Source organism: Trachemys scripta, chromosome 18 (genome assembly GCF_013100865.1).
Source record: "Trachemys scripta elegans isolate TJP31775 chromosome 18, CAS_Tse_1.0, whole genome shotgun sequence".
In the NCBI taxonomy this organism is placed as follows: Eukaryota; Metazoa; Chordata; order Testudines; family Emydidae; genus Trachemys; species Trachemys scripta.
The window spans coordinates 1193899-1328157 of NC_048315.1; the positions used below are offsets into that span (position 1 = coordinate 1193899).

Genomic DNA, 134259 nt, shown 5'->3' on the forward strand with positions numbered 1-134259 from the left:
TGGAAATAGCAGTCCTTTCCCTGCATTCACAATGGGTATGTGGAAGTACAGGAGTTCATGGTCATGCGTCTATATTTTGGCAGAAATCCTCTGAAGGAAAGCATGCAGATTATTACCTAGAAGTGAAATCTCTGGTCCTGTTTACTCTGTAAGACACACCTGTATCTCATAAATATGAGCTTGCTAATGGGGGCCGGAGCAGGGACCAACATCTTTAGTTTCCTCCGCACCAGGTGCTTTCAAGTATGTAATATCTTTCCAGCCACTATTTTGGATTGGTGCCACTTTTGGCCCACTGTACCTGCTGAACAGCCCCTGCAGGGAATGACTCCAGAACATGCCTATGCTCCCTGCTCCAGCAAGATCGGTTCTTGGAACCCTGACGGGTGCATACATAAGTCAGTCAAATCCTGACACCTCTCAGCCCAGCTGCAGTTCCTTCAAGACACAAGACGACATGGCACTAAATCTTATGCTCAGAATTTTGCCCATTTTTCTTCCTTTTCCCATCCCTCCAAGATGTAGCATTTAATTTCCTGGTGCTGTCAGTGTGTTTGCAATTTCTACAGAACATAAAAATGTGGCATCAAGAAAGTGCACTGCCATCTCACAGTGCAGCCACATCATGAAGCATACAGAGAAGAGTAGAGGGTATCCTATGTAAAATAGGCTTGGTGTCTTTGTGTCCCAAATACTTAGCCTCATGGGATACTAACCAGGCCTATAAAATCCAGAAAGGTGATGAGCCTGACTGTCCATAACATTCCTTAAAGGGTGGTTTCTCCTGCATGTGATTCTGGACAAATATGTTACAGGCAAAGAGGAATCCACATAAAAAGGTCAAATTTCCCACAGAAACAAAACTATATTTCCCATGTGTTTCTTCTTAAATGGATGGCAAGTTGCTTTAAAGAACATTCTGATGATAGAAAAATGCTGTAAGTGTCTCTTGTGACAAAGACAATTTTAATAAGTGCAAAAGCAGGCCCAGGTGATATGAGTTGCAGGAGACAGGGCACACTGGTGTTTACAGACAGGGCTGTGCTGATTTCCTGACTCTATTTCTTTTGAAGTCACAACTTCTCTTTGGTAACAGTGCCAGATAACGTGATGCAACATTTACTGGAGAAGAGCATGTAGTGAGAAGCAGTCTGAGCAGGTATGTTTTACCACATAGGCTATTATACAACCAGCTATCCTGGGACAGGCTTTTTAAAATAGTTTTATTGAAGGGAAAGACTAGAACATACAAAGAAATATAGTTGTGTCTTCATCATGCTTCAGTGCAAGCAGGAAGTTAAGTCTTGTGATACATTTTATTTTAATCTTTTGTTCATGACTAAATGGCATTTTGTGACTGTTTAGAGAACAAGCACTAGAAGAATAAAACTGGAGGTGACAGATTGTAGTGATGGGATGGAACTGACTTGTATTGCACAGAATGGATGGAATGGGGTTGCTTTAGTTTAGACTATATGAAGTGGGTGTAATTATATTATCATTATTTGGTGAGATCCGACATTGTGCTCAGCACTGTACAAGATATAGATGAAAGCCAAGTCTCTGCTTTCTGAAGTTTACATCTTCATTGGGAGATGACTGTACGAGACAGCATGAGAGTGAACTGATTACACACAAATCGTAGGAAAATACTTCTATTTATTGGATTTTATTTAGATTTTAATTTGTCATGTAAGAAATATTTGCATGTGCAGCAGTTGTAAAAGAACTAAGTATGGCACCACCTGCCAGGCTAATAACAATAATTACAAATGTAATAAATTGTTCATTGGAAAGGTAACAAATTGTCAGATCCTTTGAAAATCACATTGGCCCAAGGCAATTCACCACAGACACATTCACCAGTGATGAGAAAATAATGGCAATGAAAGGACAAGAGCAGTTTTCAGGACCTGAAACGCTCATGACAGATCAGAAAACATTAAAACTCAGGACATTCCATGTGACGTGTCCCCACCTGTACAACGATCTGGAGAGAAGCCTGCTTGAGAGAGAATCTCTCATCTGATACATTCTAATTTTCCTTCTCCTTAGGTCTGCATGTTTGCACCATTTTACATTCTCCACACAGCGTAAGCTGCAGATTCCTTGATGCCTGAGTGGCAGTTAGATAGCTGGAGCTGGACCACAGAACTCTGAGAACATTTAGAGGTGGGGAGACCCAGCAGATTTAGGCTGACGTTTTCAATGTGCAGATTTTATCATCTGGATTTCAGCCACATGTTTCACACCAAAGTTGGCAGAAAGGGTGAATCAGCCTTATTCCCATGAAACCCTAGCAGGTTGCACTCTGAATGGACGGCAGGGTTTGGAGGAATATGTAAGCACAGAAACACCCGCTTAAGAAGCTGAAACAAACTTTATTGGAATAAAAGTGTAACATTCACTTGCAATAACTTCTTCTGGTGCCTCCTTAACTCCCTTCTACTTCCTCTACAACACTCGTCCCAACCCTGATCTGCACTGAACCCCCTTTGGGCTGGGTTCTTCTGACCACCCTGCATCTCACTCACTCAATTTTAGTTCCCAAGTCAGCTCTTCTGCCCCACCGAGGTTTCGCACCAGAGGCACGCGGCTGGTCTGTTAGACAGGAGCTCAAGGAACAGCTCCCCCAGTTGCCCAGTCTGGAACTTTACCATCCATCTTAACTCTGAACAAAACACACAATTTCACATTGTTTTAAACATGCTCCTAGGAAAGGCCTCTCACTGTACACAAACAAACGTCAGTACTGAAAATATGGCCTCATTCTTTCATGGCCCTGCAGGGACTTAGCCCCGCCCTTCGCTGCATCCCTAACACTTCATTTCCAGTGTCTGAAATTGAAAAGCAAATCCAGGAATTTGTGAGTGCAAAATACTTGCCTCAGTCCCATCCCTTTTCCTCCCTCCTCAGGAAGAGCTGCAGACACTCAAACCCATGGGCATAGGAAGAGGTCTGCTGCTGAATCCTGAGCTGGTTCTCTCTCCCAGGCAGCAGCAGAGAGAAGAAAATCAAGTCAGAAGTGCTACATAAGCAGTTCTTCCTGAGGCCACTGGTGAGCTCACAGTCCCAGTAAGTCATCTAGGAGGGGCCCATGCGAGGCAGACACCTGCTTTTGTTCTTTGCTTTGTATTGGCAAGGGAGTGATATTGCTGCGGTTCAGCACTCCACATATTGATGTGATTCATTCCTTGTTTCACTGAACCATTTTCTAGTTTCTAGAATCCCGTAATACCTGCTGGGATTTTCCCAGCTACTGTCTGCCCAAGTTTAAGGTGTTATGTTCTCCACTGCAGAAGGGGAAGACAAAAGGTGGGAATTCAAGCAAGAGGTGAAAATTCTGAGATGAGATGATGGAGACCCCCTGACAGATTTCTGATTTCTGGCTATGACAAAATCCAGCCTCAGACATCAGAATAAGCCAAATTCTCCCCTCAGATATGCACATTCAATTCCTATGTACTTCAACATGAGCTTGTGCACACGTAACTGAGGGGAAAATCTGGCCTGATGTCTCCAAAGTTTCATGCACATGATCTTAGATGGGTCAGCTCAAGATACTGACTGATCGTCAATTACTTACACTCCACAGTCTCCCCGCCAAGTCTGCAATAGCCACAGATTTCCCCAAATCCAAGCCAGTTGTAAAAATGATGTGGTTGGTGTGCACCCCAACGATCCGTCCCAGGTCCTGTTTGCCATTGAAAGGCCATCCAGTAAGTGGCTAAGTAAATCCCAGCAGAGCATTCCTTATGAACGAGCCAGGTCATTGAGTTCAGCTCCTGTTTCCTATTTCAAAGGCAGCGCACTAGCTGGCTAGCTCCTAAGATATAAATCTCTCTCAATCACCTGAAAAATTTGCCACTTTTATCTGTTGACACTACACATACAACCGTGATTTTGTAACCAGATCATGACATTTTCATGTTTCAAGAAACATATTTGAGTTGTGTTTACGCAAGAGCTTTTTCCCCCCAACACAACCAGGGTTTAATTATGTTTGTGTATCCATGCCTACCACACCAGCCTGTGTCTTTGTCAGTGCATCCTGGGAAAATCTGGGCAGCTATGCCATAATGCGTCAGGAGGTATAGAGTGCCAAGAGGACATGCACACACTGGCACCAGCAGCACATGGAGCAGTGCACTCTGCAACATCCTACTACACAGAGAGACGGAAAGAAGGTGGACCAGCCATACTATTTATCGGGAATGGTTCGGGATTTCAATTTACCCTGAAAAAACAACAACAGTAAAAAAATCTGTGCTGAGCCAGTTACAGAAAGACAATCATGTGGTAGCCTAAAAGCCTCTGGCAAGGGAGAAACCTGTTAGCTGCATAGTTAGCTAAATATTAACCATATTGCATGTGGGGAAAAACATGTTTAGAGCCACTAACCGGTTACAAACTTGGTTAAAAAATGTAGTGTAGACAAGGAATGCCATAAGTAATGTTACTTCTAACAGCAGTATTCTTTTATACTCCCCTATACTTAGTTATTACAGGAAATACTTTAATATTGCAAATACAGAGGTAAAGTTACTTAGTTATCCTGTGGCCAGGGCCGGATTAATGCAGGGGCTTTAGGGGCTGCAGCCCAAGGCCTCAGGCTAAGGGGGGCCCCGTAGGCCTGTGGGCCAGATGTGGCCTGCTGCTTCTTTTCATCTGGCCCATGGTCCATGCCATGGGCCGGACACTGGTCCCCGAGCCTCGGTGCCCCCTGCCCCACCAACTCCCGGGGCCTGGAGCTGCGAGCGCCGGCTTGCCAATGTACCTCTGTGGCCCCTGTGTGAGTGGCATTCAGGGAATCTCTGTGCGCTGCCCCCACTGGCTCCGCAGCTCCCATTGGCCGGGTACCATGGCCAATGGGAGCTGCGGGGGTGGCGCCTGCAGCAACAGGCAGCATGCACCATGCAGAGCAGCCTGGCCCCTCTGCCTAGGGGCTGGACATGCCAGACACCTCTGGGAGCAGAGCAGCACACAGCCAAGGCAGGCAGGGATCCTGCCTTAGCCCTGCTGCACTGCCGACCAGGAGCTGCCTGAGGTAAGCACCTCCCGGCTGGAGCCTACACCCCGTACACACTCTTGTACCCCAACCCTGTACCCCAGCACCCCCACCTGCACCTCAACCCCCTGTCCCAGCCCGGAGCCCCCTTCTGCACCCAAACGCCCACCCTGAGCTCGAACCCCAAACCTCCTGCTGCACTCCAACCTCCTGCCCCACCCGAGAGCCCAACCCCCAGCTGGAGCTGCATCCTCTCCTGCACCCCAACCCCCTGGACCAGCCCTGAGCCCCCTCCCCACTCCAAACCCCCAGGGGCTCCACAAAATCTAATAGTCCTGGGCTCACAAGAGAATTTATCCGGCCCTGCCAGTGGCAGTATGGCCTAGTGGCTAGAGCACTGGACTGGGACTCAAGAGACCTAAGTTCTGTTCTCAGCTTTGTCACTGAGCTGCTGGGGGACCTTGCGCAGGTCATGTCCCCACTCTGTGCCTCAGTTTCCCTATCTGTACAATGGTAATAATGGTCCTGACCTCCTTTGCAAAGTGCTTGGAGAGCTACTGATGAAAGAGCTCTCTGCGAGTTAGATATGGTTAGCAGTAGTATTATTGAAAGGCAATTGGCAGGTTTGTACACTTTCCAAAAAGGATCTAGGAGGCCCTGTGAGCTAAGTACTGCATTCCTATGCTTGGATCCCACATCGGAGACTTGAAGCAGGCTTTCTGCATCTTTGAAAAGGATTTGAATGCAAGTGTGAAATGTGTTTACATATCTTACAGCCTGATAAGTAACACTTTACATTACCTGCAATGTTATTTGAGCTGCACACAGAGCAGTGTCACATGTCACTCACAGGCAAATCCTGAGGCCAGCTCAGTCACAACACAGGAAAGGATGCTTCAGCAAAGAGAAGAGAATATGAAAATTGTCCAAGAGCTAAAAGGTGCACAGACTACTTACTGTAATCCTGGCTCATTCAACACACTGAGAAAGCACTTCAAAATTTAAGACAATGGACAATAAAGAGGGAAGATATCAAGATTTAGAAGAATCAATCTGAATCAGAGCATGAGTGATCATTTCATTGTTTATGTCCTAGTCTCACATGATCAAATCTGCAAAACACACTCAAAATCATTAATGTGACTCAACAAGATCTGGAGGAGTCACCTGGTGTAAAGGTCTCTAGTTACAAATGTTCTTAAAATGCCTACAATCCCTTAGGTCCTTTAAAAGAAAATGATCGTAACTAACGGCTCACAAAGAATCAGAACACAACAATATGCTCATCAGAACACAACAATATGCTCATCAGAACGTCTCTGGGTCTCAGCTCTAGAAGGAGCTGTGTAAAAAGAGGCCACAGGGCTGGGAAAAGGGAGAGAGAGGGTAAGTTCCCAGTTCTTTCCCCTCCAATACCAATACCTAAGTTCCCAACTTCGTTGCCAGGTCACATGAGTCAGACCAAACTCTTCGCCTTTCATTAACCTGTTATGTCTCTTGATTTTGGCCCTAATCTCCCATATTCATGATTTTTTCAAAGAATCTTTTTATTTACCCACCTGCTGTGCTCTGGATGCCGATGTGTGGCAGACTCTTGCCTTTTCTTGGCTATATCATCCCAGCTCCTTCATCCCCTGCTCTGAGTCTGCCATGCTATGCATGTAGCAAGACAGCGAAGAATGGAGGAGCCACAAGACAGAGCAAACAAAAGACAGCCCAGCCTGCCTAGCTACCACTTATCCAGCAGCTTCAGGTTAGGAAAGTTCTTCTCTGTTGTTGACACTGTAATGGAGAAGGGAGGGGAAATTATGAGAAGCTCCCTTCAAATTGCAATCAGGTGGGGAAGGGAGAAGTTGCCAAGATATTTCCAGCTCTGCACTAATCACAGTGGTGTGAGAAGACAGAGAGCTGATGACACCTCACAAGACTTCACAACATGATTTTAAAGTCTCCTTCTGAACACATCTTTGACCTTAACAGTTACCAACTTCAAGATTAGAAAATATTCCTCCTTGAGTAAAGCTAGAAGGGCCAACAGCCTCTGGAGCAATCCTGGTCCCGGCCATGGCATGTGCTACTGAACCACTGCAATGGCTCTAGCAGACCCAAGGTCACAGTGTGAGGAAAAACTAACCTATGCCAACCATGACAAATTCTCTCAGCCACACATCCCAGGCTACACACAAGCAGTAGGCAGACTGCATGTCAGAAAAAAATATTCTTAAATGACATGGTGACATTAACATGTGTCTGGTTCACCTGGCAGGGTTTCATCTAGAGCAGAAGGGCACAGGTTCAAGTCCAATATCAGGCCTTGGGCTCATCCCTAACACTAAAACAACAGAGACAAGATAAGTGAGATAATATCTTTTATTGGACTAACTCCTGTTAGTCAGAGAGACACGCTTGTGAGCTTATAGAGAATTCTTCTTCAGCTGTGTAAGCTCGGAGCTTGTCTCTCTCACCAACAGAAGTTGGTCCAATAAAAAATATTACCTCCCCCACCTTGCCTCTCTAATATCCTGGGACCGACACAGCTACAACAACATTGCGTACTAAAACAACAGAGCAGTATTTGCTGGGAGGGGCTGTTGAACTGCTGGAGGGGCTGTTCTTTAGCAGAGATATTAAATCAGCAGTCAGGAAGTGATAGTTCATATTGAACAGTTTTGAGTAGTTTCGTACATTGTTTAATCTTAAATTGACATGGCTGGATATTGCAATCAACAGATAGAAAGTTCTACAGAGCTCAACAGCAGAACCCTGTTATTTGAGTGCCAGATTTGAAAGCTACATTCCAAATCAGCCCCCTTCAAGATTCCCACAGAATATTGCGACTCTCGCATTTTCCTGAGGTTGTGAAAAACCAGAGGGCAAAAGAGAGAAACCTTTTGTCAGAGAGAAGGGCTTAGAATTGTAGCAAGGTTACAACTTGGAGGTTTCAAACTGCCAAATAAATGTACTTGAAATTGTTTCTGAGGGACCAAAACGGGCTGCAATGTATGTAGGTTAATCCAAGGTGTGTATTCCCTAGGGATATCTCAGAAGATAAAGAGCAAGCCCTGACTACTATTTAAAGGCAGTACAGCAGACGGTTAAGTTACACCCAGGTGTGTCTTCCCTGAGGTGATCCCAGGGGAGGGATCCCAGGCCGCTTTTCCTATTGAAAGGTTGCAGACTAGCTGGTTGGGTTATGTCTATAGTAATTTTGTAACCATATTGTCTAAACGTTATGATACAAAAATGATTAAAACAAAATCTACAAAGCTGCTCATAATGAGTAGCATAAACACTGTGGCCACCACAGCAAACCAAAGTATAACACACCACATCAAACACTATTCCCAGTCACATCATAACCTGCAGATGATTGAACCTGGCCTCTGGTGGGCCACAAAGGGGACAAGTTCCAAAGGGGGGATCCTCCGCTGAGAGAATTCCAGGGACTAACAATAATGGCCAATCTTAAATGCCATGGCAGGATTCCAGTCAGGTGACAAGTGGTCTTGGGGCCTAAGACCATTCAGGGCTTTAAAGTTTGTCATAAACACCTTGAATTGCACCCAGAGAGCTAGTGCAAAGCTCTGAGCCCAGGTTTCAATTCTCATTGCAGCATGCCCCACTCAGAAGAGCATGAGATGAAGACTCTGGGACAGGGGACAAATTGGAACAAATAAAAGATCTTGATACTCCTCCAAATTCCGCCCACTTGAGATGCCCAGATGGGAAGCCACTGAGTAGATAGTGCATGCAGTCTAGGCTTATTGGGATTGGCTCCTTCCTGAAAAGAAGTGTTGTTACTGTCCTAAGTGCTACCCACCTCATAGAACCACACTGAGACACCGCTTTCAATAGATTGTGCAGATTTTCTTCACTTCCCTCTTTTCTTTTCCAAAACACCCTGACCAACAGGGACATGTTAACAGTGTTGACATTTTAATAATCCTCACCAGGCCCCTGAGTTAACGCCTCACTAAAACAAAAATGGGAAGTTCATATTTCTCAAAGCTATTTTTTCAGAGTCAGCGAAAACGTCACTATATTAGTTCTATTTGGTTCACAATATAAAAGGTTTTCTTTGCAAACATGAAGGCTAAAATTTTCTTTTTTCAAAATGGAAACTTAGATTCTGGAGCACAAGTTGGCAGCTTGGAAGAAGTGCCAGGGCACTGAATAACTGCTTACCACCCCAATGTAGACCCTGTCCTGGAGGAGTCTAAAGGGATAGCTCAAAATACAATTCATGACAGTAGTCTAGTCTGGATGTAACAAAAGCTGCAGATGATTGTTATTAGGTCAGCATTAGAAAGGAAAGGTCACCACAGTTTGGCCATAGATTAAAAAAAAAAGTACTGAGGTTACCTGGGAATCCAGGAACAGTAATGGATCCAGTAAGAGCATCTTGGTGAAAGTGGGCATATGCCTTCAAACAATATTGCAGACACTGTCTCAGCCCATTCCTCTAATTCCTCCCCCTCCCCCTGAGCAATCACTATTTCTCCCTTATCTAGGTTAACTCACAACCAGTTCACTTTCCTCCAAATCCCCATCTTAATCAGAAACTGGGAAATAATGAGACTGTAGGGCCTGGGTTCAATGAAACAGCTGTGTTGTGCAGCCCAAAACAGATCACAGTCCCTCCGAACAGATTTACATACATAACCTTGAGGGATGCTAAATGTGAGAGCCATTGGATAAGGCAAGCAATTACCAGTACTATCTTCTGAGATCTTTCAGACAGGAAGGAGCAAATCCACTGAGATCCACACTCACAACCTCCACAAGATCCTGTAGATCAGTGGGTCTCAATCTTTCCAGACGACTGTACCCCTTTCAGGAGTCTCAAGCCTGAGCCGCGCCGTCCTGGGCTGAGGCCTGAGCCCAACATCCAGGGCTGAAGTATGAAACTTAGCCTCATGGGGTCCCCTGTGGCATGGGGCCCCAGGCTATTGCCCTGCTTGCCACCCCTTAACACCAGCCCTGCACTTGCAACCCCCCCAAACCCATCCCGTGACCCCCAGGTTGAGAAACACTGGTCTAGATGAATTGATGTACCCCCTGGAAGACCTCTGGTGTAGATGAACTGACAAAACCCTGAGGTGAATAGTGTCAAAAGTTGCTGCTAGATCTAATAAAACCAGCATGGATAACGTTCCCTTGTCTACTGTGAGGAAATTATTAACTATAGATAGAAATGCAGCTCCTATTCCATGCCCCCTACTTTTTATGAGAATTAGCTAACTTAACAGATATTTTCTTTCTATGATTCACCTGACAGAGTCAAATTAGGGTGCAGTGTTTGTACCATCACTTTGCCTTCCATAGCAAAGAGTTTCTGCTTTATGAAAATATCCGAATCTTGTTCAGTATCTCACCATAACAGTGGGACATAAATATGGGTTGTTTCTGCTGTTTTGTGGGATGATGATAATTATATTTAGCATTTATATAGGGCTTTTCATCTTCAAAGTGTGTTACAAACATTAATCAATCCTCACATCACCCTGTGGGGTAGGTAAGTATCATTACAGTAGTGTGATCAGGTTTTTATAGGGGACTCTAGCGTGTGTATGAGCTAGGTAAGGGAAGTGTATACAAACATGTACTTCTATACCTGCACATATGTATATCCACACCCTCCTATACACATCGGTACAAACAAATGCACACCCACAAACCCCTTTACACATGCACATGCACACCCACACAAATCCACATACTTGCAGCTCACTCCTATTTTTATGCCTGTGGTGCTGAAGGTTTTTAGTAAGGAAAATTCCCTTGAGTACACTTGCCTTGTGCTGAGTTTCTTAGATTGAAATGGTCCAGTGTGTTGACATTATTCCACAGTGGAGCCACTGTACTTTCCCATGATGAAACATCAGACCAAACAAAAGTATGGGAGACCCTGTTTCTGACAACTGAATGCCTTTGCCAGTAGTAAGGTGACATCCAACTGAGGAAAACATGTTTTTAATCAACCTACTTAGGGTTAGAGGTTTGCAAAGCAAAGTAAGAGGTGGGCATTTCAAACCAAAAGAAAAGCAAAGAGGCAGAAGGGGGAAATTGCTATCTCCAGACCGGCAGAGTTTAATACCTGTCCAACTTCTCTCAAGAATTACCAAGAGTCTGTGCAAAACGAGGGGAAAAACCTGCAGCTTAGTCATTTTTGTATTCTTATTAAATGCAGGATTGCCTCAGGCTAAGAGGAGCTGATATCATAATTATTGGCTTGCCTAGCCAGCTGCCTTCCCTCACCTGATGTAAGATCAGATCTTTCCAGCCTTTGGGAGTCTCGGCACTGCTGAGCCTCCACTCTCTCCTACAAGGCTGTTTGCATGACCTAATCCCATCCTGGAGCAGCAGCACGCTGTTTTGCTTCAGTAGAAAGGTAAGAGGAAACCTCTGTCAACTTCATACAGCTTTTTAGAATTCACCCGTGAAAGCCAAAGGGAAGGGGGCGCAGAACTCTCTTATCTTGGCTCTTCTATTTAATCTGAAGTCTCTGAACTCCAGGCTGAGTCGGGTGGATGGTCAGCATTTATATCCCTTTCCCCTCCGGATCAGTCTAGGCTCTTGTCAGCTGTGAAGGGGGAGCATTAAGAGGGGGAAAGAGTCGAGTAGACACCAGGTAAGCTCAGAGTTCTGTTTTTCTTTTACTGGGAACAAGGAGTGTTGGTGACTAATGTTTAAGGGAAATAGTGACATACAAATGAGCCCTTAGCTGTCCTTAGCGTCTGTACCAACTCCTGGCCTGCCAATTGCTTCATTGTTACAGGGAAAATCCAGGGGGATTTACCATTACTTGAAAAGTAATAATAAATATTAATATTCACAGGACAGAATATGGGAAGCATTTGCAAGCAAATAAAATGGGTAACTCTCATGCCTTGTAGTATTAGAATGGGATTTATTTAAATTACATTTCCAATGGTAAGTCAAAAACCAGGAAAGCAAAAAGTTTTGAGGCTAATATTGTGACCCCTGTTTTGGTTTAAGTACCACTGGTTTTGCCTTTTGTATTTTGCAATTTTTGGGTGGTAGCTGTGAACTTCTTTTCATATTTGCTGCTGCACTGAAAGGCATTTCAGGATGGACACCTTAGATTAATTGAGAAAAATTACTTATATGATGGCTGCAGGTTGAAAGTTGGTTCTGTTTCTCTAACGCACATATTAAATCTGTAGCTGTCTAATCTATCCCTGAATTTCAGACTACCACAAAGAGAACCATGTGTGTTACAAAGGAGAGTAGTTATCAAACTTATCTGTAACAACCAGCCATCTCTGACCCTCCTAAGGGACAGATGTGACATCAGATTAAATCTTGTTTGAAACAGAATTTACTGTACAAACACTTTGACTTGATTTATCCGAATCACACATTTTCTAATTTGAATATTGGTATAAACTGGGATGAACTGGGTCAAACTCCATTTTATTTTTAATTTACTAAGAGTGTGAAAGAGAAAAAAATATTGAACTATCTGGAGTAGAAATGCTCAGGCAGCTCTTAGGGTGCAGGTTGGTGCACCTTGCTCTCAAGCATCTGGTGAACTGTACAAACAGGTGCATCCAGGTGCCATGTGAGTCAATAGCTACCTCACTTTCATTTACTTTACATCCAGATGACATGAGGTGGACATGGGCAGGATTAATTAACATGCTTCATGTGGTGCATTAATGTGAAGATAGAGGTATTCGTACCTTCTAATGTCAGTGTCTATACTGATCCATAGCTGAGAATGTATAGCGTGAGATGGTGCTAGTTTGTATAATGAGCACAAATCATTGTACATACACCTAGAATAACACCAGGTTGCTAGATAGATAACCAGATCCACATACTTTTTACTTAGCTAGCAGCCAGTTGAATGCACAGAAGAGTATATGCAGGTGCCCAGATACCATGGTGATGGGCACGGTATAAGAACCTGAACAGAACAGAATAAAACACTGAATCGTTATTGTAAAACACAGGGCCGAAGGAAGAAATAAGTGGACAAGAGACAACTAGATAAGGCAATGTGTCTCAGTTCCATTCATTACAATTCTAGGTTTTCTCCAAGACAATATGGTTGCTGTTCAGATACACCCCAATATTTAGGAGGAGACAAACTGAGAGGAGGCCCCAGGAAGGGACATGTTATACTATTTTGAAACAGCTACAGTGTGAAAACAGAAACAGGAAAATATAATAGTTTAAAGCTCCTAGAAATCAAAGATTAACAAGAAACCTTGGGCTGTGAACCTGGAAGAGCAATTGGAGAAGGGGTCCACAATAGGACAACTTTCAAGAACAACTTCTATAACCCAGTTCTCTCAGGTTGTTACAAGGCAGAGAGACAGGGAGACAAGCAATGCTGTGGGGCTCGAAGTCACACAAGGCCCCCAGAAAATTATGAAACAGAACCCCTCTCATGGTATACAAGGTAATGAAGGCTACACCCACCTTAGAACCCATTCACTGGGAGAGCCTCTGAGAGTTGGAACATCTGTAACCATAGGTGACTACAGCCAGACTTTTAATATTAAGGGCTCCAGGTTCTGAACAGCACACATGATTCTCATGTGGTATCTGTCTGAGCTCAGTAGGTAATGGGAGGTAGGAAAGGTCCTGTTCGGGAGACGAGCACAGATGAAATAGTGCTTGACATCTAGCATTTGAGTGAGAGCCACAAAAATAGCAAAAGGAGGCAACTCCTCAGCAGGTAGGAATTGACTCTTTTGTGGCCATGTTCTGAGCTGCTAACCAGAGACCCTGAGCCTCATGGTTTGGGTTAAACACCCCTCCCTGATCTCTTGAACCTTGCAAAGAATTACTTTGAAATACAGAGAGATTAATTATGGAGATAATGCAGATTAATTTAGTGGTATGAATAAAGCCCTCCTGTGACACACCTACCTTTAGGCATACCCAGGGCCACATCTTCCAAGGTGTTTCCATTATATAGTTAATGTGTATAAAGCAAACTGTTAGTTCTCACAAGCTAAGCAGGCTTGAAAAGCATCAGAGTACTTAGAGGGGAGACCACCACTAAACAACTCGAAGCAAGTGGCTGCTGGAGGAAGTGATGCTGATGATTCAGTAGGTGGTACTCTTTCCTCTGAATCAGGCTTGAACCAATCCCCCAGCATGGTGCTCAGGGGCACTGTGCTGCTTACATAGCAGATCAGATGTAAAATGAAGGTGTTGATCAGCTGTCATTATTAAATATCCCAGACACTTTTCATAAGAATAGAAGAATTAACCATGGCGTCCTGGTCAATTTTAAAGTCAGGTCATCTAGCTTGTCTGCTTTCCCAAGCATGATGTGCTGCTCTTCAACTCCCCTCCTCACTAGTCTCCCCTTACCCACACCAACAAAGCTCCTTGTCTTTGGCTAAAGGGCCTTGTACAACTTAGCCCACCTATCTCTTTGCTCTCACCTGTTTGCTCCCCTCTTGCACTGCCCAAGCTGCATGACTAAACATCCCAGTCACCTCTTTCACACTGTCAGTAGCTTCCTCCATGTTTCCCTCTAAGCCTAGAGCCCCTGATGTGACTCAGTCTACCAGGCCCTCTAGCTATCTGAAAACACAGTCTTCCCCAAGAAGCTTGTATACACTGGTTCTCCCCTGAATTAGCATTTACAGAAATACAAATATTACTAAGAAATATAAAACCATTCTCTATCCTGTTTCCATTTAGAATGTAAGCCTTTGAGAGCAAGGACCATGTCTACTTACCTGCCCAGAAAGCACCTAGCACACTTTTTGCTGTAAATAAAGAATTGGAATAAAATAATATGAATGTAAATATGTTCCAGTTACCTACATTTCCTAAGCAGAACTGAATACTGCATTCCTCACTTCCTGTCTTAAAATGTTGTTGAATATTGCTGAGTGCTGTTAATGTGGTTGGGAAAGTGATCCCTGTATAGCCCTTGATGAGGTTTAATTAATGTATGTAAAACATTTTAAGTTGCTTGAATGAGACAAGGCTCTTGCAGTGCAAAGTGTTATTATCCTTCTGGCAGTGAAGTGCCCAAAAATGAACACAGCTTGCTAGGGTGAGGTCTCATCAGAGCCTTGTAATGAAGTTTAACGTGCTCTCATTTTGATCCAGTTTCCCTCTGTACTGCTGCTGTACCAGCTTGTCACAGTCTCTCAAAGGAGCCCAGCTAGTGTCAGCTTACTACTTCCACACTTACCCCTTGCTTTCCTCCTGGAACGGGGTAAATATCCCTGCCCTGCAAACTCTAGCTGCTGGTTCAGCAGGTCTGCCAGGGCAGGTCCCTGCAACATTCCCCTCTCTGGGCAAATGGTAGGATGCCAGAAATATTAGACAGGAACCTGTTCTTCCAGGAATGTAAGTAATCCATTGAAAGAAATCATTTACTATTGTCCCAGCTGGGCTAATTAAACTGCTAGGCACTGACCTCCATCCATGAACAAGACTTCCAGAAAGGAACAGTGCAGACACCAGAGGAGAGAGGGAGCCTCAATCAAAATCTTTCTGTCCCATGTTGGGCTGACAACCCCGTACCATTCTCTGAGGTCAAATCACTACAAGAAGTTTTCCCTTATGGACAACAAGGTCCCCCAGACTCAGGACTCTCTACAACAAGTGCATACAACTAGGAGAAATAATTTATTTAGAGTTAGGGAGAGTTAAGCCCTGTTAACACTATCATAAAATTAAATCATTCTCAAAATAAGATTTACCTTGACAACTCTTGTTTTTCCACAAGATTAGAAAAACATACCTGAGGAAGTGTGCAAATCTCTCTGCTGTTCCCTGTGATTTAACTTCACTGGGTTTAAAATGCATAACCATGTTATTGCAAGTTAAGCTAATTTTATTACTGTAATAGTGTTCATGCTTTCCCATTGGGAAACAGGGCACATGTGCTCTTTAATGCATAAAATCATGGGACAGGGTCATGTCGTATCCCAGAATTCCTCACACTCTGACTTGGCATTTCCCAATTAGCTGTCTACTATAATTTAAGGCAATTAATCAATGGAATATAGACCCTAGTTCTTCCTTTAGGAATATAGGAGCAGTGGGCTAGGGTTCTTTGGAATGCTGAGCAGCTGGAGAACCCCTGAACTGGCAGAGGGGGGAGTCACTCTGAAGTCAATTACCCAGATACTTGAATTTTGTTTTGGTGATGTCCAAGAAATATTGTCTTCTGATCTCTTTCTGAGAGCCTTTCAAATTATTGCAACAGCAGCTTAAATACTAAGGCCAACATTGTCAAAAATACCCTGTCATGTTGGAAGCCAAATTTGGAACAGGTTGGGCCTAATCTTCAGGGGTGTTGAGCACTAACATCTCTTATTTAAGTTAACTGGAGTCAAAGGAGCTCAGCACTTCTGAAAATCAGGTCCAAAAGTGTCTTAAAGTTGGGCACAGAAAAATTAAAGCACCCAAAATCAGCAGCTACTTTTGAAAATTTGGGTTAAAAGAGATGTAACCCTTTTATTTATTATTAGTAGTTCAGTAGTATCATAGCACCTAGGAGCTCAAGCTATGGACCAAACCCCCATTGTGCTAGGCATTGTACAACCACAATCTCCGCCTCAAAGAGTTTACAATCTAAATATAAGATCAGAGACAACAGATGGGTACAGGTAGAAGGAGGAACACAAGGAAGCAATGAGGCAGTATCAGTCAGCATGACAGGTAAAGGTCTCCACACATCTTGCTTTTCCCATAGAATTCTTTTTTGTTTTTCTTTAGTGGGGGGACAGAGGCAAAGTCTGAGTTGGACAAATTCGGAGATACCTATCACATGGAACACAGCATCCTTCATTAGGAATTTGTAGAAATTATGGGATTCCAGGACAAGTGCTTGGGATCTTTCTGTGATTTTAACCTAGTAATAGCACGGCTAAGGTCATGTCTATGCTCTGGGCGCTAAAGTAGCATATATTGTAGCAGAGTCACTGCCTACATTGATGGAAGGGGTTTTTCCTTTGATGTAGGTAATCTACTTCCCCAAGTGGTGGTAGCAAGGTCAACAGACTATTCTTCAGTTGTCCTAGCTGCATCTACACCAGAGGTTTGCTCAGTTTAACTACAGCACTCAGGGTTACGTTGGCCTTTTCTACACAGGAAGTGAAGTTAATGCACATAAATTAAAGCACGTGAAATCCCTGGCATTAAGCTACAGCATACTAAGACCACTTTACTTCTGAATGAGACTGTCTACACCACATTTAACGTGCTTTAGCTTATGTGCATTGACTTCACACTTTTAGTTAATTTGTTTAACTTTTCTGAGTGGCCCCGTGTAGACAAGCCCAGCACATGTCTACATGACCCCATACAGAAGATAGGATATGCCAAACAAGAATACAGCCCTTATTTTTTTTGCTATCTACAGGCATGAGTCACACAATGCAGAGCAAAGCAAGAGATATGATACCAGAGGGACAAACAAAGAGTAGCAGAGTGTATAGGGGAAGGATTGTCCAGTGGCTAGGCCACTAAGCTGGGACTTGGGAGGCTTGGATTCAATTCCCTGCTCCACCAGCGACATCCTTTATGATCTTGGGCAAGTCCCTTAGCCTCTCTGTAAAATGGGGATAATAGTACCCCCTACCTCACAGGGAAGTTGTGTGGATAGATACATTGAAGATTTTAAGGTGCTCAGATATGACGGTGAAGTACATTGGATAGATTCTATACCATGCCAAATTTCTGCTTGGTTCTGCAGTGAGTGGGGCAGCATCGGGAAGCTGGTTACGGGTTCCTGAAGCTCTGCCCGTCTGCAGCACAGAAAATGCACCTTGCTTTAACCTCCACTAGCTACCAACAATTTTCAAGAGACAATATGCAACTTTCTCCTTGGCCCCAATGCCTGCTCAGCCAGGGACTCCCCTATGCAAGGGAAATCCTCAGCAAGGAAACTCATGCCAGATTCCATCCCCTATGTGCTATGAGAGTGGACTGAGACTCTGTAGCTGGAAGGCTTCACAGAAAAAGTGGGTTTTAAGAAGGTATTAGAAGTTCCAAGCACAGAAGTGGAGTGAAGTTCAGAGTGTGGGAAGTCAACAAAAGGAGCATTTAGGAGAGATGATTAAAAGTGTGAAGAGTGAAATAGGGTGTAGGCTGAAATAAGCACTGGAGTGGAGTGAGCTGCTTGAATTTAACATTGTAGTATTGGCAGTTGCAGTGTTCAGAAATCATGAGAGTTTGAAAAAATGAATAAATGTGGGGTTCTTTTAATTTTCCTTCTGTTGTTTTTTTTTAATCACCTTGGGTTCAGGTTTCAAGCTTTCCTCCACAAGCATGGAGGCTAGAAGCATGCTTTATTTTTAAAATGAAAGCTGAGTTTCTCTCTTATTTACATGATTCCAGGAGCTGGGGCTTTTTTTTTAAAATGTGACATTGTGCGAGACTTAGGGTAAAATGGTGAGAGCTGCTCACACAGCGCTTAGGAAGAAAACAGGAAAGGCTTCAAGAAGGACTAGTAATTAGAGAGAAACAATGTGGGATATTCCAAGGCAGAGAGAGACAAGTTTCCATTTTCTTCAGGCTAATTAAGCAAATGAGAGTGGATGTGTTAATTGGAATAGGAAGTACATGTGACATATTTAGGGTTCAAGCAGGCACCAATGTTTTCATAATACAAGTGGGCTTAGATTTCTCTTGCAGGAGTTAATTCAGTTCTTTATATTTTTAAGCTTTATTCTCCCTCTAGTTTTCCATTTCCTTCCCCCTTCTTTCCCCCCATTTTTGCCAGCTCTGCCACACCACAAGTCAGAAAGAATGTACTGAGCAGTATGAGAGAGTCAGCCAGCTAGTCACTTAGCCAATCCCATCACATAGCCTGAAAGAATAGCTTGGATTTTTGGCCTGACAATAAAATGCATGTCCCTCATACCATAACCAGTGGGCACCATCCATTAACGTTCTGAGTTCTGCTGAGAGAAACATTAAAACAAAGGGTATTTATCCCTGAATTAAAACAGGAAAGTCTAAAATAAAACCAGTTACTAAGCCCACTTGCTCATGGCAGGGCATTGTTCTGCAAATGAAAACTGAACACCTGAGTAATCCCTCTGCTCAGGATCCTACTTTGATTGACATCTTAATAAATAAGTACTTAGGCCAGGCTTCAGCTTTCATTTCCTTATTTCTGATGTAAAATCTTTTCTTTTTTTAAATGGTGCATCACACTGTGCTCCAAAGGGAAGATAAACTACTTTCGGTTTACCTCAGCAATACTCACCTCCCGCCAGTTCTGCAGACAAATCGTTCATTTCCCAGGAGATCTGCACAGTATCCAAACCCTAAACAATACCTGACCTCTTGAGTTCAACAAACAGAAAATGATCAAATCAACAAGAACTGTATAATGCATGTCTGTACGGGAATTACCAGAAAATCTCTTTGGTGTCTTTTGGGGCAGTAGTTGACACTGGTATAGGATGCACACAGGATCATAGCGCCAAAGCTGTGGCTTAGAGTTCATGTTTCCATTAGAAAACCAGCTACTCCCCATGCAATTCCCCTGTTGGAATTCTGCAGGGCTTCCAGCACATAGCATCTTTTTAAAATAAAAAAAAATGTTAAAATGAGTGTAATTGGAATATTAATTCTAGAAATGGGCATGGGTAACAGCTGATGCTTTTGAGACCATCTTGAATTAACATCTCAAATAAACAAATGAATGAATCAACCACACTTTAATATTAACCCAGCCAACCAAAACAATTTACATCTGTTTAGCTCCTGTGCTGTGGAGCCTTTTAATATTTTGAAAATGTGAAGAAACGGTAATTTACAAAGTAACTGCTGAAGATACATATGTTGCTCACTTCTTTGGTGTCCATAATACCATTACTTCATATCCTTTCAAATGGCACTGGTTACTTTGGACTCAATAGATGAGCTATGTATATAGTTATGAGAATGGGTTCAAATCATCTCACCTTTCTCACCAGTGAGCCCCTGCTACAGAACACCTTTTGGTTTACAGTTACTCCCGGCTCTACAAAAAAACCCCACAGTTCTTTTTGCTCCATTTCCTTATTCCTATACATTTTTTGCATTTATTTATTAAGGCTGGGCTATTTGAGGAGCTCCTTCACTCAGGCTCTTTGTCACTATTGGGCACACACATTCCCCCTCCAGCTCCTTGACTCAAACGGATTCCTACACAGACTGACAGTTTCTCTAATGGAAGGAAGTGGTTACCCTCCTCATCAGCAGATCTTTATTTTTAGAGGAATTAGCGTCCCTCCTTCCCAGACTCTGAACCAAATTTGCAGGTGAGTTTAAGCAAATCCAAGAAACTCTAGACGGGGTCTAAATTGGTATAATTTATGCTACAGCTACATTAGGAGGATTTGCCGGTATAACTATGCCAGCAAAATGTTATAGTGTAGACAAGTCCTTATATTTCTTTTCCTTCAATTCCCCACTGATGTTTAGACTCCCTTGGGGCCTGTCTAAACACAAACTGTCACTGAAATATATCAATTGGTTTTAATTCACATCTTTTGTAATTATGGTCCAAGCCTGAATAGACTCTCATATCAGATTAAGAGTGTTCTACCTTAATTTATCATTTTGCCAATTTAGGCTAAATTGAAATAGAATTTTTAATCCAAAATAAGATTGTCTATACACAAATTTTCATCAAAATAACAAAAGGTGTAAACTAAAATCAAGAACGTCCTGATACTAAGGAGCCAAAATCAGAGGTGATCCGTGAGTGAGGTTCCCACACACAATCTATATCTATGAGAGTTTGGTGTAATTTACACACTAAGGTGCTGAAAGATGAAAGCAGCTGTAAATTAAAGTAACCTGTACCCTGTTTTAAATACACCTTTTGTCTCCTCTGTGTGCAAATTACAGCAATCTAAACTCCCTGGCCTGGTGTAGAGCAGAGTTTTTGGTCCTGCTGTAACTCAAGTTAATTGATTTCCACTTTACTCAAGTAGATTAACAGAATAGAAAATGCTAATCTAGACACTCAACAAATATTTGTTCCAGGAACAAATGTTTACTGGGCATTTAAATTAGCATTTACAGTTGTCTTGATTATCTTTCTATTTCCATTCTCAATTTGTTGTCTCTTCCTCCTCTGTGTCCTAGTTGCATTTGGGCCCAAAGGAAACAAATCTCAGGGTCCAGCCAAACCCAGATGAAGAGGCTACTTCTGGGATTTAATATTATTCTAACTGTGAGCTGTGATTAGGAGAGCACAGAATGGGATGTAGCGAAGAGAATTTCTGAAGACTTCCTCTAAAATATCAGACTTTATTGTTCTGATGATTTCAGAGTATTTTAACACTTTGGAATTAAAATTAAAACAAGCGAAGACTTTTCAGTCATTAAAAAAAAAGTTTAAATTTGAATGTACTGCAGTCCTTACCTTATCCCCGAGTAAATCCCTTGTTAGGTTTTAGAATCTTACTCCCTTCACAATAAGGATTGTTGTGAATCAGATTAATTTCTTTCCCAGGAAAGGCTAAATATAGACATAGATCATGAATCATGGAGACAGACAAACCTGCTCTGACCAATACACCAACCACTTTGGAAAGGTAGAGGAGTTAGAGCAGAGGTAGGCAACCTATGGCACGTGTGCCGAAGGTGGCACACGAGCTGATTTTCAATGACACTCACATTTCCTGGGTCCTGGCCACTGGTCCAGGGGGCTTTGCATTTTAATGTAATTTTAAATGAAGCTTCTTAAATATTTTAAAAACCTTATTTACTTTACGTACAACAATAGTTTAGTTATATATTCTAGACTTATAGAAACAGACCTTCTAAAAACATTAAAATGTATTACTGGCACGCGAAACCTTAAATTAGAATGAATAAATGAAGACTCGGCACGTCACTTCTGAAAGGTTGCTGACCCCTGAGTTAGAGTCTAGCCTTAGAAGCAGTAAATCTTTATTGAATTATTTACTGGTACCATACTACACTTTTCTCTTTAAGGGCAGATTATTCTTGAGAGTCAGGTATGTCTATGGCATAGCGAAGAAAAGTGCAAGTTTGTAGAGGAGTGGCTTACACCACATTTTCACGAATTAGGATGGAGATGCAAGACTGTCACACTTATTTCTACCAAACTATGATAATGTATAATTATAATAATCATCAAAACATGGTGCTTAGATGCCTAAGCAGAGCAAAGCAGCCAGAAGCGCGGTCAATGATCTAGCTCCTAATGTGAAGTATTACTAGAAACAGCAATGGTGTTTGCCATTGTTCAATAATTTCCATATCAAATGTTTTCCCACCTTAAAAGATTTTTTTTTCTAGCTGCCCGCCCTGCAAACTCAGACTGGAATCAGAAAGTCAAAGAGGATGCACATCATCTCCAGTAACGTTCTGCAGCCAAATCATGGCCTTAGTTACACGTGTGCAACCCTATTGTCTTCTGATTAGAAACTAGATTCATCGATTCTAAAGCCAGAAGGGAGCACTGTGATCTTCTAGTCTGACCTCCTGTATAGCACAGGCCAGAGAACTTCCCCAAAATAATTCCTAGAGCAGAGCTCTTAGAAAAACCTCCAATCTCGATTTAAAACTTGTCAGTGATGGAGAATCCACCACAATCCTTGGTAAATTGTTCTGATGGTTAACTACACCTTGGTAACTCCATGGGCTTTATTGTGTACACTGGGGTAAGTGATTGGCCCTGGAACTGGACCTTTGTAAACAATTCTGTTGATGATGCACAGGAGCTGGGTTGGCTCCACAGAACTAACAGAAGTAAAAATAGTACAAAATGGCTTTTATCACTAAAATCAGCTTATAGTTCTCTGAATATACCTAGGGAGATTTGCTGAGCAGGAAGGTACCATTTCTACATAGTCACTTTTCAGAGTAGAACCATGCTTTGGAAAGGGAGCTTTCATAAAGTAAAATTGGAAGGAAAGAGAATTGTAACAAAAACTTTCCCTGAAATTTTCTGTTCTCCCTTTGCTAATCCTGCACAGTACTGAGCGCTCCATCCCCGATCCAGCAGAGCACATATGCACACCTGCAACTTTAAGCACGAGCCAAGTCTTACTGAAGACAAAGCGTAAGTGCTTTGCTAGATTGGGTACAGAGTAATCAGCATCTTGTTGGACAGGACTAAGCCCAGGGAGAGCAATTCAAGTTTTGCGATATGCCACTTACTTTAAGGGACTTGTTTAATTGGGTCATTTTCTTGTCTCTGGTTGTCGGCTCTGCTGTTTTAGAGTAGCATTATCTTGGTATATTACTCCGGGCACCTGGCTCCCTAATTCTCCCCAACAGAAGCAAAGACTGTTCACTCAGAGGCATTTGCAATTTTCTCAAGTTTGGGGGAATTGTTCCTTTCTGGATTAGATACCTACATCTTTTGTGCTATGATGTGTTTGTGCATATGACAGGCTCATCACCAGAAGGAATTTTTTAGTGGTGAGAGAGCTCTCTCTTTCCTAAAATCACTGGGACCTGTCCATAAATGAGAAGAGTTGGGGAATGACATTCATAGTGGGATATAATCTGAGACTCCTCCTGAAACATGACCTGACTGCAAACTCTCTGGATCCCATGGGGTTATATTTGTATTTCTTTTGAAGAAAATGTTGTATCATGAAGAGGTATTTTTAGTTACCCTTAGTGTGGGACTGAGAGAGGGGAATCTATTGATAACAGACTACAAATACAATAGTAAAATTCACCCATGAGGAATCAACTGATAGATTGCCTGGATACCCAGCAAACAGAAAGGGGACCCAGGGGGACAGTGATGGGGCTCTGGAATTTACAGCTCTATGACTTGACTGTACGGGTCACTCTGGCAAGCAGACCCATCCCTTTGGGCATACAGTCAACCATTCAAGGTGGGAGTATTTATTTTATTATTTTAGAAGTTCTTAAGAAGGCTGAAATATCTCCAAGCCTGGAACAGACAGAGATGGCACTTGCACTTCTGTAAGCGTGAAAGCCTTCATTTATTCCTTGGGTGTGAGTGTGATTGAGAAGGGGTGGGAAGTATTTTTACTGAGGTCTGAGTACATTTTACCTGTCTGCCGTGTAATGGCTACTCTTTATATTTGCCCCTTTGCTTGCTTTCTATAACGCTACTTAGCACAGGGGCTCATAGACAGAAGGTACAAAATGAAGGGCAGCTAATGTCTCACGAACGGTGATTGTATGGTATTGTTGATATAGTGGTCAAAAGTGTGCTGGCTGCCTCCCCAAAGAGCTTATAGTCTAAACAGACAGCACACAGACAAGGGAGGCGGGAGTAGGGTCTGTGCTGTCAGAGCCAGGGCCGGCTCCAGGCACCAGCATAGGAAGCTGGTGCTTGGGGCGGCCAATACAAAGGGGCGGCATTCTGTCCGGTGTCGGTGGGAATTCGGCAGTGGGTCCCTCATTCCCTCTCTTCCTCTTTGAGCTGCCGCTAAACAGGAATAGAGGGAGGACCCGCCGCCGAATTGATTGAGCTGCCACCGAATTGCTGCCGCCAAAGCAGCGTGATTGAGCTGCCGCTGAAGTGCTGCCACTCGTCTTTTTTTTTTTTTTGCCGCTTGGGGTGGCAGAAAAGCTGGAGCCAGCCCTGGTCAGAGCCTTGTTTTTAACCCTTGTCTGTTTACCACTTATTATTTAGGGTTTAGGGTTTTTTCAAACCCATGTTTATTTGATCTCACTCCTTCTCTTTCTCTCATCAGCACAATGTGGACATCTGATAAGAGTTGAAAGAACTCCTAGCATTTATATTATAATATCTTTCTCCTTCTGAAAATGAAACTTTAGCTTTGGGAATAGGAAGGGCCTTGTTAATAGTTGGGGTTATTCTTCCACATAAATTGGTGCCTCCCCATGGCACCTGTTCCTCCACATTTGGTGCTTTGTGTGAGATTTTTCCATGCATCTCTAGGGATAAGCGACAGAAGCTTATATCCCTCCAAATCCTACAGTGTGCTTCTGGGAGACAGCTGGATTAGTTAGTAGTTGCTAAATGGATGCTGAAAGGCATTTGATCTTGGGAAGTCAAAGTAAATATTTAAGGGTCACCTTTTTTCAAGGGCTTTATCAACAGAAACTAGAAATTTGAGCCAGAATTTCTTCAGTTCTAACCACATGCAATTCCTTGTCTACACTGAGGATTTCAGCCTCCAGTGGCCAGCCACCAGTGCAAAACTCTTGCAAAAACAGGTAAAACCACCAGTGTAAATTGCAGCTTATAGGAGCTTTGCCTGTCCACACTTGGAACTAGTAATGGTGAAGCTACACCAACGGCTGCAATAGGAGCAAATCCCAAATGTAGACAAGGCCGTGAAGACAGCATCTTAAAGAGGACAAGAACTAATGCTCAAAAAAAAAAAAAAAATCTCAGAGGTTTAGCAGCCACTGGAACTTGAGAACTTGTCCGGGGGAAATTCAGTGTCTATATCTCTGCTGGCTTCTCCCCTTCTTAGTGAACACATCACTGCTCAGTGAATCAGTTGCCCATGTTTTTTTACATATTCAACTTACAACCATACCAATAAAATTCCCAAATCCATTCCCTAGATCAAATAAAGGTAATTACAGAGCTCACTGTGGGCGATTCCCAGTGGGAGGGTGGGAGTGGCCACGGGTGGGGCTGGAAGGTGAATACTGTAAATGCACAACAGAGAAAATGGGAATGTACCACACCCATCGTAAAACATGCTGTCACAGTCAGCAACAGAAATCATTAGGGTGGATCTTTATACACACCTTTCTCATAAAGAAAGAAAGATGGCACAAGATCCCAAGATGAACTCACAAGCCACAGGGAGCTGAGTGTGACTCACTCACTGTGGGAGAGGAGAAAACTGGAGAGGATTATGAGACTGTTGAAGGAGCAATGTCTTCATGTTTTCTGTGAGATCCCGTCCCCTATGGGATGGACTGGGTACATCATATTGCATAGTCTCATAGAGAATTCATTGGCTATGTCTCACATTCGCAGCACCTCAATAGAAGACACCTCCGGTGTGTGACCATACATTCTAACTCCCAGCCCATTCCACGTTACCCTGTGCATCCATCTCAGCCTTGTCACAGGACCCAGGCTTCTCCCCACTGCTTTTCTCCTTCCATCTTAACTGCTTTCAGACCCACCATATGCAATGGCTTCTTCAGCACTGCTTCTGTCCATTGATTCTTGTCAGCCAAAAGACAGTGCTGATGTCTCTTCAGTGTTTCTCTTGCCCATACAATGCCACTCCCAGCCACACTGCAGGGAGAAGTGTTGCTCCTGTCCAACTCCTGGAGAATTCAGTCAGATTCATGCTAGTGAAGATGCAACATTGTTCTCTAAATCTGTTCTGCACTGTTTAAACCTGCCGGCTAAGATGGTTATCCTGGGAATGGCTACACTTCAGCTGGAAGTTTGCCTATCAGCTCAGGCAGACTGACAGGTGGTAGCTGTACTTGAGCTAATGTACTAATAATAGCAATGGGCACATTGCAGCAGGAGTGGTGCAAGGGCTAGACACCCAAGTATGGATCCAGGGGGGTCAAATGGGCTTGTACTTGGGCAGTTAAACCATGCTACCCCCCATGTCCACACTGTTATTTTTAATGCACTAGCTCGAGCAGACGTAGCGTGCAGTCTGTCTACCCGGACTGGGAGACATGCTCCCAGCTATAGGGTAAACATACCCACTAAGGGAAACATTCAAAGTTTCTCTGTCTATTTAGAGTTGGGTCTGATAGCATGGTCAAATCTATAGTATAAAGTAATGAAATCTCACATGGCTCACATTGAAACCAGCACAAATGTGTTCATCTCCAGAATAGGGAAGTGCTGAGCAATGGATCGGGATTTAAAAAATAAATTTATTTAAGAACATAAGAACGGCCATACTGGGTCAGACCAATGGTCCATCTAGCCCAGTATCCTGTCTTCCAACAGTGGCCAATGCCAGGTGCTTCAGAGGGAATGAACAGAACAGGTAATCATCAAGTGATCCATCCCCTGTTGCCCATTCCTAGCTTCTGGCAAACAAAGGCTAGGGACACTTCAGAGCATGGTTTTGCATCTCTGCCCATCTTGGCTAATAGCCATTGACAGACTTATCCTGCATGAACGTATCTTTTTTTTTTTAATCCTGTTACAATCTTGGCCTTCACAACATCCTCTGGCAAAGAGTTCCACAGGCTGACTGTGCATTATGTGAAGAAATACCGCCTTTTGCTTGTTTTAAATCTGCTGCCTATTAATTCATTTGGCGACCCCTAGTTATTGAGTTATGAGAAGAAGTAAATAACACTTTCTCATTTACTTTCTCCACACCAGACATGATTTTATAGACCCTATCATATCCTCTCCCCCTTAGTCGTCTCTTTTCCAAGCTGAAAAGTCTTAGTCTTACTAATATCTCCTCGTGTGGAAGCTGTTACATACCCCTAATCATGTTTGTTGGCCTTTTCTGTACCTTTTCCAATTCCAAAATAACTTTTTTTGAGATGGGGTGAACAGATCCCCTGCACCCCCCACTTCCTTCGATTCACCATGACTCTCAGCCAGATAGTAAAACAGAAGGTTTATTAGACGACAGGAACACACTCCAAAACAGAGCTTGTAGGCACAGACAACAGGACCCCCTCAGTCAGGTCCATCTTGGGGGGCAGGGAGTTTAGACCCCAGCCCTGGGGCTCCCTCCATTTCCCCAGCCAACTCCAAACTGAAACCCCCTCCAGCCCATCCTCTGGCCTTTGTCTCTTTCCCGGGCCAGGAGGTCACCTGATCTCTTTGTTCTCCAACACCTTCAGTTGGCACCTTTGCAGAGGAGGGGCCCAGGCCACCAGTTGCCAGGAGACAGATTGTCAGCCATTCTCTGTGCAGACAGCATCACACTGGCCCCCTAGGGCTCTGCAACAGTCACCCCCCTTATCCCACTACCTAGATACTTAAGAACTGCATAGGGGAAACTGAGGCACCCACACAGTATTCAGAGAAAACATTAAGAACGTTCCCACTTCGTCACAGGAGGAAAGAGAGAGAGGACCAAAAAGAGAGAGAAATGGGTTGGGGAGGACTTGGGGATTGAAGCTCTGTTCAGTGATGCATCACCTGATGGGTGCTTTGCAAAATGTATGTGGCCCAGATATGGATGACCCTGATGAGAAGAGAGACTAGCAGAGAATCACATGGGGTGCAAGTGGTTTTGGACTAGAAAGAGTGAAAGAGGAAAACCCACAAAAGGTGCAAGGAGCCTAATATGGTGAATGGAATATAAATGGAAATGGAAGCAGGAAGCCGTCTATGAAGGACTTGGTCCAATTTCTGCACAGCTTGCAAAATCTGAAGTCTCCTGTCACTGAAGAATTTAAAAAAAAAATAAGGAAATTAATTCCCAGGAAAAAAATTCATTACCTGAAAATATCACTTACTTAAGCCAAAAAAAAACCAAAAAAAAAAACAAAAAAAAACACCTGAACCAAATGTTGTATTTTTTCTCAAAACACAAATGCTAGAAAGCCGGAAAATTCCAAGTTAAGTTTCTGCTTTGCAAAAAACACACACACTCACACACACACAGCTAAAAACATTCCAAAATATGCAGCTGTAGCCAGGGTTCACCAAACAACCTTAACCTGGCCACTGTAACACCACCCTAAGAACAACTGAAAACTGTGATCCCTTATCCATCCATTATACAGGTTTATTTCAAAAGGGACCACAAAAATGGTCCTCTTAATTAACCTGTGTGATGGATGGATAAAAAGTGTATCAGCATTTTTGATTAGTCTCTGGGTGCTGTTACAGGACCAGAATTAAGGGTGCTTGTGTAACTGTGTATTTTCCACTTTTAATTATTTTTATATTTGCTTTTTTTTGTACAGTGTAACCTTGACTTGAAATTTCTAAGCTAACATATGTTTATACAAGATATTCTTACTTTTTTGTTTTGTCTGAAATGATAAATTCTTTCAACTTTCCCCTCTGGTTAATGAAATATTGTGTTTTGGAACAGAGTAGTTATCGCTTCCCGGCTCTTTGAGCTCTGGTCAAGTGAAAAATTGTATTAGTTTTAGAATTACTCACTTAGGCTTTGGTAGTATTTGGGAACAGTAAAGTTCTGGCACAACTGGTGAACATCGCCAAACCTCAAACATCCAGCAAACTTCATAAGGTTAGACTTCAGTTCAGTACGTTTCATGAAAATGAGAGAGATGCTAAACTGTATGAATCTGTGAACTTGGTTCAATGAGGTGGGTGTGGGAAGCAAAACCAGATTAAGACAATCTATGCCCTTAGGCCCACCAACATGGGGCTCCCCTGGGCCCTGACCCTACCCCTTCACTCCCAGAGAGACAGTGGTGTGCACTCCCATGACTTCAGGAGTGGCGGCAGGCCCCCCTCTACCTTGGAAGCAGCATGGCAGCAGAGGAGTACCCTTTCCCTCCTAGAGACAGCTGTGGTGGCAGAGGGATTCCCAGTACTTCTCCCAGCAACTGGGGTGTATCAGCTTGTGTGTGGGGCTGGGCCTGCTGCATTCTTCTCTTCCCACTACAAACAAAGTCTGTTGGGGATGGGGTTGGCGAGCCCCTCTCCCCAAGCAGTGAGTCTTGGAAATAACATCCTGCTGAGATGGATGGGGGAAATGCACACCTGTCAGAGCTGTGGCTTCAGGCTGCCTGCAGACTCTGGCAGAAATCCCTCCTTCTCTGACACTCAGGTCAGGTTTTCAAATTCTCTTTGTAACCAGGACAGCTAAAAATATACTTTTTAAAAATGAAAGCTGAGTTTCTGATGTGGTCACATAACTCCCATTGATGGGGCCCTAGCCTTGGGTCTATAGTGCCTATGTTTTAATCTATCCCTTGTGAGGAGCAATTGTGTTCAACTGTGTTCAACATATTAAACAATTAACTACCTTTCTGTGGAGTACAGAGTGAGTGAGCAGACTGCTGCCCCCATTAGTGTAATGGAATGCCCTGCAGCTACCTCTTCAAACACCTTTTAAAAACAGATTTAGAAGAAAAGCACAAGATTCTGGATGCAGTTTGTTGCAGAGGTAGTTGTGATGCATTTTGGGAAAGTTGCACCTGCAGTACATGAAAAACCTGCGGTGAAAACTCCGCTCTCTCCAACTAGGAAAGTGTCCTCTCAGCAGGGATCTGATGTTTTAATAACTCCCAGCCTCTGTTACAGTACAGAGGGAGCATGGACGGGGTGAGAAAGAGACTGCTTGCTTTTGTTTCCACTGGTTATTAGGACACAGTAATTACTCAGTGCCCAGACCTGCATATGGAAAGCACTTACTGACAAACAGCCAATAATTTCTTTTTTTTTTCCTAATTATCAATGTATGTTTCTACAACAGTAAACTTTAAAAATAATAATAAAAAACAAATTCCAGAAGGGAGTTCTAATGGTAGATGCAACTCACTTCTGCACCAAGAAGTGAGTTTTATGGAAGCCATCTATCTATTTGGTATGGCTTTTAGGAAGAACTGGGAGTATAGGGTTTTGGGTGGAGTGGGTAGTTTCTGTTGCTAAGCTTACTAGCTGGTATCTTGGTAGCACAAAATAATAAGAACTGATATATTTATCGATTATAAATTGACTTACTGTCAGGGTGCCTAGAGCTTTTGTATAGGCTGGTATTTGGACCTTAAATCAGAATAATAATATAATCAAACATATCACACATGTATATGTACATACATACACATGGAATCCATGATGCTGTAGCATAGTACAGTATGAGTTTTGGATGGCTGCACTACTCACAATAGTTGAAGCCATGAATAAGTTATACTGATCAACTCAAATGAGAGAATTATTGATAGGTGCAATAAGTAATGAAATAGTATTTTCTAATGCTTTGCCTAGTCTACTTTTAAAAGGCCCAAGCAACAGGACCCCCACCAGTTCCCTTAAGGATTATCCCACACAGGTCAATAATTTTCGTTATTCCTATTTATATTCCCAGATGCCATTCTAAATAATTCTCCTCTCTCACTGGAGTTTACTCCCTTCATATTCTCACAGGGCATTTATCATGTCCCTTCTTAGGATTTGTCTACACAAATGAGAATGTGCACTGCAAGCAGTGATTTCTAAAGCGCACTAAGGGTCTTGCACATTAACTGGTCCGTGTAGCCCCTGGTGATTCATCCTAAATGTTCCCTAGTGCGATTTAATTTATGTTAAAGTGCACTAGGAACATTTAGGGCACATTATGGTCTACATGAACCAATTAATGCACAACACATTAGTGCGCTTTAGAAATCATAACCCATTAGTGTGCATTAACCCCTTCGAATCTTTACTCATATAGCAGTTCCTCCAGCCTTCTAGTCATTTTAATTGCTCTTCACTGAACTTTCTCAAATTTTCTAATGTCTTTCTGGCATTGAGGTGTCCAAAGTTCAGTGCAATGTTCGTAAGAACATAAGAACAGCCATACTGAGTCAGACCAATGGTCCATCTAACCCAGAGGTCCCCAAACTGTAGGGTGCACCCCTTAGGGGGCGCAGAACATTCAGAGGAGCGCGGCAGCCTTGACCTGCACCCACTGCCCCCTTACCTCATCCACATCTCCCACCCTAGAGCCACGGTCCCGCTCCCGGATCAGGGGACGTGACCCTGAAAAGTTTGGGTACCACTGATGTAACCCAGTATCCTGTCTTCTGACAGTGGCCAATGCTGGATACTTCAGAGGGAATTAGGGTGACCAGATGTCCCGATTCTATAGGGACAGTCCCGATTTTTGGGTCTTTTTCTTATGTAGGCTCCTATTACCCCCCACCCTCCGTCCTGATTTTTCACATTTGCTGTCTGGTCACCCTAGAGGGAATGAACAGAACAGGCAATCATCTAGTGATCCATCCCGTCGTCCACTACCAGCTTCTTGCAAACAGAGGCTGTGGATACTCAGAGCACGAGGTTGCATTCCTGACCATCTTAGCTAATAGCCATTGATGGACCTGTACTCCAGGAATTTATCTAGCTCTTTTTTGAACTTGTTATAGTTTTTGCCTTCACAACATCCCCTGGCAACGAGTTCCACAGGTTGACTGTGCGTTCCAGGTGTGGTCTCACCAAAATTACATAGATAGGGTCTCCCTGCTCTGACTCAATGCCCAAAACTACACTGCCCTATGGCATTGGAAATTCGTGGCTAAGCTGCTGTAATTACCCTTAGGTTTCTGTCCGCATTACTACTGTCCAGGTTTCTTCCTCCTGTTTGAGATTATTTTTCTAAAATTAATCTTGTTTTGTTATTGCCCCACCATAATCATGTGTCTAAGTTCCTTCCTAATGTTTACCTCTAGTGTTATCTGTGCATATCATTAATAATTTGTTTACCCCTCTCCCAAATCACTAATGAAGCTATTAAATGAGACTGGTTTGAACCCCAAACCCTGAAGCACCCCACTAAACTACACCCTTCTTTGATAAATTACCATTTGTCATGACGCTTTGTTTATGTTCACTCTGTTAGTTATCAATTCACATGCCAGGCTCAAATCTAAGCCTATATGTAGTGATCCTCTAGCTGGATCTGCTCAAGCAGACTTCTGGAGCTATGTGGAACCCCAATGACTTCAACTACCTGCATATAAACGGGTCAAATGGCACAAGGATTACATCAGCAATTTCTTGATACCTTAAGTAATTGCTTTTTTGGAACAACTAATGCATGAGGAGATGCTATTCTCAACTTAGTCTTAAATAATATACACAAGTGATTTCAACAAGTACCTATAGTTTCTAGCTACTAACTAACAGTGGCCCCAGTAAAATTAAGTTCAGCACTCTCAGGGATGAATCATACCAAAAACTAGCAGTGACACTAAACTTTAAAAACAGGAGGTTGTTGTTTTTTTTTAAATGAAGACTTGTCAAAATGGTCTAAAGTGAGGAAAATAAAATCCTTAGAGACAGCGTGAAAGCTACTTAAGTGTACTATAACTGAGTCCCAGAAGCAATAGATACCTCTAAACAGAAAAGGAAGCAGGAAGGCAATGAGAAACTGGCATGGTTAAATGGCAAGTTAGGTTTGTGCAAACATATACACATAATTCTACATATTGACATCTGAAAATATGCCTCTTCCAACGTTTTATTAAAAATAGAGAGAACTTTAGTAAGATGGATGTCATACAGGGTGATCAGATAGCAAGTTTGAAAAATCTGGACAATTTTTTTCCCCAGGGAGGATGTGGGGGAAGAGGTGACGGGGGGATATAGTTGGCAATATAAGATAAAGGGGGAAGAGGCGACAGGGGGATATAGTTGGCAATATAAGATAAAGCCCCTAATATCAAGACGTCTGGTCTCCCTAAAGTCATGGGGCAACAGGTTCCACAACTCAGGGCCCACCACAGCAAAGTACAATCATCAGCCAACCTGAGACACTATCCTTTACAATTCAGTAATGTCCGAGTATAGATTTGTCAGGACAGGAGGACTCGAGAAGGAGGTCTTTCATATAGCCTGGCCCTGCTCTCTTCAAAGTTTTAAAAAGCTCTGATTCTTGTTGATACTGTCTCTATTTCTGAAGGTCTCCTATATAGTGATGCACTACTAGGAAGAGACATAGACATGGGAGGCTTTGGTACCAAAATTAGGGTTGCCTCTGAAATGCTAGGAATTTGAGATTGATGAGTGGAAAATATGTCACTCTAAATATCCAGTTGGAAAAGTGGAAATCTAAAATTCCATGGCCCTTCTGAACACTTGCCTATAAAAGGCTGCTGGAAAATATCCCAGATAGTTGTCTCTTTACTGAGAGGTATCGGTGTGAGTTGGAGAGGAAAAAGATGATTTAGTGCTTTGGGAAGGGGGGAGAAGAAAGAAGCACATCACAAAAGCTGGTGTCAAGCTAGGATCAGTACGCTCCTTAAGGCAAGCTGCATGAAGAATGAATTACGAATTGGTGAACATCCAAACACACCTTCCTCTCATGAAAGCTGATCTCAGCCCCAAGGGATACAGAAGGCATTTACAGTAGCACCCAGCATTCAGCACATCTCTGAGTGCTCAGACGGCCCGGTGCCGAGCTCTGGTGAAGTGTGTCGCCGGCAGAGTGTCCTCCAATATCCAGGAAAGACACAAAACCAAGGATTGTTTCAACTATGGCCTGGTGCCAGTGGCTTCAGTCATGCAAAGCTAATAGATCAGCTGCTGCTGCCCAGCTTACCCAAACACTCAGCTGAGGTTACAGTTTCTCGCTTTATTTTATTTATATTTTTAAAGATAATTATCTTATCATGGGAGCCTGGGACTGTCATGCAACATTTACAAAAGCAGAAATAACATGGGATTTGCAGAAATGATTTCAGCTACTCCTAAGGGAATAAGATACGTTTTTTAAAATCAAAGGGTCATTGTTTTCCGTGACAAGTTAGCTCTACCTCTAGGGAGTTCATATTCTTCTGAGTCCCCTCCCTTCCAAGAGCAGCTGGGTCATGTTTATTATACTATACAGTCAAGCCTGATTATTGTCAGCTTGCACTGAATACAATTTTTTCTCTCTTAAATGGGATTTTCCAATAAATGGAAAGCCAAACCAACTAGGTAGAAGATTTTTTTCCTCAATCCTTTATGGATAAGGAATAATGTCTGTCCCCTCATTACCCATTTTCAAAAATCATAGAAATAACCTTAGAACAAAGAAAAACTACATCAAAGGCATTAATGGTGCACTGATTTTATAGTTTGCATTTAGTGTACCCTCGAATCTGTTCATACGTAGAACCAGTAGTTAATGAAAAACTCATTTGTTCTGAGTGCTTCAGCCAACATATAGGATTGTTTGAGACAGGAGCAGTGTTTTACAATTGACAATATATAGAAAAATGTTTGACAGTTGTTATTTAACCGGCATATAAGTATGATGTTCATACAAAATAGTTTAATTTAGTGCTGAGAATATACTTTCAAATTAATAAGATATTCCATTAACTACATTTTCTTAAGTGGGCTTGATCATGTTCTGAAAATCTGATTTTAATACAAGTCCTTAAAGGCAATTAACCTGACTAATCTCTAGCACACAAAAACAAGTGAGGGAATGGGGAAAGCACGTGATCTGCACACACACATATTTTCTTGACATGCAGCAGGGAGGGAAGATGCTTTGTGTATATTTTTGGTGGGCGTTCCAAATGCAAAGGCAGATAAGGAGACAAAGGCTATGTGCTAGGGGTGTGATTCCCAGCTCGCGTACACTTACTCATGCAAGCTCTCATTGAGCGCTAGAAGTATTAGTATACTCAGGGTAGCATGGGCATTGGCAAGAGGCAGCATAGACTAGCTATGCCAAGTACGTGCCCGTAGAATTCGGGCAGGTTTGTACTTGGCACAGCTAGCTTGCACTGCCACCCTCCACTGCCTGTGCTACCCTGCCTACACTATCCTAGTGGGCTAACTGGGGGGAGGGATAGCTCAGTGGTTTGAGCATTGGCCTGCTAAACCCAGGGTTGTGAGTTAAATCCTTGAGGGGGCCACATAGGGATCTGGGGCAAAATCAGTACAGGTCCTCCTAGTGAAGGCAGGGGGCTGGACTCGATGACCTTTCAGGGTCCCTTCCAGTTCTATGAGATAGATATATCTCCATATATGAACTCGGTGACAGCTAGCACGAATATGTCTTTGTGAGCTGGGAATCACACCCCTAGCGCAACTGGTTTGACAGTGTATTGTTACTAGGGTTGCTTCTAGTTCAATACTCAATAAGACACTTCCACTGCTCAGGGGAGACTGATTCTAGTCTTAAGATGACAGGCAGGCTGTTCCTTTCATGCCAATCTCCAGGAGATAGCAAAACAAAATCCACAGGCTAAGGCTGGTAAAATTTGGCTGCAGTTAAGGACATTATATGGAAAGATCAAACAGTTCGTTTTCCTTATTCACAGTGTACTAACTCCCCATATAATCCAAATGTATTCATTACCATTTTCAGAATGGCAACCCAATGGCTTTCAAATAACTAGACCCTGAATGTCCTGGTTCAGGCAGGACCTTTCCTGACCCATGGCAGGAACTCGATTGTAACGCCTCTGAACACAGGACCTATGGCAGACAGAAAAAGAAGCTGAGGTTTGGATGTTATTTACTAGTGACCCTCAGACAAAGTTCTTCTCTGACTTGCTCACTTCAGTTACATCTCATCAAATTGACTTCTTGGAATCAAGTTACTTCTCATCCTGTATCAGTCTTACTGAGAGAGTCTGTCAAATGCTTCTTAAACACAGTATCACCAGGCCTTTAGTGTAGCTGGACCAATGCTTCTAATCAGATTCAGAATTTTTGGTCCACAAAATGAAGTAATTGGTCAAAATTCAAGTTTACAGCCCAGGTCAGCCACCAAGTGAGAAATGAATATTGAGAACAGGGCTACCAGTGCTGAACATCTAGAAATATATCTGATATGTCCAAGTTGTCAGCATTTCCCACCTGCTCCTTTCATCACAGATGTCAATAATTAGAAGCTCCCTCCCTGTCAGCCTCCCGATAAGTTGCTCAGAGAGGATCCTGGGCCCAAGACATTTCTGAACTTTAGCTAACATCACTTGTTCCTGATCTAGTAGAGATCTCACACCAGATTTCCATTCCCCAGGGTGTTTTATTCCCTTGGTCAGTGCACATTGCAGCCGACCTACTCATCATGACATAGATTTTGTTCCTTGAACTATAAAGGCAAAAGAAAAGGTTCACATATTAAAATTATATATTGTTTTTAACCAAACCTAATAAACCCTGCAGTTATTTACCTAACGGCCATTTAAACATGTAGCAAAACTCCACTGATTAACTCTTTATGTAAAGACAGGATTTTAAATTTGTACATCTGGAATCCAACTTTCGTAGTTCCAACACAGCTCAGACATGACAGGCTCTCTCTATAGGACAGCACGTTCAGCACAAGGTCATCTGTGATATATAGGCTAAGCCATCACTATTACTGCCTAAGAGACTCTTAGGGAGGTCACAAAGAGCAAGACCCAGGAGAGCCCATAGCACATAACAAGACATTAGAAGATGAAACTTGCTTCTCTTCACACAAAGCAATAGTATCAGAAATGTCCCAGTTCAAAGGTTAGGGGCAGAGAGGAAGATGTGAGTGCTGACACTACATAGCATTAAGTGATGCTGGATCCTTACACATCTCAGCTACATGTAATGATGTAAGGCAGAAGTCAAAAGGTCATGTGCCTTTAACCAACGAAAAAGTGGAAGTGGAAGTATATGACCCCTCCCAATCTAAGCAGTGAAGAGATAAACCTTCCCTTTAAATTGCCCTGCCCAGAATAGTATGGGTTCATCTGCATAAGAGCCTCTCAACAAAGCAGCGTTATTATCCTCAGATAACACCCCCCAAGCAGTGTAGTTTCATCAGTACAAGCATAATCCTCCATGGAAGAGCAGTGCACTCCACAGTAAGCCAGCGTGGCTATCACACCTCTCATCAGAGCACTGTAGATACACCTGTATAACACTTCTCCCTATGCAGAAAGTAATGGGAAAATGCCTGTGTGCTGGTAATTCTGTAGAGTTTTGGGTGGACAGGGTGACTAGACTGGATATCTGCAGTCGGAATCTTCCCCAGAGAATCAGATGATTTATTTCACAATTCCAATTTTAGAAATACTCACAATCTGAGGGAGAGGAACATTGGTCAGGCAGGTATGCAAATGGTGAAGCCCAAGAGCTTTGTTTGTGACAAGAAAGGCTGTCTGTTTACAGTAGACAGCTTTTTAAAAGCAGATATACACTGATATTCATTGCAGTTTGGTTCCATTACAACAGGATTTCTACCTGGCTGGGACTTGGTAATGGTTTCATTGCTTGAAGATCAACCTAATATTAAGTTCTCTTCTTCGGACACTCTGGAGAGTGACCAACAAGACAACCTCATGCAGACACAAGGGGACCCAAGCTCCCCAGCTCAGCAAACTGTGAGTAAGACATGCAATCTTTTTTCTCCTTTCCAACAAGGACAAGCCCAGCTACAGTGCTTAGCAGTTGGTATACTGGGACTCAGATTTGTCCATCCAAAGAAATAACACAAGAATAAATTCAGAAATCTTTATGGTAACAGAAGGTACCAAGAATGCTGGATTGGTGTACAAGAGCCAACATTTACATTGTATTTCTGAAGTGTCAAAAGCTTACCCATGGTGCTGAATTGTGAGCCCTCTGGTAACTCTTCTACTGGATTCTCAGTACTCAGGTACAAAAACAGGCAATTTACCTCTCATAGGAATCATAGTTCTTTTACAACTAGGGGTGGTTTTGAAATTATTTTTATACTGTTTCTTTACTGAACCATAGAAATTGGAGAGTCAAAGGATAAACCCATCTTGTCCATCCCCTGCCAATGGAGGATATCACCAAGGGCTTGCTTCAGACTTGGTTGTGACTTTAAGTCATGAAATGAAAGAAATTCTCTGACTGTTACTGCTCACATATTCAACCTGTCAGCTTGCTAAAAAAAGACTGCTGTAATGGTATAGCTCATGATTTTGGCATGTCTGTGTCCACCACCTGGTTTGGTACGTTGCATTCAACTACAGTGAAAGCAAATATCACGATTCCAGCATGAAAATTCTAGGTGGTGGATTAACAGTATAGTTGTCCAAACAGCTTGGCACCTCTATGATTTTATAATACTTCTTGGTGAAACAAAAATGGCCTACCTGCAGACATGTTTCGCTTGATTGAAGAATGAAAAGGGAAGGACAGTTATAAAAGAATATTACAATTGGTTTTCATTCATACATCAAGCCAAAAATGGCCCGGAGTTGGATTTGCTTTTTGGATGAGTCCCTGAATGAACAGAATTTCTCTGTGAAAACCAGATTAGGACTGACTGCTGATGTTTAGTTGCAAGAAATGCTCAAATTGGCATCACACATCACGATACATCAGCTTCCCCTTAACATCTCACTACAGTAGCTTACTGAACTAAATGAATACCTTTGATTGTCACAGCAGCAATGGGTGTAGTGCGCCTAATCCATTTAAATTGGACGTGTATTTAGAAAAATTAAAAACTAGGACTCTTGACAAACAAGTTCTTATGTAGATTAGTGATCACTGAAACATTACCATTTTTTTATGACATGCTGCAAGTTCTTCAAGGTCCCTCTCTCTGCAGGGAACACTGTATTTTCATGCAGATTTCCCTGAAGGATCTTTCTGAATCTTCAAGTCCTTCCCTGAATATGCTTCTGTAGCCCAGTGTTCACTGTATATTGAAAGTATCAGCTCTTGGAGTTCAATAGTCTTTAAATGTATGTAAATTTTGCCTTGCAGGATAATCCCAGTTTCAGTTGCCAGTCATATGATCCAGACAGCAGGACAGAAAGAAAGAGTTCAGAATCTTCTCACAGCCCAAGCCCCTCTTCTCCAACCCAGGATCAAATCCATGGGAGATTTCCTGCCAACCAAGGAATTCACTCTGGCAAGTGCAAATTTAAAGTCTCTCCCAATGCTGAGAAATTCAGAAGGTATAGCTATGAGGAAAGCACTGCAGGAAACTATGGCAGGTTCCTCAAGAGCAACAGGAACCCCTTCCATCCTTATAAGAGGGAGTTCAGTGAAGATGTCTTCCAAGAAACTCATCCAGCCCTCACACTGGATAATAATTCCTTCAAAAATGCAAGAAGCATTGAGGGTTTTGAAGATCTACCAGGATCTACAGGCACCGGCGAGTCAGAGTCCTTTCCCACACATATTCAGAACATTTCCACAGAACCAACATGGTGCAACAATCTCCAATACAACCTCACAGGCCAAGATCAGAGTTCCCAAGTCATGGTGAGTTACCATACTACAGAGAGCTATCATCAGGGTCCTCAACTACTTTTGGAAATAATTCCTGTTATCCATGGCATAATGGTACCAAGAATTAGTCTTTCAAGGTTGCTGGCGAGAGTTCATAACTCTCATAACTGTTATGAACTCTCGCCAGAGTTCATATCTACTACTTTTGTTGCAGTTCCCCATGCAACTCCCTTTCCTCAATTAAAGTTAATTCTCAGAAGTCCATAGAAATGATTTCCCTATAAACCCAATATGTGGACCTGAAATATTCAACTTTCCTGACAACTAAGATTCAGGTAGACCTCACTGAGTGGTGGCTCCCATTTAGTTGGCATGCTAAGATGGCAAATTGTACTGCTATATGGCATTCAGAAGGCATGTTCACAAATCGCAATGTTTCATTCCAATACTATAGGCAGCAATAAACGAGCTTCAGGACAATCTAAGGTCATATTACTATAAGGAGGTTTGGGCTCTTTATATTTCATGCATGTTTTACCTGCTTTGAGATTGATAAAAGAGTAAATATAAGGAAAGGTATAAAGTCTGTAAACTACTTTAAATTGCAACTCTTTGAAATCCATTATTTCAATTAAGAGCAGGTTTCCTATCTACATTTCTTCCATTGTCCATCAGAAAAAGAAAGTTTTAAGGCAGAACCCTAGTGACAATGAAAAGACGGTTACCTACCTTTTGTAACTGTTCTTTGCGATGTGTTACTTATGTCCATTCCAATACGTGTGTGCGCGCCACATGCATGATCGTCGGAAGGTTTTACCCATCCGGTGGGCTGTGGAGCTCTCTGGAGTGGTGCCTTTGTGGCAGCGTATATAGGTCCCTGCCCACCCGCTGCCTGCTCAGTTCCTTCTTACTGCCACTGACAGTCATTGGAGCAACTGGTCTCTTGCTTTGCCAGTGTTTCTTAGCGTTTTTCCATGTATATAGTTATTTTTCACTAGATCGTTAGTCAGTTTTATTAGTTAGTACGTTTAAGTTGGGGGGTTTCCCCCCGATATTTTCCCCATCACCAGGGCATGCCGTGGCCCCAAGGGTTCAAGCTCTGCGATAGGTGCAGTAAGCCTGTGCCCAGAGGGGATCCGCACGCTGCTTGTCTAAAGTGCCTGGGAAAGGGTTCTTTGCAAGACAAGTGCAACATCTGCAGAGGCTTCAAGCCCAGAACTAAGAGGGAGAGAGACAATCAAGCTCCTCTTGATGGAGTCTGCTCTCCTGCCTCAACCAGTTTAAGAGCTGGCCTCGGTGCACAGCGCCCTGGCCTCGGTGCGGGACATCTCAGCACCGAGGAAGGACTTGCATAAGGAGCATCGGCACCACTCCCCTACGTGGAAGGCCGACTCATCAATGCGGCACCGTTCACAATCCCCAGCCAGGGTCAAATCTCCTCCAAGCAGCCCCCCAGCTTGAAGCCAAACTTTTGATGATGCACCCGGGACAGAGCACCAACCCAAATCCTGGATCCTTGCCCTCCCTTTGTGAATCATCTGTCCCACTTCTACTGTGCCTGGGCCCAGATTACTTCAGATCGCTGGGTCCTGAGCATGGTAGGAGGTGGGATATTCTATCCAATTTTGTGCCCGCCTACCTTCTCCGTCCCGCTGTAGGGACCCCTCTCACGAGCAACTCCTGCTACAGGAGGTGCAATCGCTCCTCGCTCTGGGGGCAATAGAGGAGGTTCCTCAGGAGTTCAGGGGCAGGGGGTTTTGCTCCCAATATTTTCTCATCCCCAAGGCCAAGGGTGGGCTCAGATTCATATTGTTTCTGACTTACCTGAATATGCTGGTGAAAATAAGATGTGCATGTGACCTTTTAATAATGAATTTTGATTGTTTGTAATTTGCAGTTCTCTCTTGTAAACTTGAAAATTACATTTCCATACTTGTTCTCAGTCTGGCTATTCCTCTTATGCTGCTGAAGCAAAAATGTAGCTTCCTTTTATCACTTATACACTACAGTAGAACATCAGAGTTACGAACAACAGAGTTACAAACTAACTGGTCCACCACATACCTCATTTGGAACTGGAAGTATACAATCAGGCGGCAGCAGAGACCTAAAAAAAAAAAAAAAAAAAGAGTAAATACAATACAGTACTGTTAAACATAAACTACTAAAAATAAATGGAAAGTTTAAAAAAATTGACAAGTTATGGAAACTGTTTCTGTGCTTGTTTCATTTAAATTAAGATGGTTAAAAGCAGCATTTCTCTTCTGCATAGTAAAGTTTCAAAGCTGTATTAAGTCAATGTTCAGTTGTAAACTTTTGAAAGAACCACCATAACATTTAGTTCAGAGTTACAAACAATCTCCATTCCCAAGGTGCTCGTAACTCTGAAGTTCTACTGTATATGCATTCCTTTGAATAGTCCTAAGTGGTTAAAAGACACTGCAAAGGCAGTAGGAGAACACACACTTTTTTGATATATAACACAAAAATATCAGTGATTATTTTTAAAGGGATGTAGCAGATTTAAAAGAAGATATTTAGAACACTGAGGTTGCCCTGCCAGTTTGCATTGGTTGGTAGGGAGCTCAAATCTTAATCAAGTTGCCAGGATCATTTAAAGAATGCCAGCTCTGTGGTTATTAGAAATTATCCCACTTACTCACATATTATGTGTTTAAGCTATTGATCAAATCTGTCCATCAGTCTTTATAACATAGCAGTATAATTGAAAGGAAAATTGAGGTTGAGCTTCTCTCTTTTTCTGAGGTAATCTCCCTAAATGTATTGCTGCTCTCTGTTCAGTCTTCACTAGTATTGGATTTTGCTTGTTATCTGTTGTTACTCCTGGAAGGATAGCCAAGGATTTTGAATATTCTAACCACGTCAGCACCCTTAGGCAAGTCTGTAGGACTCTGGCAGCACACTAAGTGAGTGGAACCCTAGACCGAGAGGTGGGCACCAGGGGAGAGGCCTATGCTGCTAAAGCCTGACCAGCCTATCTGCCTTTCTTGGCAGTTTTAGAGATGGCTCCTATTCTACAACTGGATTTTCTATAGCAATCAAGCCAGCTGATGCAGTCAGTCTAGTTTGACTTTCCTCTGCAACCTGTTTCTCCATATATTTTGATTCCCAACTCTCCCTCCAGCTTTGTGCATTTCTTCTATTGACAGCCTAAAGGAGTGAGAGAAAGGCAGAAAGCGCTAAGGAGTGCAGGTTATTCTGGTCGGTGAAGAAAAAGGACAAACAGAAATGATCATTTTCTGGATTTTTCATATTTGTGTTAGAGGATTTTAACAACAGCCCCTTTCTTTCTAAATAGCAACTGTACAAAAATCAATAAGAGGATGTGCCTTCTAACAGCTCCAGCAGATGAAATACATTCCTGTTAATACTTCTCATTTGAGGAGAAATAAGTCCAAGAAGGGCAGAGAAAACATCCAAAGGCAAACTGGAGACAGTAACTGAAAGGCTCAATGTATTTACACATCTGTCATTTTCTGTAATAACTCCTTATCTGAATATATTTCAGCGGGATTCAGAGGTCAAGCTTAAGACGCCTCCACTGGAAGGGCAGCCCAGTTTGTACTGTTACCAGCCTCCAGTGCAGCAAATGTACTGTCCCTCACACCCATTTCACCAGGTACGTGCAATGTGTAGACAACTGAATTAATTGCATGTCCTACAATATACTGGTCTGGTGACTCTGACTATAAAACACAAGAACTGGGTGAACAGTATCAACTAATTCTGCACTTGCTGGGAAGTTCCTACATGAACAGTCTCATGTTGCTTATGAAAAAAACTGTCAAGGAGAAATAGAGATAAATTAATTTTAAACATTTAAAACACAGAAAAAATAACGTATAAAAATGTTTCGGTATTGCTTATTTATTCTCTTATAATGACTCCTAGAGAAAACTGGTTCTGTTAACAAGTTAAAAGATTTTACATTTATAACTACCAGGTCCATCTAAACCCTGGAAACCCACTGTACTCTGACAGTTGCAACAAAAATAAAATATATTTAATGTACCCTCAAACAAAAATACACATAGAAAAATATTTTTAAAATCTGGGTAGTGCACACAGCTTTAAACAGCCAAGTGCTGCTATAGCTACAAATCACCTTATCTGTACTTGATTGCCATAAACCATTTATTTTGCAGCTTTCTCACTATGATAGTGTACACCTCCTAAGATCTGCAGAAGGGGAGCCTACCTCCTGCAGATTTTAGGAGGTGCATAGATGTAGGACACCCCTTGAGTAAGTGCACAAACTCCTGGAAAACCTTAGATGATTCTGAACTTCTAGCCACTGAGACACTTTGCGCTCTGAACACCCACAGCAGGTCTTGGGAGGCTCATGGCCCCCTGACATAGGCATTAGGAAGCTCATGGTCCACTGACCCCTATAAGCCCTGCCTTAGCATGTTCTTGGGGAGTGTCCCACACCCCCATAAAACATAAGAGGGGCTATGGGCATCCCAACCCCAGCTACATCCTCACAAGCCTTGGGAAGTTCATCAGTGCATCAACACTCCTTGGCAGGCTCTGTGGGAAGGAACAAACCTATTAAGGTGTGTAGGAGGTGGGTCAGGGATGGCGCTGTGAGATTCCTAAGGCTCAGGTGGGGAGAGGGTTTAGTGAGCCTCCTGAGGTACACAGGCGTGCAGATAGCAAATCTATGAAACCATGTGTTCCTATTACTATTACCCTTGTCTTCCCTCTGCCTCCACTCCCTCCATTATGTTCTGTACCTACCTATTACCCTTTGTAGTTAATTAGATTATAAGCTCTTCAGGACAGAGACTGTCGTTTACTACGTGTTTGTACAACACCCTGCACAATGGGGCCCTAGTTCTGGCTGGGGTCTCTGGGCACTACTGAAATTCTATTAACAAACAATGTAGAGGCTTGTCCTCTCCTACAGACCTCTGGGGGTCCACAGGACTGGGGCAATGCCCACCATATCTTTTCCTCACCCCTCCCCAAGACTCCTGTTCTCTGCAGCCCCCAACTCCCACACCATGCAGACATCCTACAGTGTGCAGGAGCTGAATACCCTTCCGACAGACCTTAGGAAGTGTGCAGGAGCTAAATATATCCAGGGTGGATTTGGAAGAACAGAAGCCTTGGGACAGATGTCAGAGAAAATAGGTTTTCCTTCTACCCTGGCTATGTATAAGAAACCTGGCTAGGGCACAATGTCACTCCCTGGCATGCTGCTGTGTCTCATTGGAGCCACCAACTAGCCAAAATTAGCTTCTTAGTTCTCAACAAACTAGGTTGATATTACAATTTTAAATCTTAATAACTTTTTAAATAATTTTCTCTTTGGTTCTCAGAACCCGTTTCAACCTGAAGAGTTCAGCGAATCATAATTTCTCTATGTGACTTCTTTTTTTAAGCTATAAAGTGGCAAAAAAGCATTAAATTATTTTTTTAATTCTCATGAACAGCTCTTTTTTGGTTCATAATTCATGAGACCGTTGCCAGATTAACCTCAAATTTAGTAGAAAAATTGCACCATCCAGTAATAGTCCGAATCTACCAGTGTTGAAGTGAACATTCCTTTTTTGTGGAACTGAGAGGAGTGAGTCCAAAACCAGACTAACAATGAAAGCAACTATGAAGCAGCTATACAGACAGTAAAATCAGATTTCAGCCTGTCATGACACCATTCTGCCTCCACATCATATAAATATACAGCCATACACTGCATGTAACTTTAGCAGAAATACCATTTTGGCTGCTAATTAATCTGCACATTCTTTTCATGTTCTTTATTCCCTATGAAGGCAGATGTGTGACTTGATGCCAATATTGTTACTACATGTTGGCATTAACTAGATTAAAAAAAACCTACAGTGTAACCTCTGAAACACCGAAGGGAGTAGCTGAGCAAGACAAGAAGGGAGTAGCTGGGCAAGACACAACAAGCACTACATGAAAGGAAGTCTCCATCCACCTGTAGGCTGGCACGGTGACAAACCTCTCACATGTAGCTAGTTGCTATTATAATTTTCAGCATTTGCTCTTTTTATATTAATATGATAAAGGTAATGGCAATATATGCTAGCGCCCAAAGATGAAAATGACAGGCATGAGCAGCCAAGGCTGCAAGAGGTAGAATTACTGTCCAGCACCAGACACCAAGGTGTAAGTGCTGCATATGATACAAAGTTTGGGAGAAATAGTATTGTAATGGAATGCTGTCAGTCTTCAGCAGAGCAGAACCACCACCAAAGCTTTGCCCTGCAAACCTCAACTGAAGCAGAGCAATTTGGCTTAATAAAAATGAAACACAAGCAAATGGGGCTTTTAGCCAGACAGAAGGCTGTCCAAGTCCTGCCTCACATCTCAATATAGAGGTGAGAGGTCAGCACCCTCATTAATTCTGCCAATAATTTAAAATGGTCTCCCCTTCCCCTTTAATGGGCACAAGATAGAAAATGAGTCATAAGGAAACACTTTCTTATGGACCTGAAAGTAATAGCAGACATGCAGCACTTACTGACGTCACCCACCCACCATAAAACATGGACACCTTTCATGCCAGTTATGCCACGTCATAAGCAGTACAAGCCCATCATACCAGACCCTTCCCCAGCCTCCAGTCCCTCAAGAAGGAGCAATGAAACCAATAAAACAGAAATAATCTTTAAAACACCCAGTTCTTGCCTCTGGTAATGACATCACAGTCATTTCCATCTCCGTCTCCTTTCCTTCCAAAGAGCCACTGAAACCAATAAAATCAAAATGACTGTATAAACGCCCAGTTCTCTACCCTGGTAACAACTTTGAACCCAGGAGGACAAGTCAGACAGCCTTTGGAGATGTAACTTATGGTAGTTCCGAGGGCTGCATCTTTGCCCAGTATGTATGTTACTGGAGCAGGATATAGAAAAGTGGAGAAGTTCTCCATGTCCTGTTTCTTTCACTTTTGTTTGTCACAGTTGCAAACAAGTTAATATTTTCAGTAGGTTTCTCTATATGGTTCTGGTGTGATTGCACCTGGAATACTGCATTCAGTTCTGAGCAGCTCAGAACGAAAAAGATACTGGCAAACAGGAGGAAATTCAGAGAAAAGCAACTAAAGTTACTAGGAAACTGGAGGAATTGAACCATTAAAAGTATAGCTTGAGGGGACATGATACCTATTGGCAAATATTTGAAGTGTGTAAACAAGGAGCAAGAGAAATTATTGGTCCAACGAGATATTAATTAGTAATAATAGGGTAAAATTAAGAAAAGAGAAATATAAGCTACATATTAAGAAAAATTTCCTCACAGTGAAAGCTGTCAAAACTATAGAATAATCTACCAAGGGAAGCAGTTAAAACCTCATGGCATGGGACTTTTGAAAGGAGGCGGGATAAAGCATTAAAAGGTGTGCAATTGAGAATACTCCTGCATTTACTGCACAGTTTGTTTTCTCCATCTCCAATTTGCGTAATTTTGTTACAGCAAAAGATATAATCAAAATGGGACGGCCATTGATTCAATTATTTACAATGCTTGGATTGGCACAGAGTTCAAATCTCAAAAATAAGCTGTTTCTTGTTCTTAGGCTGTTAGAGACTTGATAGAATGAATTGCCTCATTTTTTTCTCAGGCCAGTGGAAGAAGATGCTTTGCTTATTTTAGGATTTATTTGTTTTCATGTGTACTCTGACACCACTCATCCTTTAGAAGTTGCATCATCATGTCTAAATTTAGTCAGCAAGCAAGGAAGGCTTTGTTGTGCTTACTCTGATGGCGCAGAATGAATTTGCCCCATTGGGCTTCTGTCTTAGTTTATCTCATCTCCACTTTTAAAAAACATTCCTTCTTGTCCCCAGAGTTTTTTTTAGTAGCTTTAATCTTTTGTCTTATTTTAGAGTTTTAGTCTTTCATGGTGTATTTTATTGTTTGAAGTATTTCATGCTGTTTTGTTTCTTTTTAATCTAGTAATTAATGTAATATTTTATTTCTCTGTGTAGTGCCATATTGGGTTGGTGGAAGGTATCCTCAGAAATATGTTTATTGCTACTATTAATAAAGACAGTTTCTGGGAGTTTCTTGCTTCTTTTGCTTTTAAATCAATTAACTTGTCTTTTATCATGTTGTCAGTATTCGTCAGGAGGCAGTTATCCTGTAACCTATATTACCTCATCACACTATCCTTACCAGAGAATCGCTCCTCAAGGGAGTCAAGAATCCCAGCAGCCTCTGTTTCCTAAACCCATCTACTCCTACAGGTAACTACCTGTTTTTTTCCTAAGTCTAAAAGTTAGGGGAACCATGCTATTTAGACACAGCCTGCCCCCAATACAGAATTTGCAACACAGTTCTTGCTCCCATTTGTTTGAAACTTATGAATCATGAAATGTCCTAGATTCTGGAGCAAAGATAGAGTCATATGGAAAGGAGCTCACAAACATTTCACATACTTTTGAGCACGTAAATAAAAAACTGCAGTATGTGTGTGTGCGTGCGCACATATACACTCTTTAGTTTTAATATATAAAATATATAATATTATGTGTTTGTTTTCTCACGAATATGGGGCTCCTGGCAACTGATGGTTTTTCCAGGATATGAAATAATGCTAATTCTTTTCTGCTGAATGTGGGCAATTAATGGGAAAGACAGGGAATATCTCACACACACACACACACACACTCTCTCTCTCTCTCTCGACACCACACACACATGCTCGCTCTCTCACTCTCTCTCTTTGGAAACACAAGGGACAGCTGGTAAGCAATGTTTTCTATGAAGTTAGAGTGTTTTCCTTGTAAAGTGTGGGCTTTTTTTCCACTCTTGTACCATCTGCTTTTTCAGTGAAACTAAACCCTACAGCACTAGTGCTGCCTCCACAGTCTTCTCAGTCCCCATTGTCCTGGAGTATCTGAAATAAATCTAGTTGTCCTGCACGCAGGAGGTCCTTTGGTGACCATATAACCTGTATTAGGGCTTTACACCGCCACCCATCTCCAGTGTCTGTGTGCCATCGCAATAGCAAAGACCTTAGCGGCAACTCTTCTCCAGAGGACAGTTTGCCAAAGTAAACTACTACAAGTTAACCTCAAGTTTAAGACCTTTATCATTGTCAGTCTGACATTCCCCATGGGGTCTTTGGCAGCCTACACATTTGAGCTCAGTGTTAACAAATTCACGCAGTTGCAAGACCCACCAACCTAAGTTTGAAAACCTTGGACCTGATCCTACACTTCATTACACTGGTTTTACACTGATGTAACTCAACTGAAGTCAGACCCTTTAGGTGTAGAGCAACAGTTACTGCTGCAATCCTTACACAACATAATGGATAGCCAGGAAATTACTTGTAACAGCTTCATGAAGCCTTTAGGAATCACCAGGATTCATCTTATTACAGTGAAGATCAAACAAACGAATTGCACATGCTGTAAAGTTGTCTTTTTTTCTATTACCAAGAAACCAAATAATACAGGCTGAAATGTGAAGCTATCATGCCTTTTTATAATAAATTGATTTGTGTTTTCTTTAAATATAACTAGTCACATAAACATGATTTTTCTATATATTTATTTACATTTTTGAAAGAGCATTCTAGAATCCGACATGCACTTTCCTGAAGAGAGATTTTCATGCCTGACTGTTAATCTTGCCGTCACTGTTTCTTCTTTGTTCCCAAAGCATCCTGATCTTCATGGCGCTCAAAAACAGTAAAACAGGGAGTCTCCCGGTCAGTGAGATTTACAATTTCATGACGGAACACTTTCCTTACTTTAAGGTGAGCTCTTCATTTTAAAAATTGCTTTCAATACCTTTCTGCTTCCCCCTTTCCTTGAGATCTGCCTGTCAGCACAGGGTAAGAAACCAGGTCTATTCTACTGAAATGGATAGTTGGCTTCTTAGAATACAAGAGCAATATCTAACCAATGACATAGTATACATCTTCATAGCCCTTTGGTTTTCAAACTGGGGGGTGGAGGGAGGTGGAAACACGCTGAGGTTATCAGGGGGCCACAAGCAGCAGAGCAGGGACACTTCCAAGTCAGCTGCATCTTGCAGGCCACCACAGGCTCATCTAATGACACCATTAGAAGGCTGTAGCCACCACTTCACTGTGGTCAGGGAGGGGGCTCTGCTCAAGTTCCGGTCAGGTAGGCAGCCTTGAGGCGCCTGCACTGCAGGTGAGCCAGATTTGGTGTGTGTCTGGTGGGTCTTGTTGTAGGCTACAGCTTCATGCGTTGGAAAGCAGCAGGGCAAAGGAGGCAGAGCCTCCCTGGCAGCTGCAAAATAGTCTCACTGGAGCAGCAGATAAGAAGGGGAGGCAGCTGGGCACCTGGGAACGGCTCCTGACGGGGTGTGGATGGGGGAAAAGGAGAGGAGTGAACAAGGGATGCCCCTGCCTCTCTATTTCCTGCAGGCACTCAGCACCCACCCACCCCCTGCCTCCCCTAGGCACCCAGCGCCTGCCACCCCCTGCATCTTCCCATGCAACTCAACCCCTGCCTCCCTCTCTCCCCAGCATCGCCAGTTTAGTTGGCTGGGCTATTGCTCTCCTGTCTTCCATGGCAGATGGAAGGGGTCGCATAGGACATGAATCTCCGAAGGGGGATAAAGCAAAAAAAAAAAAAAAAAAGTTTGGAACCTCTGCCTAGTCCATGAGTCTAGTGTGTACTCAACACACTACCCTAGGCTATGCAGAAGGGATGAGTATTGTATAGGCGCAGCGGTTCTCAAACTGTGGATCATGACTCCAAAGTGGGTCGCGACCTCGTTTTAATGGGGTTGCCAGGGCTGGCGTTAGACCTGCTGTCACAGCACTAGTCCAGAGCAGCAGCAACAAAAGACCATCAATCCCCATCAGCATCATTATAATAGAGTTTAATGCAATGTGCACTCTTATTTTATACTGTTATGTCACAAGGGACTCAGCTATTTGACCAAAAACAAACAGGAAATTAAACAACATGACAGTGACCTGGAAAAGTGTTTTTTTGTTTGTTTGTTTGTTTTTTTAAGGCAGATCACAAGGAATCTAGAAGTTAGACAAAATATGCTGCTCCAAATCAAGGAGTAATTCAGAGTCTTGAATTTGTTCTCTAAAAAAATGACAGTCGCCTTCCCCTTATTTTTAACACCAGGTACATGAATTAATAGCATGCTAAACTATGATGCCTCGTAGCACAATGCACAAATTATATGATCTAAAGCCAAGTATTGCATCTTTATTTGAGGACTATATTATTTTCTAGAAGAATAAATTCAATACATTTCAAATCAAAAAGTCAGTTTATTAAAAACATATCAAAATATAAATTTTATAAACATAACCATAAACACTCCTGTATTTATTCGCTAGTTACTGAAGTTACACTGCCTTATGGTTCACACCAGATTAATAAAAGAAGCTGTTCCAGATCCAATGCTGCTATTGCTAATATAAATACATAGAATTCTTAGGAGTGGGAGAACCTTGCTCCACTAAGTCCCTCTTCCTGTTCCTGCCCTTTGAATGTGTTCCTGATATAGTGTAAAATAGCAGTGAAACATCCATCCTTTCCTTAAACACATTTTTCTGCATATATTCCACTACAGCCTTTGAGCATCAATTCCCCACTCCAGTAACAGTCAGAGAGAAGGTGCCATTTCTGATACCTTTCCCTCCCATTCATGACTCCACAAGATGTCAGCTCCTTGGAGTGTGAACAGTTCTTTTCTCACATTCTTGTGTCCCCCCCCACTTAAGTCACTTAAAAACCACAATGAGAATGAGGTTCTCCTCCTCAGCTCAATCCAAGTGTGCTATAAATAGAATGACAGAGGGTACTGCTGGGACAATCACACATTTTGCAAGAAGAATCTTTTTGCACGTTAGTTTTATAGTCAATTAAATTCCATAATTTCATCCCAAACATCCTTAAAATAAACATAGAAAATGACAGAACTGTATCTTTTACTTTTGGGCAATCAGTTCTAGCTCTATCTAATCTATAAAATTACCAGAGTCATCCACCATACAATAGGTTACTGCCCTATGAACTACTTGTTCTCTTTGGAAGTCTTCATCAAGATCCTTGTGAAGTAGTTCCCTTTATGTTATCCTCAGCAGACAGGCAAAAATAGTTTTGTTTTTTTCTATCAAAAATCACTCAGTAGTTACCAGAACATGGAGCCAAGGGGTGGGGAAGCAATTACAGCTGGGGTGAAACCATATAGTACAAATGCACATGGGATCTTGCTGGGAGACATTAGATGACACAAGCCCAGTCAAATTAACTTCTACTCACTGCCACAGCAAATGCAATTTCTATGATGCAAGTGTCTCATTTCTAGTTGAAACAGAACAATCCAACTCCTACGTCCTAAAAAAAAAAATCCATTCAGCTAAAGTGGAATTGCTCTTTGAAGTACCTCTCCCTTCTCTTGAGGGCCAGATTTAAAGAGAAAGAGTTTTGCAAGATCATAAAACTCTTTAAACTTCAAGAGGCGGTCACGATCAATGGGTCTGTGCAGAGTAACACTAATTTATGTATAGATAAATTGGAGATAAAAATACTGCCAGTGGTCTGGAAGTTAGAAAAGTTTGTGGTCTGATGGGACCATAACACAAGGTATTTTCCCTCTCTTAAATTCTACACTCCCTCCCACCATACTGCTTGGTGTGAGACAGGAGCCAGTTAGTTACCAGGTTTCAACTGTAGAACAGCAGCTTTGGTGATCAAAGCTCATTAATACTGGACAAGAAAAAAAACAGTTACCAAGAGAAGATGCATCATTAACACATTGTTAGACCATTCTGACAACTGAACTGGGTAAAGCGTTAGATTTTCCCTGACAAGCATCTTTGAGATCTTGATGTCAGAACCAATTCATCGCCTGGCATCACTCTTCAGAACCAGTCCTCTTACTAATAGTTTTAGGAACATCTAAAACAAAAAAGTATTTCAAAGCATGTGCCCCACCCTTTCTGAAAACCTCTGGGAAGCATATGCCACTCCCCACTTTCTCTAATGCTGAGCAGAAACATTAATTATCCTTACTAGGCAGGGACAGGGCAGACATATAATCTTTCATTTATTGGGCTAGAAATAAAATCTCATGTTCTGCTTTTTAAAAAGCTGTATCATTCACAATCAAGTATACACTGGACGTAAGGGGAACATCTTTATTGTTTATAGACTTTAAGGTCAGAAGGGACCATTATGATCATCTGGTCTGACCTCCGCATGATGCAGGCCACAAAGCCGTCCCTACCCTTTCCCTTGACTCTGCTGTTGAAGTCCCCAAATCCTGTGGCTTAGAGACTTCAATTAGCAGAGAATCCTCCTGCTAGCGATCCCTGCCCCATGCTGCGGAGGAAGGCGAAAAACCTCCAGGGCCTCTGCCAATCTACCCTGGAGGAAAATTCCTTCCCGACCCCAAATATGGCGATCAGTAAAACCCCGAGCACGTATATTTGGAATTGGTTGGCATCAACTTAAAGATGACCTGCAAAGAGGAACAAAATTGGACTACTGCCCCTATTTGCTGCTTTGTGGTGGATAAAGACGGCCCAATTTTTCTGCTTGTTTTTTTAAATTAGAATTAAAGTCCTCACTCACCCTGAAGATTCTGATGAACTAATAAAATGGTGATGTCACATGAGTCAAGACAGTGAAAGCTGAGCTATTAAGAGGGGAATGGATTTTTTTCAGATTGGCTAACACACTGTTTTTTTGTTTTTGTTAACATCTATTTAACCTCTGTCACTAATTAATATTTTGAATAAAAGAAGCCCTTGTTAAAGATCCAACACCCTCACCCACTCAATTAAGGGGGTCAAGGACACTCAGTAAATAATCCTTATACCACTCAGTTGTCCTCCAACAAAGCTAAGGAAAACCAAATTTTAGATTCCTGATACCACTTCTCTTTTCAAACTTCAGTTCTAAATAGACAGTGATGAAAAAAATCCAGTATGTGAAATTATACCTGTAAGTAAAAGAAATGTCAGATAGAAATGTTTCTTCTTGTTTTGCATTTCTAGGCCTATACAATGGAAAAAATCTTGCTTCTGCTGTAGGTTTTTTCCTTCTACTCTCTCTGAATCTTTGTGATTAAGTGCAGAATTTCCCCTCAGGGCAAGGAGGGAACAGTTTTTATCTCACTGATCAGAGAGATCTTGAATAAAAATGGCGGGGGTGGGGGGTTATTTTATTGAAGCAATTATATGTATTGTTCAATCTAAGAATCTCCCAATTTTAACAACTGGCTTAAAAATAAAGGTGAAAAAAAGACAGTAGTCAGGTGTGGAAACTGTTTTGCCTCATCTAGAAGGCTAGTGACTCAGCCTAATAGTTATACAATTTGCTAACACACAAAATTACACCCATAGTAACATGCTAAGTCCTAGTTGATGTCTATTGTGACACTCAGGTGAAGTCCAAATAATGTGTAGCCATTCGGTTATTTGCTTGAATTTTTTCTAGATGTTCTGAAGTGGACTAAAGATGAACCTTCTTTGTATAGTTAATTCTTCTTTTGATTTTTGTGAGCTCACTATTGAATGATCCAGTGGCCACTCCTGTGCAAAAATTGCTAGTTGGAACTTGGTGACTTCCTTGCATCTTAAAACGTCATGTTTTTCCATCACTGCTAACCTCTGACATATTGTCCTTATAATCCAAAAAGAAGAAGCAACACAACTATTATCAGCCAAAATCTCTACCTAAATATGATTTCAAAAGCACTTTAAAACATTAAACAAAATGAAGGGCAAACTTATTTGTCAGTGCTAGGTACTGCCATGTGAAAAGTCATGGGTTTATTCTGGTCTCAGCCTTACTGTTTTGAGCTATGAACTTGCAAATCTCATAAACAAGAGCTGGTCAGTACTAGGACAGCAGACCAAAAAAAAGGGAAAAACTGAGGGTGCTGCAGGAAGTGATAATAGTGATTATGGGCCTAACTGGAAGCCCACTGGAGTCAATGGAGGTCTTTCCATTGACTTCTATGGTCTTTGGAACATACCCTCAACATGTGACACCATTCTCTGTGAATCAGCATTGAACCAATGCCCCACTTATGATAAGTGGCACTGAGCATCTCTTAGATGAGGAAAGGATGTTGTGCTTCTAGAAGGAAGGCCTTTTGGGTAAAAGAGAGGTTCTGTCTGACCATACGTGATCATTAAGGATCCAACAGTACTTTTCATCCATTGTAAAATACTGGACATTATCATGTAACTACACTTCATAAAAAAATTGGCTTGAGAATGGGAATGAGTAATCATGAGTTTCTACTCTTGAAAAGTTCCTATCAGAAAAATGTTCCTGACAGTGAGTTCTACATAAGATTGTGGAACAAATTCTTAAGGGAAGTGGTGAAAGAATCATTGCTGGGATCTTTGAAAACTAAACTGGTCAAAACAGACAAATACATGCCGGAAACGATCTTGTGAAGGTCCTTTTGGGAAATGAATAGATCTGAACTAATGGCCCTTTTCCAGCTCTAATTTCTTTGGGCAGCCTCTCTTTCAAACCACTGTGTGTTGGCAGCTCTTTACCTTCATTAACAATACACAAAGCTATCCTTTCAGCAGAGAACTTGAGACACCGTAGAGATATATTTGGGAATCTATCTTCCAGTTCACGTCTTAGTTTGAATTTGTTTTTCTAGACAGCTCCAGATGGTTGGAAAAACTCTGTACGCCATAACTTATCCTTGAACAAATGCTTTGAGAAAGTTGAAAACAAGTCAGGTGGCTCTTCTCGGAAAGGCTGTTTGTGGGCACTGAATCCGGCCAAAATTGATAAGATGCAGGAAGAGCTTCAGAAATGGAAAAGGAAAGATCCAGTTGCTGTGAGGAAAAGTATGGCAAAGCCAGGTTAGTAATATGCTGGTGCATTAGTTCTCAAACAGTGATATACTGCCTGCTGCTAAGAAGGGTTCTGTGGAAATATTTTGAGAATCAAGCAATAGAGGAGGATTTGGGTGCTGAGAAGGGACATGATCCATGTCCAAGGCCTCTTGCTTATTAAATGGGTGGCAGCACAGAAATGTAGGATTAGGGCTAGAGTAACAGCTGTTTTTTGCTGAAAGACTTCCAAACATTCATAGTGCTACAGACCAAAAGACACCCTAGAGCTAAGAGGTGTATTCCCTATCATTTCAGTGAAAGATGCATCTCCCTTGACATCTGTCTAATCTTTGATACAAAAGAGACAGAATTAAGCACTGAGGAATAAAACTGGGGTTATTTAGCATGCAACTATCCCATCTTTAAATAAAAAAAAAATTACTTTATGAAACACTCACTTGAGATTGATGGGTACTCCCTGGGTCTGTTTTTCCACACTAGGTACCAATCTCATTGCTGTTTTAAGGTTGGCATTTTCTTCCGGTGTTAATTTTCTGAGCAACACTAAAATTCCAGTTGCAACTTAGGGAGACTCACAAGCTCAATGTTGGGCAGGCATTAACAGCCCTACATCAAATTGTAATTTATTTTTGTTCTGTTTTTGTCTTTTAGAAGAACTTGACACATTGATAGGAGATAAGGCTGAAAAACTAAGATCTTCAACAGTGTCCTGCAATCCAACAGGTGTGGCAAGTTCAACAGTTTCCAGACAGATGTCAGTCCAGCCCCATTCTCTGTCTGAGCCATCCCTGTCGTCTAATATCCCACAGCCTTTACACCCTATTCACACAACAGGACCTCTACGTGCCAAGAACCCACTACCAAGTTTGCTTGGGGGGCACCAAACTCCATGTTATACATCACCACAGGTTTTCCCTCAGATCTCACCTACCTTAATGCAACAATCACCTGGTATCCCTCAGAGCATCTTCCCTTCTGCAGATACTCAAACTGAACTTAGAGCACAACCTAGCACCACCCAAGACTCACCTTTGCCAGCCCAGACCCCTCCCATACATGGTATGAAGATATTGACAGAGCACTCCACAGCCAGGACAATGCAGGACACACTCATGCAAGAAGCAGACATGAGCAATGATATTGATGCTCTTAACCCTTCCCTGATTGACTTTGATCTCCAAGGTAAGTGCCTGATATTTCACTAAATGTTTATTTGCTATTTGCACACTTATGATATCAAGACCTAACCATAGAAGAAATCTCCTTTTCTCCTTGCATGCACGAAAAAGCAACTACTAGACAAGTGCCATTAGTTCTTTTCTTGGGCTACTTGTCCTTTCCACAGCCAGAGAAGAGCAGTTCACTAGGATTCATTATCTCATGCAGTATAGAATTTAATATTACTTATAGAGAATGTTACCTAGAGAAGACATCATTTAGAACCACAGCTTGGAAAACTGTTTACTCCCTGCAAAATCTGTGGTCCCTAAATACTGCACAGTAATGCAATATGTCAAATGTAGCCCTCCACCTCATCACACATATTTCCTAAGTAAAAAGTATCCCACACATAGTTATTAGATGGATGTCAGATAAATAAAAACATGTTTTCTTGTTCTCATGTGATATTGTGAGTGCATGGTACATAATTTTTGGTTGCATTCACCCTTATTGTTACAATCCTCTTCCAGTTTTTGGCTAAAAAAAAAAAAAAAAAGCAACTTACTCCTTATGCAATTTACCACAGATATTTGGGTGATCACCTCACTAACCTCCTAAACGTGGTAAAGTTTGCTGAAATGATTGTGTAGTGCAGACATCCAAGCTCCTGTTCTCAGCCAAACAAATCTTCCTTTGACTAGATATAGTGCTCAAGGCCCAAATCACCCTTCCACTGCAAAAATAATAATCATTGGAAGAGCCAAAGTTAGGTGAAAAATCTATGGCTTAGAGGCTGTAGAGCTCCTGATGGATCATGCCATAGGAAGGGTAGGGTTTGCCCAGCTGCAGGGGACAAGAGGCATATCAAACATCCTCATGGAAATACAACAGAGTACAGCAGTAGAAACGGAAGAGGCACAGTGCAAGCCTGTGAATCCAATAGGGTTGAGTGCACATCATTATCATGGCAAGGCACTGGTGCAAAATATTGTTCCAGCTCCATTGACAACAAGATCTAAGGCAAAAATTGCTAGCGTAGACCAAGCCTTAGTTCCACCAGAGCTAATGTATGTCTCCTCAAGGTAGGAATCACACCCCCAATCTTAAAGTGTAGACATACTGAAAGCATCATCATTAGTTGTAAAAATCAATACCCTGCTGAGATGAATGGGGGGCAGTTTGCACTTTTAAAAGCTGTTGCTTCTTTCAGTTGAAAATTCATCAGTTCACATTTTCAAAGGCATGTTCACGACAATATGGGCTAGAAATTAGTTTTAAATGAAAGTATACATGCCGCTGAATGTGAATTTGTCAGCTGATGCTGTAAAACAGTTCTTGCTGTCTGTTTTATCTCACAAGTGCTCAGTAGTAGACATGATGCACCAAGAGTGCACTCACTAGTATCTCTTACATAAAAGAAACAAAAGCAAACACGCGCACACACGAAAGCTGAAGACGACATCAGTGTGTTGGTTTTGTTTTTTGTTATAGGAAATCTTTGGGAAGAACTGAAAGATGACAGCCTGGCTGTGGATCCCTTGGTTCTCATTTCAACATCCCCAATCTCCTCTCAGTGCTTCCCTTCTCACTATCAGATGGATAGTAACAGCAGCAGCAATACCCTCACCACCCAGAATAGCACTCCACATAGCAGCTTACCCGACTTACAACTCACTACTCTTTACTCTGCCTTTATGGAACTGGATACAGTGTCCACAGCCTACTTGAATAATTCTGGATCCAAGCCTATAGCACTTGTGTGAACCACAAAACAACCCAGTTACATTATTTTTGTCCCAATACAGTCTTAACAGTCATACTGTCTTACTTACTCTTAGCACTTTCTGGTAAAATAAATCAGAACTGTGTCCATTTGAATAAGAACTATCTTTTTTCCCCAGAACTGGTCTGCAGGAAATTCAAGACTGCTCTCATACTATTGGTAGCGTATTTTTTTAAATGTTGAAAAAAATATGGCTCACTAGCTTAAAGCCAAAGTGATGTTGACCAATACAGCCATTAATAGCTTAATCAAGCCACCCATCTTTTGTATTTTCATAAACCAAATGAGCACCTGGAGAAAAGAAACAACTATCAAATATTTTTATGAAAGGTATTTTCAACTTAAGGCATAAATCAAGGCATACAGAAATAAAATCTTCTCCAAACACTTTTCTGAAGTTAGTGATGTCCACAACTTCTGCTGCAGACCACTACAGAAAATGCACATATTAAAAACATTTTCACAACCTCCTCAAAAGAAAGTTTGGCTGAAAGACACACATCTACTACAAACTATGCAAAAATTATGAGAGGATTAGCCTCCTGACAAAATAAAACAAAAAGCAATAAATACACTGTAGCAGGAAGTTTCACACATTTTAATGTGTTTAAAAAGGAATTAAAACTTTTTTTAAAAATAAAACCAACAATTTAGTCGAATTTTTACGTGGCGGGAAAATTATTCATATTTAGTCCCTATTTTTATCCAGATGGGCTGAGGAGGAGGAGGTATTTCACAACCTTTGAATCAAGATGTTGAAGAATACACACAGAGAACCAGCCACAACATTTTTGTGAAGTACTGTTGCATTGGATACTTTCTATTAAAATAGGATTTGAAATGGTTATTAAAAGTATGGTGTCAAGAACTTTTCAAATCATTTCAAATGAGATAGAAATTATATTTAAAAATAGCTATACCTGATTCTGGAAGAGGAAAAAAAGAGCAGCAGAAAATACCAGGGAATAATTTTTGTATGTAGAGGAAGGGTCTGGACAGAATACCAAATCATAATCCTTTGTGGATGATTATTTTTCTGATATAATGTCCATAGTAAGTGAAACCACTTTTGTCTCACGGAATCATAGAATATCAGGGTTGGAAGGGACCTCAGGACGTCATCTAGTCCAAACCCCTGCTCAAAGCAGGACCAATCCCCAACTAAACTTCTTTTCAGATTAAATGCTATTTAAATTTTGCATCTGGGTGGTCTAGTGCAGTGGTTTTCAACCTTTTTTCAGTTGGGGATCCTTCTGAATTTCAAATGGAGGTGCAGACCCCTTTGGAAATCTTAGACATGGTCTGCAGACCCCCACAGGTCCACAGATCCCAGGTTGAAAACCCCTGACTCCAAAGCCTTCCAAAACAGATTCTTTATGGGCCTATCAGGGAGTCTACAGGTTTGACTGACATGACCCTTACTCTACCTACTCTCAGGCAAAGCGAGCAGAGTGAGAAATATAGGAGAGTTTGCCAAGCTGCCCAATATACAAGGCAACATGGGGAGTACTAGGTAAATGTACCAGAGCTGGCAGGATGCCTTCTTGACCATCCAAACGATGATAGGAGAAAAATTGCAGGGTTTGTTACTCCTTTGTTAATGGCTGGCAGGAAATAGAGATATGAGGGGAAAGAAAAACTGTTGCATCAAAAGGAGCTGCAGAAAGGCACAGAATAAATTGTGGGGCAATGTCTTGACATTGTATTGTGATGTCTGCACCATGAGATTTCATCAATGTGAAGACAGGGCCACTTCAGTGCACCAACCCTAATCTCATCACAATGTGAGAACTTCTCTCCAGAATTATATTGTGGTTCTCTGCCATTCTATTGGATGACAGAGTAGCTTTTGTGCTATGCAACATTGAGTACTATTTGTCTAATGGAGCTTCTTTACATCTTACTAGAAATACATTATACCAAATAACAACAAAGAGTCTGGTGGCACCTTAAAGACTAACAGATTTATTTGGGCATAAGCTTTCGTGAGTAAAAACCTCACTTCTTCGGATGCATAGAGTGAATGGTATTGGCTCTTAGCACAAATTATGATAGATTGTTTATACTCAGGAAGAGCTATGTTGCAGCACTTTTTGTGCATTTCATTCAACAGTTTGTGTATTCAATTCACTGCACTAATATACTGAAGTTAAGTTTGGAGGGAAAAGTTATAACTTGTATTAAAAACTGCTGGATTGTCACCCTATTTGTGCTCATAGCATCAGGGAAAAACGAGCTGGAAGTATTTTCTGCTTAGAGAGGCATTGCCAAATAGTTTAGTTGACCTACTTTATTCTGGAGCTCTCCAGATTTCTAAATTAAGTCGCCAATCCTGCAAACACTTAAGCGCATGTATAACTTTACTAATGCAAGTAGTCCTGTGACATCAGTGGGGCTACTCACTTAAATAAAGTTATACACATGCTTTTGAGTTTGCAGGATTAAGGCCTAGAGTTTTCTGGACTTTGATTAATCTGTCCTGTCATTCTCCCCTTCCAGGATTAAAATAGGCCAAAACGTAATCTGGGTAAGAAAATTACTTTGTCTTGAAGCTGCCAAATCCAAATCTTTAAAGGTGATACATTATTCTAAATATCCATTTGAAAAACATATATTACTATATCCATCGATTTAAAAATTCACAAACACACACAATTGTCATGCTCTTGTGCTCCTTCTGCAGGTTCTACAGTAGTATTTAGCTAACACAATTCCTTGAGTTGTGCTAACATCACTGATAATAGTGGCAGAAAAACAAATAATCATCATGAAACACTGAGCAGGCCAGGGGAGAGAAATCCATATTTGCCTGAATTAAAAGGTTAAGTGTTGTAGAAAGACATTTTATTTTCAAACTTCTAACAGATTTAGAAACCATGGAAAATTCAGAAACGAGAGTTATTCACTTTCTTAGTTTACCTAAGAAAGCACCTTATACAGAATACAGTTAAGCATGAATTCAGTTTTTAAATGCCTGTTTAATTTCCTGGGTCCTGGCAATTCAGAGTTAGACATTTTGCTGAATGTAACTGAGCAAATATGCATGCAACTGTTCCATTTATCTTGTGAGGGCAACAGGAGATGCAGACTCAATTACATTTTGAGAGCAAAGACAATGGCTCAGTAAAGAGCATGTTTAAAATAAAGTTTATTTAGCAAATAATGTTACTTTTCAGTATTAAATTTGAAGTAATATATTATACATATTCACAAAATAAAAATCACATGGGCCTTGAACTTACCAAAAGATCAGCTTGCTCAGTTCCTTGTGTCTGTATGATGTCCCATTTACTTCAATGGGACATTGCAAAGCTTTGCCAGTGCAAAACACTGTAGGATTAAGACCATAAATCCTGATCCTGCAAAGCATTTAATAATCATGTGTGTAATTCAGCTCAAATGAGTAAGTCACACGTTTTAATAGCGTTTCATGATCAAAGCCTAAGCATCTGAGGGCCCAAACTTGTATACTTACTAGTTGATGTAGGCAGAGATTTTCAAATGGGCTGAAGGGAGTTAGATGCACAAATCCTACTGACTTTCAATAAGAGTTGGGTGCCTAACTTCTTTAGGCCTCTTTGAAAATTCCAGCGGTAATGTTCACTACTTCATTTGAGGTCAATGGGATTGTGGACAGCAAAAAGTACTACGCAAGTGTTTGCAAGCCCTACAAAACTAACAATCTTTCCAATATTTTACATTTTACAGAGGTTTTTTCCCAAGATAATATATAATAAAGTAACAAAAAGAACAAACAACAGAGGTACTAAAAGTATAGCCCTGTCATTCTACATCGGAACAAGACGAAATTGTAATAAAAATCTATTTGTGACTAAAAAAATCCCCCAAAACACTGCATATGAAAAAGATTTTTTTTAAATGATAAATTAGTTAAGGGCAACAGTGGCTGGAATTTGCCAGCAATGCATTAAATATCAACTATAAAGGCTCCAAATTCTATTATGGTAAAGATTTAAAAACAGAAAAACTAAGTTCAATTTCTGTTTTAAACTTTTCAACACATGGGCACAACCAATTCACCTACACATTGTGAACTGTTAGATTTGAATTTAATGGGCCAAATCCTCCTCTCAAATGCACAATGTATTAAGTCCATGTGGCTATTGTGCTTGTTGCTGCAATATATTCAGTAGTTTTCTTGTACGTCTAGCAGTATTCCACACTTTCTGGGTGATAGAATAAATTTTCCAAAGAATGAATAGGTATATTAAAAGCAAAAGAAAAAACAGCTTATTGTTTTATGTTTTCCTTGTAAATTTTTGTGTAATGACTACTTTGATGCATTATGACTGCACTAAAGTAAGTTATCTTTGCTATAATCTGTTTATATAAAAATATTTATTGTAAGCACCTTAATGTTTTATCCAATGTATTTCAGTGTTAAAGTGGTTGAATATTATGCAAAATTACAATTGATTATATGTTTTCTCTCATATTATAAAGAATAATGTTGGGAGGAAAAAGACTGCAAACTATTAACGAATTTGAAATTGACCACTCTTCCAAATTGTGACTTGTTTTTTCTAGCATAACATATATCTAAAGGTCTTACTGTTTTGTTTCAGTTCAGAGTCTGTGACTCTGGTAGCTGGGAAAGTTCCCTTGACATGGGATTCTCTCATCACACACAGATACTATATACCAGAAATGTAGGGCAATTATTAAAAAAAAAAATCAAAAAAAAAATCAAAGGTATAGTTCCCACCTCAGTACTATTTGGTTTTGATTTTTTTTTTTTTTTTTAATATTACCTCTGATGTGATGCAGCCCAGTATAAGTAGACTCTCTTTTCTTCGAACGCTTAATAACGGAACCACAGTTTATGATGCGTCGTACGTGGACATAAGATTTTCCAAAGGTGGCAATTCTACTTTAGTGTCTTCTGTAAAGAAATTTTTTAGGAAATTAAGGAGAGGCGGGGTTGAGGGGACAATATAAATTCCATATTTTTTCCTGCCCATGGCTAGTGGTGTTTGCTCACTAGTCAACCTGGACCAAATGTATTTGTAGATACCAGTTTTTCAGGGGAAAAAAGAGTAGTCTTCTAAAAATCTAAGTGTACTTAGCATCACAAATAGCTCACTAGAAAACAAAAGGACTTGCTTATGATTTCCTTCTCCAATGGTATGACTAGGAAGCATTTGCATGTAAAAGTTTAGTATGTTTTTAAAACGGTCCCTTTTAAATGCCTGATTTAAACTTCATAATCTCCCTAATTGCCAGTTTATTTTGGTGCTAACAACATTTTTCTGATTTCTTAATTTTTCAAAATTCTCTGAGCTTTTAACTTTACAAGAATTATGGCTAAAGGAGGCTGCCACCCATTCATTTCCCTTTTTTTATTTGTAAAACTACAATCTCATCTGAGGAACATTCACCTGTTTTATTGTCACTATCCACCTTCCAGGATATTTTCAATTAACTCTCTTTGCATCTCACTCAAATACCTGTGCTATATATAAACCACAGTATCTGGTCAACATATATTATGGAAATAGACAAAATTTTAAACTGTAAATTAATGTAATTTTATGTATCTTGAATATTTTTCTCTGTACACAATCCTCGACACTCAAAAGCATAACTGGTTTGTAGGTGCTTTCAAAAACTACCAACCAAATCCCACCACATGAGCAGTTGATTCAATTAATCAATATTAATGTTTCCATTTTTTGTAATACTTGAATAAGATTATTTTATACCTGTGCTCAAACACTTGTACTTAGCTACTGCATACCAAAAATAATAAATACTATCAAATGAGTGTTTGCTGACTTTCTGACAATCCCTAGTCTAAGACAAATAAAAATAAACTGTTTACAAGCTCAAGAGGGAAACAGACCGTTTGTCTTTTCCCTGATTCCCTCAACTCAGTAATATAATTGGAAGATTGAAGAAGTTCTACACTGAACTAATTGATTCTTCTGTTAAGGCAACTAAAATGCATACAATTTGAACCTAGACATTTATTGCCATATGGAGAAAGAGGCAGGAGTATTTGCCTGTGTGAAGAGTGATAACTGTGGCAAGATACACAAATAGTTCTGACTCACAATTAATCAAAATCAACAGCAATGAGAACAATGTCAAGGCATTTTAAAGTATGTGACCTTATTTTCTCCTATAGTTTTATAAAATCTTTGAATTCTGCAAAATTTAATGTTTAAATTGTTGAATGGATCACTCAGGTGATATAATAAGAAATGGGATAAAGACCCTCAATACTGATCAAAAGTTACCACCAGTTGTTGATGGTCTATGTGAAATGAGTTGATGGACGTAGCCTCATACCCAGCACATTGTGTAGTTCAAAAAATTACTGCAATCTGTGCAACATTCCGTATGTGTAATAAATATTGCTTTGAACAGTGGTTACTGAATATGTACTGTAGCTACTTTTTAACCTAAATAATTTACCCATTTTAACAAAATATCAAGAAGTATTAATGCTCATTATAGATTAATGGGAAGTAAAATTTCACATTTTAAATCTAAAATACTTTTGAGTTGCTTGCAAAAACAAATTCAAACTCACAATATTTTATTAGACACAAAATTAATCAATAAAACACTTATTATTAAGAGTATAACCACTTACATTACTTCATTTTGTTGGATACTATAAATGCTTGGGGCTCAAAGTGATATCAGCTAAAGGGGTTAAAGAGAAGATAATGTTTTAATTAAATACATTTTCAAGTGTATATTTCTTCCATAGTGAATGTTAGTATGGAGCCAGGCTTTGAAGGAGATGAAACTATGGCCTCTTCAAATAAAGATCCCCTTCTTCAAGGCTTTGGTCTCTGATTAGAAAAGGAATTTTATAATGCCACAGTCTGTTTTGTCATACATTTAGTACCTTACTCCAAAAGTAATAGCACTGACTTCAGTGGGACGAGTTGCCTATTAAGGTACTACTTATGATTTAGGGTATTAGAATCTGGCCCTAAATTGACAATGGGAGAACTTTCTTTGGCCCTTTGACCTATTGGCAGGTTAGTGAAGAATATGTTTTTGTATATATTTATTTTTATTATTGAGTGCTGTTTACTTTCTCATTCACCTGTTTTCCTGTATTAGTAAATACATACTTGCACCAAAATATTTATGCTTGGATAATACACTTCACATGCAGCATCCATAAAATTGACACAAGGCTGTTCAGCACATCTGAACATATATGCTGCATATAGCACGATACACTTATAGAAACATAAGAACGCTGCAGAAAATAAGATTAGTGTAGATATTCCCCAGATCGGAGTTCAGTAAAATTTATACTGGCATTTCTTCCACTGATGTAGCTGCACCAGTGCAAACTCCTAACACAGAACTGGTTTACACTGATGCAACATGATTTGTGCAATACAACGTACCCTAGGGTAAATTCCATGAGTGCAAATTGTTCTGCACTGGTGCAAACAGCATCTATTCTAGGTGTTTGAGTTGTTAATTGAAAACCTGATATGGCTAAGGCATAACAGTTTGAATTCTCCCACTAATAATCCGGAATTTACATAACTAACTTCTTCTGGCATTAGTGGAAGGAAAAGACGGTCAGTTTAAGTTTCCCCTGTATTGACAAAATACTACTTTTAGCTTTCCTAAAACTACAATGAAAGAATGAACTAACTTACACTGAACAAATTTGGGAAACCAGGCCAAATATACATGCGATATATAGCATAGGAATACAGTAGAATATTACACACAAATCAAAATAAATTCCCTCCCATTAAAAACAGCTAAACTTCTGAAAATCTGTAGCAATAATTTTGATGCAAAGTTTATGTTTTGTGCACCCATTTCCCCCAGGTTAGGAGACAATTTAATTTGTTTTTCTTTTTGATACAAATTTTTCTTTATTCTTATTCTAATAGTCCTTGGATGGGGTCCTGTGGGTTTAGAACCTGTCCTTTTTGTTGTATCTCCACTTTGTTTCTCTTAGCTAATTCATCAGCTGCCTGTCTGACCATGTTTTCTTTCTGGTCCTTTCTTCTCTACAAGCTCCAAAATGGCACTGGATAAATCCAGGTCTGCAAACAGGCTGTGTTTGTGTTGATAACTAGTTGATGGATTTGCATACTGTTTAGTCCTTGACTCCTTGTAGACATTTTTTCAGAGGTATTTCCCTCATCCTTATGTCAATGCTGAAAGACTGTATCACTAAGTGGTATCACTAAGTTTTTTCAAGCTGTTGTGGTACTAAATGAAAAAGTAATTGATTAATTATTCAATTTTTTACTGACATCATAGCTTCTGCTCGTATAGGGAGTAAGAAATCAAGGTAGGACGCAATCTAGGAAACTTCAGCATGGCAGTGCAGAGGATTAGCAAAATAGGTCAGACTATCCAGAACTCTGAATTTTTACTGGAAAATACTGTTATATGAAGTGGAATAATTTTTCCCAACACTCTCCTCATCAAGAAATTCGCTGCAGTTTTTACTTTTCTTAGTGGGCATAATATAGATGGTGTGTATGCTCCCTTTATGTCGCCGGGTGTGTTTATATTCAAATATCAGGGGGTAGCCGTGTTAGTCTGTATCTACAAAAACAACAAGGAGTCTGGTGGCACCTTAAAGACTAACAGATTTATTTGGGCATGAGCTTTCGTGAGTAAAAACCTCACTTCTTCGGATGCATAGAGTGAAAGTTACAGATAATGCCTGCATCTGTAACTTTCACTCTATGCATCCGAAGAAATGAGGTTTTTACTCACGAAAGCTCATGCCCAAATAAATCTGTTAGTCTTTAAGGTGCCACCAGACTCCTTGTTGTTTTTATATTCAAACGGATCCATCTACAGCTAGTCATAGTGTCAACAATTTTAATCGCCCTCACCCCAAAAACCCTGTATTTTCTCCTTAGCGTCTTTAAGTATAGCTTCTTTAAAGCCAGGTACAGGAAAGAGAGGCGCATAGATCCCTTCCTTCCCGCAGAGCTGAACGGCACTCATTCAGACAGCATGAATCGTGCCCCCGCTAAAATCATGACAGTAGCTTCTAAACGCGAGTAAAACTCGACAAGGGCCGCCCGCCTTTTCCTCGCGTTCGACGCCGGCGCCTTTCGGGTGCACGTGCGTCATGTCTGCACTTCTCCCTCCAGCCGGGGCCGGAACGGACACGCCAATGAAAGCGGAGAGTCTCCCCGAACCGCGGGAGCCCAGACGCGAAGGCCTAAGCCCAGCACCAGCAGTGGCAACGCTGGCACAGGTCGGGCACCAGCTGTCGCCGCCAGGACGGCGGACGGGAAGGGGGCGAGGCGCGGAGAGGCAGAAGCCCACCGAGCTCGCGAAGCCCTGCTGGGGAGGGCGGGTGGTAGCACACCCCTCACCCCCGCGGGCTGTTTTCGCCGTTGTTTCGCCCGCAGCCGCGGGGGTCTCCGGGCCTCTCGCCGCGCTCAGGCACGGCGCCCAGGGCCAGGTGTCCACACGCCGCCCCTTAAATCCAGGGGCTTCAACACCCCCCTCCCCCCATTTGCCACACACCAGCGCCTGCCAGCCTGGGGGGGGGGGAGCGTTCAGGCAGCGCTGCCCCTCACAGCCGGGCTCGCTGACATCGCCCCGCCCTCACCTCTCTCCGCGGGAGGAGCAGCCGCTCCTCAGGCTCAGCGCGCGAATTTCGGCCGTTGGGGCCAGCCTCCGCACGCTGCTCTCTGATTGGCTGCCCAGCCCCTCGCGCTTCCCCTCCCCCCGCCGGCGGCCCGTTCGCCGTTGGGATTTGAACAAAAGCGCGGGAAAGGCGGTTGGTCTGCCCTTGGATCGCTGGGGAGACTCGCATGAGGAGGGTGAGAGATTTCAGCCAAGTCTCCCTCCCCGCCCCGGGCGAGCGCCGCACCGTGGCAGCTGTGATGTGACAGCCCTTCCCCAGCCCTGACTCTCCTCGAAAACTGGCACAAACCCCGCAAGGAGCCACACGCCCACCCCAGGGCTGCACATGGGTCCCTCTGGAGTCCTGTTGGGTTTTAACTCTTTATCCTTGTATGCCTCCCCCCAGCGAGGTGTGGGGGCTGTGTAGCGGGCGCTGAGCTGACCCGAACCAACCGCCATGCCAACAGGCCAGTGGCAGGCAAGACACCAGTGCCTAGCTTGCTAGCAGGAGGCGTGCAGCCTTTGGCCAGCTCGATGGGCTCATTCTGGTAGTTGCTATAGCTTTGTATAGGATGGTTGCTGTTAATGCTTTTAAAATCAGTTTTAAAAATTAAAATAACCTTAGGGTTTATAATGGTCCCTGTTGCCTTTGAAAATTACTGCTAGCTAGTGTGCGATGCTCTCCTGTACTGCCGATGGCACTCCTGAGGGCATTCTGCGCCAAAACTTTAACAAGTCGGCACACAATATTTTAAAGTTCTGCAAATGTTATTTGTCAAATAAATGTGGAGGCTACACCATGTCATTGGGGAGCACAGGCCACTGGCAGCACAGAGGTGGGAGATCACTGTGCAGCTCCCCCTGGGATACAGACTCAGCAGTGAGAGTGCACCCAACCCTGACACAGCACAAGGACCAGGCCTGCCCCAGAAATACCCCAGAGCCCTGCCCCTCTGTGCCAGGTGCACCATGTGTGGGCAGGTCAGCTCAGCAAGGCAGGATCCAAGTATGGAGGGGCTTAGTGTTGGGGGATCCAGGTATGAGTTGAGAGGGTTTTGTGGGGGGCAATCTGGATGCAGTAAGCGCGCAAGGGGAGTTTGCAGAGCTTCCTTCAGCCAGGAGAGAAATCTGAGGGTGGGTCTAACCCGGTCCCAAATGCCGTGCAAGGGAAGAGGAAGTCCCATCCTCCCCAGCCCAGCTGGGACTAGCAGCTGAGCCCACCGCAGGGTAGGAGCCACCCCAGCTCTGCCTTCTGCCCCACAGTGATTTACCTCTCTGCCGGCTGCTCTGGGCCTCTGAAACATACTGTGAAGAGATTATTCAGAGGAGGACATTCTCAAAGGCTGCACAGGAGATGTTTTAAGGTAAGTCTAGGAGATTTGGAATTAGTTTTCAGAATGAAGGTTAATTAAAATAAAATCCATTGTTCAGTTAGAAGCTATTTAAAAGAGAGAAATGCAGCATATCCATTGCATTGTCAAAAAAGGCAATTAGATTGGTTTGTCATGATTTTAATTGAAAGATCCATACTGGCTATTCCTTATAACCTTGTTATCCTCTACCTGCCTATAAACTGATTGTTTAATAATTTGCTCCAGTATCTTTCCAGGTATTAAAGTTAGGCTGAGCGGGGTTGTAACTCTCTGGGTCCTCTTTGTTCCCTTTTTAAAGCTACGTACTATGCTGGTCCTTCTCCTAGGGTGACCAGATGTCCCGATTTTATAGGGACAGTCCTGATATTTGGGGCTTTTTTTCATATGGGCTCCTATTACCCTCCACCCCCTGTCCTGATTTTTCACACTTGCCCTCTGGTCACCCTACCTTCTCCAGACCTCCAGGAGAGGACATGTTGCATCTGGGCCTGTGATGTGAGGCTAGGGGGACCACTGTTGGTAAAACATTTGTCACGTTCCACTCCTTGCAGAGCAAAATGTCTCTTTCAATGATCTCTCTCAGCTGGTGGTTAAATCCTCTGTAAAGGGACACTGCCCCATCATGTTTGACCCAAAATTTACATTTTATAAAAAATATTTTACAAGACACATGCAAAATATTACTCTATGAACTATCTTCATTCCAAAGGTAAGCTTTGTCTCCTCTGGACAGTTTGTAACCCAAACACTGAGCTCAGTCCTGGGAGCTTCCTGCATGCTGAACTTCCTATCAATTTCAACAGGAGCCCTGTACACAGAAGGCTCGCAGGATGATACCCTTGTGAGTTTTTTGTTTGTTTGCAACCCTAGTTGTAATATTTTGTTAGAACATGACAATCAAAATGAATCTGACTATGCTACCCTTCTTCCTTCCATGTTCATCTGTTCCTTCTTCCTCATAGCCGCCTATACATGGAGCCCTCTTCACGACTTTCCACCATTTCCTTAAAATACACTTTATAAATAAACCTAAATTATTTCTGTTTTTAAGTTTCCTAAGTAACCTTCAAGGGGCATAGATCATCAACATAGAAAATGCATTCTCTTATTTCTGTAACCCTGAGTCTACTTCACCCCCACCAATTTTTCTATCATGTTATATCTTGTCTCAGTTTAGGACCTGACTCTATAAAGACTTACACACACACATTTAACTTTTTGCACTGAGTAGTCCATTGACTTCAAACCACCTAGTGATCTATTCATTGTCCAAGAAGAGATACATGTAAAAAGTAAAACTGATGAAAGAATAACTATGAAATTATTTTAATTTTAATAATTCCTTTGGTATAACACAGGTAAGGAAATGTTTAAAAGTTTGCTTTTCCATCCTGAGACTTTTAAAGGCACATGGAGGAAGTCTTGCAAGAATGTATTAGGATAAACAATTCCATTGAAATGAGCTCCTAACTATTATGGAGTATTCTTATTGAAGTTAACAGATTTTAATGTAATTGAATGCAAGCTACAAAAAGACAATGTCCTTGGAGAATGAAATAAAGGAATTAGAAGCCCAACATGAACACAGACGATGTGCCATAGTCTGTAAACAGTTGAGAAATGCTAGGAGTAATCAGAATTTTAGGACTGTCAAGTGATTAAAAAATTATTCGTGATTAATCATGCAATTAAAAAAATTAATCGCACTGTTAAACAATAATAGAATACCATTTATTTAAATATTTTGGATGTTTTCTACATTTTCCAATATATTGATTTCAATTACAACACAGAATATAAAGTGTACAGTGTTTATATTTATTTTTGATTACAAGTATTTGCATTGTAAAAAAAACCAAAAAAATAGTATTTTTCAATTCAGCTAACGTAAGTACTGTAGTGCAATCTCTTTATCATGAAAGTTGAACTTACAAATGTAGAACTATGTAAAAAAAAAAAAAAAAAAACTGGTATAAAAAATAAAACAATGTAAAATTTTAGAGCCTGCAAGTCCACCCAGTCCTACTTCTTGTTCAGCCACTCGCTCAGACAAACAAGTTTGTTTATATTCGCAGAGATAATGCTGCCCGTTTATTGTTTACAATGTCACCTGAAAGTGAGAACAGACATTCACTTGGCACTGTTGTAGCTGGTGTCGCAAGATATTTACGTGCCAGATGCACTAAAGATTCATATCTCCTTTCATGCTTCAACCACCATTCCAGATGACATGTGTCCATGCTGATGACGGGTCCTGCTCGATAAGAATCCAAAGCAGTGCGGACCGATGCATGTTCATTTTCATTATCGGAGTCAGATGCCACCGCCTCTGCCTCCTCCCCCTGAGTGGCCGCTGCATCCTGCTTCTCCCCTCTCCCTCCCAGCGCTTGCACCGCGAAACTGGACGGGGATTTGGGGGGGAATCCAATAGGGGCAGGGAGGGGCGAGCACCCACCGGTTGGCGCCTGTGGCAGAGGGTTGATTTTCTTTTTTGGTGGTTCAGGTTATGTTGTTTCCACCTCAGAGTGTTGCTTTTTTAAGACATCTGAAAGCATGCTCCACACCTCATCCCTCTCAGATTTTGGAAGGCACTTCAGATTCTTAAACTTTGGGCTGTAACTATTTTAGAAATCTCACAACATTTAGAAAATGAACATGTGCTGAGTCATCATCCAAGACTGCTATAACATGAAATATATGGCAAAACGCGGGTAAAACTGAGCAAGAGACATACAATTCTCCCCCCAAAGAGTTCACTCACAAATTTAATTAACGCATTATTTTTTTAACAAGCGTCATCAGCATAGAAGCATGTCCTCTGGAATGGTGGCTGAAGCGTGAAGGGGCATACAAATGTTTAACGTAAATACCTTGCAATGCTGTCTATGAAAGTTCCATGCAAATGCCTGTTCTCACTTTCTGGTGACATTGTAAATAAGAAGAGGGCAGCATTATCTCCTGTAAATGTAAACAAACTTGTTTGTCTTAGCGATTGGCTGAACAAGAAGTAGGCCTGAGTGGACTTGTAGGCTCTGAAGTTTTACATTGTTTTGTTTTTGAGTGCAGTTATGTAATAAAAAAAAATCTACATTTGTAAGTTGAACTTTCACAACAAAGAGATTGCACTACAGTACTTGTATGAGGTGAATTGAAAAATACTATTTCTTTTGTTTATAATTTTTACAGTGCAAATATTTGTAAGCAAAAATAATATACACTAATTTCAATTACAACACAGAATACACTATATATGAAAATGTAGAAAAACATACAAAATATTTAATAAATTTCAGTTGGTATTCTATTGTTTAACAGTACAATTAAAACTGCGATTAATCATTAATTTTTTTAATTGTGATTAATTTTTTTGAGTTAATCACATGAGTTAACTGCGATTAATTGACACCCCTACAAAATTTCTCTAGAAAAAATACAAAACATTTTCAGCATGATTAGTACAGTGATTAAGAAAATGGAAATAAGCCAGATAAGATACTGGCATATCAGCTAAGGTTAAAAAAAAAAAAATCAGAAAGCATTTGCAATGCTGTATAACTAACAGATAGTTGTCATTTTTCCTTTTTGTAGGTGTTTGTATTCATCCTATATATTTGTTCTTTAATAAACAGTGATAGACCTTTCTACTATTTGTTTGCAAACTCCTAGGTTTATAAGCAGAAGTGTAGATAATACTATTTTGTGATAAATCTGGAAAGGGCAATTAAATCTATTATCAATTAATATTTTAAACAACCTTCTTTTTTGCTAGCTCTACCATTGGCTTAGGTATTCAGTGCAATTACAGTCTGAAAGTCCACCTTCTTTCCCAAGGAAGATAAAGGGTCTGCATGCACACCATATTGGCCCCTATCTAACAAAGGATAGGTTACAGTTGTCCCACATTGAAGCATTTAACCTCAAGACTTTGTCTATTATATACAACCAATTTTAAAAACAGGTGTGCAACTTCCACAGAATAAACCATTACACATGAGTGGTTTCCTACTGCAACATTAATTAGTTGGGAAAAAGTACATACACTACTATCATGAAAGTGAGTCATTTAATGACAGACAGCACTGAGAGCTCCCCCAACTGGACACTCAAGAGGCTACGGTGTTTTAGGAATAATCACACTTGGCCAATGTGCTCTTAAGCTTCCCTTGGTCTGAGTAGACTGTAGTATGGTCTCTTTCCTTGGCACCTCTGGTATGCTTCCTGGGCATAGATTTTCTGTCTATTACCCTTCATGGAAATGGGACCTTGCAGCCCAGCTGTCCTACGCCCCAAGCAAGGACCAGTACTGACTCCTCAGTAACTTAAACACACCCTTTTCTCAGTGGTCCATCCTTGTGGATACTCTAGGTTTACAGTTCACACCTTCAGGGGAACATGATAGTTGAAGCAAACAGACACAGACTTTGGAAAAGTTACAAACCCGAATAACTTTTTACTATAGCTGGCATTAGAAATATACTGATCTAGACAAAATAAACACCTACACACAGTTCCCTGCCTCAGTTTCCTCATCACTCTTGAGCATTCTTTGGGCTTAGGTCAGAATCCTCTAGGGAGTCCAATTTCCACCCTCCTGCACATGACTTTTCTGAATCATGGAATGTCTGGTCTCTTTCTCTCTCTCTCCTGTGCAGCCAGTTTCCTTCTTCCTCAGCTGGGTCCCATAGTTAAAAAAGGCCCCACTCTCTCTTGTCCAAGATTTCTTAATCTCCGTGAGTACCTCTTCGTTGTCCCCTCTCTCCTCCCACTCCCCGAATCTCTGAGGCTTTGTTGCTTTTTACACCAAGCATTAACACCTGATCTTGGTTCTGCTTCTGGGGAAATTCCACTGCTCTTAACTTCCTCCCTGCTGCAAACTTGGTCTGACTGATTTCCCCTAGGCTTCAGCCATGTCATTATCCTAAGGCAGGGGTGCCCAACCTCTGGCCCATGCGCCGTACATGGCCTACCAGAGCATTTCATAAGGCCCGCCGTAGCCTACTTCAACACAATATACTAATGGCCAATTCATTAGTATTTTGTCATGTTTACATCATTTTAGTTTACACAAGGAAGGTATGTAGAATCTATCTGGCCCACACAAGGTTATGCTTAGGTTTATGTGGCCCTCCTATCTGGGTAATAAGTTGGGCATCATTGTCCTATGGTGCTCCTTCAGTGTTTAATGACCCTCTGTTGTCCATGGTCTGGAAGAGAGACAGCCCCTGATAGCAGATGGTTGACTCCGCAGGCACTAAGGCTTTGTCTACACTGTGCACTTTACAACAGTGTGGCTGTGCCGCTGCAGCTGCGCCGTTGTAAGGTGCACTGTGTAGCACTCTACCACCAGGAAAGAGCTCTCCCGGCAACAAAATAAAACCACCTCCAACGAGGGGCAGTGGTTTTGTCGCCGGGAGCACAACTCCTGCTGACGAAGCGCTGTTCACACCAGTGCTTTTCATCACTAAAACTTTTGTTGTTGAGGGGCGTATTTTTTCACACCCTTGAGCAACAAAACTTTTAGTGACCAAATGCCAGTGTAGACAAAGCCTAAGACATTCAACAACTAGCATTCATACGTTGTACATAGGGAGATGTCCCCTCCCCCAAATTGTCACACACTGGTAAAGTTTAAATAAATAAATGTTAGTTGGTAATCTTGGCAGTGCCCCTTTAATAAGACAATAAGCAATATACTTTAAATAAAATGTCAGAGCATGTTATCTGGTATAGTGCAGAGATGAGACTCTTAGTCATCAGAGAAGCTTCAGACAACTTTCAGAGTTGACTTAATTTGATCTACCGCTACCGTATTTTAATATTATTCCTATATTTTAATTTCTTTTAATGCAGGAAAAGCTTCTGTTATTTGCAGTATTACATAGAGTTGAATTAGGAGTTAAATTAATAAATTAGGTTCCCAGCCACATATGAGAATTTTGTTTAATTGTACATTTTTGCCTGTCAGAAAGGGATAGACAGAGGAAGTGTGTGTTAATGTTCATTGTGTCTCTCCCACAAACTGTTTATGCTGTCCATGAAGGAATTAAAAATAAATCTTAGCACTTGCATAGAAGTTTACATTTTCAAAGTGTTATATATATCTAATAATCCTCCCATTGCTACTGTGAGGTAGCTAAATAAAGAAGATGGGAAGATTACTGGCACACTAAATGTTAGTAGTGAGATGATAGGCCTGTGTGTAAGTTAGGCTGTGTCCACAGTACGGACCTTACAGCGACACAACTGTATCGCTGTAGCTACACCGCTGTAAGGTCTCCTTTGTAGTCGCTCTATGCCAGCAGGAGAGTGCTCTCCCACCGGCATAATTAAACCACCCCCAACAAGCGGCAGTAGCTATGTTGGCAGGAGACACTCTATCACCAACATAGCACTGGCCACACCGGCGCTTTTGTCGATAAAATTTGGGTCGGTCAGGGGTGTTTTTTTACATCCCTGGCTGACAAAAGTTTTACCAACAAAAAGTGCTAGAGTAGACAAAGCCTTAGTAACTAGACTGAATTTTCAGGCATATCTTTCCAAATTCTGTATGAAATTTAATGAACTTGAGGTAATACCAATTATGGCTCCTTTAACTGCAGAGTTACCGTAATTCAAATTAACACTGCCTTTGGCTGTGTCTGCACTTTGAACTGGGGTGTGATTCCCAGCTCAAAGCATACTCGCGCTAGCTCTCATCAAGCTAGCCTACTAAAAACGGAATAGCCACAGCAGCATGAGTGGCAGGAGGGAGATAGCAACCCCAAGTACATACCTAGTGCGCCTGATGGGCATGCACTTACACTGCCATGGCGACACTATTATTACCGTGCTAATTCAAGGAGAGCTAGCACAAATATGTCTCATTGAGCTGGGAAATCACACCCTCGTTTTAAAGTTTAGACATACTCAGAGTGAGAGCAGCCCTACTGCAAAACAACGGAGATGCATGGAGTGATAGGATTAGCAGCATAGAGAGATTGTGTTAGCAGCTGGTAAATTGTGCTCATGTGGGCTTTAGGGTGAGCCAACCGACTCAAGTTAAAAGCACCACCACACTTGTTTTATGTGTTTGGATGGATGGGACTTCAGTTAGAGTTAACTATGTACATAGTTTCTCTTCACTGCAGTTGGAAAGAGGGTTGCAGGGCACTCTTCCGCTTTCAGGAGAGGAATTCCTTTATCATCAAGTACTTTGGGCTAGTCTACGCTGGAAGCGCTATAGTGGCACAGCTGCACCAATGCAGCGCGTCTGCTGAAGATGCTTTCTGCCGACAGGAGAGAGCTCTCCTGTCACTCACGGGGGTGACTTATTCACACCTATGAGTGACATAAGTTATACTAACATAACATGTAGTCAGGGCCGGTGCAACCACTAGGCGGCCACCTAGGGCACCAAGTGGTTGGGCACGCCAAAAAGCAGTGCCCCAAACTTTTTTTTTTTAAAACAGCAGAACACAAGGCTGCCGCTGCTTCCCGGCTCCAGAGAGGCTGCCCGCAGCGTGGCCAGTTCCTCCCCCGGGGAGGAGCCGGCGGCAGAGTGGGGAAGGGGAGGGTCTAGCACTAGCAGCTGCGCCTTGTTCCACGGGCCGAGTTGGGCTCCCCGCTGCCCCCGGGCTCTCGGCGGTGGCAGCAGCAGGCTCGGGCATGGGGAGGAGGGGGCTGGCTGGCTGTGCCACCGCCGAGAGCCCCGGGGGCGGCAGAGAGCCTGGTGCGGCGCAGGGAAGAAGGCGCAGCTGCGCTCTGCTCTTTGGGCGGAGAAGCTGGGTGTCTACTCAGCCGGGCCGCAGGCAGCGGCACGGGGCCGCGGAGCGCTGGGGGGTGCGCAGGTCCAGTCCCTGGCCTGGGGAATGGTGTATGTGGGAGCAACCCGGGCACCCCTTCCCCACCCAGCGCCACCCCCTCCAATTCCCACCAACCAGCTACCGTCTCCCCTGTGCACCCCCCTGCCCCAACAACCCACCCTGTCCTGCCACTTTTGCCTCTGGGCAACCTCCACCCAGCAACACCCCCCTCCCAGCCAGCCACGGTCACCTGCACTCCTGCATCAACGTTGGGACCCCCCCCCCCACCTGCCATCTCCCTTCTGCCCACTCCTCCCTTGTGCAAACCCCTCCGTGCCACCTTCACCCCCCTGCAACAAACCCCGGGCACAGACACCCCCCTGCCTGCCAGCCCCTTGCAACAACCCCCTCCTGCCCACTTCTCCCTTGTGCCACTCCTTCCCTGCCACTACACACTCTGCAACGTGCCCCTTTTGCCTCTGTGCAATCTCTTCCCTGCCACTACACTCCTGCTCCCTCCACCTCTTGGCCACCTCCACCCCCTGCAGCAATCCCATGCACCCCCCTCTCTGCCACCTTCACCCCCTGGAAGAGCCCCCATATGACCCCCCCTCTTTGCAGTCCCCCTGTGGCCCCTCACTTTGTGAACATCTGGGCCCCTGGGGGGAACTTGGCCATAGGAAGGTGAGGGCTGGACATCTGGGGGGGGGGGGCGCGCAAGATGGAAGTTTCACCTAGGGCGCAAAATATCCTTGCACCGGCCCTGCATGTAGTGCAGATAAGCCCTTAGGTTTATGCCTCTCGCTCCAGTTGCCTCAGCTGAAATTCAATTATACTGCCATAAATACAAGAGCATGTGAACACATGGAAGTATTTCATCACTTGGCTGGGTTGTATTAGTTGTTTGAACATGAATACACTGTCTTGAACTAACAGCTTCATTTACTGCCAATTCAGAGTCTGGAGAAGTTATTTTCAGATGCTGCTTGGTGCATTTCAATACAAATAGCTAGATAGAAAAAAATCTAGAATTCTTGTATTTAGAATGCAACGAATGGGAGGCAATGCTTCAGAGTTTGGAATTCTATTAGCAAGCAGCCCAACTGCTCACAAATGTTTTGGGCAATCTCCAGCGGCACTAGAATATGCTAAATCAGGGGGTTGTATCCATTTAAATGAAAAAGAGGAGTCTTAGAGTTTGCCTATATTACAGAGTCTGAGTCCAGGTCAGCTGACACTAGTTCACAGGGCTATAAAATATCAATGTAGATGTTCAGGCTTGGACTGGAGCACAGTGTCTCAGAGTCCAGACTGCAGCCTGAGCCATATCTACGCTACAATTGTAGAGCCAAAATATAATTTCTTTTTCAAACAGTAAAGAAGCCTGCTCCAATACCCTTGGACTGGAACCACTTCTTTGCTATTACCAGTCACTTTTTGTGTGGCCTCCCACCACTTTCCCTATAAAACCGGAACTACAAACAGCATTATAACCACACTCAGATTTGGCTGTTCACCAACAAACACAAACCAGTGGAGTTTCAGTAAGATGTATTCATGCAGTGCTGTCCTGCTCTCCCTGCATGCTTCATTTTTATAAGGAGATTGTAACAGATAAGCCTAAGATTTCAAGAAAGGAGCCAGCAATGATAGGATTATGGAAATATATGCATACTGTATTCCTATAACAGTTAGGATTTGGCAATGGGGTGACCTAGCCTACAGAGATTTTAATAGCTTCCACTCTGTTTTAGAGCAGGGTTCTCAACCTTTATCTTTCTGAGGCACCCCCATCCCCAACATGCTATAAAAACGCCACAGCCCATTTGTACCACAACTGTTTTTCTGCATATCCAGAAGATTAAAAGCCAGGGCCAGCGTTAACAGGGAGCAAGCATGGCAATTGCCCGGGGCCCCAAGCCCCATGAGGCTAAGTTGTTTGGGCTTTGGCTTCAGCCCACTATCCTAGGCCCCAGTGAGTCTAACACCAGCCCTGTTCTCTAGTTTATTTTGGTGGACCCCCTAAAACCTGCTTGCCATGGAGCCCCAGTAGAGAAACAGTGTTTTAAAGGACTATTAATTTAAAAACCTACTATCCTCAAGGAGCAAAATATTTTGGACTTGACCACCTTGACCCTTTAATTTTCAAGGTGAGCTAATATGAAATTTCACTGCCCCCATATATTTGCTGGAACTAGGAAAAATATACCCATGCACTTATTTGAGTGCTTTTATATGCAGATGATTATCAGAAAAAAGTTGAACTGTAAAGTTATATATTTTGTACAGGAAGTTCAGAAATAAAATAGTTTCCTCCACCCTGCTCTTTCTCAAATCAAAATGCAGCTGGTACACAACCTGAAACAGGAAGGAAGAGAAAATCAGTTCGAGTACTTGCTCATATCAATTCCAATTAGGCGTGCGCGCGCTGTGTGCACGATCAGAGAATTTTCTACCCTAGCAACACCCGGTGGGTCGGCTGTGGAGCCCCCTGGAGTGGCACCTTCATGGTGCTGGATATATACCCCAGCTGACCCAGCGTCCCCTCAGTTCCTTCTTACCGCCCGTGACGGTCGTTGGAACTGTGGAGCGTGACATAGTTGTTCTCCACTCTCCCTAGCTTTACTTGTTCATTCTTGTAGATAGTTGTTGGTTATACTTATAGATTACAAAACTATTAACAACAAACTACTAGAGTAGTTATAGTTAGCGGGGGTTAAGGGGGCTTTTATCCCCCCTTTTCCCACGGCGCACAGCCGGGCTCATGCCCAAGGCTCCTGGCTTTAAGCCGTGCGCGACCTGTGCTAAGCCTATGTCCACGAGAGACCCTCATGACTCTTGTCTGAAGTGTCTAGGGGAGTCTTACCAGACGGACAAGTGTAAGATCTGCAAGACTTTCAGGCCCAGGACCAAAAAGGAACGGGATTTTAGACTTAAGCAGCTCCTTATGGAGGTGGCACTTAGCCCAGATCTTCCTTTGGCACGCCAAGTTCTGGCACCAAGCGCCTCGGTGCACAGCGCCCCAGGGGCACCCTCCGGTATTGCACCGCAAGGAGACACCGATAAGGACTCACGGCACCGTGTCTGCCGCAAGCCCCTCGGCGCCGTTCCCTGTCTCCGGGACATAAGACCCCGCAAGACCCAGGACGCTGCCGTCCAACAGGCACCAGCTCCCCCCGCACCGGTGGTAGAGCCAGTGGTAGTGTCCGGCTTCAGAGCGCCAAAGGGTGCAGGCATCGTCGACACCGTTGACTCCAGCACCGGTTGTAGGGCCGTTGAGTCCGGTGCGGACTGGCTCACCGCCTCGTCCTGTGGTTGAACCCTGTCTCCCTTCTACGCCAGAGACATTTGCGACGGCGAAAGACCCCATCGCCCTCACGGAGCCGGCGCCATCTCAGACCGCGGCACCGCATCGCCTACGCACGGTGCAATCCAGGGGCAAGCCTGCCCTGATACGCCCTCCATCTCCGAGCGTGGACTCGCGGCACCGCTCCCGGTCTCGGAGCAGGTTCCGACGCCGCTCGCAGTCCCGGCACCGATCTTCTTCTCGCCACTGACCTGAGCATCGGTACCAGTCGGAGTCCAGACGCAGTTCCCGGCACCGGTCTGAGCGCCGCTCCCGGCACCGAGTCTACAGATGGTCTTAGTCTTCGCGATCCAGATCTGGATCCCGGTACCGGCATGGCCATCGGCCCCGTTCTCGATCCCGGTACCACTCCCCAGCACGCGCAGAGACCGCTCGCCTGTGGACCGGCACCGCTCCAGGACGAGCCCCTGCAGTCACGCTCGGCACCGCCCTGGCCCTCAAGCTCGGCGTCTCGCTCGTCGGAAGAGGCTTCCCGCTCAGCATACCCTGCTCAGGGTCAGGCTGCAGACGACTTGGGCCATTGGCAGGAGGGGGCAGAGGACCCTAGACAGGACCCTGCACATTGGTCTTTCTGGACCCCATGGGCATATCACCAAGCTCAAGGGGCTCCACCAGCGGCCTCTCGCTCGGCACACTCTGAGCCCAGGGTACCTGAGGCCACCATCTCCCGTCCTCCTCCAGGGGGCATGAAGGATCCCGTGCCAACACCCACGCAGGTCCCAGACCCCGGTGCAGGGGATCCTGCACATCAGGGACCCTTGGAGCCGGACCCTCATCTGGATCCTTTACCCCGAGGCATCCTTCTCATCCTCCCCAGATGAGGCGGTGGCGGGCACAATCACCTCAGGCCCACCTCCAATAGACCTCCGTGCCCACCAAGACCTGTTACGTAGGGTGGCACAAAACATGGACCTACAGGCAGAGGAGATAGTGGAGGTGGAGGACCCGGTGGTGAGCATCCTCTCAGCTGATGCCCCATCCCGGGTGGCGTTGCCCATTATTCGTACGATCCAGGCTAACGCTAATGCCATATGGTAAACCCCGGCCTCCATCCCTCCCACTGCCAGAGGTGTAGAGAGGAAGTACTTTGTCCTCTCTAAAGACCATGAGTACCTCTATACACACTCTCCACCGTGTTCACTAGAGTAGTCTCCTCAGTGAACGCAAGAGAGCGTCATGGTCAGCAGGTGGCAGCGCCCAAATCGAAGGACGCCAAACGCTTTGATTTGTTTGGACGTAAGGTTTAATCAGCGGGGGGTCTGCAGCTCAGAGCCGCAAACCAACAGGTGCTCTTGAGTCGGTACAATTACAACTCATGGAATTCCATGGGTAAATTTAAAGAGTTGCTCCCCCCAGGACTCGAGAGGAGTTCGGGGCCCTAGTGGAGGAAGGTAAAAAGGTGGCTAGGACCTCCTTGCAGGCCTCCCTGGACATAGCGGACTCTGCTGCCAGGACACTAGCATCTGGGATAGCCATGAGACACATCTCCTGGCTTCAGGTATCAGGGTTACCGCCAGAACTGCAGCAGACCCTGCAAGATCTGCCGTTCGAGGGCCAGGGGTTGTTCTCGGACAAGACGGACTCTCGGTTGCAGAGCCTCAAGGACTCCAGAACCATCATGCGGTCCCTGGGGATGCATGTCCCAGGACCCCAGCGCAGGCCCTTTAGGCCCCAGCCACAAAGGTTCTACCCTCCTCGTCGTCCAAGACAGGACTTCCCCAGAAGGCGGGGGCGAGGTGGTAGACGGAGGTCGACCGGCCCCCAACCCGGTCAGAACCAAGGCCCTCCTAGACCACCTTCAGGGCCTAGGCAAAATTTTTGAAGGTGCGCTCGAGGACGGCGGGCCAGCCACTACCCAGGATCCATTCCCTTTATTTCGGGATCGCCTCTCCCGTTTCCACTGTGCTTGATCCCTTATAACCTCGGACCGTTGGGTCCTTCACATGGTGGAGAGGGGATACACTCTCCAGTTTTCTTCGTTCCCCCCCACCTCCCCGTCCCTCTTCAGGGACCCTTCTCACGAGCATCTCCTTACACAGGAGGTTTTTGGGCTCCTCTCTATGGGGGCCATAGAGGAGGTTCCGTCAGAGTTAAGGGGCTGGGGGTTTTACTCCCGCTACTTCCTGATCCCCAAAGAAAAAGGGGGTCTGCGACCCATTTTAGATTTACGCGGACTCAACAAATTCATAGTAAAGTTGAAGTTCTGCATGGTCTCCTTGGGAACCATCATCCCTATCCTGGAGACTGGTATGCCGCCCTCGACATGAAGGATGCATATTTTCATATAGCAATCTACCCCACACACAGGCGCTTCCTTCGATTTGCAGTAAACAATGTGCACTACCAACTTGCCGTCCTTCCCTTCGGCTTGTCCGTGGCTCTGAGAGCGTTCACCAAATGTATGGCTGTAGTGGCAGCATACCTTCATCGACAAAGAATACAGGTGTTCCGGTATCTAGACGACTGGCTGGTGCGCAGCCGCACCAGGGAGCAAGTTCAAGCTCACGTCCAGATAACACTACAAACATTCCACGAGTTAGGCATTTTATTCAACAAAGAAAAGTCCACTCTGGAGCCAACCTAGAGAATAGAGTTTATTGGAGCAGTCTTAGACTTCAGACTTGCCAGAGCTCTTCTGCCAGACACTTGGTTTCACACCATCACAATCATCATCCACGGACTCCAGGTCTTCCCGATCACCACGATAAGGACGTGCCTCGGTCTGTTGGAACACATGGCCTCTTGCACTTATGTAACCAGGCATGCCAGACTTCGGCTTCGCCCACTTCAGGCCTGGGTATCATTGGTGTACCGTCCTTATCGGGACAACTTGAACAGGGTGGTCACGGTTCCGAACTTGGTCTTGACCTCTCTCACCTGGTGGCTGGATCACAAGGCGGTTTGCGCAGGAGTGCCGTTTCACGCCCCACAACTCTCCCTGCACCTGATCACGGTCGCTTCATCTCTAGGTTGGGGCGCTCACCTCGGGGAGCACCATACACAGGGCCTGTGGACCGCATCCCAACTAGCTCTGCACATCAATGTTCGAGAGCTGATGGCGGTGAGCCTAGCCTGTCAGGCATTTCTTGGTCTCCTACATGGCCGTTGCGTGTCAGTCCTCACAGTCAACACCACGGCCATGTTCTACATCAACAAGCAAGGAGGAGCCCGGTCATCTCTCCTATGCCAAGAGGCCATTCGCCTGTGGGAGTTCTGCATTGCCCACTCGATACATCTCATGGCATCATTCCTCCCTGGAGTCAAGAACACTCTAGCAGACCGTCTCAGCAGATCCTTCCACATGCACGAGTGGTTGATTCGCCCGGATATCATCCATTCCATCTTCCAGAGGTGGGGATTTCCCCAGGTGGACTTGTTCGCCTCATGCACCAACAGGAAGTGCCACGTGTTCTGCTCCCTCCAAGGCTCCCTGTCGGACGCTTTCCTCCTATCGTGGAAAGACCAGCTGTTCTACGCTTTCCCTCCATTTCCACTGGTCCACAGGGTACTGCTCAAGCTATGCAGAGACAAGGCACGTAAGATTCTAGTAGCTCCAGCTTGGCCAAGACCGCACTGATACACCACGCTTCTGGAGCTATCGGTACAAACTCCGATCACGCTTCCTTTGTGCCCGGACTTGATCTCTCAGGACCACGGCCGACTCTGTCACCCCGACCTGCAATCGCTCCACCTTACAGCGTGGATGCTCCATGGTTGAATCGGACAGAGCTACGATGCTCACATCCCATGCAACAGATTCTGCTGGGAAGTAGGAAGCCCTCTACACGGACCACTTACTTAGCCAAGTGGAAACGTTTCTCCTGTTGGTGTGAACAGCGGGCCACGCCCCCCTTGCAGGCATCTATTCCACTTATACTTGAATATCTGCTATCCCTAAAACAGGGCTTGGCGATATCTTTGGTCAGGGTTCACCTGGCCGCTATATCGGCGTTCCACCCTGGAGAACACACTTCCTCGGTCTTCTCTAACCCGATGATAGTCAGATTCCTCAAGGGCTTAGACCGGCTATACCCACAGCAATGTCAACCCGTTCCGGCGTGGGATCTTAACCTGGTTCTCTCCAAGCTCACAGGGCCCCTCTTCGAGCCATTGGCTACCTGCTCACTCCTTTACCTATCTTGGAAGACAGTCGTCCTTGTAGCCATCACTTTAGCAAGGCGTGTTTCTGAAATCAGGGCGCTCACGTCTGAGCCTCCATACACAGTCTTCCATAAAGACAAGGTGCAGCTTCGCCCCCACCCTGCCTTTCTTCCCAAGGTGGTATCAGCTTTTCATGTGAACCAAGATATATTTCTCGCCGTCTTCCATCCTAAGCTGCACGCCACCCGTCAAGACCAGCGTATGCACTCCTTGGACGTACGCAAGGCCCTTGCTTTCTATATTGAGCGTACGAAGTCGTTTAGAAAGACGACGCAACTCTTTGTTGCAGTGGCCGACCGGATAAAAGGCTTACCGGTCTCCTCGCAACGTCTCTCCTCTTGGATCACGTCCTGCATTCGTGCTTGCTAGGACCTGGCCGGTGCCCCGACGCCGCACCTCACCGCCCACTCCCCGAGGGCCCAAACCTCCTCAACTGCCTTCCTGGCTCACGTACCGATCCAGGACATTTGTAGAGCAGCGGTTTGGTCATCGGTCCACACCTTCGCTGCTCACTATGCGCTTGTACAGCAGTCCAGAGACGATGCTGCATTCGGATCAGCGGTTCTGCACTCAGCGATGTCTCACTCCGACCACACCGCCTAGGTAAGGCTTGGTAGTCACCTAATTGGAATAGATATGAGCAAGTACTCTAAGAAGAAAAAATGGTTACTCACCTTTGTAACTGTTGTTCTTAGAGATGTGTTGCTCATATCCATTCCAAACTCGCCACCCTTCCCCACTGTCGGAGTAGCCGGCAAGAAGGAACTGAGGGGGTGCTGGGTCGGCTGGGGTATATATCCAGCGCCATGAAGGCGACCCAACAGGTCTTGCTAGGGTAGAAAATTCTCCGACGATCGTGCACACAGCGCGCGCACACCTAATTGGAATGGATATGAGCAACACATCTCGAAGAACAACAGTTATAAAGGTGAGTAACCGTTTTTTACGAAGTACTCCAAGCTTCAGAAGGCCAACAGCAACAGAAGCAAGGGTCACTATAAAAATGGACACTCACTTCCCTGCAGTTGCTAAACAAGTTACTTTCATAAAATGACAGAATTGATTAAGAACAAAACTTGGTTTCAGGAATTATTTTGTAGGAGGGAGAGGTTTTGCTTTAAGAGTTCTGTATGTGAATCATTTAGTCTCAACTAACTGATTCAATCTTTAGAAGTATATATAGGTTAGCTATTAAATATACTTTAATAAAATATATTTTATAGCTTGTCCAAAACTCGTTTTAAAGACAGACAAGTTTCTGAAGTGCACCACCTCATGCTATTAGAAATAATTTACATGTTATTGTTTCCCTGTCCAGCACAGAAAGTGGTTGAAGATAGAAAACATTGGGACCATTGACAGCACAGAGCATGAAGGAATTCTGCAATCTATATTCCAAGTATCAAAGTCTCATATTCATTAGTTTGTTCTATGAGTTCCAGTATGTAAGTTCTATTCTCTTGCTAAACAGTGCTTAAGACATCCTCAGTTGCTCTGACAAATTAAAATGTACTACAGTTGTCAGATATTCAAACAAAAATGGATTGCTTTATTCTAACTGCTCCAAGCAATACTCAACTTCACTGAGGTTTAGCCACCATTTCATGAGCAACACTTTGTTTGCACTAGTCCCAATAATTCTAGGATTAACATAGCTAGAAATGTCAAGAACTGAAATTAGATTATTCTTCATATTAGATAGGGTCAAGACTGGTGCCACACACTAGCTACTTCAATTTCAGTTCATAGAACCTAGACAGCTATTACAGCTGTACACTAAATTCAGAATTTGATTCTACATGGTAAGCGTTGCAGATTGCACAGGAGAGTATCCTGTTGCAATAGAAAGGGAAGCTCCCAGTTCTGTACAATACACTCAGAATAATCTATGCCTCAAAATACTCCCACCAACCTGACACCTATGTCATTTTCCAGGTTACTGATTTTTTGGGTTCACTACCCTTTTTTCAGTTGTGCTGTGTGGTGAAGTAGAGGGTTTGTTTATAGTGTACTAGTGTCGGACCTACTTCCCTTTGTATAAACCGTACACATTAATAGGCAAATGAGATCCCCAGGTTAATTCTAAGGCTTGAGTATTTAATACAAGGACTAAATATTGAAGCAATGTTATAATGCTTTGAAATAAAGTTTTAAAAAGCCAGTGTCCTTACCTATGTTACTACACTATCACCATCTGAGATTATTAAAACTCAGTTTTTAATTTACTTTTCACTATACTTTTCTTTTGTTCTTTGTTATGCTTCCAACATTAGTTTAATTTTCTGGTAGTTATACACTAACAGAAGACTGGGCTGCAAATACTGTAACAATGTTTAAATTTGAACAAGACAGCTCTTCATTAAAATGCTTCTAGTGGACAATTTGCTGTAAAGTGGAATAATACATTAATCATACAAAATACCAACATTCAATGCAAACAAACAAACCACCATTTTTAGGATCAATAATTTACTTTTAATTTTTTTAAACATTTTGCAGTTTGTTACAGGAAACAAAATACTTGCTAATGAAAGATACATATTTTAACCCCTTTTCCAAAATAATGGAAATATTTAAGCATATTCCCTAACCTGTAAATACTGATGACTGGACCGGCAATATTAAATAGTTTTGCGTGAGTGTATGCACTCACTATTTGGACTCCTTGTGTTCATTACTTTTAACATCTACACTCCTACCCCCTATAGAGAGACCAAATAAAGCAAACCAAGTGCTCAAACCAATGCCAGTCAGATGGATTGACTGCCAGGGTTTATATTCTCCATGGCAACTTGCTCAGTTTCCTTCAATTCCAGAAGGAAAAACAATCCTAATTCTTCCAACCCCAGGTTCTCTGCATGGCAGTGCAATGTATTTCCACTAAGTGAGCTACAGTGGATGTTCTTACTGGAAACTGAAGTTAGACAACTAACAAGATACAAACATTTATAAAATAAAACTTGATAAAAATGTTGCTAACGTTATCCCAATGGAATTATCCCTAGATTTTTACTTTCCTTCCACCAAAAATATATTTTTATTTTATAAATACATATATTTTAATACAGACAATCCAATCTGATTTTATGCAGAAAAGTCACATTCAGATAGGTATTCTCAGTGTAGCATTAAAGTAAAAGCAGACATTACAGTAGGCATTAGCACAGTGATTCTAGGGAAGTTCACTAAATCATATAAATGGATCTACAAATATACAGTACCATCTGTTTAGACTATGCCATGATTCAGAAGATAATGCATCTGGCATTTCATGACCATCATATCACTCTTGTGTTTGCATGTTGATATATAGCTGTCAGAATTTTAAGTATAAATCTGATTTTAAAATTAAAACATTTATGTAAACTTCACTAGTACTTACATTTGGGGTTTAGAAAAACAATTGCTAACAGAAGCTATGAGCTAAGGTTTTCATTTAACAGAAAAACATTTAAAGCTGTCAGAACTTTATAGTTCTTAGCCCCAGTTAACCAAAATCTACCATGTAGTTTCTCAGTTGTTCCACTTCTGTTTCTTTCAAGTGGTAGCACTTGTTCCTGGAATCCAGCTCCTAGTCAGACCTGGTTAACTGGAGCTATTTGCCAACAACTTCTCACAGAGATGACATATTTATTAACAGGTTAGTCTTACAATACACACGAGGCATGGAGGTTGAATGTCAGGAGCACCAACTAAATGACAGGTGCTGTTCAAACAAAACAAACAGTTCCTACCCCCAAGTGTTCACAATCTAAGAGGATAGTTTAATAGAGACACACACCCTTCAACAGTCTTTTATAATAGTACAGGGTGTTCAAACTTTACAACCAAGGGCAGCACTGGCCACTTCCCTGAGCCCAAGGGTTGCATTTAACCAACATAACCTGGAGCATGTTGCACTTGCTTTCTTCTTTAACAAAGGTTTGACCCATGGAGACCAGGTACTGACGCACAGTGCTCCATCCTTGATGCAAGTGAGTAGACAGTATGGATTAAGATGAAGCTTTGCATGTTGGGACTTTTAGCCTGTATCTCTATATTAAAGATATGTGCAGCTGCAGTTTGTACTTTTGCTACCCTGTACGAGCATTTTCAATGTGACCCAAATGGCTGACAGACCAGCCAAGCAGTTCCATCTTATTGATCTGTTCATACAACAAAACTTTATTACAAAAGAGATTGTGAACAAGAACATTAACTTAACATCTTGTTTTTAATCTTGAAGAGACTACCTACATTTAATCAGACTCAAAAATCCTCCCCAGTCCACGATAATAATGGAATAGTCAATTAGTGCACAAACCATCTCACTACATAAAGGACATATACTATATCTGCAGGAATCTTTTCTCTTTATGATCATTGGTCCAAGGCCAGAGCATGTAAAAATGTATTAGTCTTGAAAGCATTTGTCCTGTTCCAACAATATGTTTCTAGTATAGCTATCTGTGAAATATTGGACCATACAGTATAGGTATTAAATTAAGTTATTTTTGCTGTTGAATTAACTATTTGAAAATCTCCCTATATTTCCAAGGAACTTAAATTATAAAGACCTAGAAAAGAGATAAAGTCCAATGTTTTGTCCACTTACAATAACTAAATTGAGACAATTTATTTCCTTATTAAAGAAGAGTTGTGTCAGTGGAGGTCTGATTAGACGATTGAGGGTCCCTTCTGGCCTTAAAGTCTATGAATGTTAGCAACTCCAACAGCATCAAACTTCACTTAAGCGAACCATCGTGGAGGTAAAATATTAACGTGTTCCCAGAGAGTACTAAGGGTTTTACAAAGTTAATTCAACAAATAATAAAAGACATGATAAATATATTAGTAAAAAGGAACATCTAATCTCTAAAAGCTGGTCATCTTGATTACCCTCCTTGCTCTTTTCATCTCACTTCAGTTCCAACATTTAATAGCCAGTGGCTTACAAATCAATAAACGTTAGAGATAATCCTTTATACCATTGCAGACTAGGGTCCCAGACTCTCAAATGGTACTGGCATATATGGAATTCTCGAGACAATGGCTATTAAAATCATATGTGGGGCTGGGGGAAGAGGGTGCAAGAGGGTAACAAGAAAACCCCAATTTTAACGTGTACTGTCTTGGCTTGACCTGCTGGGTGTAAAGTGAATGCAATACCCATCGGGAAAGCTAGGATTTCAGAGCCTGGACACAAAGGTAAACCCAGAGTAACAGCTACATGGAAAGTAACTAAGAGCCTTCTGGGAACAAGAATGAAAAATTTTTTTAATTGCAATTCTACCTTTTGCCAAAAATAAGGTACCAATTTTAAAACGAAGTCATGGGCCTGATTCTAGAAGGGTGCCAAGTGCTTTTAATTCCCATTCAAACCAATGGTAGTTGAAGGCATTTTATAAGCATTTGGTTTTAAAATGGTCTCTTATAGCCAGTTTCTTTCATGGGTAACTCTGCTCCTTCATATCTCAAAAAAGTGACCCATCTTAAGATCAGAGGAAACATTAGACGTTTGTTACAAAATAAGCCCCAGAAGAAGGAAAAAATTAATTTCCTCATGAAATGGCACTAAAACTATGAATATATTGGAAAAGTTCCTATGAGATTTTTCATGCGTATTTCACAGATATCATGTGCAGTATGATTCAATGGATGTTGCATCAATATTACACAGCATATTTCTGCATGAGCAGCCAGAGTAGAAATGGAACCTGTCCATTATCCAAGGCCTTCCTTTTTCTTTTTTGTATTAATCTTAGATTTAAAAGTTGGAAACAATTTATGACAGCATACAGCTCTCTAGATGAAAAACTGCAACTATAGAATGACAGTTACAATGGACTATAAAATTCTGTCTTCATAACACTTTTAGAGAAAGCTTCATACTGGTCTAAAGAGTTCATAAATGCATCACAGGCTGTCTTGTAATATTAGCACTTTGACAGTTTTTTTCTACATTTAATTTTTGAAAAGAATAACTTATAAAGCAGCCACTGAAAACACAAAGCCAAAAGATGATCTAGTAATTTACTCCATTAAATGGCTGAAAATTTCTCTCTTCTGTTTTAAAGGATATCAGCATTTTTATTTATAGGACTGGACAAACTAACTAGCTGTTAAACATTTCTACATAAATCATGATTGGATTTTTTTTCTAGTCTGAAAATATAACTCCCCCCGAATACGGGTCGTGATCACAGTTTGCCAAACTAGTCCCAGAATCCAGTTGTGAATATTTCATTCTTTTTTATGCTTAACTTCCACTTGCAATAAAATGCAGTGTACCAAGAATCTCATTCTGTAACTTATTGCACTTCTGGGAACGAAGTACCTTTTCTCCAGCATACTTTGTTTAGCCACTTCCCATTTCAAAAGATATAATATCTTTAATCCTATAATCAACTAACACTTCAAGGGAATCTTTAAAAACAGCAACAAGAGGTAGAACAAAAAGTGTAAAAAGGAACTGGGGACTAATGAATTTGAGTGTTTCCCAATTGTCTTGTTACAAAATCACATACCAAGAGGATCCTTGAGATGGCAACCCAATAAATGAAAAGATGGGCTAAAAGAGGACATGGAACTGATACCACTCTCACAGCATTGGACTGAGATGTTATAAGATAGTGACAGTTTAACTCACTGCTCCTGGAACATGCACGTCTGGCAATGCTGGGCAGGCACACTTGCCGAATGTAGCTGTTATAATTATTAAGCACAAAAGAGGTTAATATGGACAATGAATGAGCGATGGAAGATATTAGTACAAGGGAAAGTATATGGCGTAATGGCTAAAAACACTCTACGGTCTCCAAATAATGATGTATTTTCTTATATATTAATACATATTGACTATTTCAAAAGCTGTTCAATATTTCCATGAGTTTGGAAAGTCTCTTGATTTGCAAAACAGTTTAACAGCCCTGATGCAAAAAACAAAACAATTTTAACTTGTATTTTTTTGTAAACTATTTATCATTTTTGGATGATTCATTGTGCTATGATACATGGTTGACTAGACGAATATAAAAATAATTGGGAAAAACTCCTTGTAACCATCTTAAAATGGACAAGTCAGCCCTGGGCTGATTTTGCAGTTAGATACAGTACAAAAAAGTAGTGATGACGACAGGTCTCATCTGGGTAGTATTTGCTGTTTTGTTATAGCAGTGAACTGTGTTCACACACTTTGGCTACAGTTAATTTTTTAAACTAAAAATAATCTGTGTTGTGTCCTAACCTGCTGCAGTTGCCTCAGAAAACAATCAACTGTCAAACGTAAAAAACAAGCCAACCAAGTGCAAACAGTGAAGGCCTCCCTTTTCAGATGATGGATGGCTACATTTGGAATGGTTTGCAATTTTCTTGGTTGATTAGGCTGGGACTGGAGGAAATGTATTAGTAACAACTGGAAATGGTATTTTAAAAAATTACAATCACACTTGTCTGAGGCTAACGTATAATGTTCCATTTAACTCACAGAATTAGACATGAAGACAACGTATTTATAGAAATAGCTATAACCTGCAAAGCTTAATTTTTCTGATACCAGTGAACCAAATTCTTTGAGTGAGGGTTTCATGACCATAAGTCACCTGCAAATAAAAGGAAGAAAGCTTTTGTCCTTTGCTTCTATTCATTTTGGACCTTTTCATTGATTTTCATCTATTCTAATGTACAGTACAGCAGATTTTCTCTGTGATTTATTAGCTTGCTTTTGCCTCTCCCCTCCACTTCCCTGCTCCAAAGAGCAGCATACTATGAGAAACTTGTGCAAAACAGTTCTTAAACTCCTTATACTGGACTGGAAGTGGAACCATCATTTTGGATAACGTGTGTTGTACACTGACCGTAGATGCACAGTGTCAAACTTATGGTCTCTGAGGAATTAATAGCTGGTCCAAAAAATTCTGGACAAAAGAAAAAATAAACACACTTGACCATAAAATGCTTCAAATTCAGACACAAAAGAAAAAGCAGGAAGTCCATTCACTCTAATCACTTTGGACAAATGAAACTACTTCCCTCTGACAACCCATACTGAAGCATCTTGTCTTGGTACACTTCTCTATACAGGCAGCTAAAGAAGAAATTAGATTCAGGGAAGAAAAGCTTACACCAGGTATAGGCTGAACATTAACTGCCTGATACTGCCAAGCTAAACTAAAAACATTTACTTCTTGACTGGATGATTCAGCAAAGAACACAGAAGCTGAAATGAAAGAGGACAATGCTTGTGGGGACTTGCAGACCCTCAATACTAGGTTTCTAACAGTGGGAGAAAAAAAAGGGTGGTTGAAGACAGACCCGTCATTGAATTACTGTCCTTCAGTGTGAGTTTCATTGTTTCCAAGATATCTTACAGGAAATGTTATGTGGAGGTAAAACATGTGCTGAGTTCTAGATTTAGAGAGGCGCGCTCTCTCTCTAAAAATCACACTTAGATTTTGCTTCTCAGGATGAAAGACATTTTTAGGTGGATGTAGAAACGAAGTTAGGATTAAAACTTTGAAGCATTCATAAACAGATTCAGATAAAGATATGCATCTCTGTATTTGCATTAGACTTCTGCCTGTTCACAGGCTCTCCCACCCCACATTCTAAGAGACAGCAATTGTGCAAAGAGATGCTTAATAATGAAAACATGGATCTGGAGAATTTGGGCACAGAATTCCTGGGTTGATAATAACTGGATGATATATCAGGCCATTTTTACACAGAGCTTTTAAAGAGCCTCAGACTCTGGTGACCAAAGATCACTCACTGGAGTGGAAAACTGTGTTTAGAGTTCTTGAAGGACTGGGTTCTGCTTCAAAGCTCAGGGAAGATGAAAGACTTTAACAAGTTTAGTCATGAAACTCCTACTACAGCAAAGAGTCCTTGGTTCATGGACCTGTGCTCAGCTGACCTGGGAAGTCAACTGCAGGAAGGTGGTAGAATCCCTGACAATTTCTACAGGAAAGGAAAAGCCAGCACAACTCTGCTGTCCACTCGGTACTCATGGTCCTCCACTGTACGAATAATCTGCCTTGTTGTGCATCACCAGCTTGTTGTCTACAAAGTAGAAACTGTCCGACTGTGTCTCATAGGGGTGAAGGATCATCTCTCGAACTGCAAAAGAAGTTGCACTTTGTTAATTTTTTGTTTTTACCTCACACAAACGATAGACTGTAAATCTGGTGTTTTCTTCAGCAGTTATACCAGGATGTGTAAAGATACAGTTTACATGGTTGTTCTAGTCACAACTAATAGCCATCCTGAAGCAAGTGACCATGAGAAATTGTACTGTCTAAGTACTTACCTGCCCTCTCTTCCCTCCCCCCTCCCCCCCCCATCTCTATAGTATCTAAGCACCTCATGCGTAGGGCACTGGGAAAAAATCAAGGATTTGTTAAAGAAAGTTCACGGCAGTGTCATGGGTACAGTAGTGATTTTCATGAGATATGCATGGGATACAATCAGCAAAAAGTCACTACTGCATTCCTTTGTATAAAACCAGCCCCTCAGTCCCTCATGAATTGCTGCAATTTATTCTGGCAGCTGCAAACTATTATCTCCCTCTCCCCTATCTGGTGCCCACCCATCTGCTTAGCTGGCTCACCTGCAGACTTAGCAGATGGTTTTCTGGAACATGAGCAGCCACAGCCTCAGTGAGGAGATGAAGTGTACCCCAGCTGCCAAGTCCCCCCAGACTGCTGCAATTTTCCCATCAGAAGACACTGGTCTCATGCTCAGTGTGACTTGTAGCGCACAGCAGTACCACATCAGAACAGTAGTTTGGGGAGATTCAGTGGCTGGTATATGTTCCCAGCTCCCCACTTAGGCCGTTTATGTTCCAAGCAGTGGCCTGGCATAAAACCAGCTACCAAGTGTGCAGCAGATGAGCCACATTGGTGCCCACCCACCACCAGGCGGAAGAAAGGGAGAAAAAAAAAAAAAAAGTCTGCATCTGCCAGAGTAAATCAAAGCAGTTCGGGGGGGGGGGAGAGCGATTTAGCAGATGGTTTTACACAAGGCAGCACTGCTGCCCCGACATGAGGCTGCCACACACCATGAGCTGCGCCAAGCACAAAACTGCATATGCAGAGGCCCCCTCTCTGCTGTTGGAAAAATCGCAGTACTGGGATTACTTTTGTGATTTCTGCACTCCATGAAATTGTATTTTCTCAGGGCCCTATTAATAAACATTAATGAGCTCCTTGCAAGCGAAGCACAAAAAAGCAAAGTGATTTGCTCAAGATCACACATGAAGTCTGTGACAGGGCAGGAAGTGAACCAAGATCTCCTGGGTTCCAATCTAGTGCTTTAACCATAAAGCCTTCCTTTCTAAGCACAAGGTTTAAAAGGGAGCTGGGGGTGAGGGGAGCAGAGGGGCGCTGCGCTCAAAAAGTGACTAGGGACATGCCATTCTTACTCAGAATCTGCTTCCTGTGATTACGTCTGACACTCTAAAGTTGATACCATTGCACAGGCAATACAAAAATCTCTTCATATTAGGGTTCCCACTTATAAACTGTTTAATAAATGATTGGTAGATGTTTTAATAAATGGGTAATCAATTATTAGTGTCCAACAGGTTGCTTATAATCACCTATAAGCACATCAGCGGAAAGTGCTTATAACTACCTATATAACATACTACTCAGGCCTGTTACGTGCTTATAACATCTATTAATCATTTGACCCTGCACAGGCTGTTTATAAGTGAAATTAATATAGTGTGATCAATACATCTACTGAAGAGTGAGAGCTCTCTCTATTGACCATTGTCACCTATGGTAAATTCTGAGTGCAGAATCTTATCTCTGAAGAAGGAGGTAAAAATTGAGCTGTATTTTTTTTTTCTGAGTCCTAGGTAGTTTGCAGAGCTGGCATTTAGGCAGAAAAACTCACAACTTGGCATATTTGACATGACTGCTGTTGAAAGAATAAACATGAAGGTACAACCCCCCCTCACCCCACCCCCATCATCAGCACAGAGTTATTCTTCTGCTGATAGCCAAGGCCCCAGGGACTTGGGCCAAATCATTTATATCTAATATGCAACAATCCTAATTTCTGCAGCTCAGCGGCACTAAGTTATACAGCAATGTTAATTGATTACAAAATAACTTGGGTCTTCACAGTTAGATAGAAATAATTCTAAAAATGCACCACAAAATGAAATGTTGTAGCCGCATCAATCCCACGATATTAGAGACACAAGATGGGTGAAGTAATATTTTTCATTGGACCAACTTCTGTTGGTAAGAGACAAACACAGCCATTTCAGCGGTGGTTGTACATCTGGCACAAGAATGTGATTTCTCTATTAACACAGATGCTTCCAAATAGTTTTTGTACTCTCCCATTCCCACTTAACAATAAATACATAGCTCCATTTGGGATGGAGCCCTCCAAAATACCTCCGTTTATCGTCCCTCCCTGGCAACCCATTGACTGGAAGAACTTACTGAGATCCTCCGAGAGCTGTGGGAATTCATAGATGTGTTCACAAGTGTTTTTACTGCTGGGGATGCAGAACCCAAATTCAAAATCAAAACTCTTGAGCAGCTGATCCCGGAAGTAGTGCCTCTCAATCATGCGGAAGTTATTAATGGGCTTGTCCCCCACTGTGAACTCTACCCTGCAATGGAGAAGAAAGGAAGATTGAAACAAGGAGTTTTGTTCCTGGCCAAAAGTTTTTGCTCACCACACACAACAGTCCTTTTAAACAATGCTGAAAATTTTAAAGCAACTGCTCCTAAGCATGCTTGTATAAAGGCACACAATGTGATGCTACAAATCAGCCAGGAAGCAAAGCAATCAGGATTACACAATGCACACAATTATTTTTCCTGCACAAAAGTGAAATACGAGTGTGAATTTCACCAGTTTAAATCACCATCAGTAGAGGAAAAGCTGCTCAAACATATTGCATAAACAGCAGAGCATTCAGCACTGCTTCCTTAATATAGGTGGATTTTTTCAAAAGCTATTTTAATTAGGGCTGTCAAGCGATTAAAAAAATGAATTGCAATTAATCGCACTCTAAAATAATAATAGAATACCATTTATTTAAATATTTTGGGATGTTTTCCACATTTTCAAATATACTTATTTCAATTACAACACAGAATACAAAGTGTACAGTGCTCACTTAATATTTATTTTTGATAAGTATTTGCACTGTAAAAGAAATAGTATTTTTCAATTCACCTAATATGAGTACTGTAGTGCAATCTCTTTATCATGAAAGTTGAACTTACAAATGTAGAATTATGTACAAAAAAAACTTGCATTCAAAAATAAAATGTAAAATTTTAAAGTCTGCAAGTCCACCCAGTCCTACTTCTTGTTCAGCCAATCACTCAGACAAACAAATTTGTTTACATTTATGGGAGAGAATGCTGCCGGATTCTTATTTACAATGTCACCTGAAAGTGAGAACAGGTGTTCTCATGGCATTGTTGTAGCTGGCATCACAAGATATTTACGTGCCAGATGCACTAAAGATTCACATGTCCCTTCATGCTTCAACCACCCCAAATGAAAGTGAATATTTATTGCTTGAACAGAGTAGCAGGCAATAGGATGAAGAGGCTGGCATGCAACTTGGATTCTTTGTCCCAAACAGTAAGGATGTGGATTCCCAACCAAAGCACAACGTTAGGGGTGCTTGTTTTAAGACTCTAGAGGCAGAAACCTTCACTTTGTTCCTAAACTTTCTGCCTACAAGTTCTCAGTCTTTAAAATTCAACCTTTAATTAGGATGTAATCAGACATCCAAAAATGCTGTTTGTCTTCTTTAAAAGTTAGACTAATGCAAACCTCTTTTTAAGAATAGCCCTGCTTTGAAACTGAAACAGTTTCCCAAATTCCAGTCTGACATGAATCCAAACTAGTGACTTCTACACACCTGAAAAATGGGATTGGTACTGAAACAGCAGCTGATGTTTGTTTAATTAAAGTATTGTGGATGTGATCCTATAATACTGATGGGCATGAAGCATTTAATCTGCTGTAATAATTTATACATAAGTGAACGTGGAGAAAACAAAAGGATCAGACACAACCTGATCCAATATCCCTGCAGGAAATCTCTGAGGAGAGCAGAAAGGGCCCTCCCACCCAACCTAGAAGGGAAGGTATGGGCATCTCAGCCAAAACTTGCACCTCTCTACCCACAAAACCCCACCATAGATACATTGCTACCTGGAAGGGAAGGACACGTTTAGAGCGAGCTAGGCTCACCTGGAATAAACAACAAATTCCCTGAACCAGTTAGTGTTTTCATTTTTCAGGATATGCTTCCCCCCAATATATACACATCTGCATTTTACAATTTAAAAGTCAGTGGCAATATTCTTGGACTGAAGTTTTACAGAAAAATCTGTTTTATTGGTGCTGCACTTTAGCATCATTTATTGACATGCACCAGGTACTACCAGACACACCAAAGGTAATGCAATGGTGCAAATTTTGATGTGCTTTAAGTGTTCACATTGTAATTCATTGTTCCATTCACATCCGTGGAGTGATGCTGGGAATGAGGGAGGCTGCAGATCCCTCTTGCAAAATCTGAGCAACTGGGACAGCAACTGCCAAGCCACACTTCTCCGAATAGGAGCTGGGATACCTGCGTGTAGCCTGTTGGTTCTGCACCGCCACATGAGACCCTAGCATTAGTCTCTTGGATTTCTCGATATGGTACAAGCACTGGGCAGGTTCAATGTTCAAACCTCAAGGTGTTAGGAGATCCTCTTCACAATCAACAAAAAGCCTCTGCTAAACTGACTTAAGTTGCAAAACTATCTGGTACCTACAGCAAACTAAAGACACTTTCACCCCAACCAGTAAGTGTGCAACCGATTTCAGTACTACAAAGAGCAGCACAATACCCCAGGTACTTACGTGGCTCCAACTTGCCGAAGTCTAAGGAAAGCTGGGGTGAACTGATAGCGTACAAACCGTCCGGCATTAGGGTCAACATCCTTTTTATCACCATGTTCACGTTCTGGAATGGCACAAATCAAATCATCATTGTGGACTGAGAAATGGGAACCTAAGGAGAGCACCTTTAACTGGTACCTTGAAGTCCCCCCTTCCCCTTCAGAGATCCATTCCTGATACTGCCTGTCTCCTCAGTTTGAAGGCCCATCCAAAGATTGCATAAGATGTTTGTGAACAAGTCAGGCAAATTCAGGCACTGAGAAGTTAACTATCTGCAGAAAGTGGCTAACGTTTACTTATCTACCAGGGGTGCTGCGCTGTGTATTGTCCGTAAAGAGCTTGGATATCCTCAGGTGGAAGGTAATATAAAAGTACAGTATTACACCTCCACCCCAAACAGTTCCAGTCACTGATGCTATGTCAGCTAATCTATTTGCTTGTTTGTATCCCTAACGAGTATGAATACTTCCAGAAAACTAAAGACAGATCTACCACCTGCCTGCTTCTTGAAGGAAATGTAGTGATAGAGATAGCACAGTCCAACTTTGCAGCAGCAATTTCTTTGTGAAGGAATCAAGTCAGCTGTGGCAGTAGAGAATAAGGTGGGCCTCTCTCTGGATCTCCTCAACACATTCTCATTATTTTATTTTGGTTCTTCAGAGCTGATTTTATCATGTGGCTATCACTGTCCACAAATCAGTGTGGGGCTGTAGTGTTGCTTCAGAGCCATAAAGTTTGGCGCTTCAGCTCTGTCCTTTTCCTCATGCCATTCCATGGGGATAGCATCCCCTAGCAGAAAGGGGTAATGCACACACTGGATTCCACCTCTATAAACATGGAAGAATCTGAAAACAGTTATACAAAGTAAATGTTTGCAGAAGAAGCTAGACAGTGGAGGCCAGGTCACTAGCTTCTCTCTCCCACTATCTCAGGAGTTGGCTCACAAGTATAAGACAGGCATACAGTTTGGAATGACTGGCAACCTCCGCTCAATGGAGACTCACTGCTGGAATGGCAGGAGAGTTGAAGGCAAGGGCACAGGTGATTTAACAGTGGAAAGTGAGGCCCAGAACTGGAAGATCCACTGGTGCTGGAAATGTGCTAGCAAAGATACATATGGGAAGCTTGCACAGCACCTACCCTCACTATCCCTGACTAGAACAGACATAAGAAACCTATTCCTTTCCATGGCATCAAATTCAGTAACATTTTGAGGGGTTGAGGGAGAATCAATAAACACACATAATGGGAGCTGACATGCAGAAAAGTCTAGAAATGCTAGATTTCCCAACTCCCATTTTCCTTCTGAGTGGGACCTCTGGCACAGACCTGCCACTTCTGCCATATCAGCTGTTTAGTCTGTCACTTACAGCATTAAGACTGCCCTGCAGCAGAGCACAGCAAAGGGTCTGCCTGCTACTTCTGCACACCTCCTTCTATTCACTGGCTGCTGGGGAAACTGTTTACAGGCTACTTTCATTCTCTATCACTGAGCAGGCAAGAGCTTTACATTCGGGGAACAATATTTTAAGTTATTTATATGACTGAAATATAAAGGATGTGTTCCTCAAATGTAAATGTTGATCTCAATCCCAGCTGCAAAGTCATGCTGCTACCCAGTTAAGTGTCCCAACTCTTGCACTTCTGTGTCAGTAAAGATTCTAGAGTGTTTGGAGTCACTCTGCTGTCTCCTGGAGAAGATAAAAATGGCCACACTGGGTCAGACTAGTGGTCCACATGGAAGACAGGATGCTAGGCTAACAGTGACCAGTGCCAGATGCTTCAGAGGGAAAGAACAGAACATGGCAAATATCAAGTGATCCATCCCATCGTCCAGTCCCAGCTTGTGGAAATCAGAGGTTTAGGGACATCTGGAGCATGGGTTGTGTCCCTGACTATCTTGGCTAAAAGCCATTGATGAACCTATCCTCCATGAACCTGTCTAATTCTTTTTTGAACCCAGTTATACTTTTGATTGCGGGACACTGAACGAGCCATTTCAGCTTTGTGCTTCAGTTTCTCCATCTGTAACATGAAGAAAACTCCATTTCATGTGCAGGGAGATAGAGGTTCAAAGGGACACTTAACTTAAAATACAAGTCATGCTTCTGTCTGAATTGTCATCATCATGGTTACAAGTAACACCAACGATTTAACAAACCCTAAGTGTTTCAGTTTGTTTACTTTGTGTCTTTGATAGTACTTCACATATACTCAGTTCCTCCTCTACAGACAGAGTCTCCCTTTGGAGAAGTGTCTCTTCCCTGCTGCTGCGTGAAAGACATTTTAAGCGATAGGAAAACAGGATTGTGAAACCACAGAAATTGGCAGGGGCACTGAGAAGCTGGTGTCAAATCTGAGACTGCTGCTTCCAATGACACTAACCAGTTTCACCATGACCTCATACCGCTGCTCTCCCTTTTATGTGCAGTATCCACCTGTTGCTTCTTGTCACATGTAGCGAATTAAAAACACTGGGGAAGGGACTTGCTTTTTTATCACATGTCCGTATTGGCACAACGGACACTGATGCAGGCTAGTGTCTACAGCCTGCAGGCCATATCCGGACAGTCAGGGCACTCAATGCAGCCCGCAGGATCGCCAGCCCCGTGGTGCAGCGGGGCTAAGGCAGGCTTCCTGCCTGCCCTGGCCCTGCTCCCGGAAGCGGCTGGCACCATGTCTCTGTTGCTCCCGGGGGGGAGGAGGGTTCCGTGCGCTAACCTCACCTGCAGGCACCGCCCCCCACAGCTCCCACTGGCTGGGAATGGGGAACCGCGGCCAATGGGAGCTTCGGGGGCAAGGGCAGCGCACGTGGCAGAGCTGCCTGCTGCTCCCCCACCCCAGGAGCCACTGCTGGACATACTGGCCTCTTCCGGAAGCAGTGTGGGGCCAAGGCAGGCAGGGAGCCTGCCTTAGCCCCGCTGTGCCACGGGGCTGGCGATCCTGCAGGCTGCATTGAGTGCCCTGACTGTCCAGATCTGGCAGGCAGAGAGCCTGCCTTAGCCTGACTGTGCACCGCTGCCACCCTGGAGCTGCTTGAGGTAAGTGGCGCCGGGCCAGAGCCTGCACCCCAAAGCCCTCCTGCACCTCAACCCCCTGCCACACCCCAACCCCCTGCCCTGAGCCCCCTCCCACTCCCCAACCCTCTGCCCCAGCCCTACATACAATTTCCCCACCCAGATGTGGCCCTCGGGCCAAAAAGTTTGCTCACCTCTGGCCTAGAGGCCCAACTTCGATAGGAATATAATTTTTTTTAAGTAACTAGATTTCAAGTTGACAGGGTCCCTTTGCTATTTGGGAAGTGCTTGGAGTGAAAGGGGCTGGAGAAAGGCAAAGGTTATTTCGTAAGAAGAGAGATGTGAAGTGGCATTTGTTTAATAGTGACAACACTCTCTGCACTCACCTGAGGCAGGTGGTTTGGTGATTTCAAACAGTACCGTGCCAGACTCCATGTCTCGGATTTTAAATCTGGTGAAATCTATCTTGTACACGTTTTCCTCAGGAGTGCACAAATAATCTGTGGAAGGAAAACAAATTCAGTAAGGAAAGCGTGTGTGGCCTTGGCTTGGACTTCAGACTGCTCTCTGGGATCACAACCAACAGTGGGGGTGGCCAAATGCACCCCAAAAACCCTTTTCTTTAATACAGAGCTGCAGCCTACAGAGGCTACAATTCCCAGCTTGCAGTGCTCCATGTTGATCCAAATGGAAAGATGAAAAGATGGAAAAATGCCTTCTCCCAAGACATGGAGGACTCATTACCATGTCCTGACCCTGGCCCTACACCTTCTGGATCCCTTTTCTTCTAGGGCACAGAAAAGCAGTCAGCATTCAATAAAGCTCTGGCCTTTTCAGTTTAAGAAGTTTTGCCTGGTTTTTTTTTTTTAAAACCTCCCTCTGGCAGAATCCAAATGCCAAGCAGCTTTGAAGCCATTAAGCAGACTTCACCAAAATAGAACAAATATTCCCAAGACACAATATTGCCTCACCTCTCTGTTCACACTAGTCTGGGGGGTAAGTTCTGCTACCTTTTCTTCAGCATTCATGGAAGCTAATAGGAACTTGCCTGCAGCTATTTTTAACCAGAGGTAGATCTTGACTAGACCGTGGTCTGTTAATGGGGCCCTTTGCTGAGTCAACCACTGCTAAATTCTGTGCCTGAACACCACTCTTTCCAACCCTGGTCTTGCTTTGTCTTGGGACCAATTCCAATTCCCTGCCACTAGACAGCAACTCTACTTTTGTGCGGGAGGGGAGATCAGTAGTCCTTGTGGTTACTCTCCATGTTACAGAGGCACAGAGTAAAAGCAGCTCTGAAAACCTATTTTATGCTGGCAAAATTAATAAATATTGGACCTCCAATATACGTAAGTGAACTTAGCTTGCAAATGCATGAGTAAAGAACAGTGTGTGGGGCATTTCTGAGAGACTTGCTCTAGAGCAGTGGTCCCCAAACTGAGGAGTGTGGAGGAATGTTCTCCACCCCCAGGCCAGCTCCACCTTTAGCCCCAGCTCCTCTGCTGAGCCAACTGTGCAGTAATGGCGCAGACAGATTCCATTAAGGGGGGAGTGACAGGAAAAATGTGGGCACCACTGCTCTGAGGTTTGAGCACAACTGGAATCTAAAATTCCTGAGTTCTAATCCCAGTTCATCCTCTGCCACCAACCCTACTATGGCCTTGGGTCAATCACTTAATGGCTGTGCCTGCTTCCCCACTTCTAAAATTGGGATGATATCCACCTCCCAAGGGTGTGGTAAGGGTCAACAAGGGTCAAGTGTAGCTAAGGACTTGTCTACACTTACACTGAGAGGTCTAGGTTTGATATTAGGAAACACTATTTCATTAGGAGGGTGGTGAAGCACTGGAATGGGTTACCTAGGAAAGTGGTGGAATCTCCATCCTTAGAGGTTTATAAGGCCCGGCTTGACAGAGCCCTGTCTGGGATGATTTAGTTGGGGTTGGTCCTGCTTTGAGCAGGGGGTTGGACTAGATGACCTCCTGAGGTCTCTTCCAACCCTGATATTCTATGATTCTTCTGAGTGCTGCAGCTGCACACTAGTGCATAGTGGAGACTATGTCTATGTCCATGGGAGAGCTTCTCCTGTTGGCACTGGTACTCCACCTCCCAGAGAGGTGATACCTATGTCGACGGGAGAAGCCCTCCCATTGACATACCATGGTCTACACTGGAGGTTAGTTCAGTATAACTACGTCACACAAGGGAGTGGACGTAGTTATACCGACATAAGTTTGTAGTGTAGTGTAGACCAAGCCTAACACGTGCGAGGGAATTACTGTAGGTTCCAGATAGGAGGAGCGTGCTTTAGAGGAAGCACAAATGAAGTGCTTATACCAACTACGGTGTTGGGCAAATCCTTGGATAGAAAATCACCCGTGTGATTCAAGATTGCCCCAGTACATTAAGAATATATCTTAAATCCTGCACATTGTGACTAGCAGGATAGAGAAAAAGATATCCTATGATCGCTGCACAACGAACTGTACCAGGAGCCAAACCGCAAAGCCCTCAGGCTGAGATGTGCAATCACAGGAACCAGATCCCAGCACTCTAGAGCAGAAACAAAGACATGTGTTTGATCATTACCATGTTGCTAGCCTGTACTGTGCTGTGTCACTGAAAGTTAACTGCACATCCTGTGCCTTTCCTCTTCCAGGAGTCTCTTTGCAGATGCTCTTAACCAGAGAACTGTTTGAGCACTCAACAGCATCAAGAACAGAAGCATTAGACTTACGCTCCACAGGATTTTACTGCAGGGTGCCATCACCAGCAGATAGTGAAAGTTCATAGGAAATGGAGTTTGTTAGGGATGCTATTAAGCACAAAGCTTTCTGTTGGCATGTGGCAGTGACATTTCCCTCTCAGAGTATCAGTACAGAACAAGCAGAAACACTAAGAGCAGCTCTTTGATTGTTGGTTTGGCCAAAATAATTTTCTTCCTATCCGAGACCTGTGCAGAAGCTCAGCTATGTCCGTCATCACAAGTCTAGCTGAAGCCCATTGCTGAGGGAAGAAACCTATTAAAGCAAAGCATTCTTTCAGCTGCATAAAACCCCACATTTCCTGGTGACACTTGAGGCAGAGATAGCCCAGGCATTTAAAGCAACACTCCACTCTGAACTCCAACAAGAAAACCCTAAACTTGCTACGGGGAACGTGTCATGTGAAGATACATGAGGGTTAAGGGTCAGCGCAGGGCCAGGCCAAACTGTTAGCAAGTCTGATCTAGCTGGAACATTCTAGGATAATTACATACGTTAATTTGTGCCCCACGGGCACAAATTAACATCACTTCCAGAGGCTTCTGCTTCACCTGCTGCCCACTATCAAAGGCCTTGATCAGGTGGCTGTGCACCTAATTGCAAAGAGAGGCAGCTGCATCTGAAAAGCGTAAGAGCGACAGTCAGTAACATGATCAGACCACATGTTCCAGACAAGTGAACTATTTGGCTGGGAAGGCGGGTGGTGTGCATCTCCGCAAGTCATGTTTGTCCACAAGTTAATAATTAAATGTTTTTCTTCTGCAGAATTCTTCCCCAGCTAGCACCATGGCAACAGTTATCCCCATCCTAGGCAGCAGTGGTTGCTATAGTAACTGTCAGTGGATCATCCAAACGAGAGAGCAGAGCTATGGGCAAAGAGCTTCACAGAAGGCAGAGGGCTGGCCAATCTCTCTCTCTGACATTGAAAAACCTTCACCATCTTTTCCAGCTCTGCTGAGGGAAGTCTTTGAAACATCCTCATCTTTACCAGTACTCTGGTACCTAGCTGGACCCCCCGCCAGGTTAGCTGCCAGGGAGAAGGTAGGATTTGATGCAATTAGTAACAGCTTTTCTTCTCTACCCCCTAGAATGGCATTGTCCAGTCTCCTAGCAGGAGAGAGAGAGAGAGAGGGACACGCTTGATGTGGTATCAACCCAGCTCCTCTCAGAGTCTGTACTGAGATATTTGCTTCCTCCAAGTCCTGTTTAAAAACAGGCTCTTTCTGAGCAGCTCCCATTATTAATGATGGAGACACTTGCTAACTGCCAGCCGCCCCTACCTCCTCTCCCAAAGCCTGCTGTGTTTAAGAACCACCTCAGACATTTTGTAAGAGAAGGAATCCAGCAGCTCATGTAAACCACTGGTGGGACCCTACCTTGACCCACAGATCTTTTTTACAAATAAATATTCCTAGAGAACCAGCACAAGCCCTGTCCACAGCCTGCAGCCATGGTGCGTGAGCTTTGCTCACTTGCAAGCAGAAGTCTCAGGGTGCCAGAAAGCAGAGGTCATATCTAACTAGCCTAGGACAGAGCAGGTTAAAGCCAGCCTCCTCTCTACAGAGACAGAACTGAGGAGTATCAGGGGGTAGCCGTGTTAGTCTGTATCTACAAAAACAACAAAGAGTCTGGTGGCACCTTAAAGACTAACAGATTTATTTGGGCATAAGCTTTCGTGAGTAAAAACTGAGGAGTACAGGCTCCAACCTGGCCTGCTCCACCTTCACTAGATGGCTGCACCTCCACATTGAAGGGGGAGAAATAGCTACAGGCAACTTTGAAGAACACCGTACTCTGTATTTGGCCTACACTCTGACACCCAAGCTGTAGGGTGCTGGCTCTGAATCTTCTCCTTCCTACTTAGTCACTTGTACCAGCTCCGCATCGACCTGTGTGGCTCTACAGGGGGAAGCATCACAAACTGACCAGAATCAGGGGCTTCCATTTACAGACAGTCAGAGAGAAATACCTGCAGTCTCACTGCTGAGTGCTGTCCATGGGTTAAGGCAGAAGGACCATGGCTAGAACCATGCTCAGAGTACAAGACCACACTGTACAATTGGAGGCAGCCTAGTGGCTGTCAGCGCCACTAGAACTACAGCTCAACCCCTGCAGCATGGTTCAATCAACGGCCAGACCTGGTGGGAGAGGAAAAGCCACTCCTCTGGGGAGCAGAATTAAGTAAGTATGTCTCAACCCCCCACATCTGAGGACAAGGGTAAAATGATCAAACTGCACCAGAAGGGGCGTGGTGCTGAGCCAGCCCCAAAGCCCAAAACAACAAGTGTCAAGGTGAAGGGACGCCAGCGGACCAGGCAGCCCCACACGGAGGTTTTATAAGAATAAGCTTTATATAAACTCAGGTAAAACAGAAAAATGTTTTTCATTCATGACTTTGCCTCTCCAGAGCCCCCCATAAGGGTGAGACATGTGTCCTTGGAAAGACAGGGCAGGAACGCAGGCATCCAGAAGCTTCTCTTCAGCTGGCAATCCACATGATATCAGGGTCTCCAGAAAACAGAATCCCATCTTGTCAGAGAGGAAGAGCCCCGATCCAGGAATTCTTCACACAGCTCTTCACAAACTTCAGAGCCAAAATATCTAATTGGAGGCTTCAGTGCCCCCCACCAAAATAAAAGGCTTTGACTCCTTAAAGACAGTGTCTGTGTATGCCCAAATCCAAAGGGGAAAATCCCTGTGGCAGCCCAGACCGGTGTCAGCATCCTCAGCACTTCCATGGGATTTCATTCTGATGTCAAGTGTTGACACAACAGGAGGCAATGGCTGGCTATCAGGAGAAGATGGCGTTTTCACACAAAGTCATAGGGAATCAGCCCACAACTCTGAGCATTTGCATGTGCACACAGCACAAGAACCTGCATACTGCAACTTGAAGGTTGCAGACAGCCAGGAAATACTAGAGACAAGGCCCCAGCAACAGTGATAGGTTGGCCATGTTGCAGGTCCTACACGTTTTGCAGGATGCATTTTATGACCCCAATATATTGAGCTGCATATTTAACAAGAAAAGAATCAGACATTGCATATGTGCAGTATAGCTGGGCTAATGCTGCTCGCTGCACTGCCATTCTAACTGTACCAACTTAACATTGCATTAGCAGGTTTTTGCACCTAAATTCCCAGCTTTCTTTCTGAAAGAGGATAAATCCTGAGCTTGTCAGCTTGCGAGGCTTACAGATCCCCAGGCCGTCACCTGCAGAATTTGCAAGCTCCTTTCTCTACAATACATTATACAAGATCTGCTGGCTTCATGATCAGTAGATAAGCTCAAAGCCACAAAATTATAATGGTTTAGCAATAAATGCAGATCGGGTAACACACAGAAGGACGGGACTGCTCATGCATCAAGTTAACTGGTGTCTTTACACAAGATGAGAGCTTCCAATCTTATCTGCAAGACAACTCACTAAGTCTTTGCTACATGTAACAGATGAATGGCTAGATACACAAGATAGCCCAGCCACCATCAAACTTCCAGCTGCAAGCTCCTCTCCTTCCTTCTACAGATCAGCAAATAAATAAATCACCAAAAGAGAAGTTCAGTGACTTTGCAGTCCTCCCCACTTCCCTTGGGAGCAGGGCAGGACTGAAAAATTGCTTTCTGTCTAGGAAACACCAGCAGAGGACAAGCGCTGTAGTCTGTAACATACAGACTCTGGTGTAAATTTAATACTGAGAGAGCTCTTGCATCTTTGAGAAGGGAAACAAAACAATCCCTCTGACCTGAATGAAGGGTGTCTGGTGCCATTGTCCCTCTCTGTCCCCATCCATGCTGGCAACCAGTCACCACAAGTCAAACACGAATACCACCCCTTGAGGCCCGAGTTATAAAATCCAACACAGGTCACAAGTGAGATTAAATTTGGGGATCTCTTCTTGATCTCATGTGAGTGTTTGTCTTGATTGTTGGTTGGTTCCGTCTGCGCTGAGAAGATGTGCAGGACAGCAATAGCAGCTGCTGCTCAACAATTCAACCAGAGTTGCTCAATTACTGGGTCCCTCTGGAACAAGAAAGGGAGAAGCACAAAGCACTTGTGAACCAGAGTTCACCTGCGCAGAAGATGCTAGAAGAGGGTATTCTGCAGGAAAGCCCAAGGCTGCATCAGAACTGCTGGCAGATGAGAAGCCTTGCCTGGATCCAGAAAACCCCCAGAGCAGCATGAGATTTCAGGGCCGGGGTGCAACCCTGGCTTGGTGGAAGGAGATAAGCCAGTTTCACAACAGCAGTTCAATGAAGCACACACATTGTGAAGCCGAGCAGGGCACAGTTTCTGGGTCCCCACTCAGTCAAAGCGCTGCAGCAAGCAGAGGAGGGACATATCACTGCCCATCCCAAGGAAATGAACTTGTTACTCCTTCCCCACCTCACCAGCAGACACTGTCCAGCTCAGGGAACCAGCCAAGTTGGGACTTGGAACCCTTGCGAGCCTGAAGCGAGTGCACGGGAGGAGAGTGTGTATTGTTTTACTTCTATTTCTTCAGAAAGACTCAATTCCCCAAATGGTGCACGTGCAAGACTGGTGAGTCACAGCCTCATTGCACCGAGAAAGTGATGGCCTCCTGCTACACGCTGAGCAGGACCACCATCATCACGCTCGCCTAGGTTGCAGGTGCAGAAAAAAAGGTGGCTGAGGACAGTGCACATAGGACAGGCTACCTGGCATGTCTGCACATCCCAGTGACTGGCGCTAGAGAAGCCTTAGAGCCCCAGGGGGCACGCCTGGCTCTGGAGGGAGCTCAGTAGGCTGGGTAGTAGGTGGAGAAGCACTGGTCAAATGTAAGGGCATTCCAAGTGCTTTACACACAGAGACCCATACTGTCAATGAGATGGTCCACCAGGGGTGGGTAAAAGCCCTACATCCACCCTCAGAGCAGCCTAAACTTGAATGACCCCTCTCCCATGGGCGAGCTGAGTATGGGAACTCCAGGGAGGGGGCTTGGATGAAACGGCCCCATGGCAGAAGCAAAAAAGCAGGAAAAGATAGATAAGCAGGTGGCTGGAGCATCTGCTTGGGAATGCTGCCGGTTCCCACTTGGTCCCATCAGAGGGGCAGCCTCATGCCCATCAGAATGCACACATCTCACTGCCACAGCCAGGCACAGCTTCCTCCTATCCCTAAGTAGCTAAGAACAAAATGGCAATAGACAAGTTAGTACATGCAGCTACACTAGCACTGCCTGTCCTCACCGCCCCTGGGCAGGGCAATGGTAACCTTGCTCCTGTTCTCATTTCAAGAGACACGCTAAGAGCCCTGAGGAAGGCACTTCTACATCCGCTATGAGATTTGTTCCTTTAGTAACTACCCATTTTAGTCAAGTGCGTGCCATAAATTAGCATGAAAGGCCCGGCTCCCATGTGCATTGGTGAGAGCATTTCCTCCACCACACACTGCTTCTTGGCTGGCCAGTTCTGCAATGGGAGAGGGATGAGATTACACAGCATTCAGTGCCAATAATCAGGGAGAGCACAGAACCAACCTGGGACCTCAAGTTCAGCCAAATGGATGCAATTCCCCCATAAAGCCCTGCAGATGACCAGAGCACACCGGCAGACCACCTCTATTCCCAGCCCGGTGAAAGGCCAAACTGGACTTTGGCAGCTTTATTGGGGCAGCTTCAAGGAATTAATGGGGGATCAGGTGTGTGTGAGAGACAATGCTCCCTGCAACCTCCCCATTAAGCTCAGGGCCCCCCAGCCCCATGAATTTACAGCACCCTCCATGGGGGTAAAGGGAAAATCCTCTAGCCCCACCCACACTTATTTATAGGAATCTCATCATTAGAGCATCTGATCTCAGCTTTGGCAGATTTTATTCTAAGCCTTTAATTGTCCGGGGGTGGGGGAGGGGAAGCAGAGTGCCAAAAGGAGGAGGAAGATCTTAGAATCTGAGAACGGCCCTTGGCCATACAGACAAGGGAGGCAGCAGCACTCAACTGGGGTGAGCGTGTCTTGCCAGCAGGCGCTGGAACAGGAAATTAAGAAGAGGCAAGAACCCCCTGGGTAGCACATGGCTGTTTCCTAACATGCTTTAAGAAACCAGGTCAGAGGCTATTTTGAAACCTGCTCCTGAGAGGTAAGCCAGGTGTAAGACGCTGACACTGACCTCCTAGGAGCTGGCGATTAGGAGATTATCAGATTGGAGATGCTCGGGCGGGGGGAGAGAGGAAGGGGGCAAACATAGCCCAGACACACTGAACATGCAGGCTGGTGACACAGGGAAAGGCACCTTCTGTCTCCCCAGCCCAGAATACCCCTCTGCGGGAAGGGGGTGACAGCACCGGGGCATTACTCCTGGCATCCAGAGCAATGCAGCAAAAGGAAGAGGAAAGAAGACTCACCAGATACAGCAACATTAAAACCCCCTAGAAAAGAGGGCAGGGGAGACCAAGAAGCAGGATCCTAACAAAACATACCGTATTGGAGCAAAATAGCAAGTCCTAGGTGGTTCCAACGCCTCTTGGGCTGGGCTGGGCTGAAGGCTGCCCAGCCACTTGATTACTCAAGTTTATTGTCTTGTAGACAAGTGCATAAACACTGCCCTGTATGGTTATCTCACGCCCTCCGCCCTACCCCAAGCCCATAGCAGCCCAGGGAGGGGCATGTCTCAGTCCCACATGGGGAGGGGAGCGTGAGGGAACAGTAACTGAGGGGGAAAGGGGATGGAGGTCACCTGCTCAACAAGAGGCTTTTGAGAGGAAGGAGAATCAGTGATGTGTCCCAGCTAGCACCATGGTAAGGAGGTGGCATCACGGTTTCCCAGGGGCACCAAATCCTCACCCAGGCTCCACCAGAGCAGAGCAGCTCCTGAAGGCTTCCTGTGGCTGCATGTTTCGTGGCATTACCTGCTTGAGTGCACTCTTGGGCCTGCACTTCTACTAACGTTCCTGCTGCACTCAGTCCTCTTTGGGGTTCTCAGCCCTTCTACAGCCCAAGAGGCCCCCCCGCTCTAACCTCCGCAAAAGCCTTTGCTGGCCTTACAGCTACGTATATTGGACTGTGAACACAGCAGGACATGCCAATCCCACCTACGCTGGTTTCGATGGAGGCCATGGAAACGTGCGTTGTGGCATTTCTAGTCCAATCATTTAAGCAGCAAGGCCTTGCCCAGGCAGTGTGCTAGTGCACGCCAGGTGGAGTGAACCGGGCCTAGGGAAGGTTTTGTGGAGGAGACGCGCTGGTGCGCACTAACACACTACACACCGCGTAGCCAAGCCTCACACACCACTTGGATGGTATGTTCAATATTCGTTACAGTTTAAAACTGTCTGAATAAAAATCCCTTCCCCTGAATTCATAGCTTGAGACCTGTAATGTCTTAGTCCTGCCAGCTTCCTTGGAGTCTTCCAGGCTAGAGAACAGACAAGCCCTGGATTACTAGTGAAAAGAACTTGCAGGAGACAGCCCCAACCAACCAGACTCCATAACCCCACCCGGGGCCCCTCCCCCATCACCTCTTCTGTCCCTGTGGACCAAGGGTTCCCAAGAGAGCAAGGCTGCATGCACTGCCCTTTGCTACCACTTAGGGCTCATCTTCACTAGAGAAACAGCGACTAACCAACCCTACATCTCAACCCAGGAGTCCCTAAATCATGCCCCAGTCACACTCCGAGCCCTACTGACTCTGCTTGGCTTCCCCCGAGGGTAAATCTGAAGGGACCCCACAGTGCGTCACTAGTGCTGTGGCGGAGGACGTTGTGGATAGAGTTCAGGCTCATGCTACGCCAAGCAAGGTATAGCAGTCCTCCAAGGGCTCTCCCGCAGTGCCCCAGCCACTGCAAAAGGGCCTCTCTGACAAACTAACCTTCACTGCCAATGGTCAGACTGGCCTGACGCCACCTCCCTGTATTAGCTGCCCACTGGCATGCAGGTGGGCCTCTGTTACAGGCTCCCTAGAGGTCAAATCGCCTCTCCCAGGAAGACGCTGCCAAGCCAGGCTAGACCACAAGCCCCTTACACAGACATGGCTTATTGGGAAGCAAAGATAGATTAATAACTAAAACCAACTGTATGAAAGCAACTCATCATGTTGGAAATACAACTGTCCCCTACCGCCACCACTGCCATTGACCAGGTTTGCCAGAAAAGTTGCTGCAAAATGGAGAAGCAGCTCGAACAGCCTCCGACGTGACACAAGAACGGAGATGATGATATTCTACTAACACCACAGAAAATCCATTTTACTAAACTGAAGAGTCGGACAACCTTCTAAATGCCCTTCAGGGCTGCAGTCAGTCAGTCCAATCAATTCATCCTGGGCAAGCTACGTTTGCTAAACTGACCATAAACCTGCCAGCAGAGACCAGACAGGCGGAGACATGAGTTCGCCTATCCATTCCTTAGAGCCCCTCTTGCCGAGGGGGGTTCATGGATTGGACTCAGGCACTATTTGGCAAACCAACTCCCCAGCACTTCTTTGGTAGCAGTGTCATAATTAGACCTATGATTTTACCCTGCCTGGGAACTTAACTGTAAGAAGTGAGTAAACATTCACCAGCTGTCACCGTGACCTCTAACAATAAATGAAGATGTGAAACAGTGCAAAAGGAAGACAGAAAAACGGAATTAGTCTAAACAAAAAGACCTCCAAACTGAAGGACTGTGTGAAAATCATGCCTGGTAAACAAGAACAGTGTAAGAGCAGAAGTCAGTGAACCAAAATTGCTGAATTGGAAATTAGGCCTAATTGGTGGACAAATAATGAGGAAATAGACTATTCCACCCATCCCTGCCTTTCTCTGGGGGGAAAGCTGGCTACCACTACACTGGCTGGCTGAAAGGCAAGAAACAGAGAAGAAGTAAGCTTCACCATTATGGCTGCCACCCTTAGTCTCTCCTGAGACCCGAGACCTTCTTCATCCTAATCCTGACCAGATGGGGCCAGAAAGGGACCCAAATGACAGCACCACCTCCCCAGCGCTAGCTATATCCCTACTGTCCCCTGGGAGGGGAGACTGTCTCCCCCACACCTTACCTTCCCACCTTATTTCTTCTCTTTCCTATCCCTCTCCTTTTCCCTTCTGCCTATCAGGAGTCTGGCTCAGCCAGCCAAGCCTGCAATATCTTGCAACATTGCCGTGAGCCTGTGGCCAGACAGCAGCTAAAAGCAGTGCACTAACCAGCCCAATGCTGGTACAAGTTGCCAGGTCTCGGGACGGCTGGTCGGACTGTGTGTTGGGCCTGTGTTTCCAGCAGGGAGGCTTCAAGTAAAAGTCAGCCCCAGAGCCAGAAGCTGCACTGCCTCTCTTTGCTCGGTACGGGCACGTGTCTTGTTCTGCTTTTTAGGAACCAGGATCAGATTAAGAGACTGTCCGATGAGGGGTTTTTCCTTCTGTTCTTCAGCTAAAGGAAAAGGGATGTTACAACAACAGTCTTGTTTCACATCTTACATTTCAAAGGCTTTAACTATTTTTCCTTCTTTTCTGCATCTTTAACAGAAGGCAATGTGTTTGCCATGGCACTAAGCAGGCCAAGGTCTCTTTATAGCAAATCCAAACTTGTTTTAACGCTGTTTATCAATGGACAGTGTCAGGGTCATGTGAACACCTCTCTCCTTGGGCCCATGTTTTCCACTAAATTAATACAACAGTGGCCCCATCAGTTTCTGGAGCATTTAGGCATTTTTCACATTCCAAACATGCGGCCTGGAATCATGGCAGAATAGCAGCAAAATCAACTCCCTTGGATTTTGTCTATGCTTGGCACTAGCCCCAACTGAGCCACTGGTAGCCAGTTTCTGGCAGGGCTCCTCCAGCGCAAGTCGTGACTTTCCTCATCACATTTGGAGTTTGCACTATGGCAACTACAACAGCCACCAACAATGGATGATCCCCCAAGACAGACAAAGCCTTAGACCTTCACTTGGAAAAGGTGAAATGCTACCAAATGCCACAATGCTACAGAAGGGATCTAACTGCACCCTGCCTAGATACACATTAGCCCCTGCAACCTGTGTATCCACCAGTCTTCATTATTTCCAGCATGCCTGAGCACACCAGAGAGAGGGTATCCCCCAGATGCATGGACACCTTTCTGGGCGGGCAGTGCCCTCCTGACTCCTTGGCCAACCCAGGCTGTGTTCCTAGAGCGGGTGTCAGCCCTAGATTTACAGAGGGACATTTCTTCCCCTCCAGCTGCGCTTGTAATTAACTGCAATCTGAAATTAGCTTTGCCCTCTCCCGGGTAATCCCAAGTTAATCAGGCTCTAAGGTTTTCCTCTTGTTGTGAGTGTGGCTGTAAGAGCAAGTGACAAATCCTGCTAATAGCAAAGCAAATGCTACACTGGCCTTCTGTTTAATCCATCTGGAGCAATGCCAGAGGTGAGCTCGTGGAGGAGACAGTGCTTTAGTAACAGCAACCCTGCATTCTCCACACAGCCAGCTCTTGATAGGTCTGGTGCAGGGCAAGGCAATGGAACTTGGGGGAGGTCACATTAAGAGGACACAATACACCCAGGATAGCTTGGACAGCATCTTCCCCCCTTAAGCTTATTAGGGGCAGGGAAACATTGAAAACACAGGCCAGCTGGCTTTCCTGGCTTCCTGCATACATCAGCAAACAGAAGGAGCTTCCGTGAATTGGAAGCAAGTGTTCCTTTGCCACAGGGTTCACCAAATGTTGTACACAGCACCTCTCACCACAGCCAGTCAGCTGCCCTGAGCCATCTAAAAGGCTAGTCCCTTGTGAGCTAGATTTACCAGTGTCCCCTTTGGGAGCGGAGACCTCCTTCCACCAGCTTGTGGTTCCATAACAGGGCTCCCACAGCGCACTCGCGGACGGCTCAGTGCTAAGCCGGTTTTTAATGTCAGCGGGTATTACTGTGGTAATTGCTGAGTAACCAGCCCGGACATTGGAGAGAGCAGCTGTTCCTCTTACATAAAACCACAGCATTTTAGACACAGTTCTGCTGGCTCCACCCCCGAGCTGCCAGCTCCACCAAGCCAGCCCCTTCCTGGGGGCGTTTCAGTGCCAGTCCAAAGGACACTCAAGCCAGAGGGCTTGGAAGAGCAGCACCATGCATCCTGCATTCAGAGTCACATTTTTTCCAACCCAGGGGTTAGGGATTCCGAGTTCAAAACACCAGAAAACAGCATCTGGGAGAAGTCCTGGGGCCTGCTTCCCGCCCCCCAGCATCACAGGACCTTAACCCTCAGGGCCCTGGAGAACTGCCTCTTCCAGCCTTTGTCATGGTTGGCCAATTTCACAAGTGCTTCAGGAACCCTGGCGAGTCTCTGCAGAAAGCAGAGTGGCCAGGGGATGAGATAAACACACGGAGAACTAGAAGGGGCATTGCTGGCAATGAGATCACAGAATTCTAAACATGTCGCCTAGTCTCTAAAGCACATGTCACTGCAGCATCTCAGCACCTAAGCCAGTCTAGCCCATGCTGGGCCTGGACCCATTAGAACCAGGTTAGCAGAAGACTTCTTAGCCTTGCTCTGCCATAACCGGGATCCCTCAGCACAGCAGACTAGCGAATCTCCACAGGGCGCAATGGAAGGCCCATTCTTGGACCCGATTAACCCAGGTTATTCACTCTGGTAGTGACTCTGTCCCAGGTGAAAGGCTGATGCTCATTCACAGCAATAGAAAGAAGCCTCTGAAGTGCTCCAGGTGAGGAGGCACTTCAGTTGTCCAAGGGTTTGACTTATAAAAGCCTGCGCAGCCTTTTGCTATAGCCAGGGGTCACCATCCCCACACGTCTGAACTGAACTTCCTGCACTAGGACCCGCGCACCTTGGGCCTCACCACTGCCTAGGAACAATGAGAAGAAACTAAACCGTGCAAAGCATTGAAGGTGCCGTAGCCCGAGCTACTTTTGTAGCAGCGTGTGCTGCGATGAGTCAGATCCCAGGGACAATACCGCAGACAGAGCTTCACCAACCCAACAGCCAGCCCAGCGCCACCAGCTGACTCAAAGCAGCTCCAACAGTGACACTTTGGGGGAAGGACGGAAGGAATGAGAGCACGAGCCACTGCAGCGCCAGGGAAGTGTGGCTGGATCTTGTCCCATAGCCTGGAAGGGCAAAAGCCCCAAGCAACCTTACTGCTGCAATACCAAGGCTTTCCAGCAGCAAGAAGGGTCTTTGCACATTTCCTCCCAGGGCTGAGCTGATGTAACACGCGAAGAGCAGGGAGAAGGGTTGGCGAAAGACCAACTCGGTTTCAAATGCTGCCCATTTCCTGGGTTTGGGATTTTCTAAGCCTTACACTAAAACTGTGGTAGGAGAGTTCGCCTAGTATCTAGAGTCAGCTCTGGACTGGGACAAGCACCTAAAGGAACAAGGCTGGTCCACTGGGCCTAGGGGAGCTGAACTTGAGAACAGCTAGGACAGAAAACAACTCTGAGCACTTGCATTTCACACTTACCCTCAGAGTGCCAGGGGAGCCTAGAGTAGGTTTCCCTGCCAAACCGGCTCACCTCAACCACCCTCTGCGCCCCACTGGCAGGAAAGGGCTGAGACTGGAGGAGATGTCAGCCTCCCTCCCACAGCCAGTGCTCCTTCCCATCCCTGCAGCGCCTTGCACAGGGAGAGACAGAACTGCAAGAACGGCTGGATGTTTTCAGCATCTGTTTGCGCCCGTTTGCTGAGTGCCACGTACAATTTGACATATTCTGTGGATTTCAATTATTTATGCAGTAGGAATGAAAAAGGAGCCTTCAGCCACTAAAGCGAATGGTGTCCAAAAGAGGAATGGGCACTGAAAAGCGTGTTTCGAAAAACCATCCTTCTGCACTTCCAGGGGCAAGGGATGGGAACTGTAGGCAGGACCAACGCACCAGGACCTGGCGCAGATCTTGTGTATCTCTTGAGCAAAATGAGCTCCATCAACTGTGCATGGGGGGATGGTCTGTGTCTGCAACACCACTACATACCACACGTGCCTTCAGTGCAGCCCCTGCCCTGCAAAGACACTGCCCAGCACACTCCTTAGGTGCCCGTGGCAAGGCCTGGCACCAGCCAGCTACAATACTCGTCCCACATCCGATCAAATGGAGCAGTCACACAAACTGGGGTCATTCTGCACAGCCCAGTGACGAAGAAACAAGGCCCTGGGAAGGAGTGAGGGGAGGCTCCTGCCAGGCACAGAACACCTCCAGAGCCAGCCTGTCCCAGGGACAGGACTGATCCTGCAGCAGTTGGGCTCTTCTTCTCAAGCGGAGCATCCATCATGCCACCTGCCCAGTCACAGCAGGACTGATGGGGAGCCAAACAAGGGAAGGGGAGTCACTCTCTCTGCTTGTTAGCAGTCCCTGCCTGTCTGCTCTGGAACATGCGGCTGGTAATGCAAGGTTGGGAAACCCCTGTGCTGTGAGGGGAGCCGGGGGAAGCAGATGGGCACAGGGATAATACACCCTCTCTACACACCTAGGCATGGTGTCGAGACGGGGAACGTGCACATGGCTCACAGGGCAGCAGGGTCCTGGCACGCAGACACCATGGGGATGGCAGGGGAACATTCTGCAGAAGTAAAGCTCTCAAGCTCTCGTAGGGACCTGCTCAAGAGGCGTCAAGGGACAAGGCCATCAAAGGACGTAACTAAATGGTTTGTTTCTGGAACTGCTGTCCCGTACTTAGAGAAGGTGGCTACAAGTGTTCATCCTGTTCCCAGCTTGATATGCAAACTTGGGCAACTAATTAAACTTCCCAACATTGCACTAGGCTGCTAGATCTGGGAGAGCAGAATGCTTTACAAGCACCAATCCACAGTGGGAAGGATCATTTACGTTAGTGTCAGATTGTAATATATATACACATGTGTATTCCCTTAAAAACTCTACATGAGAGAGCATGCCTGGACATGTCAACCACAGATACACCCAGACACGGCTACCAAGCACCAGCACCAGTTTCATGGCCTGTCACAAAATATTTTAAATGCTTGTTTAAAGACCGGCACACTTATCTGGAGCAACTATACCGGTGTTTGCCAAACCACACAAACAACGTACTTCATCCTCTATGGCACAGCTGCTCTAACCATGGGACGCAAGAGCCGTTTCCTCCGTGCACAGCGTGAGAGGCCGGAAAGTCACTCACAGCACTCCGCCCAAGTATCTTAGCTGGGCGCTGGGAGGAATCTTTCCCTTAGTGCCACAGAGTGTTAACAGCCACTCCTCAGAGGAGCCTCGAGACCCCTAATGCTCCTCCCACAAGAGCAGAGGTTCTGGGCAGGACCTCTCCTTGCCCCTATCCCTGCTGCCCCGGGAGCACTCACAGGGGATACACCCCCCTGTACAGCCTCCCAAACCCTACTTCCCCAGATCCACTGACATCACTCAGGTGTCGTTTTCGTGCCAGACTCTTCGGGGCTCCTGTTCCAAATGCCATCAGCCAGGCACAAGGCTTAGCATGGAGTACCAGGAGTGACCCCCCTCTTCCATACCTGCAGAGCCCTTCTCCTGCCCCCGTGGGCCCAAAGAGGTACAAGGCTTGGGAGCAGCACTGTCATGGGCTTTAGCAGGGGCCTCTCTGGGGACGATGACTGGCCAGCAGACCAGGAACCCTGCTTCTGCAGAGCTCTGGGCTCGGCTAGCCACCGCCTTCTTTCTCTCTGCCACAAGAACTGGCATCTACAATGTAAAGTGGCAGATTCCTGAAATTACAATTTACAACCGAGAATCAGTAGCAACGTAGAAATTGTGAAAAACGATGGTTTTAATTTCTTGCAAAGAGAGTGAAGCCCACCTGAGCTGGGAAACAGCACATCTTTCCCTCGGGATCAGCCTCCAGCAATGCCACCCTGAGCCCCACTGTCCCCCCCCCCATTCTAGGCACAGGTGTGGGGTGGCCTAGTCCTGCTCCTAGTGGTGTCTGTATTATAAAAGCACTCGCACATTGGCACTAGCTGGCCCCAGTGAGGCAGTCAGCAGAGGCCAAGGAGACCGAACCCCCAAGTCCCATCACATCATGCTTGAGGCGCCCTGATGGACAGCACAACAGCCTGTTCCTCGGAGAGAAACTGTCAGTCAGCAGGGCTAATAATTCAGTACCTTTCACCAGCTCTAACTGGGGGCAGGGGGAGGCCTTGCAAATCTGTTGCCACAGTTACTAGCATCTGAAGAGTTGGCTCCCCCTTGAACCCGCATGGTGCAAGGGGAGACCTGGAAGCATTCCCCCTCCCCTCCACAGAGGCCCTTGCTAGAGAGACCTGCAGCTCCATGGCCCCTCTTGGTGCTTGGAGGAACAGAAACTGGGACAGCAGAGACTCCCTTTCACAGCCTCGACCTCCCCCTCCTCTTGCAGCAGCATGAGAGCTCCCAGCAAAGCCAGCAGTGCGGGAGAGGAGTGTTTAAGCACAGAGTATTTATGATAGAACCATAAAATGATTCAGCAGGCTCAGAAAAACCCCCCAGAATCTATTTTAAGAGACAGTCCTGGCTCAGCAAACCATGTTTCTGTTTCAGCTCCTGCCCCTCTTCCCGAGTAGAAGATGGGGCAGCCACTCCAGCTGCCCCCGTCCAGTGACCTGTCATGCCTACGCTTTTCCGCCACAATAACAAGCTGCAGAAGTGTCCCTAGCCTCAGACTAGCAAAGCCCCTGATTCCACAGCCAGGCCCGCTGGTGAGAGGTACCGCTGCCAGCAGCACCCAGGGCATTCCGCTCACACGTGGGCCTCTCGCAAACACAGAAACCAGACCACTGAGCTTCAGACCAGGTCTGATCTCCCGGGCTCGTGTCTCTGGGTGTCGAGCTAGGGAACATGCCGCACAAAGTCACCAGCTCAAGCTGTGTCACAGTCTGTCCACTGGGGCAGAGGCACATTGCTGTCCCGCTGGAGCTGTCCTCCTCTGACAACGCTAAGTGGCTGAAGGACCAGGGCTCTGCTGAATTCGGAGACCTAGCTGGCCCTGTGGTTTCAGGGTTCAAGCACCAGGCTGTCAGCCTATATTAGTCAGTGCCCACTTCTTCTCGAGAAGGCGCAGTCCTGCGTAGCCCCGTAGTCCTCAGACGGCCCACGCAGCCCGAGGGCTGGGCCAGGCGCTGGCAGTAAATAACCACTGGTGGGGCAGCAGAGGATGGATATGGAGCTAGAGAACAGACATGCAATCCAAGGGGTCTCAGATAGTCCCCCCCCACCCAGTCTCCACCCATCCCCAACTGGGCAAAGCAGGGGTTCAGCCCAGGCACAGAACCCAGGGCAGATGAAGAGGAAATACTCAGACCACCCCCCCGGCCAGGGCAGCAGATTTCAAAGTGAAGGGCCAGGCCCCAGCTGCTGAGACCTTAGGGAACAAGGGATTACTGGAGCCTGAGCAGAGGAAACACTGACCCCAGCCAGATAGGGAGCAGCGATGGGACGGGAGCCCTGTACAAGCGCTGTACCCCTGGGCCACAGACAGCCCACTGTGGGGTGGGCACACCTCTTCCTTGGAGGGGCTGGGACCCCACGGGGGCAGGGAAGAGGTGAGCCAAGGCCCCATGGGGGGAGGGAAGGGAAGATAGGGGGCCGGGGCCCCATGGGGAAAGATAAGATGGGGGGCCAGGACCCCTCTCCAAGGGCAGGCTGGGACCCCCACGGGGGGAGTGAAGAGGAGCACCGAAGACCCACAGGGGAAGGGAAGATGGGGGGCCGGGGCCCCTCTCCAAGGGCAGGCTGAGACCCCACAGGGGGAGGGAAGATGGGGGGCCGGGCCCCACGGCAGGACACGGGCCCTCTCTCCCGGCGTCAGGCCCGCACTCACCGCCCGTGATTTTCTGCAGCCCCAGCACGTCCTCGGGGCCGATGAGCGGCTTCCGCAGCAGCTCCTCCTCGGGGCCCGCGGCCGCCGCCCCGCCGCCCTTCTTCACCCTCATGGCCGCGGCCCCGCCGCTGCCCCGCCGGCCGGAGCGAGTGTCAGCGCGGAGAGCGGGCTCGCTCATCCCCCGCCCGCGGCCCCGCTCGGCGCCTTTGCCGGCAAAGCCCCGCGCTGCCGCCGGCTGCGGCCCGGCCGCCTGGCTCCGCCCCGGCCCGGCCCCGCCCCGCCCCGGGACCGGCCCCCAGCAGGGCGGGGTCGTTGCTGGCCGGGGGCCCCGGGTCGTGGCTTATGCCGGCTCCTCCCGCACGGCGGGGAAGGGTTTGCGTGAGCTGAGCCCCCCTCGCCCCCAGGACAAGCGCTCCAGCCGGGCCGGCTGCCAGGGAGCCCAAGACCCGGCTAACCCCAGCAGCGCCTGCACCCTTGGGCCCGCACAGGTGTAGGGCTGTTTGAACCGCAGCCTCCCCCCCGGACAGGGTCTGGCCCGTCCCCTCACCCTACAGCCCTGGCGAGCAGCGGGAACAGCCCCACCTCAGTGGGGTTTGGCCACCCCGCCTGTGAGGTGGGTGCACCGACCTGGCTGTTTTCTGGCTGTCTTCCATCAAAGCCCTGAGAAACCAGCTACTGTACCCGACCCCCAGCGCTGACCACCCACTTCACTGGCACCCCGGGCGAGAAACACATAGTGCTCCCCCTTAATTAGAGGGTGCAGCCAGGGCCGGTTTTAGGCCGATTCTTCGGACTCGGGCCCCGCGCCTTAGGCTCACCAGTGGCACTCCGGCAGCATTTCAGCGGCAGCAGCGGGGTCCGCTCCGGGGTCCTCGGTGGCATTTTGGCAGCAGGGGGTCTTTCAGTGCTGCGGAAGACCCCGACCACTGCCGGGTCCTAAAACCTGCCCTGGGTGCAGCCTTCACAAAGCCAGGGTGCAAGTCCCCTGTCCTAAATGGTCCAGTGCGCAGCCTAATCCCATCTCTTCTATGGCAGAAAGATCACATTTGGCCTTGTGGGGAGCGTTCTTAGAGAAGAGACCCTGCAAATCAGTATAGAGCAAAGCACGGATTATACACGGGGGAGGTTCGATGGGCTCTCTCCAGCTCACAGACAGCCTCCATGCAGCACCGAGCATTGCTATCGCAAAACAGCACCTTCCCCTCGAAGCTCAAATTTTCAGAGGACTGTGAATCAGCTGCAGAAACAAGACAAAGGCTACAGCTTGCAGTCAGTACCTGAGATCTCCCCATCTCCCACAGCTTTTATTTTAACCAGTGTGGAGTTGATGGAATTTTTAATACAGAAACTTTTCATGTGCTTCTATTTCTCAAAAATAGCTTTGTTTAGACCCACAAGGATGCTGGCCCATCTCCTAATTTGAAATTGGATATAGCATAAACTGAAAGCAGAAATAGGCATTCCCTAAGATTTAATAGGAATAATTAAGGTGGATACATCATGTCAGTCCAGACTAGCAGAAGGTGCAAGTTTTGAAGAATAAAGAAGAGGTAGGTGCAGGTTAGATATTTCACACTATTTCAAGGTACACACAAACACACTGGCTCCTTTACCAGTTCAGCTAGCCCCAGCACTGGACTTGGCCTGGGCTTAGATACTGCGGCTGCAGGGACCGCGTAGGCCACACGGCATCATGCTGCAGTTCAAAAAGCACTTGCTGGGGGTCCGCACTGAAGTGAGGGGTACGTGGCGTTGGCTCCTCATTTTCAACGGCTAAACTGCATGAAGAAGCTAGAAGTCTGTTAAAATACTGCCGCTGGGTCAGCCCAGGCGAGAGGCGTTAGCTCCGTTCTAGACTAACACCCAACACTTCAGACTAATGGAAATGCACCAAATTACTGCTGATCCAAGTCACCCTACCCTCTCCCAGCCTTCCCCATTACGGAAACAGAGGGGGGGCTGGCTTTTGGAAACACGGCTTCTCAAAGGAGCAATGTCTGAGCCGGGAACATAGCGGACACATGAAAACTCACTCTGCCTAGATCGTTCAGTCCCCGTCCAGAGGGGGCAGTAAGAGGTACAGCAGGTCAAGGTGTTAGCAAAACTGGGTGAGGGGACCAGAATGATACAGCAGGGGGTGGATTGAGGTGGGGGGGTAGTGGAGTAACGGGGGGGGGGGGTCTAGTAGGAGCTGCTGCCCATGGCTGAAACCCCCATGCCCCTCATTACACCTTACTACAGTCATACTCAACAGGGGTACTTAAGGTGTCTACACTGCCCACATTACAGCAGCCACGGCAGCGCAGTCGCACTTCATCACCAGGGGCGAGCTCTCCTGCCGATAAAAAATAACCACTGCGAACAAGCGCTGGTAGCTTTATGGCCAGGTGCGGCTCCCAGCGATAAAGCGCTGTCTAGACTGGTGCTTTTCAGCGCTAAAACTTTTGTCGCTCACAGGGGGGTGTTTTCACACCCCTGAAGGACTGAAGTTTTAGCACTGAAAGTGGCAATGTATTCACAGCCTTAGATAAGTAACAGCCCTGACCCAACAGCAGTGTTTGGAGACACCTTGCCTGATGCAGCTGCCACTCTCAGGGTAAACTTGCTGGATAAGGGAAGCAGACCAGCGTGGTTATTACAGTCAGAGCGTACGAAGAGAGAGATCTACTTGCTGACATATCAAGAGGATTTCATGCTACAAACCAAACAAGACTCTCTAGTCTAGAGCACTGCTTGGTGCCTCAGAAGTGCCTGCTGTGATTGCCCATTTAAAGGACGCTTAGTTAGGGTGGAGAGCCTGCAGCCTGGGGCATAGAGAGAGGAAAGGAAGGGAAGGGGCAGGGCTTCGGGACAAGGAGAGTGACACAGCTCGGACTATTAGTGCAGAGAGAATATAACCAAGGCAGGCAGCAAGCTAAGGCTCACACATGAAGCTTGAAAACCCGAGACCGCAGCAAGGAGGCAAAGGGTTATGTTAGAGGTACTGAAGGGGGCTGTTACAGATAACGGGGCTCCCGGCGGAGGAGGGAGAGCCAAGCAGCACTGCTGTATTTAGGCAGAAGTGGGACGCTGGCACAGAATTTTATCAATGGACAGGGAGGTCATGGTCACACTTCAGAGGAACCAGGCACTCTTTAGGAGTCAAGAAAGAATCTAGTGCTGAGCATGTTCCACCCCGGATTGGCCGTGGTGGGGAGTTTGCCATTGCCTGGTAGAATGTGGAGAACTGCACAGTCAGGGCACCTAGGCCTACTCTGCGTGGTACCTGGTGCTCTGTGGTAGGTCAGGGAACTGTCCTTTCACCCGGGTTTTCTTGCCCACAGACCAGGCCCATCCTGTTGCAAGGTCCCTGGAACCACTGGTTGCAGCTCCTGAGATACAAGCAAGTAGTGTAGAAAGTCTCAGGCCCTGCTCTCATCTCCAGGGAAGCACTTCCCCACAGCCAGCCCAATGCCCAGCAAATGCTTCCGCTCCTGCTCCACTGAGCTGGGACAGAACTGGACAGCTTCCAGCAGGGCCTAGCTCCCTGCAGCACCCTCTCCCACAGCACAGAGCAGCAAGGTCCTTCCCATTGGGAAGGACAGACGGACAGACATGCTGGGAGGGAGAGAGACTGGAGCGAGGCAGATGGCCAGGGTGAGCAGCACAACACTCTCCACACTGATTTCCCAGAACCTAGCCCATCTGACAGGAAACCCTCCCAGGCCGACACACACAGGAGCCATCCCGTGAGAGAGCTGCACTGGCTTGGGCCACCCTGAGAAGCTCCAAGCCGGCCAGGGTGGCCCAGGCTGCTTGAATTCCCAGGAAAGGAACACTGCCTCTCAGCAGAGTCTGGCTTTTACTTTTATTAAAAAGAAACCTTGTTTTGTTCAGCATTGATCAGTGCATCACTCTCACGTCTGCCCACCCCCCCCAGCCCACCTGCAAAACAGGGCCCCAGGCTCCCCTCACAGAGGCCCACAGGCTGCCAGCCGTGGCAGGAAGCTAAGAAACCCAAGAGCCACTTTCTGAACGGCCCTGAAGGATGAGCAGCACTCACCTGCTGCAGACACTGCGAGGAAGCGCTGCCCCAATGCACAGGCCCAGGCTGGCCTGTATATGCCCCCTACGTTGGGGAAGGTGGCAGGGTCACACTTGTGGATTAACAGCTCACAAGGGGAGGGACCTGGGTCCAGTGCACGTAGAGGGGACCCTGCCAATACCAAGGCTCTCAACAGGAATAAAGGGAAGGTGCCCCACAGGTCTCACTCCCGCTAAGCTAGGCAGCCCCAGGGGCACACCATGTAGGGGCTGGGCTGGAAGGGTGCACTTCAGGCTGCTGAAGCACTCAGAGGGGACAGTCTCCAGAGCCTCTCCCAATCCTTCCGACTCAAAGGAAAGCCCCTTCATCCAGGCACCGTGCGGGGAGTGCAAGCTTGACTCATACCCAGGGAGCCCCAAACTGCCTCCTCTGCTGTCTGGTGGTGGAGCTGGCTGCAGTAACTAGAAAAAGCAGAAGTGGCCCGAGCTCATCCACCTTGGGCCCAGCCTGCAGGGGCATTTTGCTCAGACGGCCAGTCACTCGCAGCTGTAGCCACTCTGCACTCCTTGGGGGAGATCTGCCCAGGCCAGCTGACGGGCTTGTGGGGCTCTTGCCAAGGGGCTGTTTAATTGAGGTGTAGACATTGGGGCTTGGACTGGAGCCCATGCTCTGGTACCTTCCCACCTTGCAGGGTCCTAGAGCCCGGGTTCCAGCCCAAGCCCAAAGAGCCACACCGCAATGAAACAGCCCCTTAGCCGGAGTTGGCTGGCCCGGGCCAGCCGTAGAGGCCTAGCAGCAGCATAGGAGTCCCTGCTAACCCCCTAGGTAAAGGCAAAGGCAAACCCAAGAGCTTCATGCTGGGAAGTGGCCGTGCTGGGGCTAAGCCTCGGTTTTTGTCCCCAACACCCTATTTCTGCCAGACTTTCCACTCCTCCAGGATTCATGAAGAATCATCTGAGTCCAAGCCCTTTAACTGGGCCCGGAATGTTCCTACACAGACAGGCTGTCACGAGCTGGCTCTGAGCTCCCCTGCCCCATGGGGCAGCTGCAGACAGGCTCAGTCAGTTTTCATGGGCTCCTTCTTGCTCTGTTTGGCTTCCCGGAGGATCTTCACCAGGGACAGCAGGATGGGCACCGCCATCGGCAGGAAGAGTGGAATGTAGATGGCAAATTTCTGGTCATCAGGGAAGTAGAGGAGATGCAGCAGTGAAGGGTCAAAGAAGGCCCGCTCCGAGGAGGTGACCGCCTCTTTACTGGCCTGGAATGCTGAGCCCAGACGGCCAGAGGCCAGCTCCAGCATGGCGGTCTGCGCGGAGGCTACTGCACGGTATACCTGGATGGGACCACACAAAGGGTCAGTGCCCAGCAGCTCCCTGTCTGGCCCAGGCAGGTCAGGGGAGCTCCAGGCACACACACTTGAGGCCCTAGGAGTGCCAGAAGCCGAGCAGATCCTGGATTGTCAAGTCTGGCTCTGCGCTAAGAAGTGACACTGGCCTCTACATATCCCTTCTCAGCACCCCACAGCCAGGGGGTGCCGAGTGTCAAGCCCCCTACTCCTACACTGTCACCAGACATGCTTTCTACGCTCTCAGCTACACCAGTGCAGTCCCATTCTCTTCAGTGGTTTGCACACGGAGTCACTGGGGCAAGACGTGGGCCTGCAACAGGAACTTAGCGAACTGCTGCATTGACACCGCACAGGAAGGAAGGGCTGGAATCTACTCAGTGCCTCAGAGCTGCGTTGGCTCCAGGGTTACAACACCCCCCACCCCACCCCACCCCAGGGAGTGGATCTGCCACTTGTACGCTCACTTTTCAGCACAAACTTTCACTCAATGCCACCAAGGGGGTCTCAGCCCTGCAGAGGGGGGCATGGGAGGATTTAGAAGGTCTCTCCCCAGTGAGGCTGTGGCAGTTTCTATTAATTCTAGGTCCAGGGAACAAGGGGGCGGTGATGCTGCAGAGGCAGAATTCTCAGCCCAGGAGAGAGCGCCCTTGTGTCCTCTAGCTGACTCAAGCAGCCAGGCCTGGTCCAGCCTTCCAGGTTAAGGCCAACAATTTTCAGAAAGTTTCCCCATCCCCAAGAGGAGAAATTAATACATCAATCTGGGCAGCCAAGTCTCCAGCAGCAGCAACTCCTGGGTCTCCTATGTGATGCTGGCAGCCCCCAACCTGTCATGGGGACCCTCCCAACACCCACCCACCTCAGAAGCAACATCATCCTTGATGACGATGTTCCCGATCTTGTCTAGCAGTTGGGCCAGGGAGGTGAGGGTGGTGGACACTGTGGCGATATTCTCCACCGTCCGGGTCCACAGCAGGCGGTCCAGCTCCCAGTCAGTCAGCCCCTTGTTCCCAGGGCTCTCCAGCAGGAACTCCTCTGGGAGCGGCACCTGGGAGATCCCAAACAACAACCTGGGGGGGGAGAAGGGGCAGATCAGGTCTGTGCTGGCAAGGGAGGTCACCGGGCCAACTCTTCTGCAGGAGGTGTGAGCACGGGGAATGGGCACGTGGCAGAAATGTTCTCGTCTGCCTTTCCTGCCGGGAGTTCAGCCCTGACACAAGGTGCAGGTCTGAGTCCTGCTGCCCGGGGGGGCAGGTGCGAGTCAGGCTTCCCAAACACATTACTGCCGAGCTAAGGCAGAACGAGGCCGGTCCGTGACACTTATCAGAGGGGTAGCCGTGTTAGTCTGAATCTGTAAAAAGCAACAGAGGGTCCTGTGGCACCTTTAAGACTAACAGAAGTATTGGGAGCATACGCTTTCGTGGGTCAGAACCTCACTTCTTCAGATGCAAGTAATGGAAATCTCTAGAGGCAGGTATAAATCAGTGTGGAGATAACGAGGTTAGTTCAATCAGGGAGGGTGAGGTGCTCTGCTAGCAGTTGAGGTGTGAACACCAAGGGAGGAGAAACTGCTTCTGTAGTTGGATAGCCATTCACAGTCTTTGTTTAATCCTGATCTGATGGTGTCAAATTTGCAAATGAACTGGAGCTCAGCAGTTTCTCCTTGGAGTCTGGTCCTGAAGTTTTTTTGCTGTAAGATGGCTACCTTTACATCTGCTATTGTGTGGCCAGGGAGGTTGAAGGTGTTCTCCTACAGGTTTTTGTATATTGCCATTCCTGATATCTGACTTGTGTCCATTTATCCTCTTGCGTAGTTCTTACCCACGAAAGCTTATGCTCCCAATACTTCTGTTAGTCTTAAAGGTGCCACAGGACTCTCTGTGACACTGTGGCTGAGAAGGGACAAGTTCACGGGATTGTGGGCTTTGTGGTCATGGGCCTTGGTCCAAGACCCACCAACGCTACTGAAGAGCTGTCAGACAGGACAACTCCAGCCGCCAGCACCCTAGGCCAGAGTGAGGCAGCAGCTAAGGGGAGACAGGAGCCACATGCCACTGCCGATCCCCTAAGCCAGCCAGCGACCCGGGAGAAGCCTGTCCTCACATTGCCAGAGCGTCTAGGAGAAGTACAGAACCAGCCCCAGGCTGCAGAGCAGGGGAGTCAGAGGCAGCGTCTCTGCCCTGGCACACACCTCCCAGGGCAGGCAGGGTCTGCGCTCAGCCCCGGGGGCCACAGCCTCACGCTGCTCTGGGGGAACTGAACATAACGAATGCAGAGAATGGAAGGGCTGGGGCAGGGCGGAGGGGACAGCAGCGTTCTCACCGTAGCTGGGCCAGGAACACCTCCATCACTCGCACCATGTCCACGTCCACCCGAAGCGGGAGAGGGGCCCTGTCAGGAGCTGGGTGGTCGATGTTGTACACCTGCCAAGAGAGAGTGTCCAGGGCAGGCCTGACGCAGGCTATGCCTCACCCGGTCCCTGTTCTCCAGTCAGCCCACAGCTCTGGGCTACCCCGCCGTGCTGCCTTATTCAGGGAACGGCCAGGGGGCTCAGGCCCAGGCCGCGCCTAGCCTGGCCTCCCATCTTGGAGAGCGGCCGAGACCAGCTGCATCGCAGGAAGGGCAAGTGGAAAAGCCCGTAGGGCGCCGTGGGCACTGCGGGGGCTGGAGGAGCTGGACCAGGAGCTCTCAAGCACAGCACAGGGCTCCAGCTGGCCAGCCCCTGCCAGTCACAGTCCCCAGCACGGGGGCAGGGGACCAAAGGGACTGCCTAGGCCCTGCAGGGGGAGCAGAGCGGTGCTTTCTGCACACAGGGCAGGGCCCCTCCTCCTTACCATGATCCCACCCCAGCGGGGGCTGTGGAAGGCGTTGGTCCCCACCGCGGCGCCGTCCTTGTCCTGGATGTAGAGAGGGGAATGGACGCGCTCTGGCACGTACAGCAGGAAGTTCAACACGGGGTAGAGCGAAGTGGCGCTGGAACCTGCAGCAGTGCACAGTGAGCATCACGGCATTTCCGGGGCAGACCCCGGCAGGCAACAGGGACCCTGGGAAGCTGCCTGCAGGAGCTCAGCGTGGGGCACGTTACTGGGGCCAGGCTCAAGCTGCTCCTGAGAAGGGGTCAGCGGCCTGGGGGTTACATTGGTGCTTTCAATACGAGCCGTGCGTTGAGATCCCAGCCAGGTCAGGAACAGCACGAATTCGGCTGGGTCTCAGCCCATGCCTCTGACCGGGGATCTGCCCTTCTAACTAGTCAGCAGTATGGGGGCGCAGGGCTGCGAGCGAGGGCTCTGCGGGGCAGAGCCTGTGCTGTGTCTTCTGGCACAGGTCTCTGACGTTCCACTCCGCACCACTAACCTCTCCAAGTGGCCACAGCAAGGATGCAAGGTGGCACTTACCCAGCCTGGCTTCCACCGGGTTAATGACGTGGGGGAGACTGAGCGCGCTCAGGATGAAACTGGAGGAGGCCTTGTCAAAGCGGGGCGAGACCCCCAGGACAGCATAGTACAGGATCTGAGGGGATCACCAAGGAGATGGATGTTGTGGGAAGATCACCCTGTGGCCAGCCTGGCTGGGGCACCCTCCCTCCTCCTACCACCCTCTCACCTGGGAGTCCACCGAGAAGTTGGCCACTGAGCCCAGCTTGTCGAGGAAGGGCTGCACGTAGCTGTTGACAGCTGCCTCGATGTCCCAGTGCACGTCGTGGGACTTGGGGTCTGGGTTCAATAAGCTGAAGGTGATCTCGTACCCTGGGAAGAGCAGAGAGCAGAGCCTGCCACCAACATCCCACTGCAAGGAGCTGCAGCAGCACATGCCAGGCCAGCACCTGCCAACGGCCCCGGATCCCCAGGGCAGGCACGTGCACAACGATTCCAGAGCAGAGCAGAGGCCAAGTGGGCCAGAGAGAGACCAGAGCTGCGCTCCAAGGAGTAACTGTGGGACGCAGCCTCCTGTTCCTGAGCTCAGGGGCTCCCAGACAGTGGCACTGGGTTGCTGGGGTGCACAGAGAACCCCGGAGTGTTGGTTACTCAGAGGGAGGGGGTGCCTGGGAATTCGAGGAGGGGGAGAGGAATGTGGCCCAAGTGGGCTCTGTGCTGCCCCCAGCCCTGCCCAAGGAAGACAGTGTGCTGCAGAGCACCATGGGAACAGCTCTCCTGGCAGGCACCTACCCAGGCTGGATTTGAACGGGCGCCTCGTGTCCGTGCCGAGCTGGTCCATGGGGACGCGATCAGACAAGGCGGTGGTGATGGAGTCGGTGGTGAAGGACATGGCCTGCACAATCTGCCGCACCCGGGCACTAATGGCAGCCAGGACATCCCCTGGGCCCTGCGTACCCCTCATCACGGCGCTACGGTGCTTCCCGACGTACACGCCAATGCCCTGTGGAGAAGGCAGGGCAGTGAGCCAGGACTCTGGGGGAGGCAAGGAGCACACATCTCCCCTCTCCTGGGACCGGAGAGCTCCTAGGGCAGCGTGCTCAGCCTGACAGGGGTGCCCCAGACTGACCCTTCTTGTGCCTGGACGCAGGATAACAGGGCTGGGAAGCTCCACGGACAGCGGCCTCAGGCAAAGAGGGTCTTGGATTGTTCTGCAGCCACCCCACTGAAGGGCAGGGGAGAGCTCACCAAATACACAGGAGATCCATGCCCCCTCCTGCCTATGGGGCGTGCACCAAGCAGCGTGGCAAGCGTCTCTCTTTCTGCAGAAGGATGTCCCTTCCAGCAATGCCCCCTCCCCCTCAGATCACCCACCTCCCAGGCCCCTGCCAAGGCCCAGCCACATGACTCTGCCCCTCGTCCTATGCTTGGAGGAAAGAGAGCAACAGGGGAATAGGGCATCTTTCTGGGCAGGTCCCCGTCCAGCACAATCTCTCGGGGGGGCATCTGCCTGCTCTCTTGCTCCAGGGACACAGCAGGCAGCCCCGGGACACTCCAAGCCACACTCCTGGTCCCAGAGTGAGGAGGTGGGGCACTCCCAGCAGAGGATGCTGTACCTGAGGCAGGAGAAGGGAGGTTTCCGGGATCACGTATACTGTCAGAGCGCCCACCGAGTCCTCCTGCAGCGGGAGCAGCGCAGCATCTGCCTCTGGGGAAGAGAAGGGAGTTAGTGTTGTTGGGAACCTCACCCCACACCGCACGTGTCAGGCGGCATCCCATGGGGAATGGAGCAGACATTACCAGTTGCCCAAAGGAAGTATTTCAGAGAGGGGAATCCCTCATCTCTCTCCTAGCCCATCTCCAGCCGGGACTCCTGGCTCCCTCGCAGCCCCCACTACAACACAAGTCCGTGTCCACAGTCACCCCTAGGTCCCTGCCCCACCCCCAGGCTCCTGGAACTCCCCCCTGCCCTGGAGCAGCCCATCCCTATGCCCCAAGAGCTGCACATGGTAGTTAGCAGCAGCAACCCGGGTGACGTGCACCCTGGGAATGCCAGCTCGTTGCTCCCCACAACCGGGGTGTTTCTGGTAAGTATAGCAACAAACTGGCACCCCACCACCTGCATCCTAGTCGGGCCTAGAGACCGCAAAGCAGCAGTCGCAGGGCATGGCCAGCTGCACGGCCACCCCAGGAGAGCCAGGACTCCCTGCTCTTTGCCAGCTCTACCCCAGGGCAGCAGCCTAGCGTATCCTACCGAACCGGTGCAACCCTGTACCTTGCACGGTGGCCATGGCCAAGGCTTCCTGCTCCGTGGCGGTCGCACTCCGATAAGTCGTCTCATAGCGGGCCGTAACGCTTGTTTTTGCTGCGGGGAAGGAAGAGAGAGCAGGTGAGGCCAGCTGGCCCTATGTGCTGTGCTCTCCAGCACCAGGGCCCTGCTCTGGTAACCCTGATAAGGAACCAGGGCTGAAAGGGACACAGCACCTTCTCCCAGCTGTGTGCATGCCCTAAGCCTCCCCTTAGGCCAGTGCTGGGCCCCAGTTCCCAGAGCTGAGCAAGGCCTCCCAGCCCGGCCGGTCCATCCCAACAGGCAGGACAGGTCCCTAGGGTTTGCCCAGTCTGATGTGTCACAAGGGACGGGGCTCCCCTCCCTGGGAAGATAACTTCAGCATGACCTACCTCACAGGCAGGGAGCTTCCTTCCCTTCGTTTTACTCCGATTCTCGTTACCCACCCATGTGCCCCTCCCACCTCATGGTGTGTGTCCCCAGACACTCGGGAACATTGTGCTCCAGCTAACCTCAGCTCTCGGAACTGTCCCTCCTCAGTAGCTCCCTCCAGCCTCGCTCCAACGCTGCAGGCGGGGAGCAGTCAGTGCCCCCTGCTCTTCACCCTCCACGCCTGTATCTCACCAGCCAGCCCCTCTCTAGCTCACTGCCTAATTGCACTGGGGTCACAAGAGGCTCCTGCTTGGAGGAGAGCAGCTCCAGCCTTTCACGGCTTGGAACAAGGTAAGAAACTTCCCGTGTCATTAGTTGCCACCATGACTAATCTGTGGGGGACAGTCCCAGCCCCAGAGTGGGCCTAGCTCCTGCAGCTGGAGGGGAGAAATGGGGACACCACTTGCCTAGTTGAGCTAGTCCCTGCATGGCCATGGTGGACGGGGCTGCTGGCCTCCATTGCACTAGCTCAAAGCCATCTGTAGGAGGCCGTGAGCTCAGCAACAGCCAAGGGGAGAGACAGGGACAGTGGGGAGAGTCGGGGGAGAGATTAAAGCGAACAAAGGGGTTACAGCAAAAGCACAACCCCCCAGCAGTCAGAGGTTCTTACAGTTTAACAGGCTCTCCTCCTCCTGTGTGTCTGTGAAAGGGAGTCTCCTCCACTGAGCTCCTGGCAGAGCCCCCTTGGCAAAGACCACCGAGACGGGCACAGTCAGCTGGAACTGAGCAAACAGCAGCATAAGCCACGGCCCCTACCACCGTCCCAGCCTCCGTCAACCCCCCGCACCTCCTCACAGCCCTTCTGGGAGCCCCAGCACCACCCAGAGCCCTGGGGCCCCCTAGAACTTCAACAGTATCCGAACCCTGTGAAGGGAGACCCATGAATTGCTGCTGCCACCAACTGGAAACTCCTGCGTCTGCATCAAGAGTCGGTGCCAGAAACCGCTGACAGATGTAGGACATTCAGCCCTTCCCAAGGGGGAACGGCCGTCGGGGCAACAAATGCCGGCTGGGGTGGGCCGGCCCCAGGCTCAGGGCTAGCAAAGCACCCCAGTGCCGTGCCACGGGCAGCGCGGTGCCGTGCCACGGGCAGCGCGGTGCCGTGCCACGGGCAGCGCGGTGCCAGGCAGCATCCGCTCCCCCCGGGGCTGCAGCGGTCACAGGCCGGCCAGGAGGGAGAACACACGGCTGGTCTTCGCACCGGGCCCCGAAGGGGGGGGGGGCGCAGAGCGAGGCCGGCCCTGGTCTCTCCCCCCCCACACACACGCTAGGAGCGAGGGCAGCTGATTCCCGGGGAGGGGCCCGGCGCCCCGCTCGCCCCCCCCCGGCGCCCTACCCGGAGCGAGCCCAGCGCGCTGATCCCCGCGTAGGGCAGCGAGGCCCGGTACGTCTCCGTCGTCTTCCACCAGAGCGGCAGCCCCAGCACCAGGGCGACGGCGGCGAAGGAGAGAGCAGCGCGCTTCCCCCGGGCCTTCTCTGCGGGGAGAGACACGGGCAATGGCGGGGGCCGGTACCCCCGCTCCCCCCCCGGCCCTGCTCCCTCGCTCCCCCCCCCCGGCCCCGGCTCCCCGCCCCACTCCCTCCCCC

At 45.5% G+C, this 134259-nt stretch overlaps 3 protein-coding genes and 1 long non-coding RNA gene across 4 annotated transcripts; 1 reads left to right on the forward strand and 3 right to left on the reverse strand.

Moving 5' to 3' along the window:
* The first annotated feature begins 37774 nt into the window (after nt 1–37774).
* On the forward strand, nt 37775–58499 carry FOXN1 (forkhead box N1). Its single transcript, XM_034752657.1, has 8 exons — nt 37775–37897; nt 39258–39761; nt 43258–43368; nt 47841–47968; nt 49392–49488; nt 55365–55572; nt 56218–56748; nt 58219–58499. The coding sequence occupies exons 1-8, from the start codon at nt 37775–37777 to the stop codon at nt 58488–58490; spliced, it is 1974 nt and encodes a 657-aa protein (XP_034608548.1). The 3' UTR covers nt 58491–58499.
* A 3255-nt stretch (nt 58500–61754) lies between these two features.
* LOC117867537 lies at nt 61755–68181 on the reverse strand. Its single transcript, XR_004643437.1, has 3 exons — nt 68106–68181; nt 63283–63413; nt 61755–61869 (listed from the first exon to the last, which is right to left on the reverse strand). It is a non-coding gene; the product is annotated as an uncharacterized LOC117867537 (long non-coding RNA).
* Nucleotides 68182–87256: 19075 nt separating this feature from the next.
* Nucleotides 87257–121448, reverse strand: UNC119 (unc-119 lipid binding chaperone). The gene is made up of 5 exons (XM_034752524.1): nt 121211–121448; nt 102125–102238; nt 98683–98785; nt 96243–96415; nt 87257–93900 (listed from the first exon to the last, which is right to left on the reverse strand). Exons 1-5 carry the CDS (start codon nt 121386–121388, stop codon nt 93788–93790), a joined length of 681 nt encoding a protein of 226 aa, XP_034608415.1. The 5' UTR covers nt 121389–121448; the 3' UTR covers nt 87257–93787.
* A 1216-nt stretch (nt 121449–122664) lies between these two features.
* On the reverse strand, nt 122665–134148 carry PIGS (phosphatidylinositol glycan anchor biosynthesis class S; the record flags this gene model as incomplete). The annotated part of the gene is given in 11 exon segments (XM_034752719.1): nt 122665–126567; nt 127439–127649; nt 128902–129002; nt 129414–129559; nt 129975–130089; nt 130183–130325; nt 130746–130956; nt 131570–131661; nt 132229–132318; nt 133283–133394; nt 134009–134148. Coding segments are annotated over 11 exon segments (1637 nt in total), but the record flags the coding sequence as incomplete, so codon positions are not given.
* Between the last annotated feature and the right edge of the window lie 111 nt (nt 134149–134259).

Coding starts and splice junctions, on each gene's coding strand:
- FOXN1 (XM_034752657.1), top strand. CDS start 37,775: ATGGTTTCATTGCTTGAAGATCAACCTAATATTAAGTTCTCTTCTTCG. Junction 39,762..43,257: donor ATCAGAGTTCCCAAGTCATG/GTGAGTTACCAT, acceptor AATATATTTCAG/CGGGATTCAGAGGTCAAGCT. Junction 55,573..56,217: donor GAAAAGTATGGCAAAGCCAG/GTTAGTAATATG, acceptor TTTGTCTTTTAG/AAGAACTTGACACATTGATA.
- UNC119 (XM_034752524.1), bottom strand. CDS start 121,388: ATGAGCGAGCCCGCTCTCCGCGCTGACACTCGCTCCGGCCGGCGGGGC. Junction 102,239..121,210: donor GCTGCAGAAAATCACGGGCG/GTGAGTGCGGGC, acceptor TTCCTTCCACAG/ATTATTTGTGCACTCCTGAG. Junction 93,901..96,242: donor ACAGCTCTCGGAGGATCTCA/GTAAGTTCTTCC, acceptor CTTCTTTTGCAG/TTCGAGAGATGATCCTTCAC.